Raw genomic sequence first — 144,179 nt, 5'->3', positions numbered from 1 at the left:
CCCATCTTGGATTCCCCTAGGTCTCTAGTTTTCAGAAATGCACAGGTTTGGTAGGTTTCCCTAGGTGGCGGCTGAGCTACAGGCCAAAATCTACAGGTAGGCACTTTGCAAAAAACACCTCTGTTTTCTTTCAAAAATTTGGATGTGTCCACGTTGCGCTTTGGGGCGTTTCCTGTCGCGGGTGCTAGGCCTACCCACACAAGTGAGGTATCATTTTTATCGGGAGACGTGGGGGAACGCTGGGTGGAAGGAAATTCGTGGCTCCTCTCAGATTCCAGAACTTTCTGCCACAGAAATGTGAGGAACATATGTTTTTTTAGCCACATTTTGAGCTTTGCAAAGGATTCTGGGTAACAGAATCTGGTCCGAGCCACACAAGTCACCCCATCTTGGATTCCCCTAGGTCTCTAGTTTTCAGAAATGCACAGGTTTGGTAGGTTTCCCTAGGTGGCGGCTGAGCTACAGGCCAAAATCTACAGGTAGGCACTTTGCAAAAAACACCTCTGTTTTCCTTCAAAAAATTGGATGTGTCCACGTTGCGCTTTGGGTAGTTTACTGTCGCGGGCGCTAGGCCTACCCACACAAGTGAGGTATCATTTTTATCGGGAGACGTGGGGGAACGCTGGGTGGAAGGAAATTTGTGGCTCCTCTCAGATTCCAGAACTTTCTGCCACAGAAATGTGAGGAACATGTGTTTTTTTAGCCAAATTTTGAGGTTTGCAAAGGATTCTGGGTAACAGAAACTGGTCCAAGACACACAGGTCACCCCATCTTGGATTCCCCTAGCTCTCTAGTTTTCAGAAATGCACAGGTTTGGTAGGTTTCCCTAGGTGGCGGCTGAGCTACAGGCCAAAATCTACAGGTAGGCACTTTGCAAAAAACACCTCTGTTTTCTTTCAAAAATTTGGATGTGTCCATGTTGCGCTTTGGGGCGTTTCCTGTCGCGGGCGCTAGGCCTACCCACACAAGTGAGGTATCATTTTTATCGGGAGACGTGGGGGAACGCTGGGTGGAAGGAAATTTGTGGCTCCTCTCAGATTCCAGAACTTTCTGCCACAGAAATGTGAGGAACATGTGTTTTTTTAGCCAAATTTGAGGTTTGCAAAGGATTCTGGGTAACAGAACCTGGTCCGAGCCACACAAGTCACCCCATCCTGGATTCCCCTAGGTCTCTAGTTTTCAGAAATGCACAGGTTTGGTAGGTTTCCCTAGATGGCGGCTGAGCTACAGGCCAAAATCTACAGGTAGGCACTTTGCAAAAAACACCTCTGTTTTCCTTCACAAATTTGGATGTGTGCACGTTGCGCTTTGGGGTGTCTCCTGTCGCGGGCGTTAGGCCTACCCGCACAAGTGAGGTATCATTTTTATCGGGAGACGTGGGGGAACGCTGGGTGGAAGGAAATTTGTGGCTCCTCTCAGATTCCAGAACTTTCTGCCACAGAAATGTGAGGAACATGTGTTTTTTTTGCCAAATTTGAGGTTTGCAAAGGATTCTGGGTAACAGAATCTGGTCCGAGCCACACAAGTCACCCCATCCTGGATTCCCCTAGGTCTCTAGTTTTCAGAAATGCACAGGTTTGGTAGGTTTCCCTAGATGGCGGCTGAGCTACAGGCCAAAATCTACAGGTAGGCACTTTGCAAAAAACACCTCTGTTTTCCTTCACAAATTTGGATGTGTGCATGTTGCGCTTTGGGGTGTTTCCTGTCGCGGGCGCTAGGCCTACCCACACAAGTGAGGTATCATTTTTATCGGGAGACGTGGGGGAACGCTGGGTGGAAGGAAATTCGTGGCTCCTCTCAGATTCCAGAACTTTCTGCCACAGAAATGTGAGGAACATGTGTTTTTTTAGCCAAATTTTGAGGTTTGCAAAGGATTCTGGGTAACAGAACCTGGTCCGAGCCACACAAGTCACCCCATCTTGGATTCCCCTAGGTCTCTAGTTTTCAGAAATGCACAGGTTTGGTAGGTTTCCCTAGGTGGCGGCTGAGCTACAGGCCAAAATCTACAGGTAGGCACTTTGCAAAAAACACCTCTGTTTTCTTTCAAAAATTTGGATGTGTCCACGTTGCGCTTTGGGGCGTTTCCTGTCGCGGGCGCTAGGCCTACCCACACAAGTGAGGTATCATTTTTATCGGGAGACGTGGGGGAACGCTGGGTGGAAGGAAATTCGTGGCTCCTCTCAGATTCCAGAACTTTCTGCCACAGAAATGTGAGGAACATGTGTTTTTTTAGCCACATTTTGAGCTTTGCAAAGGATTCTGGGTAACAGAATCTGGTCCGAGCCACACAAGTCACCCCATCTTGGATTCCCCTAGGTCTCTAGTTTTCAGAAATGCACAGGTTTGGTAGGTTTCCCTAGGTGGCGGCTGAGCTACAGGCCAAAATCTACAGGTAGGCACTTTGCAAAAAACACCTCTATTTTCCTTCAAAAAATTGGATGTGTCCACGTTGCGCTTTGGGTAGTTTACTGTCGCGGGCGCTAGGCCTACCCACACAAGTGAGGTATCATTTTTATCGGGAGACGTGGGGGAACGCTGGGTGGAAGGAAATTTGTGGCTCCTCTCAGATTCCAGAACTTTCTGCCACAGAAATGTGAGGAACATGTGTTTTTTTAGCCAAATTTTGAGGTTTGCAAAGGATTCTGGGTAACAGAAACTGGTCCAAGACACACAGGTCACCCCATCTTGGATTCCCCTAGGTCTCTAGTTTTCAGAAATGCACAGGTTTGGTAGGTTTCCCTAGGTGGCGGCTGAGCTACAGGCCAAAATCTACAGGTAGGCACTTTGCAAAAAACACCTCTGTTTTCTTTCAAAAATTTGGATGTGTCCATGTTGCGCTTTGGGGCGTTTCCTGTCGCGGGCGCTAGGCCTACCCACACAAGTGAGGTATCATTTTTATCGGGAGACGTGGGGGAACGCTGGGTGGAAGGAAATTTGTGGCTCCTCTCAGATTCCAGAACTTTCTGCCACAGAAATGTGAGGAACTTGTGTTTATTTAGCCTAATTTGAGGTTTGCAAAGGATTCTGGGTAACAGAACCTGGTCCGAGCCACACAGGTCACCCCATCTTGGATTCCCCTAGGTCTCTAGTTTTCAGAAATGCACAGGTTTGGTAGGTTTCCCTAGGTGGCGGCTGAGCTACAGGCCAAAATCTACAGGTAGGCACTTTGCAAAAAACACCTCTGTTTTCTTTCAAAAATTTGGATGTGTCCACGTTGCACTTTGGGGCGTTTCCTGTCGCGGGCGCTAGACCTACCCACACAAGTGAGGTATCATTTTTATCGGGAGACGTGGGGGAACGCTGGGTGGAAGGAAATTTGTGGCTCCTCTCAGATTCCAGAACTTTCTGCCACAGAAATGTGAGGAACATGTGTTTTTTTAGCCAAATTTTGAGGTTTGCAAAGGATTCTGGGTAACAGAACCTGGTCCGAGCCACACAAGTCACCCCATCCTGGATTCCCCTAGGTCTCTAGTTTTCAGAAATGCACAAGTTTGGTAGGTTTCCCTAGATGGCGGCTGAGCTACAGGCCAAAATCTACAGGTAGGCACTTTGCAAAAAACACCTCTGTTTTCCTTCACAAATTTGGATGTGTGCATGTTGCGCTTTGGGGTGTCTCCTGTCGCGGGCGCTAGGCCTACCCACACAAGTGAGGTATCATTTTTATCGGGAGACGTGGGGGAACGCTGAGTGGAAGGAAATTCGTGGCTCCTCTCAGATTCCAGAACTTTGTGCCACAGAAATGTAAGGAACATGTGTTTTTTTAGCCAAATTTTGAGGTTTGCAAAGGATTCTGGGTAACAGAAGCTGGTACGAGCCACACAAGTCACCCCATCTTGGATTCCCCTAGGTCTCTAGTTTTCAGAAATGCACAGGTTTGGTAGGTTTCCCTAGGTGGCGGCAGAGCTACAGGCCAAAATCTACAGGTAGGCACTTTGCAAAAAACACCTCTGTTTTCCTTCACAAATTTGGATGTGTCCACGTTGCGCTTTGGGGCGTTTCCTGTCGCGGGCGCTAGACCTACCCACACAAGTGAGGTATCATTTTTATCGGGAGACGTGGGGGAACGCTGGGTGGAAGGAAATTTGTGGCTCCTCTCAGATTCCAGAACTTTCTGCCACAGAAATGTGAGGAACATGTGTTTTTTTAAGCCAATTTTTTAGGTTTGCAAAGGATTCTGGGTAACAGAACCTGGTCCGAGCCACACAAGTCACCCCATCTTGGATTCCCCTAGGTCTCTAGTTTTCAGAAATGCACAGGTTTGGTAGGTTTCCCTAGGTGGCGGCTGATCTACAGGCCAAAATCTACAGGTAGGCACTTTGCAAAAAACACCTCTGTTTTCCTTCAAAAAAATTGGATGTGTCCACGTTGCGCTTTGGGTAGTTCACTGTCGCGGGCGCTAGGCCTACCCACACAAGTGAGGTATCATTTGTATCGGGAGACGTGGGGGAACGCTGGGTGGAAGGAAATGTGTGGCTCCTCTCAGATTCCAGAACTTTCTGCCACAGAAATGTGAGGAACATGTGTTTTTTTAGCCAAATTTTGAGGTTTGCAAAGGATTCTGGGTAACAGAACCTGGTCCGAGCCACACAAGTCACCCCATCCTGGATTCCCCTAGGTCTCTAGTTTTCAGAAATGCACAGGTTTGGTAGGTTTCCCTAGATGGCGGCTGAGCTACAGGCCAAAATCTACAGGTAGGCACTTTGCAAAAAACACCTCTGTTTTCCTTCACAAATTTGGATGTGTGCACGTTGCGCTTTGGGGTGTTTCCTGTCGCGGGCGCTAGGCCTACCCACACAAGTGAGGTATCATTTTTATCGGGAGACGTGGGGGAACGCTGGGTGGAAGGAAATTCGTGGCTCCTCTCAGATTCCAGAACTTTCTGCCACAGAAATGTGAGGAACATGTGTTTTTTTAGCCAAATTTTGAGGTTTGCAAAGGATTCTGGGTAACAGAACCTGGTCCGAGCCACACAGGTCACCCCATCTTGGATTCCCCTAGGTCTCTAGTTTTCAGAAATGCACAGGTTTGGTAGGTTTCCCTAGGTGGCGGCTGAGCTAGAGGCCAAAATCTACAGGTAGGCACTTTGCAAAAAACACCTCTTTTTTCCTTCAAAAATTTGGATGTGTCCACGTTGCGCTTTGGGGCGTTTCCTGTTGCGGTCGCTAGACCTACCCACACAAGTGAGGTATCATTTTTATCGGGAGAAGTGGGGGAACGCTGGGTGGAAGGAAATTTGTGGCTCCTCTCAGATTCCAGAACTTTCTGCCACAGAAATGTGAGGAACATGTGTTTTTTTAGCCAAATTTTGAGGTTTGCAAAGGATTCTGGGTAACAGAACCTGGTCCGAGCCACACAAGTCACCCCATCCTGGATTCCCCTAGGTCTCTAGTTTTCAGAAATGTACAGGTTTGGTAGGTTTCCCTAGATGGCGGCTGAGCTACAGGCCAAAATCTACAGGTAGGCACTTTGCAAAAAACACCTCTGTTTTCCTTCACAAATTTGGATGTGTGCACGTTGCGCTTTGGGGTGTTTCCTGTCGCGGGCACTATGCCTACCCACACAAGTGAGGTATCATTTTTATCGGGAGACGTGGGGGAACGCTGGGTGGAAGGAAATTCGTGGCTCCTCTCAGATTCCAGAACTTTCTGCCACAGAAATGTGAGGAACATGTGTTTTTTTAGCCAAATTTTGAGGTTTGCAAAGGATTCTGGGTAACAGAACCTGGTCCGAGCCACACAGGTCACCCCATCTTGGATTCCCCTAGGTCTCTAGTTTTCAGAAATGCACAGGTTTGGTAGGTTTCCCTAGGTGGCGGCTGAGCTAGAGGCCAAAATCTACAGGTAGGCACTTTGCAAAAAACACCTCTGTTTTCTTTCAAAAATTTGGATGTGTCCACGTTGCGCTTTGGGGCGTTTCCTGTCGTGGGCGCTAGGCCTATCCACACAAGTGAGGTATCATTTTTATCGGGAGACGTGGGGGAACGCTGGGTGGAAGGAAATTTGTGGCTCCTCTCAGATTCCAGAACTTTCTGCCACAGAAATGTGAGGAACATGTGTTTTTTCAGCCAAATTTGAGGTTTGCAAAGGATTCTGGGTAACAGAACCTGGTCCGAGCCACACAAGTCACCCCATCCTGGATTCCCCTTGGTCTCTAGTTTTCAGAAATGCACAGGTTTGGTAGGTTTCCCTAGATGGCGGCTGAGCTACAGGCCAAAATCTACAGGTAGGCACTTTGCAAAAAACACCTCTGTTTTCCTTCAAAAATTTGGATGTGTCCACGTTGCGCTTTGGGGCATTTCCTGTCGCGGGCGCTAGACCTACCCACACAAGTGAGGTATCATTTTTATCGGGAGACGTGGGGGAACGCTGGGTGGAAGGAAATTTGTGGCTCCTCTCAGATTCCAGAACTTTCTGCCACAGAAATGTGAGGAACATGTGTTTTTTTAGCCAAATTTTGAGGTTTGCAAAGGATTCTGGGTAACAGAACCTGGTCCGAGCCACACAGGTCACCCCCATCTTGGATTCCCCTAGGTCTCTAGTTTTCAGAAATGCACAGGTTTGGTAGGTTTCCCTAGGTGGCGGCTGAGCTACAGGCCAAAATCTACAGGTAGGCACTTTGCAAAAAACACCTCTGTTTTCTTTCAAAAATTTGGATGTGTCCACGTTGCACTTTGGGGCGTTTCCTGTCGCGGGCGCTAGACCTACCCACACAAGTGAGGTATCATTTTTATCGGGAGACGTGGGGGAACGCTGGGTGGAAGGAAATTTGTGGCTCCTCTCAGATTCCAGAACTTTCTGCCACAGAAATGTGAGGAACATGTGTTTTTTTAGCCAAATTTTGAGGTTTGCAAAGGATTCTGGGTAACAGAACCTGGTCCGAGCCACACAAGTCACCCCATCCTGGATTCCCCTAGGTCTCTAGTTTTCAGAAATGTACAGGTTTGGTAGGTTTCCCTAGATGGCGGCTGAGCTACAGGCCAAAATCTACAGGTAGGCACTTTGCAAAAAACACCTCTGTTTTCCTTCACAAATTTGGATGTGTGCACGTTGCGCTTTGGGGTGTTTCCTGTCGCGGGCACTAGGCCTACCCACACAAGTGAGGTATCATTTTTATCGGGAGACGTGGGGGAACGCTGGGTGGAAGGAAATTCGTGGCTCCTCTCAGATTCCAGAACTTTCTGCCACAGAAATGTGAGGAACATGTGTTTTTTTAGCCAAATTTTGAGGTTTGCAAAGGATTCTGGGTAGCAGAACCTGGTCCGAGCCACACAAGTCACCCCATCTTGGATTCCCCTAGGTCTCTAGTTTTCTGAAATGCACAGGTTTGGTAGGTTTCCCTAGGTGGCGGCTGAGCTACAGGCCAAAATCTACAGGTAGGCACTTTGCAAAAAACACCTCTGTTTTCCTTCAAAAATTTGGATGTGTCCACGTTGCGCTTTGGGGCGTTTCCTGTCGCGGGCGCTAGACCTACCCACACAAGTGAGGTATCATTTTTATCGGGAGACGTGGGGGAACGCTGGGTAGAAGGAAATTTGTGGCTCCTCTCAGATTCCAGAACTTTCTGCCACAGAAATGTGAGGTTTTAGCCAAATTTTTAGGTTTGCAAAGGATTCTGGGTAACAGAACCTGGTCCGAGCCACACAAGCCACCCCATCTTGGATTCCCCTAGGTCTCTAGTTTTCAGAAATGCACAGGTTTGGTAGCTTTCCCTAGGTGGCGGCTGAGCTACAGGCCAAAATCTACAGGTAGGCACTTTGCTAAAAACACCTCTGTTTTCCTTCAAAACTTTAGATGTGTCCACGTTGCGCTTTGGGGCGTTTCCTGTCGCGGGCGCTAGGCCTACCCACACAAGTGAGGTATCATTTTTATCGGGAGACGTGTGGAAACGCTGGGTGGAAGGACATTTTTGGCTCCTCTCAGATTCCAGAACTTTCTGCCACAGAAATGTTAGGAACATGTGTTTCTTTAGCCAAATTTTGAGGTTTTCAAAGGATTCTGGGTAACAGAACCTGGTCCAAGCCACACAAGTCACCCCATATAGGATTCCCCTAGGTCTCTAGTTTTCAGAAATGCACTGGTTTGGTAGGTTTCCCTAGGTGGCAGCTGAGCTACAGGCCAAAATCTACAGGTAGGCACTTTGCAAAAAACACCTCTGTTTTCCTTCAAAAATTTGGATGTGTTCACGTTGCGCTTTGGGGCGTTTCCTGCCGCGGGCGCTAGGCCTACCCACACAAGTGAGGTATCATTTTTATCGGGAGACGTGGGGGAACGCTGGGTGGAAGGACATTTGTGGCTCCTCTCAGATTCCAGAACTTTCTGCCACAGAAATGTTAGGAACATGTGTTTCTTTAGCCAAATTTTGAGGTTTGCAAAGGATTCTGGGTAACAGAACCTGGTCCGAGCCACACAAGTCACCCCATATAGGATTCCCCTAGGTCTCTAGTTTTCAGAAATGCACTGGTTTGGTAGGTTTCCCTAGGTGGCGGCAGAGCTACAGGCCAAAATCTACAGGTAGGCACTTTGCAAAAAACACCTCTGTTTTCCTTCAAAAAATTGGATGTGTCCACGTTGTGCTTTGTGGCGTTTCCTGTCGCGGGCGCTAGACCTACCCACACAAGTGAGGTATAATTTTTATCGGGAGACGTGGGGGAACGCTGGGTGGAAGGAAATTTGTGGCTCCTCTCAGATTCCAGAACTTTCTGCCACAGAAATGTGAGGAACATGTGTTTTTTTAGCCAAATTATGAGGTTTGCAAAGGATTCTGGGTAACAGAACCTGGTCCGAGCCACACAGGTCACCCCATCTTGGATTCCCCTAGGTCTCTAGTTTTCAGAAATGCACAGGTTTGGTAGGTTTCCCTAGGTGGCGTCTGAGCTACAGGCCAAAATCTACAGGTAGGCACTTTGCAAAAAACACCTCTGTTTTCTTTCAAAAATTTGGATGTGTCCACGTTGCACTTTGGGGCGTTTCCTGTCGCGGGCGCTAGACCTACCCACACAAGTGAGGTATCATTTTTATCGGGAGACGTGGGGGAACGCTGGGTGGAAGGAAATTTGTGGCTCCTCTCAGATTCCAGAACTTTCTGCCACAGAAATGTGAGGAACATGTGTTTTTTTAGCCAAATTTTGAGGTTTGCAAAGGATTCTGGGTAACAGAACCTGGTCCGAGCCACACAAGTCACCCCATCCTGGATTCCCCTAGGTCTCTAGTTTTCAGAAATGTACAGGTTTGTTAGGTTTCCCTAGATGGCGGCTGAGCTACAGGCCAAAATCTACAGGTAGGCACTTTGCAAAAAACACCTCTGTTTTCCTTCACAAATTTGGAAGTGTGCACGTTGCGCTTTGGGGTGTTTCCTGTCGCGGGCACTAGGCCTACCCACACAAGTGAGGTATCATTTTTATAAGGAGACGTGGGGGAACGCTGGGTGGAAGGAAATTCGTGGCTCCTCTCAGATTCCAGAACTTTCTGCCACAGAAATGTGAGGAACATGTGTTTTTTTAGCCAAATTTTGAGGTTTGCAAAGGATTCTGGGTAACAGAACCTGGTCCGAGCCACACAAGTCACCCCATCTTGGATTCCCCTAGGTCTCTAGTTTTCTGAAATGCACAGGTTTGGTAGGTTTCCCTAGGTGGCGGCTGAGCTACAGGCCAAAATCTACAGGTAGGCACTTTGCAAAAAACACCTCTGTTTTCCTTCAAAAATTTGGATGTGTCCACGTTGCGCTTTGGGGCGTTTCCTGTTGCGGGCGCTAGACCTACCCACACAAGTGAGGTATCATTTTTATCGGGAGACGTGGGGGAACGCTGGGTGGAAGGAAATTTGTGGCTCCTCTCAGATTCCAGAACTTTCTGCCACAGAAATGTGAGGAACATGTGTTTTTTTAGCCAAATTTTGAGGTTTGCAAAGGATTCTGGGTAACAGAACCTGGTCCGAGCCACACAGGTCACCCCATCTTGGATTCCCCTAGGTCTCTAGTTTTCAGAAATGCACAGGTTTGGTAGGTTTCCCTAGGTGGCGGCTGAGCTACAGGCCAAAATCTACAGGTAGGCACTTTGCAAAAAAGACCTCTGTTTTCCTTCAAAAAATTGGATGTGTCCACGTTGCGCTTTGGGGCGTTTCCTGTCGCGGGCGCTAGGCCTACCCACACAAGTGAGGTATCATTTTTATCGGGAGACGTGGGGGAACGCTGGGTGGAAGGACATTTGTGGCTCCTCTCACATTCCAGAACTTTCTGCCACAGAAATGTGAGGTTTTAGCCAAATTTTTAGGTTTGCAAAGGATTCTGGGTAACAGAACCTGGTCCGAGCCACACAAGCCACCCCATCTTGGATTCCCCTAGGTCTCTAGTTTTCAGAAATGCACAGGTTTGGTAGCTTTCCCTAGGTGGCGGCTGAGCTACAGGCCAAAATCTACAGGTAGGCACTTTGCAAAAAACACCTCTGTTTTCCTTAAAAAATTTGGATGTGTCCACGTTGCGCTTTGGGGCGTTTCCTGTCGCGGGCGCTAGGCCTACCCACACAAGTGAGGTATCATTTTTATCGGGAGACGTGGGGAAACGCTGGGTGGAAGGAAATTTGTGGCTCCTCTCAGATTCCAGAACTTTCTGCCACAGAAATGTTAGAAACATGTGTTTCTTTAGCCAAATTTTGAGGTTTGCAAAGGATTCTGGGTAACAGAACCTGGTCCGAGCCACACAAGTCACCCATATTGGATTCCCCTAGGTCTCTAGTTTTCAGAAATGCACAGGTTTGGTAGGTTTCCCTAGGTAGCAGCTGAGCTACAGGCCAAAATCTACAGGTAGGCACTTTGCAAAAAACACCTCTGTTTCCTTCAAAAATTTGGATGTGTCCACGTTGCGCTTTGGGGCGTTTCCTGTCGCGGGCGCTAGGCCTACCCACACAAGTGAGGTATCATTTTTATCGGGAGACGTGGGGGAACACTGGGTGGAAGGATATTCGTGGCTCCTCTCAGATTCCAGAACTTTCTGCCACAGAAATGTGAGGAACATGTGTTTTTTTAGCCAAATTTTGAGCTTTGCAAAGGATTCTGGGTAACAGAACCTGGTCCGAGCCACACAAGTCACCCCATCTTGGATTCCCCTAGGTCTCTAGTTTTCAGAAATGCACAGGTTTGGTAGGTTTCCCTAGTTGGCGGCTGAGCTACAGGTCAAAATCTACAGGTAGGCACTTTGCAAAAAACACCTCTGTTTTCCTTCAAAAAATTGGATGTGTCCACGTTGCGCTTTGGGTAGTTTACTGTCGCGGGCGCTAGGCCTACCCACACAAGTGAGGTATCATTTTTATCGGGAGACGTGGGGGAACGCTGGGTGGAAGGAAATTTGTGGCTCCTCTCAGATTCCAGAACTTTCTGCCACAGAAATGTGAGGAACATGTGTTTTTTTAGCCAAATTTTGAGGTTTGCAAAGGATTCTGGGTAACAGAACCTGGTCCGAGCCACACAAGTCACCCCATCCTGGATTCCCCTAGGTCTCCAGTTTTCAGAAATGTACAGGTTTGGTAGGTTTCCCTAGATGGCGGCTGAGCTACAGGCCAAAATCTACAGGTAGGCACTTTGCAAAAAACACCTCTGTTTTCCTTCACAAATTTGGATGTGTGCACGTTGCGCTTTGGGGTGTTTCCTGTCGCGGGCACTAGGCCTACCCACACAAGTGAGGTATCATTTTTATCGGGAGACGTGGGGGAACGCTGGGTGGAAGGAAATTCGTGGCTCCTCTCAGATTCCAGAACTTTCTGCCACAGAAATGTGAGGAACATGTGTTTTTTTAGCCAAATTTTGAGGTTTGCAAAGGATTCTGGGTAACAGAACCTGGTCCGAGCCACACAAGTCACCCCATCTTGGATTCCCCTAGGTCTCTAGTTTTCAGAAATGCACAGGTTTGGTAGGTTTCCCTAGGTGGCGGCTGAGCTACAGGCCAAAATCTACAGGTAGGCACTTTGCAAAAAACACCTCTGTTTTCCTTCACAAATTTGGAAGTGTCCACTTTGCGCTTTGGGGCGTTTTCTGTCGCAGGCGCTAGGCCTACCCACAAAAGTGAGGTATCATTTTTATCGGGAGACGTGGGGGAATGCTGGGTGGAAGGACATTTGTGGCTCCTCTCACATTCCAGAACTTTCTGCCACAGAAATGTGAGGTTTTAGCCAAATTTTTAGGTTTGCAAAGGATTCTGGGTAACAGAACCTGGTCCGAGCCACACAAGCCACCCGATCTTAGATTCCCCTAGGTCTCTAGTTTTCAGAAATGCACAGGTTTGGTAGCTTTCCCTAGGTGGCGGCTGAGCTACAGGCCAAAATCTACAGGTAGGCACTTTGCTAAAAACACCTCTGTTTTCCTTCAAAAATTTAGATGTGTCCACGTTGCGCTTTGGGGCGTTTCCTGTCGCGGGCGCTAGTCCTACCCACACAAGTGAGGTATCATTTTTATCGGGAGACGTGTGGAAACGCTGGGTGGAAGGACATTTTTGGCTCCTCTCAGATTCCAGAACTTTCTGCCACAGAAATGTTAGGAACATGTGTTTCTTTAGCCAAATTTTGAGGTTTTCAAAGGATTCTGGGTAACAGAACCTGGTCCAAGCCACACAAGTCACCCCATATAGGATTCCCCTAGGTCTCTAGTTTTCAGAAATGCACTGGTTTGGTAGGTTTCCCTAGGTGGCAGCTGAGCTACAGGCCAAAATCTACAGGTAGGCACTTTGCAAAAAACACCTCTGTTTTCCTTCAAAAATTTGGATGTGTCCACGTTGCGCTTTGGGGCGTTTCCTGTCGCGGGCGCTAGGCCTACCCACACAAGTGAGGTATCATTTTTATCGGGAGACGTGGGGGAACGCTGGGTGGAAGGACATTTGTGGCTCCTCTCAGATTCCAGAACTTTCTGCCACAGAAATGTTAGGAACATGTGTTTCTTTAGCCAAATTTTGAGGTTTGCAAAGGATTCTGGGTAACAGAACCTGGTCCAAGCCACACAAGTCACCCCATCTTGGATTCCCCTAGGTCTCTAGTTTTCAGAAATGCACAGGTTTGGTAGGTTTCCCTAGGTGGCGGCAGAGCTACAGGCCAAAATCTACAGGTAGGCACTTTGCAAAAAACACCTCTGTTTTCCTTCAAAAATTTGGATGTGTCCATGTTGCGCTTTGGGGCGTTTCCTGTCGCGGGCGCTAGGCCTACCCACACAAGTGAGGTATCATTTTTATCGGGAGACGTGGGGAAACGCTGGGTGGAAGGAAATTTGTGGCTCCTCTCAGATTCCAGAACTTTCTGCCACAGAAATGTTAGAAACATGTGTTTCTTTAGGCAAATTTTGAGGTTTGCAAAGGATTCTGGGTAACAGAACCTGGTCCGAGCCACACAAGTCACCCATATTGGATTCCCCTAGGTCTCTAGTTTTCAGAAATGCACAGGTTTGGTAGGTTTCCCTAGGTAGCAGCTGAGCTACAGGCCAAAATCTACAGGTAGGCACTTTGCAAAAAACACCTCTGTTTCCTTCAAAAATTTGGATGTGTCCACGTTGCGCTGTGGGGCGTTTCCTGTCGCGGGCGCTAGGCCTACCCACACAAGTGAGGTATAATTTTTATCGGGAGACGTGGGGAAACGCTGGGTGGAAGGAAATTTGTGGCTCCTCTCAGATTCCAGAACTTTCTGCCACAGAAATGTTAGAAACATGTGTTTTTTTAGCCAAATTTTGAGGTTTGCAAAGGATTCTGGGTAACAGAACCTGGTCCGAGCCACACAGGTCACCCCATCTTGGATTCCCCTAGGTCTCTAGTTTTCAGAAATGCACAGGTTTGGTAGGTTTCCCTAGGTGGCGGCTGAGCTACAGGCCAAAATCTACAGGTAGGCACTTTGCAAAAAACACCTCTGTTTTCTTTCAAAAATTTGGATGTGTCCACGTTGCGCTTTGGGGCGTTTCCTGTCGCGGGCGTAAGGCCTACCCACACAAGTGAGGTATCATTTTTATCGGGGGACGTGGGGGAACGCTGCGTGGAAGGAAATTTGTGGCTCCTCTCAGATTCCAGAACTTTCTGCCACAGAAATGTGAGAAACATGTGTTTTTTTAGCCAAATTTGAGGTTTGCAAAGGATTCTGGGTAACAGAACCTGGTCCGAGCCACACAAGTCACACCATCCTGGATTCCCCTAGGTCTCTAGTTTTCAGAAATGCACAGGTTTGGTAGGTTTCCCTAGATGGCGGCTGAGCTACAGGCCAAAATCTACAGGTAGGCACTTTGCAAAAAACACCTCTGTTTTCCTTCACAAATTTGGATGTGTGCACGTTGCGCTTTGGGGTGTTTCCTGTCGCGGGCGCTAGGCCTACCCACACAAGTGAGGTATCATTTTTATCGGGAGACGTGGGGGAACGCTGGGTGGAAGGAAATTCGTGGCTCCTCTCAGATTCCAGAACTTTCTGTCACAGAAATGTGAGGAACATGTGTTTTTTTAGCCAAATTTTGAGGTTTGCAAAGGATTCTGGGTAACAGAACCTGGTCCGAGCCACACAAGTCACCCCATCTTGGATTCCCCTAGGTCTCTAGTTTTCAGAAATGCACAGGTTTGGTAGGTTTCCCTAGGTGGCGGCAGAGCTACAGGCCAAAATCTACAGGTAGGCCCTTTGCAAAAAACACCTCTGTTTTCCTTCAAAAATTTGGATGTGTCCACGTTGCGCTTTGGGGCGTTTCCTGTCGCGGGCGCTAGACCTACCCACACAAGTAAGGTATAATTTTTATCGGGAGACGTGGGGGAACGCTGGGTGAAAGGAAATTTGTGGCTCCTCTCAGATTCCAGAACTTTCTGCCACAGAAATGTGAGGAACATGTGTTTTCTTAGCCAAATTTTGAGGTTTGCAAAGGATTCTGGGTAACAGAACCTGGTCCGAGCCACACAAGTCACCCCATCCTGGATTCCCCTAGGTCTCTAGTTTTCAGAAATGCACAGGTTTGGTAGTTTTCCCTAGATAGCGGCTGAGCTACAGGCCAAAATCTACAGGTAGGCACTTTGCAAAAAACACCTCTGTTTTCTTTCAAAAATTTGGATGTGTCCACGTTGCACTTTGGGGCGTTTCCTGTCGCGGGCGCTAGACCTACCCACACAAGTGAGGTATCATTTTTATCGGGAGACGTGGGGGAACGCTGGGTGGAAGGAAATTCGTGGCTCCTCTCAGATTCCAGAACTTTCTGCCACAGAAATGTGAGGAACATGTTTTTTTTTAGCCAAATTTTGAGGTTTGCAAAGGATTCTGGGTAACAGAACCTGGTCCGAGCCACACAAGTCACCCCATCTTGGATTCCCCTAGGTCTCTAGTTTTCAGAAATGCACAGGTTTGGTAGGTTTCCCTAGGTGGCGGCTGAGCTACAGGCCAAAATCTACAGGTAGGCACTTTGCAAAAAACACCTCTGTTTTCCTTCAAAAATTTGGATGTGTCCACGTTGCGCTTTGGGGCGTTTCCTGTCGCGGGCGCTAGACCTACCCACACAAGTGAGGTATCATTTTTATCGGGAGACGTGGGGGAACGCTGGGTGGAAGGAAATTTGTGGCTCCTCTCAGATTCCAGAACTTTCTGCCACAGAAATGTGAGGAACATGTGTTTTTTTAGCCAAATTTTGAGGTTTGCAAAGGATTCTGGGTAACAGAACCTGGTCCGAGCCACACAGGTCACCCCATCTTGGATTCCCCTAGGTCTCTAGTTTTCAGAAATGCACAGGTTTGGTAGGTTTACCTAGGTGGCGGCTGAGATACAGGCCAAAATCTACAGGTAGGCACTTTGCAAAAAACACCTCTGTTTTCTTTTAAAAATTTGGATGTGTCCACGTTGCGCTTTGGGGCGTTTCCTGTCGCGGGCGCTAGGCCTACCCACACAAGTGAGGTATCATTTTTATCGGGAGACGTGGGGGAACGCTGGGTGGAAGGAAATTTGTGGCTCCTCTCAGATTCCAGAACTTTCTGCCACAGAAATGTTAGAAACATGTGTTTTTTTAGCCAAATTTTGAGGTTTGCAAAGGATTCTGGGTAACAGAACCTGGTCCGAGCCACACAGGTCACCCCATCTTGGATTCCCCTAGGTCTCTAGTTTTCAGAAATGCACAGGTTTGGTAGGTTTCCCTAGGTGGCGGCTGAGCTACAGGCCAAAATCTACAGGTAGGCACTTTGCAAAAAACACCTCTGTTTTCTTTAAAAAATTTGGATGTGTGCACGTTGCGCTTTGGGGCGTTTCCTGTCGCGGGCGCTAGGCCTACCCACACAAGTGAGGTATCATTTTTATCGGGAGACGTGGGGGAACGCTGCGTGGAAGGAAATTTGTGGCTCCTCTCAGATTCCAGAACTTTCTGCCACAGAAATGTGAGAAACATGTGTTTTTTTTGCCAAATTTGAGGTTTGCAAAGGATTCTGGGTAACAGAACCTGGTCTGAGCCACACAAGTCACACTATCCTGGATCCCCCTAGGTCTCTAGTTTTCAGAAATGCACAGGTTTGGTAGGTTTCCCTAGATGGCGGCTGAGCTACAGGCCAAAATCTACAGGTAGGCACTTTGCAAAAAACACCTCTGTTTTCCTTCACAAATTTGGAAGTGTGCACGTTGCGCTTTGGGGTGTTTCCTGTCGCGGGCGCTAGGCCTACCCACACAAGTGAGGTATCATATCTATCGGGAGACGTGGGGGAACGCTGGGTGGAAGGAAATTCGTGGCTCCTCTCAGATTCCAGAACTTTCTGTCACAGAAATGTGAGGAACATCTGTTTTTTTAGCCAAATTTTGAGGTTTGCAAAGGATTCTGGGTAACAGAACCTAGTCCAAGCCACACAGGTCACCCCATCTTGGATTCCCCTAGGTCTCTAGTTTTCAGAAATGCACAGGTTTGGTAGGTTTCCCTAGGTGGCGGCTGAGCTACAGGCCAAAATCTACAGGTAGGCACTTTGCAAAAAACACCTGTTTTCTTTCAAAAATTTGGATGTGTCCACGTTGCGCTTTGGGGCGTTTCCTTTCACGGGCGCTAGGCCTACCCACACAAGTGAGGTATCATTTTTATCGGGAGACGTGGGGGAACGCTGGGTGGAAGGATATTCGTGGCTCCTCTCAGATTCCAGAACTTTCTGCCACAGAAATGTGAGGAACATGTGTTTTTTTAGCCAAATTTTGAGCTTTGCAAAGGATTCTGGGTAACAGAACCTGGTCCGAGCCACACAAGTCACCCCATCTTGGATTCCCCTAGGTCTCTAGTTTTCAGAAATGCACAGGTTTGGTAGGTTTCCCTAGTTGGCGGCTGAGCTACAGGCCAAAATCTACAGGTAGGCACTTTGCAAAAAAGACCTCTGTTTTCCTTCAAAAAATTGGATGTGTCCACGTTGCGCTTTGGGTAGTTTACTGTCGCGGGCGCTAGGCCTACCCACACAAGTGAGGTATCATTTTTATCGGGAGACGTGGGGGAACGCTGGGTGGAAGGAAATTTGTAGCTCCTCTCAGATTCCAGAACTTTCTGCCACAGAAATGTGAGGAACATGTGTTTTTTTAGCCAAATTTTGAGGTTTGCAAAGGATTCTGGGTAACAGAACCTGGTCCGAGCCACACAAGTCACCCCATCCTGGATTCCCCTAGGTCTCTAGTTTTCAGAAATGCACAGGTTTGGTAGGTTTCCCTAGATGGCGGCTGAGCTACAGGCCAAAATCTACAGGTAGGCACTTTGCAAAAAACACCTCTGTTTTCCTTCACAAATTTGGATGTGTGCACGTTTCGCTTTGGAGTGTTTCCTGTCGCGGGCGCTAGGCCTACCCACACAAGTGAGGTATCATTTTTATTGGGAGACGTGGGGGAACGCTGGGTGGAAGGAAATTCGTGGCTCCTCTCAGATTCCAGAACTTTCTGCCACAGAAATGTGAGGAACATGTGTTTTTTTAGCCAAATTTTGAGCTTTGCAAAGGATTCTGGGTAACAGAACCTGGTCCGAGCCACACAAGTCACCCCATCTTGGATTCCCCTAGATCTCTAGTTTTCAGAAATGCACAGGTTTGGTAGGTTTCCCTAGGTGGCGGCTGAGCTACAGGCCAAAATCTACAGGTAGGCACTTTGCAAAAAACACCTCTGTTTTCCTTCAAAAATTTGGATGTGTCCACGTTGCGCTTTGGGGCGTTTCCTGTCGCGGGCGCTAGACCTACCCACACAAGTGAGGTATCATTTTTATCGGGAGACGTGGGGGAACGCTGGGTGGAAGGAAATTTGTGGCTCCTCTCAGATTCCAGAACTTTCTGCCACAGAAATGTGAGGAACATGGGTTTTTTTAGCCAAATTTTGAGGTTTGCAAAGGATTCTGAGTAACAGAACCTGGTCCGAGCCACACAGGTCACCCCATCTTGGATTCCCCTAGGTCTCTAGTTTTCAGAAATGCACAGGTTTGGTAGGTTTCCCTAGGTGGCGGCTGAGCTACAGGCCAAAATCTACAGGTAGGCACTTTGCAAAAAACACCTCTGTTTTCTTTCAAAAATTTGGAATTGTCCACGTTGCGCTTTGGGGCGTTTCCTGTCGCGGGCGCTAGGCCTACCCACACAAGTGAGGTATCATTTTTATCGGGAGACGTGGGGGAACGCTGGGTGGAAGGAAATTTGTGGCTCCTCTCAGATTCCATAACTTTCTGCCACAGAAATGTGAGAAACATGTGTTTTTTTAGCCAAATTTGAGGTTTGCAAAGGATTCTGGGTAACAGAACCTGGTCCGAGCCACACAAGTCACACCATCCTGGATTCCCCTAGGTCTCTAGTATTCAGAAATGCACAGGTTTGGTATATTTCCCTAGATGGCGGCTGAGCTACAGGCCAAAATCTACAGGCAGGCACTTTGCAAAAAACACCTCTGTTTTCCTTCACAAATTTGGATGTGTGCACGTTGCGCTTTGGGGTGTTTCCTGTCGCGGGCGCTAGGCCTACCCCCACAAGTGAGGTATCATTTTTATCGGGAGACGTGGGGGAATGCTGGGTGGAAGGAAATTCGTGGCTCCTCTCAGATTCCAGAACTTTCTGCCACAGAAATGTGAGGAACATGTGTTTTATTAGCCAAATTTTGAGGTTTGCAAAGGATTCTGGGTAACAGAACCTGGTCCGAGCCACACAAGCCACCCCATCTTGGATTCCCCTAGGTCTCTAGTTTTCAGAAATGCACAGGTTTGGTAGGTTTCCCTAGGTGGCGGCAGAGCTACAGGCCAAAATCTACAGGTAGGCACTTTGCAAAAAACACCTCTGTTTTCCTTCAAAAATTTGGATGTGTCCACGTTGCGCTTTGGGGCGTTTCCTGTCGCGGGCGCTACACCTACCCACACAAGTGAGGTATCATTTTTATCGGGAGACGTGGGGGAACGCTGCGTGGAAGGAAATTTGTGGCTCCTCTCAGATTCCAGAACTTTGTGCCACAGAAATGTGAGGAACATGTGTTTTTTTAGCCAAATTTTGAGGTTTGCAAAGGATTCTGGGTAACAGAACCTGGTCCGAGCCACACAGGTCACCCCATCTTGGATTCCCCTAGGTCTCTAGTTTTCAGAAATGCACAGGTTTGGTAGGTTTCCCTAGGTGGCGGCTGAGCTACAGGCCAAAATCTACAGGTAGGCACTTTGCAAAAAACACCTCTGTTTTCTTTCAAAAATTTGGATGTGTCCACGTTGCGCTTTGGGGCACTTCGTGTCGCGGGCGCTAGGCCTACCCACACAAGTGAGGTATCATTTTTATCGGGAGACGTGGGGGAACGCTGGGTGGAAGGAAATTCGTGGCTCCTCTCACATTCCAGAACTTTCTGCCACAGAAATGTGAGGAACATGTGTTTTTTTAGCCAAATTTTGAGCTTTGCAAAGGATTCTGGGTAACAGAACCTGGTCCGAGCCACACAAGTCACCCCATCTTCGATTCCCCTAGGTCTCTAGTTTTCAGAAATGCACAGGTTTGGTAGGTTTCCCTAGGTGGCGGCTGAGCTACAGGCCAAAATCTACAGGTAGGCACTTTGCAAAAAACACCTCTGTTTTCCTTCACAAATTTGGATGTGTCCACTTTGCGCTTTGGGGCGTTTTCTGTCGCAGGCGCTAGGCCTACCCAAACAAGTGAGGTATCATTTTTATCGGGAGACGTGGGGGAATGCTGGGTGGAAGGAAATTTGTGGCTCCTCTCACATTCCAGAACTTTCTGCCACAGAAATGTGAGGTTTTAGCCAAATTTTTAGGTTTGCAAAGGATTCTGGGTAACAGAACCTGGTCCGAGCCACACAAGCCACCCCATCTTGGATTCCCCTAGGTCTCTAGTTTTCAGAAATGCACAGGTTTGGTAGCTTTCCCTAGGTGGCGGCTGAGCTACAGGCCAAAATCTACAGGTAGGCACTTTGCTAAAAACACCTCTGTTTTCCTTCAAAAATTTGGATGTGTCCACGTTGCGCTTTGGGGCGTTTCCTGTCGCGGGCGCTAGGCCTACCCACACAAGTGAGGTATCATTTTTATCGGGAGACGTGGGGAAACGCTGAGTGGAAGGAAATTTTTGGCTCCTCTCAGATTCCAGAACTTTCTGCCACAGAAATGTTAGGAACATGTGTTTCTTTAGCCAAATTTTGAGGTTTTCAAAGGATTCTGGGTAACAGAACCTGGTCCAAGCCACACAAGTCACCCCATATAGGATTCCCCTAGGTCTCTAGTTTTCAGAAATGCACTGGTTTGGTAGGTTTCCCTAGGTGGCAGCTGAGCTACAGGCCAAAATTTACAGGTAGGCACTTTGCAAAAAACACCTCTGTTTTCCTTCAAAAATGTGGATGTGTCCACGTTGCGCTTTGGGGCGTTTCCTGTCGCGGGCGCTAGGCCTACCCACACAAGTGAGGTATCATTTTTATCGGGAGACGTGGGGAAACGCTGGGTGGAAGGAAATTTGTGGCTCCTCTCAGATTCCAGAACTTTCTGCCACAGAAATGTTAGAAACATGTGTTTCTTTAGCCAAATTTTGAGGTTTGCAAAGGATTCTGGGTAACAGAACCTGGTCCGAGCCACACAAGTCACCCATATTGGATTCCCCTAGGTCTCTAGTTTTCAGAAATGCACAGGTTTGGTAGGTTTCCCTAGGTGGCAGTTGAGCTACAGGCCAAAATCTACAGGTAGGGACTTTGCAAAAAACACCTCTGTTTTCCTTCACAAATTTGGATGTGTCCACGTTGCGCTTTGGGGCGTTTTCTGTCGCGGGCGCTAGGCCTACCCACACAAGTGAGGTATCATTTTTATCGGGAGACGTGGGGGAACGCTGGGTGGAAGGAAATTTGTGGCTCCTCTCAGATTCCAGAACTTTTTGCCACAGAAATGTGAGGAACATGTGTTTTTTTAGCCAACTTTTTTGGTTTGCAAAGGATTCTGGGTAACAGAACCTGGTCCGAGCCACACAAGTCACCCCATCTTGGATTCCCCTAGGTCTCTAGTTTTCAGAAATGCACAGGTTTGTTAGGTTTCCCTAGGTGGCGGCTGAGCTACAGGCCAAAATCTACAGGTAGGCACTTTGCAAAAAACACCTCTGTTTTCCTTAAAAAATGTGGATGTGTCCACCTTGCGCTTTGGGGCGTTTCCTGTCGCGGGCGCTAGGCCTACCCACACAAGTGAGGTATCATTTTTATCGGGAGACGTGGGGGAACGCTGGGTGGAAGGAAATTTGTGGCTCCTCTCAGATTCCAGAACTTTCTGCCACAGAAATGTTAGGAACATGTGTTTCTTTAGCCAAATTTTGAGGTTTGCAAAGGATTCTGGGTAACAGAACCTGGTCCGAGCCACAGAAGTCACCCCATCTTGGATTCCCCTAGGTCTCTAGTTTTCAGAAATGCACAGGTTTGGTAGGTTTCCCTAGGTGGCGGCAGAGCTACAGGCCAAAATCTACAGGTAGGCACTTTGCAAAAAACACCTCTGTTTTCCTTTAAAAATTTGGATGTGCCCACGTTGCGCTTTGGGGCGTTTCCTGTCGCGGGCGCTAGGTCTACCCACACAAGTGAGGTATCGTTTTTATCGGGAGACGTGGGGGAACGCTGGGTGGAAGGAAATTTGTGGCTCCTCTCAGATTCCAGAACTTTCTGCCACAGAAATGTGAGGAACATGTGTTTTTTTAGCCACATTTTGAGGTTTGCAAAGGATTCTGGGTAAGAGAACCTGGTCCGAGCCACACAAGTCACCCCATCTTGGATTCCCCTAGGTCTCTAGTGTTCAGAAATGCACAGGTTTGGTAGTTTTCCCTAGGTGGCGGCTGAGCTAGAGGCCAAAATCTACAGGTAGGCACTTTGCAAAAAACACCTCTATTTTCCTTCAAAAATTTGGATGTGTCCACGTTGCGCTTTGGGGCGTTTCCTGTCGCGGGCGCTAGGCCTACCCACACAAGTGAGGTATCATTTTTATCGGGAGACGTGGGGGAACGCTGGGTGGGAGGAAATTTGTGGCTCCTCTCAGATTCCAGAACTTTCTGCCACAGAAATGTGAGGAACATGTGTTTTTTTAGCCAAATTTTGAGGTTTGCAAAGGATTCTGGGTAACAGAACCTGGTCCGAGCCACACAAGTCACCCCATCTTGGATTCCCCTAGGTCTCTAGTTTTCATAAATGCACAGGTTTGGTAGGTTTCCCTAGGTGGCGGCTGAGCTACAGGCCAAAATCTACAGGTAGGCACTTTGCAAAAAACACCTCTGTTTTCTTTCAAAAATTTGGATGTGTCCACGTTGCGCTTTGGGGCACTTCGTGTCGCGGGCGCTAGGCCTACCCACACAAGTGAGGTATCATTTTTATCGGGAGACGTGGGGGAACGCTGGGTGGAAGGAAATTCGTGGCTCCTCTCACATTCCAGAACTTTCTGCCACAGAAATGTGAGGAACATGTGTTTTTTTAGCCAAATTTTGAGCTTTGCAAAGGATTCTGGGTAACAGAACCTGGTCCGAGCCACACAAGTCACCCCATCTTCGATTCCCCTAGGTCTCTAGTTTTCAGAAATGCACAGGTTTGGTAGGTTTCCCTAGGTGGCGGCTGAGCTACAGGCCAAAATCTACAGGTAGGCACTTTGCAAAAAACACCTCTGTTTTCCTTCACAAATTTGGATGTGTCCACTTTGCGCTTTGGGGCGTTTTCTGTCGCAGGCGCTAGGCCTACCCAAACAAGTGAGGTATCATTTTTATCGGGAGACGTGGGGGAATGCTGGGTGGAAGGAAATTTGTGGCTCCTCTCACATTCCAGAACTTTCTGCCACAGAAATGTGAGGTTTTAGCCAAATTTTTAGGTTTGCAAAGGATTCTGGGTAACAGAACCTGGTCCGAGCCACACAAGCCACCCCATCTTGGATTCCCCTAGGTCTCTAGTTTTCAGAAATGCACAGGTTTGGTAGCTTTCCCTAGGTGGCGGCTGAGCTACAGGCCAAAATCTACAGGTAGGCACTTTGCTAAAAACACCTCTGTTTTCCTTCAAAAATTTGGATGTGTCCACGTTGCGCTTTGGGGCGTTTCCTGTCGCGGGCGCTAGGCCTACCCACACAAGTGAGGTATCATTTTTATCGGGAGACGTGGGGAAACGCTGAGTGGAAGGAAATTTTTGGCTCCTCTCAGATTCCAGAACTTTCTGCCACAGAAATGTTAGGAACATGTGTTTCTTTAGCCAAATTTTGAGGTTTTCAAAGGATTCTGGGTAACAGAACCTGGTCCAAGCCACACAAGTCACCCCATATAGGATTCCCCTAGGTCTCTAGTTTTCAGAAATGCACTGGTTTGGTAGGTTTCCCTAGGTGGCAGCTGAGCTACAGGCCAAAATTTACAGGTAGGCACTTTGCAAAAAACACCTCTGTTTTCCTTCAAAAATTTGGATGTGTCCACGTTGCGCTTTGGGGCGTTTCCTGTCGCGGGCGCTAGGCCTACCCACACAAGTGAGGTATCATTTTTATCGGGAGACGTGGGGGAACGCTGGGTGGAAGGACATTTGTGGCTCCTCTCAGATTCCAGAACTTTCTGCCACAGAAATGTTAGGAACATGTGTTTCTTTAGCCAAATTTTGAGGTTTGCAAAGGATTCTGGGTAACAGAACCTGGTCCAAGCCACACAAGTCACCCCATCTTGGATTCCCCTAGGTCTCTAGTTTCAGAAATGCACAGGTTTGGTAGGTTTCCCTAGGTGGCGGCAGAGCTACAGGCCAAAATCTACAGGTAGGCACTTTGCAAAAAACACCTCTGTTTTCCTTCAAAAATTTGGATGTGTCCACGTTGCGCTTTGGGGCGTTTCCTGTCGCGGGTGCTAGGCCTACCCACACAAGTGAGGTATCATTTTTATCGGGAGACGTGGGGAAACGCTGGGTGGAAGGAAATTTGTGGCTCCTCTCAGATTCCAGAACTTTCTGCCACAGAAATGTTAGAAACATGTGTTTCTTTAGCCAAATTTTGAGGTTTGCAAAGGATTCTGGGTAACAGAACCTGGTCCGAGCCACACAAGTCACCCATATTGGATTCCCCTAGGTCTCTAGTTTTCAGAAATGCACAGGTTTGGTAGGTTTCCCTAGGTGGCAGTTGAGCTACAGGCCAAAATCTACAGGTAGGGACTTTGCAAAAAACACCTCTGTTTTCCTTCACAAATTTGGATGTGTCCACGTTGCGCTTTGGGGCGTTTTCTGTCGCGGGCGCTAGGCCTACCCACACAAGTGAGGTATCATTTTTATCGGGAGACGTGGGGGAACGCTGGGTGGAAGGAAATTTGTGGCTCCTCTCAGATTCCAGAACTTTTTGCCACAGAAATGTGAGGAACATGTGTTTTTTTAGCCAACTTTTTTGGTTTGCAAAGGATTCTGGGTAACAGAACCTGGTCCGAGCCACACAAGTCACCCCATCTTGGATTCCCCTAGGTCTCTAGTTTTCAGAAATGCACAGGTTTGTTAGGTTTCCCTAGGTGGCGGCTGAGCTACAGGCCAAAATCTACAGGTAGGCACTTTGCAAAAAACACCTCTGTTTTCCTTCAAAAATTTGGATGTGTCCACCTTGCGCTTTGGGGCGTTTCCTGTCGCGGGCGCTAGGCCTACCCACACAAGTGAGGTATCATTTTTATCGGGAGACGTGGGGGAACGCTGGGTGGAAGGAAATTTGTGGCTCCTCTCAGATTCCAGAACTTTCTGCCACAGAAATGTTAGGAACATGTGTTTCTTTAGCCAAATTTTGAGGTTTGCAAAGGATTCTGGGTAACAGAACCTGGTCCGAGCCACAGAAGTCACCCCATCTTGGATTCCCCTAGGTCTCTAGTTTTCAGAAATGCACAGGTTTGGTAGGTTTCCCTAGGTGGCGGCAGAGCTACAGGCCAAAATCTACAGGTAGGCACTTTGCAAAAAACACCTCTGTTTTCCTTTAAAAATTTGGATGTGCCCACGTTGCGCTTTGGGGCGTTTCCTGTCGCGGGCGCTAGGTCTACCCACACAAGTGAGGTATCGTTTTTATCGGGAGACGTGGGGGAACGCTGGGTGGAAGGAAATTTGTGGCTCCTCTCAGATTCCAGAACTTTCTGCCACAGAAATGTGAGGAACATGTGTTTTTTTAGCCACATTTTGAGGTTTGCAAAGGATTCTGGGTAAGAGAACCTGGTCCGAGCCACACAAGTCACCCCATCTTGGATTCCCCTAGGTCTCTAGTGTTCAGAAATGCACAGGTTTGGTAGTTTTCCCTAGGTGGCGGCTGAGCTAGAGGCCAAAATCTACAGGTAGGCACTTTGCAAAAAACACCTCTATTTTCCTTCAAAAATTTGGATGTGTCCACGTTGCGCTTTGGGGCGTTTCCTGTCGCGGGCGCTAGGCCTACCCACACAAGTGAGGTATCATTTTTATCGGGAGACGTGGGGGAACGCTGGGTGGGAGGAAATTTGTGGCTCCTCTCAGATTCCAGAACTTTCTGCCACAGAAATGTGAGGAACATGTGTTTTTTTAGCCAAATTTTGAGGTTTGCAAAGGATTCTGGGTAACAGAACCTGGTCCGAGCCACACAAGTCACCCCATCTTGGATTCCCCTAGGTCTCTAGTTTTCATAAATGCACAGGTTTGGTAGGTTTCCCTAGGTGGCGGCTGAGCTACAGGCCAAAATCTACAGGTAGGCACTTTGCAAAAAACACCTCTGTTTTCCTTCAAAAATTTGGATGTGTCCACGTTGCGCTTTGGGGCATATCCTGTCGCGGGCGCTAGGCCTACCCACACAAGTTAGGTATCATTTTTATCGGGAGGCATGGGGGAATGCTGGGTGGAAGGAAATTTGTGGCTCCTCTCAGATTCCAGAACTTTCTGCCACAGAAATGTGAGGAACATGTGTTTTTTTAGCCAAATTTTGAGGTTTGCAAAGGATTCTGGGTAACAGAACCTGGTCCGAGCCACACAAGTCACCCCATCTTGGATTCCCCTAGGTCTCTAGTTTTCAGAAATGCACAGGTTTGGTAGGTTTCCGTAGGTGCCGGCTGAGCTAGAGGCCAAAATCTACAGGTAGGCACTTTGCGAAAAACAGCTTTGTTTTCTGTGATGTGTCCACGTTGTGTTTTGGGGCATACCCTGTCGCGGGCGCTAGGCCTACCCACACAAGTGAGGTATCATTTTTATCGGGAGACCTGGGGGAATATAGAATAGCAAAACAAGTGTTATTGCCCCTTGTCTTTCTCTACATTTTTCCCTTCCAAATGTAAGACAGTGTGTAAAAAAGACGTCTATTTGAGAAATGCCCTGTAATTCACATGCTAGTATGGGCACCCCAGAATTCAGAGATGTGCAAATACCCACTGCTTCTCAACACCTTATCTTGTGCCCATTTTGGAAATACAAAGGTTTTCTTGATAGCTATTTTTTACTCCATATATTTCAGCAAATTAATTGCTGTATACCCGGCATAGAATGAAATCCCACTGAAGGGTGCAGGTCCTTTATTGGCTCTGGGTACCTAGAGTTCTTGATGAACCTACAAGCCCTATATATCCCCGCAACCAGAAGAGTCCAGCAGACGTAACGGTATATTGCTTTCGAAAATCTGACATTGCAGGAAAAAGTTACAAAGTAAAACGTAGAGAAAAATTGATGTTTTTTTCACCTCAATTTCAATATTTTTCTTTTTCAGTTGTTATTTTCTGTAGGTAACCCTTGTAGGATCTACACAAATTACCCCTAGCTGAATTCAGAAATTTGTCTACTTTTCAGAAATGTTGCGGTTTCTGGGATCCAGCATTGGTTTCATGCCCATTTCTGTCACTGACTGGAAGGAGGCTGAAAGCACAAAAAATCGTAAAAATGGGGTATGTCCCAGTAAAATGCCAAAATTGTGTTGAAAAATTGGGTTTTCTGATTCAAGTCTGCCTGTTCCTGAAAGCTGGGAAGCTGGTGATTTTAGCACCGCAAACCCTTTGTTGATGCCCTTTTCAGGGAAAAAACCACAAGCCTTCTTCTGCAGCCCCTTTTTCCCATTTTTTAAAAAAAAACGAAATTTTCAGTGTATTTTGGCTAATTTCTTGGCCTCCTTCTGGAGAACCCACAAAGTCTGGGTACGTCTAGAATCCCTAGGATGTTGGAAAAAAAGGACGCAAATTTGGCGTGGGTAGCTTATGTGAACAAAAAGTTATTAGGGCCTAAGCGCGAACTGCTCCAAATAGCCAAAAAAAGGCTCGGCACAGGAGGGGGAAAAGGCCTGGCAGCGAAGGGGTTAATGTATGTAAGGGGGTGTTACCATGCAGGGCTGTGCCATTCTAGCATAACTTTTTAACGCCTGCCCAGGGCAGGCATTAAAGTGATGCTAGTGCATTAGCCTACAGGCCTCCCTATTTTTTGCTGGACTAGTGCCAACATTTTTGGTGCCAGTCCAGCAAAGAGCCATAATGGCGATAAAAATGTTGAATCTATTGTTCTAACGTGCACCATGGTGCTCTGTATTGTAAATACAGCTCTACCATGGTGACGTTATGGGTCGCAGGGTGACGCAAGGAAACTGGCGCATCCGAGGTGATGCGCCAGTTCCTTGTGAATATGTCCTTTAATTTTTTTGTTTTTTATGCAGTTTTATATACTGCAGAATTGACCCGAGGTTATTGGAGTGCTTTACATGAGCATCAGTTACATGACACAAGGACACATTCATTTTAGTTTTAGACATGAGGAAATTAAGGGGCAGATTTGTGGAAAATGGCGCTGCACTGAGTGCGGTGCCACTTTCCCTGTGCCCCGTAGAACTCCCCTACTACCACCAAGTGTGTTGTATTTAAAATAGAGCACACCATGGCGCAGGGTAGGGGGCAATAGCATAATTTCTCATTATGCTATTGATGTACTCTGCAGGAGTAGCACTAAAATATTGGCGCTAATCCTGCAGAGTACATAGGGCCCCAGTCTAAAGAATGGAACCCCTCTTTAAACACCTGCTCTTCAGCAGGCATTCAAAGTGCCATAAAAAAAGGCGCAAGGAAATCTCAGAGATTTCCTTACGCCATTTTCCCGGCTCCCCTAATGGGGGAACGCGCCCTTTGCATACATTATGCCTGGTGCCGGCATAATGTAGTGCAAAGGGTTACAGAGTAAATACGGTACGGGGATTCCAGCCTTGTTGGGCCACATTAACGTAACAAATAATGACGTTATTGTGGTGCAAGGTGTTGCTAGCAAATTATAAATGTGCCCCTATGTGATTTTCCCAGAATTTCGAGCTGACGCCAAAACTCAAACCTGGTTCCCCAGTTGCAAAGTCTGGAGCTCTGGCCATAATGCCACATCCTCTCCCCTAAGTGTAACAAATAAGTAAGTGATCAACTGGATAAAAAATATAAAGATAGTGATAGAGATCACATTTTCTTAAGATATTAGTGGCACAGAAGTTAGTATATGCAACTAATTTACCTACAATTAAAAACCTAACAGAGAAAACAACACAAGCAGTAAAATATGCATGTTTGCACTATGTGGCCATCATTTGTATTAAACAATAAGATATAACATAAAAGATTGTTGCATTCATATTCAATGAAGTGTTAAAATGAGTTAACATAAAGAGTGTTCTTATTAACATGAATATTAGAATTGAAGTATTAATGAATATGAATTAATCGTACTTATATTGAATTAAATGAATTTTCCTTGTTTCCCTGTGACCTGCATTCTTTTCCCCAGGCTATTGATGTGATGTTGAATGTCCTGTTGTATTGTAGGAGCACAGCATGTTTGTCAATAACAATGTTGCATTATATGTTCTAGCTGTCTAACAAAACAGGAAACTTATGATTCCCATGAAAATATTTTAGTTCCTTTAGGGTATCGTGAGAGAAGATCCCGATGTTACAAATAGTTAGATAACGTAATATTTTGTTGGAACTCTGTAAAATTATTGAATAGACAATGCACTTTTGCTGAGAGAATCCGGAATAGTTGCAAATTTGATGGTGCCATCAACAGCCTTTGGACACTGAATTTGATGCCCAAAGCGAGCCCACCTGAAGATCTAATGAATGGATCATGCATATTTGTAATTATTGAGAAACTTTGAAAATCTGAAGTTAGTCCAGGCTAGTACCTCGTGGTGTTAGTTCGAATCAGTCCTGAGGTGATGAAGATGCTCTGCTACTCTCTGTCTCTTCTGAATCCTTTTAACCCTTAGTTGTCTTCTGATGAATAAAGCCTTAGTATTAACTGTCCTATTCTGTTGTGTGGCGCAGTACTAAAAAGCCCACACTAATTCTGAACTGCTGGTCTGTCCTATGCGCATCCTGTGTTCTGCACTGTCCTGATGCTGCTGTCAACTGATGCCGGAAGAAAGTGACCGTTCTGCCTGACGAAGCATAGCTGTTTGCTGTCCCATGAGGAAAGGTATTATTAAATATGCTTTCTTGTTTCCTTTTCAGTTTACATAATTACACCAGTGCATTTTGTAGTGAGTTGCCCTAGTTAAATGTTTTTCTAAATTATTTTTGTCTTTCTTTTCCTTTTGCCCACATGTTAGCCCGTTCCCACACATGCAAGTCTAAATTTGTGTTAGTGACAAGGATGGCCCAGTCCTGAAATCTGAATGTAAAACTGTATATGATGATTTACTGATGTCACCATCACCTGCTTTGAAATCTGATAATAATGTGCATATTGTGTTGTAGCTAATCTATATTATTCTTTTGGCGTTTTAACAGTGTTGATGTTTAGTAGGTTAAATCATTTCAGAAATTTCAGTCAGCCTGTGGTTTTCATTTATGCCTATAATTTAGGTTTGCGCATCATATGTGTGACATTGATTTTGGAATTGTAATAACGTTTGAAACTTTATTTAGTTTGGAGTTTGATTTGGTGTTAAATTGTTCATGCTGTTTAGAATAGTTTATGGTATGATGTCATTGATTTGTCATTGGATGATTCTGACTACCACACTCTTCGCCACATCCAAAGATCTAGTCGAACTCCATTAATGAGAATAGTGATGGTATCTCACCTGTGTGTTTGTGGTTTCTGAACACAAGACGGGGAGAAAATCTTCTGGGCACAATGCGCCAGCAATAGCAAATAATTTTAAAGTGCTTTGTCGCTATTTGAGAACTCAGAAAATATGCACTCATTTTAGTTTTTTAGAGCACTAACCATAATTTCTATGGGAATAAGATCCTCTGATTTTTATAATTTGTAAAGGAACTGATTTAGTTATTACAGTTTTTATTACATCAAGAGTACGTCAGGCTTGCCACACGTCTGTAATAAATATAGAATGTTAGCAATCTAGATGTTCATTAGAGTGCTGTGGGGAGGCAGGCAAAGGTCAGGGGCACAGACTCAGATACTTTAAAACAGGGAGGGGAGTGCAGAGGCAACCAGTTGGCCACGCTGGGTGGGCAGGAGGGGCAGTGGCTGTGCAACAGACCATGGAAGGCAGGGGAAAGGAGGGCAGGGGCAACAAACCAACCATACAGGAAAGGCAAGAGAGGCAGTGGCAATATAACATACCACTGAGGGGAGAAGGAAGAGGCAGTGGCAGTACAACCATACATGCTAACGGGCCCAAATCAGGCAGGAGACTCCCAATATTTTGAAGCCCAAAATAATTTTGTTTTTGTCTTCCTCCTGCCTAAAGTATCCTCTTTTTTAATATAAGTCAATGGGGAAATCAATTACCCAGGTTTTTTCTTCAAAATCTCCCTCTTAGCAGGTTCAAAATGTTGGCAAGTGTAATACCATGGGTAGATCACGAAGGGCAGGAGGAATGGGGTGCGGACATGGACTAGGAAAACAGAGGGCAGGAGGGAGATAGACAGGGGCACCAAACTCACCTTCCAGGACAAGCGTCAGGGGTTGCAGCTGCACAATACACCACACAAGGCAAGCAGGACAGCAGTGAAGCACAACAGATCATGGAAAGCAATAGAGAGGGGACAGGGCCATGTGCATGGGCATCAGAGATCAGAAGGGAAAGAGACAAGGGCAGCAAGCTGACCATACTAGACAGACAGGAGGGACAGTTCAGCATAACAGACCATGAAGGGCAGGAATGAGGGTGCGGTGGCAGAAAAGTGGACCATGCAGGTCAGGAGGGAGGGGGCTATGGCATGGACTCAGACAACAGAGGGTAGGGAGGAGGTGGATGGGACAGCAAGATAACTGTTCAGGGCAGGCAGGAAGGGAAGTGGCAGAACAAATGCCACATTGGGCTGTAGTGAGGGAGTGGAGGCATGGACTTGGACAATGGATGGCAAGGAGGAGGGATGCAGGAGCAGCAAGCTTGGGTGTGGGTAGCAGAGTGCAAGGCCAGGGCCTGCGTTTAACCCCTCCCCCTGCTGTGCATTGCGATGGGCATCTTACTTAATGTTAAAAAAAGATTGGAAATTCAATGAATAAAACACAGGTTACAGTGACATTATAGTTAGAAAATAGAACAAAACCCTTAGAAATTACCTAAAAACTAGTTACAGTTCTTTCCAATAACTATAAATCATGCCCTAAGTTAACTATAACTCACGCCCTGGCCTTGCACTGCTAATTACCCGAGTTACTACAGTTATCACTCATGACATGTTCTTTGACATCAGGATGTGAGTTATAGGTACCTTAGGCCACGGGTTACAGTTACTTGAAATAACTGTAACTATAACAGTTGAATTTGTATGGGTTTGTGAGTGTAAAATCTGAACCTAACTATAACGCTCCTGTAACCTTTGGTTATTTAGCGAGATTATACATATATATAATCTCGCTAAATAACCAAAGGTTATATATATATATATATATATATATATATATATATATATATATATATATATATATATATATAATCTCGCTAAATAACCAAAGGTTACAGGGACGTTATAGTTAGGTTCAGATTTTACACGCACAAACCCATACAAATTCAACTGTTATAGTTACAGTTATTTCAAGTAACTGTAACCCGTGGCCTAAGGTAACTATAACTCACATCCTGACATAATCCATCTTTCTATATGCTTGAAATATGTACAGCATATCAAATATGAATGTAACATTACGTTATATATGTGTATGACTGATAAAATAAATGTTTAGCCATGTGCCTTTGACTGTATTTAATCACAAATGATGATAATGGAATAGGTCCTTACAAGGATGGTAGCAAATGTTCAAGCCCCCACAAGGATAGTTCTGTGTGCATGATCAAATAACAAAATATTTGCAAATTTGAAGCAGGATCCTGAATCACAATTGCTTTTCTTAAAATTTTTCTGTTATTAGTAGATTGTAAAAACATTTGAGAAGGTTAGTCCCCACATGGCAGGTATCCACACATAGTCCCCACAAGGATGTATGTGTGTGTGTTTGTGTTTTGTGTGTGTGTGATAGATCGATAGAAACATAAATAAGGAGATAGGTAAAATGAGAAGAAGAGGGTCAGAGCCTATCGAAGCAGCAGGGAGAAAGAGAGAGGGCAGAGATAAAGCCTTCCTTCAAGTTCCTGAGGTAACTAAACTAGAGTTGTTTAATTTATTTTTGGTAAAGAAACTTTAGGAGGAACATACATTAAGGGCCTGATTACAACTTTGGAGGAGGTGTTAATCCGTCCCAAATGTGACGGATATACCACCAGCCGTATTACGAGTTCCATAGGATATAATGGACTCGTAATACGGCTGGTGGTATATCCGTCACTTTACCGTCACTTTTGGGACGGATTAACACATCCTCCAAAGTTGTAATCAGGCCCTAAGTGTTGCTCATATATCACCAAATGGACATGTGAAGCTCGGATAGATATTTTAGGTGAGAACGTCATTCAAAATACTTGAAGCCAATTCTGGCTTCAAATGTATCTTGCCTCTGAACTCAGAACTGCTGACTATTGCTGACCCCCTTGGGTGATGTGCTCCAAATATACTGATTCTACTGTAGCAGACTTAAAAGAAGGAGCTGTGCTGAAGCTCTAAGAAAATATTACCTCATACATGAAAGGAAAGCTCTGTTCAGCTGAGGAAATACTCTAAATATTGCACCATATTATTATAAGTTCCACGTACTGAACTGCCATCCTTTGGCCAGGTTCTCTCACCCTGAGATAACCCTGTAGCTTGTTCTATTCTCTAAGCTTGGACAGTTCAACCCAAAATCTGGGTGTGGGATGTTGGCCCTTGCATCCAGTGCTAGCTAGTTCTCCTTTATCCATGTTTTGTGCCCTAGGATCAAAGACCTATAAATTTGTTAACTCATTATGAGGCACACCGGATCTTTAGGAACTGCCAATGCAGGGGTATCTGTAATATCTCATTACAGTATTACTATATGATTTCAAATGATCAAATGAGGACCTGATTTTCAAATATAAACCCATTTTTCTGGAACATTTTTTCTCTGGCAAATCCCCCTAGGTTTGACCTGAAGGATTTGTCCAAGGGAATAATGTGGTATTGCTGCATGCATTATGAACAGGGCCCGATATTATTCCTAGGATGGTAACTCGTATTTTCTGACCAAAACAGTAGAATAAAGGCCTCGCAGAATGAGGGCCTAAGTCTTGGCAGGGTTGAAGTTCTAGTGCATGGTTCTCCACCCTGAGCAAGTATTCATTCCATTCCCGTAGATCAGGAATTTTGGGTTGAACGTTTCCCATTTTCCTTAGCTTTGTTTGGCAAAACCAGAAACTGCACAGGGGTATACAGGTGTCAGTGTTTATTATACCCAAATCTGATGTACGAGAACACACGCACAAGTGGAGTCATTTCACACCCATGTGGTGCAGCAGCTTTTAATGCTACTCACCCTGAAAACTGAAATACATGTGTAATTAAGCTGTATAAAGTAACAGTGGTTTCTGGATTCAGTGGTTAAAATGTACTCATCAGTGCCAATTTACTAAGGTAGTGGTTCTTCAACTGTGGTCCGAAAGCCTACTTAGGGGGTCTGCAATGACTTAGAAGATTAAATAATATTAACAGGTTAATAAAATGGCACCATAGTGTGTGTGTGTGTGTGTGTGCTAGTGTGTGTGCTTGCATGCATGCATGAGTTTGTGTGTGGTGTGGGTGTGAGTGTTGGTTGTGTGTGTATGGCAAGAAGTAAATCACATGTGTAGTAAAAAGCAGGGGAACTGTGTGTGTGTGCCTATACACACATCAATTGTGTAGCAAAAATAATTATGTAATAATTTCTCTTGCCATCTGCTAAAGAATTGTGAATACATTTGGTGGCAGAGTGCTCATATATTGGTACCTCTATTAATATTGTAAAAAAGCAACAACATGAACCCCATAGCTGGATTAATGTTTTTCGTTTACTTATGTAGTAAATAACAATTGGAAATTGCCTAATACTGTACATTTGAAGTATTGTCTACATTTTAACTTTGTTGTTTATTGTTTGAAATGTGGCATGTGCATTGAATTGCCTTGCTAGTTCTCTATTCTTCAGAGCTGCAAGGCAGAGCTGGTTTCCTTTATCTGAAAATCCTCACCCTCCTGTTAAGAAGTGCTCAAATTGGTCTTTTACAAAAAAAACACTGGTATTATTAAGTGCAAGCCCAGAGCAGAGCCACTTAAAGCTCTCTTTCCTGGCTGTTGTTATGTCTAACCACTTGGAAGGTTAATATGCTGCAGCAAGAGAAAGGGGGTGTCTCAGCAATACTCTCCCAGACTTGAGGCCAGACATAAACAATGATTATTTCTTTTCTCTGTTGCTTCTGCAGCTTTCAAGAAGTCGCCTCTTCCACCATCATCTGGTTGTACACACAATTTAAAATCCATGATTTACATTTAAAGGACCTTTTTCTCTTCTTCAACCTGTTTTACCTTTACCTTTATAACATACATATTTGTATGCAGCTAAGTTCAACTAAGAAACACCTATGATAATTTCATCAGGCAATAAATCAGTCTTTCTATCAGGAGTACTTCTCATGCTCATCAAAATAAGAGAAAGAACATCCATCCACTTTAACCCAGATGAAGCACAGAACGTTGCCAGTTTATTTTTATGAGTTCCATTTCCTCATTCCCCTACTCCTGAACCTCATTTTTAAAAAATGAGTTCCATGATCTGCCTCAATAGAAGTTGGCAGTGCAAAACATGGAATCAACTGACTCAACAACAATTTGGCAATAGTAAGGCTATCTGATCTCTGAGTGGGATAGGCCTCAGCCCATTTAGAGAGCAAGCAGACCACAGCTAAGATTTACTTCGGTCTGTTGCAATATGGCATCTCAATAGAGTCTGCTCTGAGCCTCGTAAATAGGCTTTCTGATTTGCCAACCTGAATCCTCCTTTCATTACTATACAACTGACAAATTAAGCATAGTGACCACATATCTTCAGCAACATTAACCCCTTCACTGCCAGGCCTTTTCCCCCCTGAGGTGTCAAGCTTTTTTTGGGCTATTTGAGCCAGTTCGCACTTAGGCCCTCATCACTTTTTCTCCACATAAGCTACCCAAGCCAAATTTGCATCCTTTTTTTCCAACATCCTAGGGTTTCTAGAGGTACCCAGACTTTGTGGGTTCCCCTGAAGGAGACCAAGAAATTAGCCAAAGTACAGCAAATATTTTGATTTTTTTTTTTAAATGGGAAAAAAGGGCTGAAGAAGAAGGCTTGTGTTTTTTTCCCTGAAAATGTCATCAACAAAGGTGCTAAAATCTGTGCAGTGCGGTGCTAAAATCACCACCATCCCAACTTTCAGGAACAGGCAGACTTGATTCATAAAACCACATTTTTCAACACAATGTTGGCATTTTACTGGGACATACCCCATTTTTACCATCTTTTGCGCTTTCAGCCTCCTTCCAGTTAGTGACAGAAATGGTTATAAAACCAATGGTGGATCTCAGACAGCTAAGCATTTCTGAAAAGTAGACATAATTCTGAATTCAGCAAGGGGTAATTTGTGTAGATCTTACAAGGGTTTCCTACAGAAAATAACAGCTGAAATATAAAACAATATTGAAATTGAGGTGAAAAAAACCAGCCATTTTTCTCCGCGTTTTACTCTGTAACTTTTTCCTGCTATGTCAGATTTTTGAAAGCAATATACCGTTACGTCTGCTGGACTCCTCTGGTTGCGGGGATATATAGGGCTTGTAGGCACATCAAGCTCCCTAGGTACCCAGAGCCAATAAATGAGCTGCACCTTGTAATGGGCTTTCATTCTATACCTGGTATACAGCAATTCATTTGCTGAATATAAAGAGTGAAAAATAGGTATCAAGAAAACCTTTGTCTTTTCAAAATGAGCACAAGATAAGGTGTTAAGAAGCAGCGGTTATTTTCACATCTCTGAATTATGGGGTGCCCATACTAGCATGTAAATTACAGGGCATTTCTCAAATAGATGTCTTTTTTACACAATGTCTTACATTTGGAAGGAAAAAATGTAGAGAAAGACAAGGGGCACTAACACTTGTTTTGCTATTTTGCGTTCCCCCAAGTTTCCCAATAAAAATGGTACCTCAATTGCGTGGGTAGGCCTAATGCTTGCAACAGGAAACGCAACATGGACACATCACATTTTTACAATGAAACCTGACGTGTTGTTTGCACAGTGCCTAGCTGTGGATTTTGGCCTCTAGCTCAGCTGGCACCTAGGGAAACTTACCAAACCTGCACATTTTAGATAACTAGACAACTAGGGGATTCCAAGATGGGTTTACTTGTGGGGCTCACACCAGGTTCTATTACACAGAATCCTTTGCAAACCTCAAAATGTGGCCAAAAAAACACTTTTTCCTCACATTTCGGTGACAGAAAGTTCTGGAATCTGAGAGGGGCCACAAATTTCCTTCCACCCAGTGTTTCCCCAAGTCTCCCAATATAAATGGTACCTCGTGGGTAGGCCTAGCGTCCGCGACAGGAAATGCCCCAAAACACAATGTGAACACATCACATTTTCCGAAAGAAAACAGACCCGTTTTTTGCAAAGTTCCTAGCTGTGGATTTTTGGCCTCTAGCTCAGCTGGCACCTAGGAAAACCTACCAAACCTGTGCATTTTTGAAAACTAGACACCATGGGGAATCTAAGATGGGGTGACTTGTGGGGCTCGCACCCGGTTATGTTACCCAGAATCCTTTGCAAATCTCAAAGTTTGGCCAAAAAAAGGAGCCACAAATTTCCTTCCACCGCATTCCCTCAAGTCTCCCGATAAAAATGGTATCTCCCTTGTGTAGGTAGGCCTAGTGCCCGCGAAAGGAAATGCCCCAAAACACTATCTGGACACATCAAAATGATCAATTACAAAACTACCTGTTTTTGCATGGGGGGTCACCTGCGTTTGTGGTCATGGGCTCAGCAGCCAGCTAGGGAAACCTACCAAACCCAGATATTTCTGAAAACTAGACAACCGAGGAAGTCCAGGGAGGTGTGACTTGCGTGGATCCCCCAATGTTTTCTTACCCAGAATCCTAAGCAAACCTCAAATTTAGCTAAAATAAATCCAAATTTTCCCACATTTCTGTGCAGGATGACTGCACTGGGACAAATTTCCTACCACCCAACACTCCCCTCAGTCTCCTGGTAAAAATGATACCTCATCTGTGTAGGTAGGCCAAGTGCCTTTGACAGGGAAGAGCCAAAAACATGTCAAAATTGAGGGGGAACCAAAGTGGGTCCAAAAGGGCAGTTTGAAAAAAAAAACATTTTTAGGTTGACAAGTGCAGCAGAATGTTTATCGGTATAGATGAGACAATGATGGGTGGTAGGATTTTTGTGGATTCCTGCAGATGCCGGAAGGCTCCATCACAAAAATGTGGGAAAATGTGTGATTTCCAGCAAAGTCGGAGGTTTGCAGGGCATTGTGGGCAAGAAAATGGTCTGGGGTGCATGTGAAGCACACCACCCTGGACTCACCCAGATGTTTAGTTTTCAGATGTATCTAGGTCTTGTGGATTTTTCTACATGGCAGCGTGCAAAGTCCAAAAAGTGCTTCCCGATTTTGAGAGTTAGCCAAGCTCTCGTGGCCCAAATGTAAAACCAAAACCCCAAATAATCAACTGTCCTCTTGCTCGCCATGGGATAAGATGTTTTGGTGTGCGGGGAGAGAGCTGAAAGGCTGTTACCCCTTTCAGTTGGGGTGGGGGCATAACCAGGCCCATACTGGTTGGTAGCCACCACCCCTCTATTTTATTTTATTTTTTAAATTCCCCTGCAACTAATAGACTTTCTGCCCCCAGGGATGTGGATCGGGGGTAATTGCCCCATCTGCCCACTGGTGTGCCCATTTAGTTGGAGTGGGGGTATGGCCCCACCCTCTTATTTTGAAAAAAAACAATATTCCCTGGTCTCTGGTGGGGTTTCTGCCCCCAGATGGGTATTCCAAAAATAGGCCGATATGCCCCCAAGCAGGGCAGATATGGCCAACAGTTATGTGCCCCCATGGGGAGCAACCCTTGTCCAAGGGCCTGCCTCCCCTCAAACAAAACACACACATTCACACACACCAATCCCCGGTGCCTAAGAGGTTTGTGCCCCCCGTGGGCAGATAGGCCTAATAGAAATAGGGCGCTCTGCCCCCAAGGGGAGAAGAAATGGCCTAAAATAAATTTGCCCCCCCCACCCAGGGGAGCCACCCTTGCCTAAGGGGTCGCTCCACTTGCGTGAAATTGGCGCGAACAAAATGAATCCCTGGTGCCTAATTGTTTCTGCCCCACTTGGGGACAGATCGGCCTAATACAAATAGGCTGATCTGTCCCCACGGGGGGGCAGAAATGGCCTCAAATAATTTTGCTCCCCAGGGGAATGACCCTTGCCTAAGGGTGAAATTGATGCAAAAAAAAAAAATACCTGGTGTTTAGTGGTTTCTGCCCCCCTTGGGGGCAGATTGGCCTAACAAAAATAGGCCAATCAGCCCCCAAAGGGGTCAGAAATGGGCTAAATACAATTTGACCCCCAGGGGAGCGACCCTTGCCTAAGTGGCTACTACCCATATATAAAAAACAAAAGTAAATATAAAAAAATATATTCCTTCTGTCTAGGGGTTTCAGTTCCCCTGGGAGCAGATCGGCCTAATAATAATAGGCTGATATCCACCCCCCGCCGAGCGGCCCTTGCCTAAGGGGCCACTCCCCTCATGTCAAGAACAACAACAAAAAATCCCTGGTGTCTAGTGGTTTCTGCCCCCAAGGGGGCAGATCGGCCTAATTATATTAGGCTGAAATGGCCTAAAAATTATTTGGGCCCCTCATGTAAAACTGAAAATTAAATACAAATTTGCTGGTGTTTAGTGGGCATTTCTGCTGTGGGCAGCAGTAATGCTGAGAAAAACATCAAAGGAAAGGAAAGGCCTTTCCTTTGATGCCTTTCTCGGCCCCTCCATGTGATCGGATGAGAAATGCAAAAGCATTTCTCCTCAGATCCACGCTGGAATCTGAGCGCGATCGTGCGCTGACATCATCAGATGCCACGGGGGCTAGGGGGAGGTGGACGGGGAAGCAATTTCCCTTCCATCCCTGCAGTGGGGACACTGAGGCGAGGCTCATGAGGGGAGCACTAGCGCTCCCCCCATGAGCAGGTACCAGGACGTAACGGATACGTCCTTGGCACCTCAGCGCCAAAGCCAAGGACGTAACCGTTACATCCTTGGCTGCCAAGGGTTTAATGAAGTTTATATTTTTCTTGTACTTGTTATGTATTCTCACTAGGTTATCTCTCCCTGCATGAGCTCTATTGTGGAGATACACCTGGGATACAACATAGAATCTTGCAATGCCTGTTTGTGTTCAAAATTTACATACAAATCCGGATAATGCTTCTTGCAGGCTAGTCTCTCTCATTTCTATTTCTCATCATGTGAGGAATTATCGTGCAAATCCGTTAGTTCATTTTATGAAGTTTAAATAGAACTGATAAAGAAACAATTTATATTCTCAGCATTTTAGACTGTATGTACTCTAGAAATTTAATCAGTGTCATTTTCTTGACCAGCTGTCTTGTCTCATTTTCTAATGCACAATATTTTGCCATCTGATTAGAGTACATATTGCTAGTGTGACTCAGGGCCTCATTATGACATTGCTGGGTGGTGGATGCCACTCACCAATACCATACTGCCATACTGCCATCAGGCCACACGGGTGGCCTGAACCCCGCCGGCCCTATTATCGGTTCCCCGCTGGACCGGCAGGCCTGAACATTGCAGCTGGCTCCTAATGGAGCCAGCTGCAATGTGTCAGTGCAGCGGGTGCAGCAGCACGTGTTGCGCATTCCACTACCCGTAATTTGGGTAGCGGAATGTGTGATGCGTGATGGGGCATGCCAAGTGCATGGGCAGTGCACGGGCTCCCAGGGGCCCCTGAGTCCCCCATTCCGCCAACCTTTCGCCATGGACAGGCTGGAGGATGGGGACTCGTAATCCCCAGAGCAGCGCTGCTTGCTGCCCTGGCGGATTACAACCAGTGGGACAGCCAGACTGCAGGCTGGCGACAGCCTAGCAGTGTCAGCAGTCGGACTGCCACGACTCTGGCAGTCTGACCGCCACTGTGACCCTGGCGGTTTAGTGACCTCCAGTGTCATAATGACCCCCTAAATCCTTTCCAGCTTTATGAACAACTCACTTGCCCACAGCAATGGGCTTCAGTATGGGTTTCAGCTAATCCAGAATGTCAGCACAATTTTTAATTGGGGCTCCATAAGAAGTCATAAAATCCCTTTGGGACCACAGTGGAGCGAAGTCATGAACAACTTTAGATCCATACTGGCCGTGTAAATCATCACGCCCAAATTTTCTGACAAGAAACAGGTTCTCGTCAATGCAACCTGCTCTGCCACTTGGGTTGAAGTTACATTCGGCAGAGACCATGCTTCGAAGGTCTCAGAAACACTACATGCCTGATAGGAAGCTCTCAATTCACCATACTGGTTTCTCAAAGAAGAACCATCAACAAATATTAACAGATCAGCCTCTTCAACCAGAGTTTCTTCGATATCAGCTCTTGGTTTTGTGTATATCTAAGTCACCTTTATGCAATCATGCTCAGTTTCTTGGTCAAATTAATCATTTTCCCTGTCTTTACAATCTCTGTCTGAAACAGGAAGCAGTGTTGATGGATTTAGTGAATTGCACCTCTTAATAAAGATGTTCTTGTTCATAACAAGTCAGTCTGGTGTTGGTAATATGCTGTGATCTCATACTTGTCAAAAGAATTTCACCTGAGTGTGGAACATATACAATTAAACTATGTCCCATCATGACTCCCTCACCTTGTTCAATGGCAATACAAACAAGTGCAACCGATGTCCAAAACCTGGAAAACGTAAAGCTAATGTATCCAATACAGCAGACAAGTATACCACTAGGAGCATGAGATTTCCATGTTTCTCTGTAAGAACTAAGGCCCTCATTATGACATTGGCGGTAAGTACTGCTTACCGCCATGCTAACTGCTGCCAACATACCATTGCTGCGGATCACCACTACCCATATTATGACACACACATAGCAATCAGTCACTATACAGCCACACACAAGTCCGCCAGCCCAAAGGTCGATGATAAACTGGCGGTAGCAAAACCCACACCGTTACGCCAACAGAACTATGCCCACAACATTATGACCCACGAATCACAATGGCGGACATTCAATGGCGGTAAACCATTGGCGCTACATACCACTGCGCTCAAAGTACATGCACACATATAAAACAACACCACATTGGACAATTCAAACTACACACACCTGACACCCATTCACACACCACACCCACACCACTATAAAACACACAGACACATTACCCAGAACCCTTTATGAATACAAATAAACGCCACAAGAGAGATAGCAAGACCACAGACAAGACCACAGACACACTCCACCATCACCTATACAACATCCACGCACCTTAAATCACACACCCCAACACATCACCCTATACACTCTCACCAACACCACTCATACTACACCCATGGCACCACAATGACACCCCAGGTTTTCAGAGGAAGAGCTAAGGGTCATGGTGGGAGAAATAATCCGGGTAGAGCCACAGCTATTCGGATTACAGGTGCAGCAGACATCCAAGAAAGATGGAGCTATGGCGGAGAATCGTGGACAGGGTCAATGCCATGGGACAGCACCCCAGAACAAGGGATGACATCAGGAAGTGGAGGAACAACCTACGGGGGAAGTTGTGTTCCATGGCAGCAAGACACCAACTAGCTGTACAGAGGACTGGTGATGGAACCCCACCTCCTCCTCCACAACTAACAACATGGGAGGAGCAAGTCTTGGCAATCATGCATCCTGAGGGCCTGGTAGGAGTAGGAGGAGGACTGGACTCTGGTAATTCAAATCTCTATTACTATCACCCCCCTACCTGCATGCCATCACATACCCCTACCCTTGCCCTCACTCCCATCACTCCACCACCTCCCACACACCCCACCATCACAACCTACACATCCCAATACCAAGCCCTGCATGCAACATCAATGCATGGACACCCATCACAGACCTGCATGGACACCTATCACCACTGTATGCACACTAGAGGGAAACAGATAGCCCACCAAATAACATCTCATAAAAGGCAAAGCTGCCAGGGCAAAAACAACATTAAAGGGCAACACACCCATGCACAAGATGTCACACGCAGAAACAATAACACTGCATTTACATCCCCACAGGTCCCCCTCCCAACGTCAGCGGAGAGGAGGTGCCAGCAACATCCAGTCCTCCCCCCCAGAAGAGACCCACAGTGATGACAGCAGGTCTGGACGCCTGGATCTGGATGACCGACCTGGCCCATCAGGGATCTCCGGACAGTCGGTTACCCAGGCACAGTCCCATACCACCACAGAGCCTCCCCCTCAGGAAACACCAGCACAGTACCCACCCAGCGGGCCCATACCTCTGTCCCCAGGACACGTCAATCAGCAGTGTGTCCACCACTACAGGGACCCCAGGCCACCCCACAAACACAGGACGATCAGGGACCTGGGGTCAATGGCGGTGGGCACATGGTTCAGGGGACAGAGGCACAGGACAACATGGAAGCTGGGAGGACTGCTGTGCGACAGGGGGAGGACAGACCCAGGGAACCGACTCTCCAGGAGGCACTCACCGAGATCCTGGGAGCATACCACCATTCCCAGGAGACGATGGGCGAGATACTGGACAAAATGCAGGAGAACCAGTGGCTGCAGGAGGGACAGTACCTAGGGATCAGGGCGGACTTGAAGGACAGAAACACCACCCTGGTCATCATTGCAGGGGTGCTGGCAGACATGGCCAACACTATGAGGGAGGCAGCGGCACACCACCGGGCCCCTAGCCAAACCGATGAACAGCCCTCCACCTCCGCTGCCGCTAGTGGACAGGAGGCCCCACCACAGGACCAACAGGCCACCAGCACCTCTCCCCCTGCAGAAGGAGAACCACCCCATAAACAGTCCATGTGATCCAGGCAGAAGCCAGAGACTATTGCCAGGACCCCCGCCAGGGAATAAGACTCTCCTGAATGTCACCCTTGTGTCCCACCCTGTCACCCAGTCCACATTGAACTGCCATTGCTCCCCTTCCTATGCCCCCTTGGACAATGCACCTGAGATCCACATAGACTGGACTCTATTCTGGACTTTCCTCCACCATCAACCAAGCCCATTACACATCCCCTTCTATTTATTAGCACTTAAATAAACACCCTTTGAAAAAAAATACAAGTATGGAGTATGTCAAATGATTTAACTATGTATTTGTTTAACAAGGTATAAACACTGCAATACAACTGTACAGTAATGTATACATAGGAATGACCTGTAGTTGGCTGCAGTCAACACACCAGGAGCGATAGTGGGGCACAAATATCTTCAAATAGAGATGGTACAGTGACTGGCCATAGAAGTAGGAATAACAGCCTGCCAGTGACAATGTCAAACACAAAACTGTCAATTAAAAGTGAAGTAACACTGTCTTACCTGTGTGTCATTGGAAGTATTGATGAATTATTGCACTTCTGTTGTCCTCATCCTCATCCTCTGCCTCCTCATCTTCACTGTCCACAGGGTCCACTGCTGCCACACAGCAATCTCCAGCCTCATCCTCCTGCAGAAAAGGCACCTGGCAACGTAAGGCAAGGTTGTGCAACATAAAGCATGCAACGATGATCTGGCAGACCTTCTTGGGTGACTAGCACAGGGAACCACCTGTGAGATGGAGGCAAGGAAACCTAGCCTTCAGGAGGCCGAATGTCCGCTCTATAATTCTTCTTGTTTGCCCATATGCCTCATGGTAACGTTGCTCTGCCCTTGTTCTGGGATTCCTCACAGGGGTCAGTAGCCATGAGAGGTTGGGGTAACCAGAGTCACCTGCAAATATCGAGGGACAACTGTTGGCCACACTCTAACCCTTAGGGCCCACACCATACCCATACCCCAACATCCACTGGCTGGGAACCAGGGCTCACCTATTGGCCACACCCGCTGCCTCTGGAGTTGAGCCATCACATTTGGGATGCTGCTATTCCTCAGGATAAAGCCATCATGCACAGCCCCAGGATACTTTGCATTGACATGGGAGATGTACTGATCCGCCAGGCACACTATCTGCACATTCATTGAGTGAAAGCTCTTTTGATTTCGGAACACCTGTTTATTTCTCCAGGGGGGACAAATGCAATATGTGTACCATCAATTGCACCAATAATGTTGGGGATATGTCCCATTGCATAGAAATCAGCCTTCACTGTGGCCACTTCCTCCACCTGTGGGAAAACGAGATAGCTGCGTATGTGTTTAATCAGGGCAGAGAACACTCTGGTCAGCACTATTGAGAACATTGGCTGAGACATTCCTGCTGTCAAGCCCACTGTTACTCGGAAGGAGCCAGTTGCCAGGAAATGGAGTACTGATAGCACTTGCACAAGAGTGAGGATCCCGGTCGGGTGACTGATAGCAGATATCAGGTCAGGCTCCAAATGGGCACACAGCTCTGTGATTCTGGCCCTGTCCAGTCTATAGGTGAGGATAATGTGCCTGTCCTCCATTGTTGCCAAGTCCACCAGGGGTCTGTAGTCGGGGGGATGTCTCCATCTCCTATTTATCCACAGCAGTTGCAATCTACGGGGCAAAACGGTGAGCAGCTGGTCAGTACCTCATATTTCCAAACACTACACTTCATTGCATGTTGTGATTGTAAAAGTATATTGTTGGATAGGTCCAAATGGTGCTTATGTTTACTGTGATGGAGTTAGGTGCCATGGCCTGCCCCCCCTGAAATGGCATCCCGCCTGTCCTGTATGGAGGGACATGTGGAGATGAGGTAATTCCGCTGACGTTGTCCGCCGTTGCGGGAGGCAGTCGAGAACCGCTGTGCAACTCCTCATTGGTTATCATTGGGCCCTATGGGTTACAGTAGCCAACGGTGATGTACGGCAGCGGTGACAGTATGCACTGCCGTGGACGTGACCGCCATTTTCTATCTGTTCACTCACTTGCTACCTGACCTTCAACAGGAGAGGACCTACACTGCATGTGCTGCTGTGACCTATGTCTGGAATTGACCATGGCTCGTGTCACTGGGGAAAGGGCCCCTGCCTTCACCACAGCGGAGTTGGAGAGACTGGTGGATGGCGTTCTACCCCAGTACCGAATGCTGTATGGGCCTCCAGACGAGCAGGTGAGTACACTGTGAGCACAATGCATGGGGCATGAATGCATGGAGTGCTGTATGTGAAGGCCTTGTGTAGTGGGGGGGTTGGTGGAAGGGCCCTTGCAGCGTGCTGCATGTATGTGTGGCCATGTCTGTGCATAAGGGGATGTGAAGGGCTATGGTGGGCCATGAGTGTAACAGGCAGGACTGTAGGACTAATATCTTTCCCTGTGTCCATTTCCCTGTAGGTCAGTGCCCATCAGAAAAAGGGTATATGGCGTGCCATCGCCAAGGACGTGTGGACCCTGGGGGTTTACGGAAGGCGGAGCACCCACTGTCGGAAACGGTGGGAGGACCTGAGATGCTGGGCAGGGAAGATGGTGGAGGCCCAGCTGGGGATGGCCTTCCAACGAGGAAGGGGTGCCCGTCGAACCCTGACCCCCTGATGGCGTGCATACTGGCGGTGGCCTATCCAGAGCTGGATGGGCGCTTGGGGGCACCACGGCAGCCACAAGTGGGTGAGTACAGTGCCCCAATATACAACTTGCGCCTGGTGGGGTGGTATGTGGGTGCGGGATGTGGGCCTGTGGGTGCCCCTAGGCCAGGCCGGACATTGCAGGGCAGGTCCCATGTTGGCCAGGGTCTGATGTAAACTTCCTCCAACCAAGCTAGTAGTCATCCACTACTGGGCAGGGGTCTGTAGGTCTCAGGTATGCTGCAATAGGCGTTAGGTGTCCATGTCCATGGGCTGGTGACTAGCATTGTGACTGGTAGTGCATTGCCTAGTACGTAGGACTGTTCCCTGTGTGTGTGTTGTGTACACCAACGGTGGTGCTGTTGGCGCCGTTGACCAAGTGTACCCTTTGGCTCTTCCCCCCATTTTTGTTTTGTCACCCTGTCCTTATGTGCATTAGCATCATCTGGCGGAGGAGCAGAGGCACTGGCGATGGAGGGAGCTGCATCCCACAGGGTCCATGAGGACGAATCCACCTACGGTGAGGGCACTAGTGGGACGGAGGGCGAGCGGAGCACCACAGCGGGGACTGGACTGGATAGTTCGGACAGTGATACCTCCTCCGATGGAAGCTCCCTGGTGGTGGCGGACACCTCTTTGCCCACCCCAACTACAGGTACAGCCGCCACCCCCGTACCAGCACTGCCCTCTCAGCAGCCCCTAAGCGAGTTGCCCATGCCCGTTTACCCAGGAGGGTGGGCATCTCCTTCGAACCAGGCACCTCAGGCCCTGCCCCAGTTAGCCCTGTTGCCCTGAGTGAGGAGGCTATTGACCTCCTGCGATCCATCTTTGTTGGGCAGTCAACCATTGTGAATGCCATCCAGGGGCTGGCAGCGCAAATGCAACAGACAAATGCATTCCTGGAGGGCATTCACACCGGCATGGCGACCCAACAGATATCAATCCAGGCTCTGTCCTCCTCTCTGATGGCAGCCATAGTCCCTGTTTCTATCCTCCCCCTTCCAACTTCCTATACCCAATCCCATTCCCCTCAACCCCAACCTATCCCAAGCACACAGGCAGACCAGCATGCAAACAAGACAACACACAGGAGTGGTTCAAGCAAACACAAGCACCACACATCATCCCACAGGCACCCACACAAACACCCTCCAGAATCAGACATACCAACATCCACTGCCTCCACTGTGTCCCCTGCCTCCTCGCCGTCCCCCTCCCTCCCAGTTGCGTCTCCACTCACACCTGCATGCACTACATTCTCCTCCACTCCCACCATCAGCATCACGCCTATCACTACACGCCCCTCACTGGAAGTCACCACCCCCACCTCCATGCACACGTCCCCTGTGTCCTCTCCCACTGTGTCTGTGCCCCCTCCTCCCAAAGTACACAAACGCAAGCACTCAGACACCCAACAGCCATCCGCCTCAAAACAGCATCCAGCCCATGCTCCTGCACTCAAACACAGCAGACTGACACCTCCTATAACCACTTCCTCCACTCCCAAACCTTCACCCTCTTCCTGCCCAAATGTCCTTAAGAAGCTTTTCCTCTCCACCGTTGACCTCTTCCCTACCACTCCACGCCCTTCCTTCATGTTGGGCCAGGGTGGTCAGAACCCAGACGAGCACCTCAGCCACCCAGTCCACAGCCACAGTAGTGTGGACAGCTACTCCAGGTGGGTGAGGATACCGGGCACCAGGCAGCCACACTGAAAGGGTGCCTGCACCAGGTGGTGCAAGGAATGCTAAGGTGGGACCACCAGCTGTGTCAAGGAAGGGCAAGGAGGCACCACCATCTGCTACAGGGAAGGGCAAGGAACAATCCCCGGCTGCTGACAGGAAGGGCAAGGGACCTGCACCAGCAGGCAGGAAGGACAGGAGGCCTGGTGCTGGGACTCATTCGGAGCCTCCACCACCAACCATGGTAGTTCAGCCATCCGAGGCTGCGGGGGAAGGGCTGGAGCCTCCCCCCACCACTTCTAGCACCACCACCAGCACCGCTGCCAGCAGCAGCAGCCCCAGTGGGCAGCCGTCGAGGTTGCAGGGGAAAGGCTGAAGCCTCCCTCCACCACTTCCAGCACCGTCACCAGCACTATTGCCAGCAGCAGCAGCTACAGTAGGCAGCTGTCCAAGGCTGCAGGGGAGGGATGGAGCCTCCCCACACCATTGCCAGCACCACCACCAGCACCACTGCCAGCAGCAGCAGGCCCAGTGGGCAGCCATCCGAGGCTGCAGGGGAAGGGCTGGAGCCTCCACCCTCCACTGCCAGCACTGCCACCAGCACCACTGCCGCCACTGAGCAGCCGTCACCACCGGCGGACAGTGTATAGTCCTGCATCCATGGGCTGTTGTGCAGCCTGGCCCCTGCAAATCTCTTCAGTCTTATGAATTAATCTTGAACATAGAATTCTTATTTTGTGTTTCAATGGCAAAACGATCTAGTGTGCAATATTTCACACAGTTAATTTTGCCGAGCGAGTCCCTTCTAAACACATTTACAGAAATTGTCACACTAAATAAACCAGTGTATGTTTATGTTCTTCATCTGACCAATTTTAACTGGTATTAACAGTTTGATTATTGCTAATCCCTACAACTTGGACTTCTCTTCCCAAGCGATGTAGGTTTACACTTCACAGAATGAACTGTAGATATTGTAGTCACTATATAGATCAAAAATGAAACAGGATGGCAAGTGAAACAAATTGACTACTTTGTTCTAAATCTAGGACCGCTCCAAGTATGCAATCCCTCTCCCTTCTAAGGCACTGTCACTGTGCACTGCTCCCTGTTAACTCATTACTCAGGATCAGTGAATTATTTTGATACCCTACACTGTAAGGCATTTTGTTTCTCATGGTTTGCTGTGTCACTGGAGATGATTTCTGACTGCACACTCTCCTCAGTGCAGTGCATACTTGACACATTTTTCTGCATCTGTTTAATAACTTCCCCTTAAATCCTGTTATGATTCTGTCAATATTCCCTCTTCCAATACTCGCTCTTCCCACGCAAGTGACAACCTGTATTATTTTTCATCATTTCAGTACTCTTGTTCATGCCATCATTATCCATCATTCCTCTTCCATCACCTTGCTGCATCAGTCTGTTTCCCACCATGCATTTGATTCATCCCATTCATACCTGGCTGTACAAAATCCATATTTGAGTTAATTTGATTTCTGGACCTTTCTCCTGCTTGCTCTGTCTGAGCACTCATCAGCTTCTCACTTATTATTTTCTGTTTTGCATCCAAATATTCACTAATATATTTTGCCATCCTCAAGATCTCATATATACTCCATAACTGCCACACTTCACTCAGTTGAATGTGATTGCTAATAGCTGGTTTCAACCCTGTCACTAAAGCAGGTACAAATCAGCTCAAACCTGTCTCAGGTTTATTAATACCGCTGTGTTTCCCTCTAACAAAAGGCATTCACTGAGACTTTCAGCTCTTCAGACGTTCTTATAATCTTTATCCAATGTATATATTTTTAGGAACTCATTTTTTGAAATACTGAAACACAGCTGTTTATTTGTCAGGTACCTCCCTAGATGGAGCATTATTTGGAATAACTCTAGCTGGTTCACGCTTCAGCCACTCAACTACATTCTTACACTCTGCACAATCTCAAATAATGAACTTAAATCATTCAACAATACTTTAGAGACATGGATCAATTTATGTATTTCCTCATTCAATTTCCCTGGCTTGCCTCACAATTTCCTCTTTGCCCTTCACAACATTCCTCGTCCCACCTTCAGTTCCTTTGATTTTTTTTTACTTGCCATCCCTTTTTTCCACCTTTCTCGATATTTATTTAAATCACTCAACTCTCTGGTTTTCTCAATCAGATTTTTAGTGTGAGCGCTCAAATTAATTAAGCCCATTTCTTTAATTTCATCATGAGTGAAATTTATTTGTAAGTTTGCTTCATATTTTTCATTCTACTGATGTCAACTTCTAGTTTATCAGCTAACTCTTCTAATGTATTTTTTTGTCTTATTTGCACATCTGGCCACTTCCATGATCAAATATCTCATTTAATCAACATTGTAAGTCGAGACTCTATTCAAATCAATGTTGTTCTGTAACATTTCAGCAAATGTATTTTTTAAAATACCAGTACTAATTTCTTTAGTATCCTACTCAACTACCACAGTCCTTACAGGAGCTGCAGCTTGAACCCGTGTTTCGAGTTGGATATATCTGCGCATACTTGGAATTGCTATAATTTCAGTCTCACTCAGTATAACCCATTAGGAGCTTTTACCATAGCACCATCCCCCCACTCATGTATCTGTTCCTGTACCAGTAATAGCAGCTGGAGTAGTTGAGGAATTATCACTAATTTCTCTAGCTCTAGCCATGTACAGAGGAGGCCTAAAATTCCAAATTAAATTTATAAAATTATCCTCCTCCCTGATTCATTTATCTGTTTCTCTCCTTTTTTGTCAGATCTTTCCCATTCATTTCTTTAACTATGGCAGGGTCAGCCTTTACATCTTCTATGACATTCTCCCGCCAACATTTCTCCTGCTGATGCGGTTTCTTTTCAAGCCAAATCCTAAAGGAACGCTTTACTTTTTTTGTCATTTTCATTCTCTCTTTTTATGCTGACCTCTGATCCCATTTATTTAGTGCTTCAAACTGTGTTGGTCTGGACATAGGTTTCATAACACTCATGGTCACTCTAAGGAAATCTAGCCTTTTAGTATCAAAGGTACCTTCTAAACGAAACTGTAGATCTTCATTAGAAACAGTATTATCATGTCTTCCAGGTACATGTATAGATCTAGCATCATTTCAAATGCAGACATCCCTTATGCAGGTAAATTCTGACCGTCTAAAGGCATTTCAGTAACATTGGGCTTTTTCACTGTGTTTCCCTTTTTGAGCTTCAAAACTTAATAAAAATCACAATAAACGAATTAGCAAACAACAACCAATCCCAGCTCAGTTCTGTCAAAAGTCAGCCTATCACAGCGCAGCTTTGTCAGCAAACAACTAGTCAGAGCACAGGTTTGTAGTGAGGTTTAAACATTCCCTGTGTAGATCACTGCCTAGCTAACCAACCATAGCACAACTTCTCTGTGAACAGGAAAACAATTGCAAAACATTTTTTAACCAAATAAGCCTTTGTCTATTTAGTTAAATAATACAATCGCAAACCATAAAAGGTCAAGAAACAAGTAAACAAGAATTCAAATCATAGACAGAAACTGAAAGCCCCATGACCACAATTCACACTAGGCAGACTCCTGTGAGAGAGGCAATCAACCCCCAGCCAGTGCACTTACTCCTGTACACTCAAGAGCAAAATACACTAATCCAAATTCAAAACACAACCACAAAGAAAGATTAATTAGTTCAGAACCCCTATCCCTGTGCATGTGGCGCCTCACATTACACACCACTGTATAGACAAGTAAAACCAATATATCTCAAGATCTTAGATTTTGACGAATCCAATAATCAAACCAAACCTAACCAAATCAAAGAGATAGAGGGGCTCATTCCAACTCTGCCGCCCGCCAGGCGGGAACCGGCATTTGGCCGCCATGCGGCCAAAATACCGCTGCCCACATTCCAACATTCCCGCTGGGCCGGCGGGCGCTAACCATGTTAGCGCCCGCCGGCCCAGCGGGAATGGGGGCCGCAACACAGGAGCCGGCTCCGAATGGAGCCGGCGGTGTTGCGGCGGTGCGACGGGTGCAGTTGCACCCGTCGCGCTTTTCACTGTCTGCTAGGCAGACAGTGAAAAGCTTCACGGGCCCCTGTTAGGGGGCCACTGCACTGCCCATGCCAGTGGCATGGGCAGTGCAGGGGGCACCAGGACACCCCTTACCGCCAGCCTCTTCCTGGCGGTGAAAACCGCCAGAAACAGGCTGGCGGTAAGGGGGTCAGAATCCCCAGGGCAGCGCTGCTTGCAGCGCTGCCCTGACGGATTCGCCCAGCCGGGGCAAAAACTGTGGGAAACCGCTGGCCCCGGTTTTCCGACCGCAGCTTTACCGTCGCGGTCGGAATGGGCTTGGAAGCACCGCCAGCCTGTTGGCGGTGCTTCCGTCATTCGTGGCCCTGGCGGTCTTGAACCGCCAGGGTCAGAATGACCCCCAGAATTTGTAGGAAGTTTTCTCTGTGTATACTATTTCAAGGTAAGAAATAGTGTGCACAGAGTCCAAGGGTTCCCCTTAGAGGTAAGATAGTGGCAAAAGTAAATAATTCTAATGCTCTATTTTGTGGTAGTGTGGTCGAGCAGTACGCTTATCCGAGGGTAGTGTTAAGCATTTGTTGTACACACACAGGCAATAAATGAGGAACACACACTCAAAGACTTCCTCCAGGCCAATAGGTTTTTATATAGAAAAATATATTTTCTTAGTTTATTTTAGAAACCACGGGTTCAAGATTTATAGTAAACACTTTAAATGTAAGGTACTTCACTTAGGAACGTTGAATAAAAGCAATATCATATACAGTCTTTGTAAAAATGGCAATAAACTATTTTCAAAGTGGACACACTGCAAAAATCAACAGTTCCTGGGGGAGGTAAGTAAAGGTTAGATTAGGAGGTAAGTAAAACACTTACGAGTCTCAGTCCTGGGGCATAGGCAGCCAACCAATGGGGGTTCAAGGCAACCCCAAAGTTACCACACCAGCAGCTCAGGGCCAGTCAGGTCAAAGCAGGTGTCGGGTTTCAGGTAGAAAACAATGGAGGGATCCGGAGGTCACTCTAGCGATACAGACAGGCACGGGGGGCTTCTCGGACAGTCACCACCTGGGCTAGGCAGAGGGTCACCTGGGGGTCACTCCTGCGCTGAGGTTTGGTTCCTTCAGGTCCTGGGGGCTGAGGGTGCAGTGCTGGTTCCAGACGTCGGGTCCCTTGTCACAGGCAGTCGCGGTCGGGGGGGCCTCTGGATTCTCTCTGCAGGCGTCGCTGTGGGTGCTCAGGGGGGTCATCTCTGGTTACTCACAGGCTTGCAGTCGCCGGGGAGTCCTCCCTGAGGTGTTTGTTCTCTGGATCTCGAGCCGGGGGCATCGGGTGCAGAGTGTGAAGTCTCACGCTTCCGGCGGGAAACGTGCAGTCTTTGAAAGTTGCTTCCTCGTTGCTAAGAAGTAGCTGGTTTTGAACAGGGCCGCTGTTCACAGGAGTTTCTTGGTCCTTTAGTCCAGGGCAGTCCTCTGAGGCTTCAGAGGTCGCTGGTCCCTGTTGGATGCGTCGCTGGTGCAGGTTTTCGAAGTTGGAGCAGGCTGGCTGGGCTGGGGCCAAAGCAGTTGTCGTCTTCCTCCTTCTCTGCAGGCTTGTAGGTCAGCAGTCCTTCTTGTCTCTTCAGGTTGCAGGAATCTGAGTTTCTGGGATCTGGGGAGACCCTAAATACTGAATTTAGGGATGTGTTTAGGTCTGGGAGGGCGGTAGCCAATGGCTACTGTCCTTGAGGGTGGCTACACCCTCTTTCTGCCTCCTCCCTGTGGGGAGGCGTACACATCCCCAATCCTATTGGGGGAATCCTCCAAACTCAAGATGGAGGATTTCTAAAGGCAGGGGTCACCTCAGATCAGGACACCTTAGGGGCTGTCCTGACTGGTGGGTGACTACTCCTTGTTTTTCTCACTATCTCCTCCAGCCTTGCCACCAAAAGTGGGGGGAGTGGCCGGAGGGGCGGGAATCTCCACTAGCTGGGATGCCCTGGGGCGCTGTAACAAATGGGGTGAGCCTTTGGGGCTCACCGCCAGGTGTTACAGTTGCTGCAGGGGGAGGTGTGAAGCACCTCCACCCAGTACAGGCTTTGTTCCTGGCCACAGAGTGACAAAGGCACTCTCCCCATGTGGCCAGCAACATGTCTGGTGTGTGGCAGGCTGTTAGAAACTGGTCAGCCTACACTAGCAGTTGGATTGGTATTCAGGGGGCATTTCTAAGATGCCCTCTGGGTGTATGTCACAATAAATTGCACACTGGCATCAGTGTGCATTTATTGTGCTGAGAAGTTTGATACCAAACTTCCCAGTTTTCAGTGTAGCCATTATGGAACTGTGGAGTTCGTGTTTGACAACCTCCCAGACCATATACTCTTACGGCTACCCTGCACTTACAATGCCTAAGGTTTTGCTTGGACACTGTAGGGGCATAGTGCTCATGCACATATGCCCTCACCTGTGGTATAGTGCACCCTGTCTAAGGGCTGTAAGGCCTGCTAGAGGGGTGACTTGCCTATGCCACAGGCAGTGTGAGGTTGGCATTGCACTCTGAGGGGAGTGCCATGTCGACTTAGTCATTTTCTTCCCACCATCACACACAAGCTGTGAGGCAGTGTGCATGTGCTGAGTGAGGGGTCCCCAGGGTGGCATAAGACACGCTGCAGCCCTTAGAGACCTTCCCTGGCATCAGGGCCCTTGGTACCAGGGGTACCAATTACAAGGGACTTATCTGTGTGCCAGGGTTGTGCCAATTGTGGAGTCAAAGGTACAGTTTAGGGAAAGAACACTGGTGCTGGGGACTGGTTAGCAGGGTCCCAGCACACTTTCAAATCATAACTTAGCATCAGCAAAGGCACAAAGTTAGGGGGTAACTATGCCAAAGAGGCATTTCCTTACAGAATTCAAATGTGCTTACAAATATGAACAGTACATGAGCAAAACAGCATTCAGTCAACCAGTTGAACCCACAATAATCTTTACATAACTAAATAACTCACACAAACAACAGAAATCCATCTCACAAACACATACTTCATGTGCAATCCAAATCGTTCAGGAACGCTCAGTCAGTCACTTCTTGGGAGTCTTCAGCATTAAAACTCTGGACAAAGTTCCAAAAACTCATTTTTCTGTCCCACTGGGCATTAGAGACCTGGAACTGTTTGGGAACAACTCTAGGAGTCCCCCATAAAAGAGGAGGTGCTCTTACGCAACCTTCCTTTGCTCTCAATGTGCGGGAGTAGAGCCCCAGATCCCAAATTTCAATGCACTCCAAAATTTAGATCACACCAAACTTTACTTCTGGCATTTCTGCTCCATTGCCCTTAATCTTCGGATAAAGAAGATCACCGTCCTCAACAACAGACTCAACATAAATGTATCTATTTATTAATAAGTAACTGTGAACGCTCAATAACTGAGGTCTATACTAAGAAAAGTTTGGGGTTTTGTTACAATGTCTCAAATATCAGGCGATAGAGAATAAAATGAATTGCACTGAAGACATAAAATCAGAAATTAGAATAATTCTAACATCAGTGTTTAGCAAGTCTGTTGGATTTTGAGAACAAAATAGTCAAAGGGCAAAAGAGACTTTGTATAGAATGGCAATATACCGTCATTAATTTCTAGTGCATTAGCTTATGTGTTTAGCAAAATGCCAATGACATGTGTTCATTTACTAATGGACAAAAGGGTCTACATGCCCCAAATATTTAACAATAATACTCTTTGAAGTGCAAGGGTTTTGAGAATTCAACAAACTGCAAAATTCGAGACTGATCGCATAATGCAAATACTGAACTACAAGCAGTCTCCCCCTTTCTGTATTGAGGGGCGCTCATATCCCTCGCATGAGATAACCTATTTTTACGAAAAGTCACAATCATTCATATAGGGGCCCTGACACTGCAAAAAAGAAAGGAGCGTCGATGAGAAAATGGAAGGCACAAACAGGATGCAGAAAGGAGAAAGATGTTGCAAAAAAGCAAAAGAAAAAAGTAAATGATATATTTGTTTTCAACTGGGAATAGATAAAAGTGTATAGAGCAGCTTAGATCTCAAGCTAGTTCCCTATATCAATATTTAGTGGGGTGTCATCAATTAAATGATCAATTACCAAACACATTCATTAGAACGAGAAGTGGTACTGCAGTAGTACTCTTTTACATACTTTTACGTGGCTTAGTGAATTGGCCCTGAAAGGTTCACTTCCTTATTAGTAAAAAGTGCGAAGTTGACACAGACCTTTCTATTTGTAATGAGTGTATTATAGTTTGGTCCCATTTTGGTTGTTTTGAAGTCAATTTACAAAGGTGTGCAGGAGTATGTAAAGGAGTTCTATAGAATTAATCCCTTATATACTCCAAGATTCCTTTGTGAATATGCCCCAAAATATCTATCGGTTTCATCAAGAGGAAATGTTTTTCTATTTCCACTTCCAGGCCTAAAGATAGCAAATCATACAGGAGAGCTGATATACTTCACTATAAAATCATGTCAGTAGCTTATTGAATTATACACTGATAAGTAACTCAGTTAAAGTTTTGATCAAAACATTTTAGCAGAATAAAATCAGACAGAAAAAATCAATTTCACAGAAATGTAAAAAAATAACATTGTAAATCCTGCGTATCTTTGCAAAAAAATAAAATAATTTAAACGTCTTCTTACGAAAACATTCTTCATTTCTTTTTTAATGTCAACATAGCCAAATAAATATTCTCTTGTTTACAACCTAATTCTTTTGTCAGCACGCAATATGCATTGCACTTTAAAAGTAACACGTACGTGAAGACAGTGTATCTTCCTAAAAGTTCTTGAGCTATAATGCAGAGCTTTCTGATAATCTTTATCACATTCCGAAACTACAACACAGCATGTAGTTTTAAACAATTTACAGAAGACTTCGGGCTTTCAGGTTTTGCGACCGTGAATGCAGTTGCGAAACATTCTCAGTTACCACCAATTTCAAGTTGGTGGTAACCCATTTGCTAATGGGAAGTGGTCCCAGGTGGACCATTTCCCTTTGAGAATGATAGCGAAACCAATTTTTAAGAGCACGCAGTGGTCCGACGGCTCGCTGCCTATTCTTAAAAAATGAAAAAAACCTTTTTATTTTTTCCTTTTTAAACACATCCCTTGTTCTTTAAAGGATAAAGGGATACATTTCAAACAAAAAATGAAAAGTTTTTTTTCCATTTTATTTAAAGTTTGCAATGCCCTATGGGGACCACTTCCTGTTTGCGAATGGGTTACCACCAACTCAAAGTTGGTGGTAACTGCCATTGTTTTGTGACCACAATCACAGTTGCAAAACAATCTTACATCACCCTGCAACTCACGATGAGAAAGGTTACTGACTCGCATAGTAGTATTTGTTACATGGGGAAAAGCATTTTCCTGGTTACAAATGGCCCAATAGGCCGTTTGCGATCAGGAAAGAGCTTTCATGCATCTGGCCCTCAGGGCCACATTTACGAATGTTTAGAATAGCAATTTCCTAATTGTGATGCCATCCAGGAAGTTGCAATTTCAAATGTATGAAACTCCAAGGAGTTTCTTTTGTGATTCCCAGTGGGTCACAAATAGACCCACCTCATGAATATTAATGAGGTAAAAATCACAGGGATGGTGGTCTGCTGGTGTCAGCAGACCGACCATATGTGGGATTGCTTTTACATTTTAAATAAAGCAATCTCTTTTTTTAAATGCAGCCCGTTATCCCTAAAGGACAACAGGATACGTTTAAAAAGCAAAAATTGAAAAGTTTTATCTTTTGCGTGCATTCACAAGGGAGAAGGGGACCCTTAGGGACCCTTTCCCATTTGCAAAGGGGTTACCACCAATGTGAAATTGGTGGTAACTGGGATTGTTTTGCGATGGTCACAAAACAATCATACATAGCTCTTTGAGTAGCTATTAGGAGGGGACTACCTTGGCACGCCCCTTCCTAATAACAAGTCCCAAACCCATTTTGCGATTCAGTTATTAGATTACTGAGTCGCAAGTTTGGGCTTGTACATAGAATTGCCTCTTTTTAGTGTACAAAAACCCAAATTCTGCTAATCGGGTCGTTTGCGACCAACAAAAAGCTACGTACATCTAGCCCTTAGTCTCTAACTAAACCCAATGCTAAAAAAAACTTGAACTCATATAGCATGGCAAATAACTAAATTTTTAAATCAAAGAACTACTATGGTAAGTGAACTTCATTTTATTCAAAACCACATTTTGCATTAAACCATTCACTGACATCATAGAGCATTTTAAGTACTTGCATTAACTCTCTGTGCATGTGTATTGTAATTAGAGTGATGTAGAACTCACAATATGCTTGGAGGAGATTAAACTAACGATCGAATTGTTTTATAAAATATGTTTTGAGGTAGCACAGGTCATTGTGCTGTACAGCAGAATTCCAAGGCCACCCAGATCTGACATAGAAGAAAATGAGCAGCACCATCTTTCATATAAAGACCCTACAGTAAATGCCAAATTAATTTTACTCAAATTAGAGCATTCCAATTTGAACATGTCATGAGTCATCGGTACAATTCTGCATTTATTGTAAGGTCGATTAAGTTAATCCTACTCATGCAAAATGAGCCCTCTAATCCTTCTCGTGCTTTTGTCTTTAAGGTAAACCCCTTACTTTAGATTTTTAAGGTTAACATAAAGGGGCATATTTATGCGCCCCTAGCACCACCTTGCGCCACATTTGCGGCATTCATTTAAACATAAATGTGGCCTTAAGGTGGCATTTACCACGCACCATACTTACAAAGTGGGGGCGTTCCGGCACTCGGGGTCCGTAAAAATGGCGCAAAGGAATCCATGAGATTTATTTCCACCATTTTGATTGGCATTTTTTAATGCCTGCTAATTGCAGACAACAAAAAGAGGCTCCCATTGATTACAATGGCCTTCTGGTTGCTTTGCAGGATTAACATCATAATTTGTGACGGTAGTTCTGCAAAGTGCCGGACTAGCGTCAGAAATTATGACGCTGGTCACCCTAACTAAAGCCATGGTGTGCAGTATTAAAAATACGGTGCTAGCGTGGTGACCTTAGAGGGGGACTAAGGGGCACAAGAAAATAAATATGCCCCAAAATATTGATGAATTCTTCGTGCATTTGTATGGAGGTTTAGGAATCGTATTTAACTCTCTGTTAAAGCAACTATTTAAGTCAAGTGTAGTCATTTGGGGGAATGGATCCTCTAATGCAAAGCTCAAGCAGCCAGGGCCAGCCCAGTAGGAGGGCATCAATTTCGAAGTCACTTTTCCTTCTTGACTCTCAGAGATGAAAGGGCATAGTCCTTATCTCTCCGCCATTGGAACAGCCAATCTTTAAAACCGAGAAAGCCCAGGAGAGCCCTAAACCTTTGAGAAGGTTTCAGTTTTTTTTTAGGTTGGCAAAATCTGAGACAGAATGTTCCTGTGGTTAGGTCCGGACTGCAAAAGCTTTTTTATGTAAAAATAACCCTTCTTTGGTCAAGTCCAGAAGAAAACGGCTCAAAATCTTCAATCCTGCTACTGATACAGAGTAATATTTTTCATCTATATGTTAAACCTCTAAATGCTGGGCTTATAGGGCTCTTTCCAAGTCCTGTACAAAAGCAGGTGCATGAATCGCAATGCTTGAATTAATTCCTCTATCAGGCAAAAAAGATACTTTTTATTAGGAGTTACCAACATCAAACAAAACTTATTTTATGCCTATCATCATATTGCACAAGTTTGTTAAAAAACTTAATTTGTCAAGGACATTATAGAGGCTAATGGGGAAATTATACACTTGAATGTGTATAAAGAGTGCCTAACATGATATATGATTGGTCCCTTCCAATTGTTTTTCCAGATCAGATATCTAATTTAGATTAAGCAGATGCCAACGGGTTATTAATATGGAAAAGGTAATGATGAATATAGCCACGCATGCAGGTGATAAAAATACACTCTGACATTGGTGAGAGGTCGCTCTATAATATCACTTTATCTTACGTGCTAAAGACTAGCAGTCTGTGCTTGTGTATTAGGTGTTTTTTTTCAGATGCATAGCTGTTGTATTTTTTCATTGGAGGTGGCTGTACATGCATTTTAGTTTAATGTGCGGTTTCGGAATTTGAGATTAAAGCAATTGCATGTGATATATGTATTGTAATGTTTTATACCCCTGACGAGTCCACATAAAAAATAGCGTTTTAAATTAAAATTGGCTGCAGTTTGGTACATGGAGTGTAAGTTAGCCATGAGTATATACTATTTGGCATCAAAAAGAGCAAACCTAAAGCTAAAATGTAGGGTGTTTATTCCCATTGGTTTTGCTAACAAAAGCAAGTCCAGGAACTGAAGTCCTGGTGAAAAATTATCCTTATCGTTCCTGTGCGAAACGAACGGGCTTCCCAGATGTGAGTAGTTTGTAGTGGCAAGTACAAATCCAAGTAAAACACAGACTAATGTTAGCCCAAAGAAGATCTCATTCCATCTAACTGGAATGCTATCTTATAAGGATCAATTCTGGTGTTGCTTGAGACTGAGAACGATTTGGTTACTGTTATATTTTGTGTGATACAGGAAGTTTCGAGAGAGTAGTTTTTAGCAGTGGGCGCGGATGTGGATGGCAGCTCCAACGCGCATGTTCATGGCCATAAACAAACCCACAAGATTCAAGCTGAACTCAATCACCTTAGTTTGGTGAGAGATTTGTTTCAGCTGATCTCGGCGGTGCCTCCAAACATCGATGGAGTAGAAGCGTGATATAATTTCTATAGGTGAACGTCTGGCATTTTGCATTTTGACAGAATCGGTGTAAAATCATTGGAAATCTAGCAAGTAACAGAAAGGCAAATTATAGAAACTCATTTGATATTTAATGATACTGCCCTGCGCCCTAAAAGACCGAACAAGTTATGGGTAAAGTTTAGGATGGTTAAACGTGAACTGAAATAGTGCAATTCTCATCACATGGAAAAGACTATTGAATAGCATCAGATACGAAAGATTCAACCCCCTCAGAGGTAAATTGTTGATGCTAGCCCATTTCTGTGGATCCAGGTACATACTGTGGTAAACGGTGGTTCAGCAGGATCACTCCCCCTTGCCTCTGTATAAAATCCTGAAATTGACCATCATCCATTACCTTCATTGATTGGGACTACCTCTGCGAATGCTAGTAAGCTTTATATTCATCAGAGTTCTGTATTCAATTAACACTTTTTCAAGGAATGGGCAATGGAGATTTGGAATGTGACTTTACTGATCTAGGTGCTTGGTACCATATAAGAACCTGACATAAAAATGAAGTGAAAAAATGAACCCCAAAGTGAGCCCCACTAAAATCCCTCTACATGGGCAGAACTTATAGGGAACCGGAACCTTTAGGTATTTTTGAATTAGGAAATAGAAATGATCAGTAGTAATAGTCAAGATATGATCAATGGAACTTTTCATATTTTGTAAATACTGTGATTTTTTTCTTCCTCGGTTTAAGCTTAAGAACATTTTAGCACACCGAAATATGCAATGTGATCATGCTACCTGCGAAACTGACCTACTCTTGTGTGATCTCTGTGGTTTTACTTCCAAATTGATTTGACTATGGTGGCCATGATTCATCAATTCAGATCCGATCAACCAAATCAATGTGGCCAGAGGATGAGTACAAACCGAGCTTTATAATGCTATTAATTAATTGTATTTTTTATGCACTACTTATTGACACACTTCTCACTTTTAATGGCATACATTTTAGACAACTATACAATTGTGAAAATTTCTGATACTAAAACACTGAAAGAGATAGGGGAGGCTCACCTTTCTAATGATGCTAGGGGAGGGGTGACACAGTTATGGTTGGATAGACCAAACCTACCTACATTTTTTCAGGACATACTACTACCATTTGTTATTCCAGTTCTCTCTCTAGAGGCTGCAAGGTGGCATGTTGGTGCTCATGGACATCAATTCATCAAAATCACAGGGGTAGTGGAAGTGACATCACATGAGCTTTGACTCCTTAATGACATCACACAAAGTGCTATCACAAGGATATAGATCATGATAGCTTCACAGAAACCGTGGACGCTAAAGGTTTGAAAAAAACTGCAGTAAGTGGACGATTAAAAAGATTTTAACAATTTACTGAAGCAGAGAAAATTGAAGTTTAGTTAAACCCATGCATTAACTAGGGAGCTGCTGTGATATGCCAGGGCACAACTACCACCCAATGGCAACTCTGTGTACGTTTTATCAAGTGGGACATAAATACCAGAGGAGGTATATTCACAAGAAAAGAGAATGTAAAGAAGCAAAACACAATATCTTAAGACCTTCCTTGTTGGACTTTTTTCTTTTTGCAGGGTCATCTCCAGTCTCTTTGCCTCCTTCCTCCTAATTGTTCTGACCTGTTTTTGTTGGCTTTAGCACTAACCAGTGCTAAAGTGCATATGCTATTTGTGTAAGTTGTATTGTTGATTGGCTTTCTATGATTGGCATATTTGATTTACTGGTAAGTCCCTAGTACAGTGCACTAGAGGTGCCCAAGGCCTGTAAATCAAATGCTACTATTGGGCCTGGGGTCATAGTGTAGCTGCCAAGAAATCACAGCAATGTGCTACACCACTCATCTAGTCCTCATTGTTTTTGCTAACATTTCTTTGGATTCTGGGGTACCGTGCTTTGCTTTTCCATATTAAAGCATCATTTCCGGTCTTAGCACACATGTGGTGTGGCTTAAAATACAGATATGCCTCTAGGAGTGATGCCAGCCTCTGGCAGCATGCAAATGTTCTTATGGTTTCATGGCATGAACATATTATTATGCCTTTAACATACACTGCTGTACGTACAAGCTACTTTCTGAAAAACATGGAGTTTTCCACGTAAGGTGGTGGAAACTGGAAGATTCAGCTGAGTACTGAAATATACTGCAGGAATCGTATATTATGTGTGAGATGGAAATATAAACAAATAATATATTTTGCATGCAATATAGGAATTCATGTAGGGAACACATTCAGCTAAATCAAATTTTCCATTGTGCACTAGTGTAAACTTTCCAAAACTGAACAATTATGAGTATAACTTTACCATTTAATTACAACCATGATTAAAATATCCAAATGTGCTTGAATGCCATTTACAAGCCCTGCACACTGGTTTCAAAACCTCTAACCTCTATATAATAGACGACACAATAAGAATTTTTATGCACCGAAATGAGCAGAAAATGTGTATTCTACTCTCTTATGTGTCATTTGCTGTCGAGCTGCTCCGCATTGAAAAAAGAAGTGCATTCACACAGGTGTTTTTTTTATTTTTTTTATTTACAGCTCCAAGAAAACAAACAGGAAACTTGGATTATATCCCACAGATAGACACAGCAACACCACAAAGGTCCAGGGAGTTTGTCCCTAATAAAAAGCAGAGGGTTGCATGCATTCCCCAAAACACCATAATGTTTGATGCCATATGTTGATAGGAACACACAGACAATGAGAACACAGCACACACAGCAACCACGCGCCCCTCAGGGAGGACATCTGGACACATTACCGGCTGGACTACATTGTGTGCACACAAGGTCGTAGCCCACCTGCATTTGTTATCAGGACCTCATTTTACAACTCAATGACAACTGTTCGCATTCTTTACCAAGAAAGGAATGTTATGTATTACTTTATGGGACCCCAAGAAATATATAAAAATCATTCGAAACTGATGTACATTGAGAGACTGTCCTCAGACCCCAGTCCTGTAACTGCTCTCCCACCCATAATGTTTAATTAAACAAACTGTTCCTGCTTTGCCAAGATACCTCTTGTCTTTTGTTCTTTAAAGTCAAATTCCCATTCAAGCAACATTGGATTGGTGAAAAATATCTAAAAAATGTTTTCTATTTTCCCTGTGCAAATTTGTCTATGGTGGGCATGTTTACAAAGTTGTCTGTAGTGGGCCTGTTTACGCATTGAGAATGGAGCCTTCATGCCAATCCACACATTTTTTTTCTTCAAAGCTATACTTTTTTCCCATGGAGAAAGCCCTTCCTGCACACCCCCATCTAAATCTAGGAGAGATTGGGTGACCTTCCCACCCTCAAATGGGCATTCCCAATCTTCAAAGGCAAACAAAGCCTGGCAATGCCCTCTTCACTCTCCCTCCCCCATATTTGTCTGTTTATGTTTCTGATTCAGGCTGACTGACTGCTTTGAAACCCCGCCACTGTATGTAAGGTCCATAGGTATTTGTCAAACGTTTCCGTGCAGGGTCATGTCCATTGACTGTAGTAGACTTGTACACAATGGCCCAACTCAGGAAGAAAGCCAAAAGTACCATAGTGTGGTGACTTAAAGCTGATTAACTGATTAACTGATTCACAAAACTTTGAGCTGTACTTGAACAGAACTTACAACTTGCCCAAGTTACAAGCATTAGTGAATGTGTTTGTGTCTTCACTTTCTTCTAATTCCTATATGTAGGAGGCTGGCCTGGTTTGTAGTGGGTACCTTGGGTACTTACACCTTACACCAGGTCTAGTTATCCCTTGTTAGTGAATGTAGTAGTGTTCTAGCAGCCTAGGCTGATAGAGGTAGCCATAGCAGAGCAGCTTAGGCTGAACTAGGAGACATGCAAAGCTAATGCAATACCACTTATAGTTACACAGTATTCATGCACAAGTAAAGACGATAATCAGTGTTACCAAAAATAAAGGTAATTATTTGGGTGATACAGTACCAAAAATATCTTAGAGACAATACTCCTTCTGGAGGTAAGTATTATACACAATATATACACTAGACACCAAAATTAGACAAGTAAATAGTCCTAGAACAATGCAAACAGTAGGAAATGGGAGAAAATAGGTCTAGGGGCAACAAAAAACATATACTAAAAAAATGGAATGTGAATCACAAATTCTCCCCTAAACAAGTGTAGTGTGTGCAAAATCCCTGGGAGAGTAAGAATACAGGAAAGGTAAGTAAATTACCCCACCCCAGAGCACAGAAAAGCAGGAGTAAAGTACTGCAAGTTTCCTTGGAACACACTACACCTCGTTTTGGGGATTTTGCAGCAGCCAACCAAGTATGCAAAGAACAACTGCTGGATTATTGGATCTGAAGACCTGCAAAGGAAGGGGACCAAGCCAATAAGTCAAAAAAAGTTCCAGGAAGGACAGGTGCCCCTGCCAACCCAGAAGAGGGTGCAAAAGAAGAGCCCCTGGTTAGTAGAAGACTGCAGAAATTCACCCTAGGAAGATGCCAGCAGGTTTCTGCATGATGCAAAAGATGTCCCACGGCGTGAAGATTGTTCCAGATGAGATTTCGTGTTGGAAGGTGCCAACAAGCCTTGCCTACAACAAAAGTGCATTTTTCATCAAAATGGCACTTGATGGACCCAGGGGCTTGCAGCACTTTAGAGAGCCCTCAGGATGCTAGCCACCACCCCCAGAAACCGCAGGATCCAGGTGCAAAGGAGGTGCAAAATGCAGTAGATGCAGCACAACAAAAGAAGGTCCCGCATCACCGGAGAACACCTCCGTGAGTTGAGCGTCACAGGGTGGAGTGCTGGGGACCTGGGCCAGGCTGTGCAAAAAGAAATTTTGCGAAGAGTGCACAGAGGCATCAGGAGGCAAAGAAAACGTAATACTCAGGGGTACTGTCGTTCTCGGGGAAGGCAAGGTCCTACCTCCTCCAAATTGCATCAGCAGGACCTCAGGACAGTCTATGTTGATGATGTCTACCCTCTTTGTCCTTAGGAGCATGCTCCTTGCCAAGAGAGGAGTCCCAGGTTACCGGTCGTTGCCTTGGAAGGTGCATGATTGGAGCAGGGGAGTGACTCCGTCACTCCACAGGAGATTTCTGCGGTCCTTCTGGTGCAGGATGAAGACAGGGAGTCCCCAGAACATGCACACCGTGGAAACTGTTGTAGTTGCTGAATTGGAGCTGAGGTTGCTGAAGAAAAGTGTCTCTTGTAGACACTTTGTTGAAGTTACAGTGTTTCTTGGAGCAGGCTGCGGTTTATCCGAGGTCAGAAGAGTCTAAAGTTGTTGCAGAGGATTCCTGAAGGAAACTTGCAACCAGAATCTGAAGAGAACCCACAGGAGAGACCCTTAAGAGCCCTGAGAGGGGGATTGGCTACCTTATCAGGTACGGACATATCAGGAGGGGTCTCTGATGTCACCTGCTGGCACTGGCCACTCAGAGCCCTCCAGAGTACCCCAACACCTTGGAAAGCAAGATGGCTGAAGTCTGGGACACACTGGAGGAGCACTGGGCACCACCCCTGGGGTGGTGATGGACAGGGGAGTGGTCACTCCCCTTTCCTCTGTCCAGTTTCCTGCCAGAGCAAGGGAGAAGGGGTCCTTGAACCGGTGTAGACTGGTTTATGCAAGGAGGGCATCATCCGTGCCCTTCAAAGCATTTCCACAGGCTGGTGGAGGCTGCCCCTCCCCAGCCTGTAACACCTATTTCCAAAGGGAGAGGGTGTAACACCCTGCTCTCAGAGGAAATGCTTTGTTCTGCCTTCCTGGGACCGAGCTGCCCAGATCCCAAGAGGGCAGAACCCTGTCTGTGAGGGGGTAGCAGCTGAAACTGCAGTGCAAGCCTCAGAGAGCTGGTTTGGCAGTACTGTGGGTCCACGGTGGAGCCCCCAGGATGCATGGAATTGGCTCCCCAATATCAGATTTGGAATGGGGGGACAATTCCATGATCTTAGACATGTTACATGGCCATATTCAAAGTTACCATTGTGAAGCTACATATAGGTATTGATCTACATGTAGTGCACCCGTGTAATGGTGTCCCCGCACTCACAAAGTCCGTGGAAATGGACCTGAGCGATGTGGGGGCACCTTTGCTAGTGCAAGGGTGCCTTCACACTTAGTAACTTTGCACCTAACCTTAAGCAAGTGAAGGTTAGACATAAAGGCGACTTATAAGTTATTTAAGTGCAGTGAAAATGGCTGTGAAATAACGTGTGTGTTATTTCACGCAGGCTGCAATGGCAGTCCTGTGTAAGGGTTTGTCTGAGCTCCCTATGGGTGGCAAAAGAAATGCTGCAGCCCATATAGATCTCCTGAAACCCCAATGTCCTGGGTACTTAGGTACCATATACTAGGCACTTAAAAGGGGGGTCCAGTATGCAAAAAGAAATTGGTAAAAGAAGTCATTGGCCTACAGTTACAAATTTAAAAGCAGAGAGAGCATAAGCACTGAGGTTCTGATTAGCAGAGTCTCAGTGACACAGTTAGGCACTACACAGGCCTGCATATTAGGCCACAAACTATGAGCACTGGGGTCCTGGCTAGCAGGATCCCAGTGAGACAGGCAAAACATACTGACATATAGGTTTTTATCTATGAGCACTGGGGTCCTGGATAGCAGGATCCCAGTGTCACAGTAAAAACACACTGACACACACTCACAAACAGGCCAAAAGTGGGGGTAACCATGCTAGAAAGAGGCTACTTTCTCACACTGTATCATCTACCAAAGATTCATGCAGAGTACATTACAAATTATTGTTAGTGACTCTGTGGGTTCTCATTTAAGTTGCTTGGTATTTGCCGGATTACGGTTTGACTCTAATACTACTTTCTTTTGTAAATGGAACTTCGGAAAGATGGACCTATATATTTCTGACTTGGTAGCCATGCATAGATACGATTGGCATGCAGTATATTCTGGTTTGATGAAAGATGCCACTGAGGCTGACCAGCATACAACGAGGAAAAAATTGCTCTCAGGGTCTCAATGACTGTGTGCCATGAAAATACTGCAGTTGTGTACATCACAGACAAGTCGACAGGCACCTGAAGCTAGATAAATAGCATGGAGCAGAACCTGCTGGTCTTGTAGGGGCAGGGACAAGCGTACATGGGTAATATGAGTGGTAAAGGTTTCACATGTAGGAATAAGGTGTCCATGCAGGAATATGTCATCCTTGAGCTTCTCCCATTTGAAAGTAATCTGAATCATGGGTTCATCCCACAGCCATTAAGAAAACATATTAAAATCTTTCTTGTGCTGGAGCAGGAACTGAATAATAGTGCTGTCTTAGTAGATTGATCACTTGTTTTGGACAATGGTAGTGGGCACTGTACAGCTGCCCTATTCAAGCCCACCACAACCCCATTCCTGCTACAGCCACAGGATAAACTAACCAACTCACCAAGGAAGCTTGTCTGAAAGAAAGTTGGCCAGACCCACCGATGGAACGGGTAGCTGGAAGCTTACCATTATAGGTTTTTGCAGGTCACAGATAATGGGCAGTAGGAGGGGCTGCATCTTGCTGATGTCTCTGTGCTGCACCTGCTCAATTAGCAGGTCAGGCCTCTCTCAGCTTTGATCTCCACCTGTAGTGAAATGCATGGGCCCAGGAGGACATTCAGCCTTTGACAGCAGTTTTGTTGATGATCAAGGATTGTCATAGGTCTCACCACCTTGCCTAGAGCACTGACTTTAATGTGGATCAGTCATCAGAACATGCACACCGTGGAAACTGTTGTAGTTGCTGAATTGGAGCTGAGGTTGCTGAAGAAAAGTGTCTCTTGTAGACACTTTGTTGAAGTTACAGTGTTTCTTGGAGCAGGCTGCGGTTTATCCGAGGTCAGAAGAGTCTAAAGTTGTTGCAGAGGATTCCTGAAGGAAACTTGCAACCAGAATCTGAAGAGAACCCACAGGAGAGACCCTTAAGAGCCCTGAGAGGGGGATTGGCTACCTTATCAGGTACGGACATATCAGGAGGGGTCTCTGATGTCACCTGCTGGCACTGGCCACTCAGAGCCCTCCAGAGTACCCCAACACCTTGGAAAGCAAGATGGCTGAAGTCTGGGACACACTGGAGGAGCACTGGGCACCACCCCTGGGGTGGTGATGGACAGGGGAGTGGTCACTCCCCTTTCCTCTGTCCAGTTTCCTCCCAGAGCAAGGGAGAAGGGGTCCTTGAACCGGTGTAGACTGGTTTATGCAAGGAGGGCATCATCCGTGCCCTTCAAAGCATTTCCACAGGCTGGTGGAGGCTGCCCCTCCCCAGCCTGTAACACCTATTTCCAAAGGGAGAGGGTGTAACACCCTGCTCTCAGAGGAAATGCTTTGTTCTGCCTTCCTGGGACCGAGCTGCCCAGATCCCAAGAGGGCAGAACCCTGTCTGTGAGGGGGTAGCAGCTGAAACTGCAGTGCAAGCCTCAGAGAGCTGGTTTGGCAGTACTGTGGGTCCACGGTGGAGCCCCCAGGATGCATGGAATTGGCTCCCCAATATCAGATTTGGAATGGGGGGACAATTCCATGATCTTAGACATGTTACATGGCCATATTCAAAGTTACCATTGTGAAGCTACATATAGGTATTGATCTACATGTAGTGCACCCGTGTAATGGTGTCCCCGCACTCACAAAGTCCGTGGAAATGGACCTGAGCGATGTGGGGGCACCTTTGCTAGTGCAAGGGTGCCTTCACACTTAGTAACTTTGCACCTAACCTTAAGCAAGTGAAGGTTAGACATAAAGGCGACTTATAAGTTATTTAAGTGCAGTGAAAATGGCTGTGAAATAACGTGTGTGTTATTTCACGCAGGCTGCAATGGCAGTCCTGTGTAAGGGTTTGTCTGAGCTCCCTATGGGTGGCAAAAGAAATGCTGCAGCCCATATAGATCTCCTGAAACCCCAATGTCCTGGGTACTTAGGTACCATATACTAGGCACTTAAAAGGGGGGTCCAGTATGCAAAAAGAAATTGGTAAAAGAAGTCATTGGCCTACAGTTACAAATTTAAAAGCAGAGAGAGCATAAGCACTGAGGTTCTGATTAGCAGAGTCTCAGTGACACAGTTAGGCACTACACAGGCCTGCATATTAGGCCACAAACTATGAGCACTGGGGTCCTGGCTAGCAGGATCCCAGTGAGACAGGCAAAACATACTGACATATAGGTTTTTATCTATGAGCACTGGGGTCCTGGATAGCAGGATCCCAGTGTCACAGTAAAAACACACTGACACACACTCACAAACAGGCCAAAAGTGGGGGTAACCATGCTAGAAAGAGGCTACTTTCTCACACTGTATCATCTACCAAAGATTCATGCAGAGTACATTACAAATTATTGTTAGTGACTCTGTGGGTTCTCATTTAAGTTGCTTGGTATTTGCCGGATTACGGTTTGACTCTAATACTACTTTCTTTTGTAAATGGAACTTCGGAAAGATGGACCTATATATTTCTGACTTGGTAGCCATGCATAGATACGATTGGCATGCAGTATATTCTGGTTTGATGAAAGATGCCACTGAGGCTGACCAGCATACAACGAGGAAAAAATTGCTCTCAGGGTCTCAATGACTGTGTGCCATGAAAATACTGCAGTTGTGTACATCACAGACAAGTCGACAGGCACCTGAAGCTAGATAAATAGCATGGAGCAGAACCTGCTGGTCTTGTAGGGGCAGGGACAAGCGTACATGGGTAATATGAGTGGTAAAGGTTTCACATGTAGGAATAAGGTGTCCATGCAGGAATATGTCATCCTTGAGCTTCTCCCATTTGAAAGTAATCTGAATCATGGGTTCATCCCACAGCCATTAAGAAAACATATTAAAATCTTTCTTGTGCTGGAGCAGGAACTGAATAATAGTGCTGTCTTAGTAGATTGATCACTTGTTTTGGACAATGGTAGTGGGCACTGTACAGCTGCCCTATTCAAGCCCACCACAACCCCATTCCTGCTACAGCCACAGGATAAACTAACCAACTCACCAAGGAAGCTTGTCTGAAAGAAAGTTGGCCAGACCCACCGATGGAACGGGTAGCTGGAAGCTTACCATTATAGGTTTTTGCAGGTCACAGATAATGGGCAGTAGGAGGGGCTGCATCTTGCTGATGTCTCTGTGCTGCACCTGCTCAATTAGCAGGTCAGGCCTCTCTCAGCTTTGATCTCCACCTGTAGTGAAATGCATGGGCCCAGGAGGACATTCAGCCTTTGACAGCAGTTTTGTTGATGATCAAGGATTGTCATAGGTCTCACCACCTTGCCTAGAGCACTGACTTTAATGTGGATCAGTCATCAGGCTGTAGATCATGACAGGCTGTGGTCAGGTTGGTGGACAGTGCAACTTGGGCCTGAGAGTAGAAGCTGTTCAGACCATGAATCCATTGTTTGGAATATTCAAGAGTTAAATCATCAGACAAATGCAAATCTAGAACGTCTGGAAATACTGGAGGAACAGATGGAAAATGAATAGGTCTATACGAAATAATCTCATATTGATTCAGCTCAGTCTTTCAGTTAGGAAGGGCTTGGTAGATATTAGGACCGTGAGGTGTGTAGCAATTTGTCTCCTGTCTCCTCACATAACTTAGACATCTATTTTTCCATCTCCAAACAAATCTCCCTCTCTTTCCTGATGGCTCCACATGATATGAACAATGAAAGTGCTGTCAGATCCATGAGGCTCTGCACAGTTACTAAACTACTAAGTACACAGAATGAATTTCTTTATCACTTCCCATCTTGAGAATGATTTTAAACCTGGGACAAACTCTCAAAACAGTCTTTGGCTACTATAATAGAGTTAGCTCAGATACAGTGAGGGATAGGCATATGTTCATCCAGAAAACATGCAAACCTTTTCTGGGACAGAAGCATGAAAACCAACTGGGCATATGGATAAAATCAGGTTGGATGTGGATGGGGAGACTGAGTGAACAACTGGGCTGGCCTTGATGCTATTCCCAAACTTGAAGCCTTCATAAATCATACATGTGTAACAATACTGCTAAAAGACAGAAGGGAAATAGATTAAACCAATGAATGCCAGTGGCATGGATCATAGCATCACAATTTACATGTAAGATAACTCTGTAGGCTCAATCCAACCTGTGACACTAAAGGTTCAAGACCTTACCTCTTAATTATAGCTCTTGGCTGTGGCACAATTCCTCTTGATGTCTGTAAACACCTATGTGTGGTCAAGAGCGTCTTTTTGTAGGTTGCAAGATCTTGTAAAGTGAGCATGAGGGGCTCAGCAACTTAGGACACATCAAACATTACCTCAGAATTGGAGAGTGAAATGGCATTTCTAGCAGCATTGCTGACAAACCCATCCCACCGACACTTCATCTTGGGATGACTGTTGAGTGGTACACTTATCAACCATCACTTTATTTGGAAGCTGAAGAGCATCTGGTAAACCCTTCACGTAGTCTCCATTTTTAAAAGTAGTATAAGCAGCTGCAAGAAACTGGGTGGGTGAAAGATAAAGGAGAAGTAAGAGCAATCAGTTTAGCTTCTTGCACAGAACGTACTTTTAGTACACTCAATCTCAACATTCTCAAGTATAGCCGTACAACTAACCTTCCTTCATTATTCATGGGAAATTAACCATCCACTTAATATATGAGTTCACGTTTAGATAAAATAGTGACCATGAGATAGATTTAAGTTTATGTGAGATGAGCAGTTCTGAGAAAACAATCATGTGGCTCCCCTCAAGAGCAGGTGGTGAACAAGGAGGCAGGGTTCAACACAAGGCACCAAAGAAGAGTGCAATAGGCAAAGTGCAACAATATTTCGTACTTAAACAATCAAGGCCGTTATAGTTGCTGGGTTTTAGCATTCAATAATAATGACGCTGCAGCATGGGAAATTAGCAACAGTTATGGATGACTCAAGGACACTATTTGTAGAGATTTCCACAAGGTGGGATGCCACAGTAAGCAAACACGGGGGGCCAGAGCAGCAGCCAAAACATCAAGAGCAGAGAAAGCATGAGTAGTGGGTTGCTTTCTATTACCATTGTCTTGTGTCTGTACCTCGAGAGCAAAACCCTCTCTCTCAAGATAATACAGAGTGAACAGTTTGGTGTAATCATTGCAAACACTTCTAGTGTAGCAGACTGTACATTTGACAAAGCACAGAACAAAGGAGTGGGTACTTCAAAGCAGTTTATACCCACAAAACAAAATTCAAAGGAACAGACACTAAGGGGCATATTCACAATGCCCTTGTGCCATCTTGCGCTACATTAACGTTCTTATTTTTTATGTTAATGTGGCCCAACGATGCTAAAATCCCTGCGCCGTATTTACTCTGTAACCCTTTGCCCTACATTATGCCTGCCCATTAGGGGAGCCGCAAAAATGGCGTAAGTAAATCTATGAGATTTTCTTGTGCCTTTTTTTTACAGCACTTTTAATGCCTGATTAAGAGCAGGCGTTAGAAGGGGGCTTCCATTCTTTAGAATGGGGCCCTCTGTACCATGCAAGACTAGTGGCAATATTTCAGCACTACTCCTGAAGAGTACATCAATATTGTCATGAGAAATGACGCTAATGCCCACTACACTGTGCCATAGTGCGCTGTATTTAAATACAGCGTGCCCATGGTGGCGGTAGGGGGGTGCCAAGGGGCGCAGGGGAAGTGGCGCTGCATTCTTTACTGCGCCACTTTCCATAAATCTGTCCCTAAATCATATCTATGGCTGGCAGGAGCATAACTCCCACAAAGTGTTCATCTGTGTGGAAAAAGGATCACCAAAAGATTGAGGTGCTGCAACCAGGACTGAGGACCAAGATCTGCAAGTCTCTGTCCCTGCAGCCTAGCAGCCTAGCCTTGTATAACTGGGAAGCCTACTGAGCCATGACATGGGCGGTTCGCCCGGGTACACGTTGGTCTAGTCCTTTTTTGGTGACATCCTGTGTGTTGGAACACTGCACCCAGAAGTCCATGCTTGTATGCTGCCATTTTCTCAGATGCAGCAGATTACAAAAGCCGCGTCCAGGGGGTAAATGGTACCTGCTATTTTTAAAACTTCTGACTTACCGGTTGCCTGCTTTTTTGCCCGTTTTCGGGATTCTTCATGGAAGAGTTGCCCATGCCCTGGGGGCACTTGGCTGTGTTTTGTATCTACTCCATTCAGGGAAAATGCTAAGAAGATTCTTACCAAAAGTTGATTGCATAGGTGGTAAGATGTATAATGCACGTGTGATTTGGAATTGAACTTACTGTTTGAATGTTTTTTGCATGTTCCTTCCCTTCTGGATTTTGAAGTTCCTTAAGTAAAAGGACTGCATTAAGTTGACTTGGGAATTGGTCATTACTTACACAGTCATGGATTTTCTTCACTTCTTGGATACTAAGACTTTCATGTTTATTTTCCTCAAACCTGGTCTATAGCTATTACCTGATAAAGGATATGATTAGGAGGCTACCTAGAAATTATTAAATAATTACCAGAACTGGTTATTGAGTACAAAGGCTCCTGAGTAGTATACCAGCTAATCAAAATGATCCTTTATAGAGTGTTCTAAAAACAAATATTGTTCTGGGAATAGACTTGTTTAACCTTGCTGACTTACTTCCTTTCATAGGAATGCTCTCTCTTTCTATTTCACCCCCCAAAAATGGGAAAGAGTGACGTTTTAGGTAAGCAAGTGTGGCACAGAAAAAGGTGAGTATTGTTAGTAACATGTTAGAATTCTCTGAAATGTATACAATTTCTTGTTTTCTAGGTAGATTCTCATTCTAGCTCCTCCGAGGCAATCCATGAGAAGATCTTTTAAAATTACTCACACTGAGAGAGACCAGGGTGAACGGAGGATATTCTTTCTTTCTTTTTCTTCAATCCACTTTCTTTCCCCTTTCTGGACTTGCCTGGTCTGGATTATTAGATAGTATCGGCTGTGACAGTGTTTGGGTGACATTGGGGATTTCGCTTCTCAGACTACGTCTCGCTCCTACATTATTGCCGGACCCAATAAACAGGTTAGAGCAAAGCTTTTACCGTCTTTCTGCTAGGTGATGGGCACTCATGCAAGAAATCAAGACAGCTTTCCCTCAGCCATGAGCACCAACCTTCAGCCTGCCTGGCAAGACCAGCAGGACCCTGCTAGGTGTAGGGGAGCACCTGGAGGAAGTGAGACTCAGTTGAGTGTGAGAGATCTGGTCTGGTCTACACAGTCACAAGAGTGTGGGCCACCTTTCCCTCTCATGGAAAGTTGGTGACCCCTGTGTTCTAAGTGGGGCTCTGGTTGATGTAAGTGTTTGACTTCTGTGTGCCAAGTGGGGGCCACTGCAAAGTTGATGGCAATCACTCCAGCTGTGGAAATCAGTGACCAACGTATGCCAGGTGGGGACCACCATGAAGTTTAGATCCATCTCCCTGGAACATCGTGCCAAGAGGATCTCTGCCAAAGGATCAACAAAGAGAGACCCAAGATAGGGATAAATGCTCATGGTAACACTTACCTAAAGCTTAAAAAACAGCAGAGGAGATGGCGGAAACTGTTGCTGGCTGTTCGAAGACTATGGCAACCTGATGTGTCATCCAGAGGCGTCAGAGGCCCTCCTACATCAGGTGAACAGAGAATGATAAATTGTGTTTAGTTCTCCCCCAAAACTGTTCTATGACATCAGGACTTCCTGGGACTTGCTTGAATGTAGCCATTAGAGCTTTTCAGATTTGATTCTTACAGTCAGAACAAGATTTTGTAGCATGGTGACTCGTGTGGGCCACATCTCAAAGTTGCCTCCGATAATGAATAGAGAATATTCAGCACCTTAGAAGGGAAGTGGGTATTTGTGAATACTGCGCAGGATGAAACTAGTGTGCCAATCTTAAGAGACTGTGGATGTTATTTAGTGTGTTATTGATATACTTTATTTGATGCCATTAAATACTACAGTTATCACAAAAGTGAATATTTGACTAGACAATAAGAATATTGGGGTTACTGTGTTTACTTTGTATCGTGGGTCTGTCCTTTGCACCTAACTCCCCCTCAAGTGAAGCCTTGGACTCCTCGACCTGCACTATCACTGGGAGCCAAGAGCTGAAGGGGTGGTACTTGGCCCACCTATTCAGAGCCCACAGTAGATCAGGCTATAGGACACCAGGAGTAAAAGCCCGCTACCCCCAGGGTTTGGCACAGTACCCCCTGCCTGCCCTGTGGCTTTCTGCAAGAGTTTCATACACAGGCAAAATATCAACAACAAACATTCATACACAAAAATACCAGAGTGGGGATGGGTGGTGTAAGGTGGGAGTAGGGGAAGTGAAGCATGTTCATGGTGTGGAAAATGAGTTGTGGAGGTATTTTGAGGGTGTCATTCCCTACTGCCCACTCAATTAAGTACCTAGGGGCATATTTACAAGCCCCATGGTGCAGGGCAGCACGTCACCTTTCTGTGCTGCCCTGCCCACAGGGAAAAAACAGAAATGCACTAATTTTACAAGATACGTGCATTTCTGTCCTTTCCCCCTGTGCTTGTGCACAAATTGCTGCCTTGCCCCAATGCAGGCATCCTTGCACCATGGTGCAAGGTTGTCTGTGTTGTAGGCAGGTTTGTTTTTGTGCAGGAAGGTGCACCTTCCTTCAAAAAAACAATCAAGAGAGTCATTTTCCTATTTCTACGTGTGCTGCAGAATGGTGCGCGCATGGAAAGAGGAAACAACAAGGAGAAATAAAGATATTTCTCCGTGTTGCACATGCCCGGGGAAGGCAAGCAATTTTGGCGCATTCCCAGGTTTACAGATTCTTATAAATCTGGGAATGTGTCAAAACCCATGGGTGTTGCATGGGAACAGCCACTGCAACGCCCATTGTACGCCTCCTTGATGCAGTGTAAGGCAACATAGCGACTTGCGATTTGTTGCCTCACACCATATCTACAAGGCCACGAAAAGCCATGCAAAGTGAATTTGCATGGCCTTTTAGATATAGGTCAGCACTATGTACCATCTGTGCATCACCAAAAGTGATGCACAGGTGGTACACTGGGCTTGTAAATAAGCCCCTTAATCTCTAGAAAATTCATAGATTTGACAATCCTGTGTTATGCTGCATCTGAGTTGCGATCCCTTTACCAGACCCTGGAGTAAGCCTTATTTGCTTGCTATCATTAACTTTGGTGAGTAAAGTGTACAAAAGACAGTATTTGGGTTTTTGAATTTGAATGAAATAGAATCTTAGGCCTCACAATCTCCTTATGCCTTATGCCTTAGCCTCTTATCTGTAAACATTGAGTGCTTAGAAAGAGGATGAGTTAAGCTTGCGAGTGCTATAAACAATCCCCCAAAGCATAGTGCACAATTCATTTAGGTGGGCTAACACAATCCCAACCTCCACCACTAGATCTGCGACGGTGGGAAATGTGTCACCATGTCTGAGCAGATTCCTTACCACAGTGACATTCTTTTGGTGAGAGTAGTGCCTGAGTCTCACAATCACAACCACTCACACCCAGTTATTATTTAATTAGCAAGATGAACTCCAATTGTGACAAATTGTACATGGGGAATCACTTTCTGAACATATTTCTCTGCTCCTATGTTTTAACAGAAATAGGAAAATATTAAACCAAGCTAAATACTTGGCCCAATCCCATTTATGGTCTGAGCCAATGCCAGAAATGGAGTATTGCCAATAGTGTTATTATGTATAGATGGCAGACTACTGGTGAGGGGTGTATCAATGTGAAAATCTAAATAAAGAACAAAAGGGAAAAAAGGAAACAGGACTGTAATCTAACAACCATTTGATTGTACCCATGGTAGAGACAACACCAATTTTCATAGTTCACTCACTAAAATATGGTGTAGCGAGAAAGGTATGAAAGTTGAAACAATGAGTCCAGCTCTATGGTAGGTGAGAATCTAAGGGCTCAAGCCAAGCTCAAACCAGATGCCTTGCTCTGATTCAATTTAAGCGTTTTTTAGATCCCCCATCCCAAAATTAATCGAGATTTCATATGGCTTCTGTCTACAACAACGCTCTAACTTCATGCAACAAGAACGAAATACAGCACATTAACCTTTTATGTAAAATGAGAGAGAAATAGACAAATAGCAGTTGAATTACCGAATGTGAAACCAGAAAACCTGGAATCAATCCCTGCTTCCCCAATTGACCAAACTGTGTGATCCTCAGCAACTGTCTAATTTCACTTTGCATCCAAGTTTTCATTACCATATATGAGAGCACCTTTAAATACATAGGTTAAGTATATGCACTGTACTAAAACTTCTCTTCTGTTTAATTTATAATGTTATGCCAAGTATAACAACAAAATAGGGTGCACATGACAATTGACTTGCTTTTTGGGTCATTAATGCCATTGTCGTCAGAGATGGGAACATAAGTGTTTCTGCGTTCATGTTTGCAATGCATTTTTTTAAATTATTTTTTTAAGAGATTTTATCATATTTTTGCGTTTGGTGCAGGATGTCTTTTGTAATGATGGTGTTCTCAAGGACACCTTCTTTGCTTGTTTACTTTTATTTCACTTAACATGTAAATAAGTATTGCTCATATTTCTGAATGTTCATAAGTACATAAGCAACATCCTAATGCTGCTGTTTATTAGGGGGCTGTTTATCAGGGAGTTTGTTTACTTTTACTTCACTTAACATGTTAAGTAACTGATTGCCCATCTTTCTGAATGTTAATGGAGAGTCAAGTAAGCAACATCCTAATGCTGCTGTTAATTAGGGGGTCACATGTAAAGGTGAAGAGGGCTGCAAGCGGACTCCAGGGCGTACTTTGAGAACTCTTGCCCTAAGCAGTTCTTGGTGTAAACCGTAGCATGTATTATACAAAAAGTAAACATCAAGCAAGATCAGCAGCATACCACAACTGGATGGCTGGTACAGTCACTGATGACGTCAGGGCCTGTATGTTCTATTTGTTATGCAAAATTCCTGAAATTACACCATTATGCCACTTTGCATAAATATGCACCATTCACTGTATACATCTACTGCAAACAGCACGGTTTGTGAATGCATAGGAACAACAGAACATGAGCGGCTATTATTCATGGTGCTGTTGTTTAAATGTATCCGTGCATAAGTGCAAGGATGCATTTTGTGCTAAAATATAGAGAAAAATGTCAGATAGTATGTGTCTGCTTGCTGTCCCTACCCAGACAGTCAAGAGTGAAAGGGGTTGTACTTGGTCCAGTTCTACAGTGCTGTGGTAGGACAGACAGCAGAACACCAGTAAAAAAGTAATTTGACCAGCACCATTAGACACCAGTAGACCTGTCTTCCCTGTTTTCTCCCAAACTGGGTCTAACAAACAGGTACAGAGATGCATTACCAGCTGGATGTACCAGCCATTGATAGACAGGCAATAGAAGGCAAGGGAATTATATGACTTTACCCACTTCCTTAGTGTATTAGGTGCTACTGATTGCACCCATGTGGTTCCTCCTCCACTCTGCACAGGGAACGCAGGGAACACCATTTCCACATCAAACAAATTTGGCATTCCATCAACATGTAAGCTGTCAGCTATGCCAAGAGCTGCTTTACTGATGATTACACTGTCGATCCTGGATGCACACACAACAGTTATACATTTTGAGTGAGAACCCTTGCACAATGGTTGCTGGAGCGTTTGGTGGCATGTGGCTTTTAGGTAAGTGAAACTACCTTACACTGATCCTTCATGTGCATATGTATGATGGCATCTCAAACACAATCACTCATTAGTTTAACACCTCACAATAAGCACACAAAGAGGAGTGCTTGACAATGTAATTAAGTATCACATTCATTCCTTTTCAGCAGATAAAGCTGGGGAAGCAAGAGCAGAGTAGGGGCCCCACATGAAAATCATTTCAGTACTTGGCTGCTAAGCATGCAGAAGAACTTAGTACCACCAGGGAAGAAGAAGAGCCAAGCACTAGCATGAAGAGCACATCCACCTGGAGACTCAATCACTGCAAACAGCCTCTGTTGAAGGACGAGGAAGAAATCAACACCAGATGCCAGTGGAAGGCAGATAATGGGGGTCCACTGGCCAGCAGATCTAACAGTGATGTCTCAGGAACAGGTCCTACCATCATCCCAGCCTACAACCACACCCTCTTTCTCTCCAGAGGCCCCATACTACCAGGGCCTCCAGATGTACCCACAGCTATATACGCTTCTCTACCAAGTGCCCACCAGACAAAAAACAGTGACTGAGGGAAGCTTTTGCTCTAACTTTACACCCTTACATGATGACCCACATCCTGCCCTGAAGGTCTTAATAGCTTCTTTCAAGGAGGCCCTGAGAAAATTGGTTGCTGGCCAGTTAGTGAACTCTCAGGATATGAAGTAGATGAGAGAACAGATAAGTGCCCATCAATAGATGCTACTTGACCAGCACCAGGAACTACATACCTCCCTGCCCACCTTAATACCAGACACCATGTCTCATCTTCATTCCTATCCCGTCCCCCATCCCATCCCACCTTCTATTGTCCCATCTTCCCACTTCTCTGTACCAAGTGTATCCCAGATCTTCTAATTAGAGTGTCCATTTCCTCAGGTAGTGTCTGGTAGATGCCCATACAAGCCACTTGCCTGTGCCTGAGGAGGACTTTCATGCTGTGGTGAAATCAGATGCTGAATATGGCCAAGAACATTTGCTCCAATGCAGGACACCAGCTGAGACACTGCATCTGCATTGAGGGACTGTTTTTATTTTAAATTTTCACAATTGACTTTCAATTCATATTATCCCTTTCATCTAGGACTCTTCTACTCTGATGTAGCAATTTTTAGAAGTCGACTAATGTTATTTCATATTCCACTATTACATACTTGGATAGACTCTGACCTTGACCCCCTCTATTTTTTTTAATTATTTTATCAACCTCCACCAAGTTCATATTTTAGACTTCAACTCGACTCTTTTTTTCTGGATTGTCCCCACAACCTAATTTTACAAAATATTTTTAAAGCAAATATATTAATGTCACCATTGGAAAGTCATATCAATAACGTGTTAAATATCTTTCTGGAGTAAGTAGCTATGCACATTGTATCCAAATGCATAACATTGGAGAGAAATGCCAATTGATATATAGGGGGTCATTTTGACCTCGGCGGTCTTTTTGAAAGACCGCCGAGGGACCGACGTGCGGGAGACCGTGAGTGGTGGCGGTTTTCCGCTCGGCCTATTATGACCGTTGGCAGCTCTCTGTCCTTTTTTGGATGGAGAGCCGCCAACAGCCATACTGGCGGGAAGCGGGGAAGTGGAGGTTGCTCCACCTCCACCGCCACGCCAACAGAACACCGCCCAGCGAATCACATCCTGTGATTCGCCGTGGCGGTGTTCTGTTGACGGTGTGGTGTCGGCAGAGCTGCCCCCATGGCTCCCGTCCCCTCCCGGAGGATCGTCAGACCAGGTAAGTCGATCGTCCGTGAGGGGAGGGGGTTGGGGGTGTTGGGTGTTGTGTGCGTGCATGGGGGTGTGCGTGTGTGTATGTGAAGTGGGGTGTGGGTGCGTGTATGCTTGTGGGGGTGTTGTGTGTATGGGAATGAGTGCGTGTATGTCTGTGGGTATGTCAGTATGGATGTGTGCATGAATGTTTGATTGTGGGTGTGCGTGTCTGCCTGTGTGTGTGTATGTAGGCATGTATGTTTGCATGTGTGCGTGTGAGTGTGTAGGTGGTGCCTGCGTGCGTGTCGTGTGGGAATGGGTGATGTGATGTTGGGGGTCGGGGTGGGGAGGGGGACCCTGCCACCTTTGGGGGGTGGCAGGGGTTTTGGAGGGGTAGGGGAGGGAATCGGGTTGGGGGTGGGGGGTGGGGGAGACCCCTATCAGTGCCAGGGAAGGAATTCCCTGGCACTGATAGTGCTTACCGCCATGGATTTCATGGCGGTTCAAACCACAGGAAATCCACGGCAGTAAGCCGGGTCAAAATACCGCCAGTGGTATAGTGACGGCCACCGGGCTGGAGACCCAGTTCTCCAGCCCAGCGGTCGTCTCCGTCCTGGCGGGCGGAACGGAGAACCGGCGGATGACCATGGCGGTAACCGCCATGGTCATAATTCCATGAAGGGAGACCGCCAGCCTGTTGGCGTTCTTACCGCCGGTTCTCCGCCTTCCGCCAGGGTCGTAATGACCCCCATAATCTTTAGCATAATACAGTTATACATAAAGTAAAACATTTTGTTGATATAGCAACACACACATGAAAACATACACAAGTGAATGTTTGGTGTAAATGTGATTTATTTACAAGGGCACTCATAGGTAAAATATTAATCTTAAGAGCATGGAAGTGCATGGAAGTTATAAAAAGGTTAAGTGCGAAAGGAGTGGATGAGTCAGTGTGATGTTGTCAGTTAAGAAAAGTGGTTATATGGATGGTGTCCATGTTCTTTGTGGGTAGGCCATCCTCATTTATGTGTACACAGTCAGGTGTCATTTGAGGTTAAGATTGTGTTGCAAAGGCATAAGTTGTGGGTTCTGGATGGTGCAGGTAGATTGTTGTCAGAATGTTTGGGTGGTGTCGGCCTGACAAGTTGTTGTTGTGCCTCAGTCGAGTACTGAACACGTCTTGGCCCCACAGATTGACACTGGCACTTGTTTATAATGGGCATTGTCATCTGCATGGATAAGACATTTTGCCTTCTATTCTCCTCCCTTCATAAATGAAGATGTCCCTGGTAAAAATGTTGAATATCTTGGAAACATTTTCCAATGTTCTCCAGGAAATGGGTCAGCCTCATAATCAACAGAGGGAGGACTTGCTGGAGGGCTGCAATGTCATCCAACTTCACCCCAAGTCATAAATATACCCCTTAACAAATGACTGCTGTTAGTAAGAAATGTCCTTCTAGAGGACATACTTTGGCAATGCCAACCCTATCCCAACATGAGTGGCAATCTGGCATGGCCATCAGGTCATCCATCACAGAGAGTGTTAACATTAGGCCAGGGCACGCTGGCGGGCATTTCCCAGATTCTGCAATTTGGTGCATATGGGAGTTCATTTGCATGTGCTAGACTTGGTTTTGGTGCTCTCTCGCGAGTTCTACAATACTCTTGGGCAGCTAACGAGCATGCACAAGACTTTGCAGTCCTTGGTGCTGTTTCTGAATACATTTACCAGCGATGCTTCCGACCTTGATGGCAGTCAAAACAGTCCCACTCACGAGACCAAATGCACCTGGAGTAGATTTTATACTCGATATACATCTAAATCTAGTCCAAAAGTATATTTTATTCTCCAATGGACCCTTCAAGTTGTTTTTTAGTGTGAGAAGCCTTTTATCTTTTTTTACAAACAGGAAGGATGTGCCCCAAAGACTCCAACTTCCTGTCCAGTCCAGCAGGCTTCTCCCAGTGCTTTGTCCATCTGCTAGTCAATTTTCACTAGGATTTTGAGATGGAAAGATCACTCCCTTTGACATCTCAAGATAATTTTAATTTAAGTACTTTGTGAAATCACATCAGTAAGTTAAAAAAACTATTGAATTGTTGTTTGCTTGGGCACGCACCAGTATTTCTTTGTACTTTTATTTTAAAAATGTATAGTGGTGGGTGGCCTGGAGTTTAAGTATGGGCCTAGTTATATATTTTGCAATTCATTGATTTTTCATCTTTTGTAAAGGAAAATTGTTGCACAGCACAGTACCTTTTCTCCATGTTTGTAACATTTGCAATATTAGTTAACTATGTGGCCTAGATTCCAAAGGGCCTTCTAGCCAGTAGGCCCAATACTATTAGTCATCAGTGCGTGAAGTAAATATGTCAGTGGTATATGTTTTTAAAACTCCATTTAGGGTAAGGACGGCATTGGATTAAATTAAAAATGTTGCCTATTGTTTGCATTTCAGATTTGTTGGCAAAAAGTTTATATGTTGCAAGTAATATTTGTTGGCATGGGAGGATGTGTGTGGTTGTTGTAAAATGTTTATATCTCAGTTACTTTTCATGTTTTGCATTGCTGAATTATTGTTAGTGTTTTCTTCAGTGTTTTTCAGTGTATCGCCATGCCTCCTTACGGCCAGTGTGTGTGTGTGTGTGTGTGTGTTTGTGTGTGTGTGTGTGTGTTTGTCATCCCCCACCATTTGTCTTTGTTCTCCATGCAATGTGACCAGGGGCCATTTTGTGTAGTCTATGTCCATAGGCTTGCGTGTGTTCTTTGTTCTCCATGGCTCCTTGTTCGCAGTTGTTGTTTGACAATGTGGCTGGCTGCAATTTTGTGCATCCAGCCAGTGTGTCTTTGCCATAGGCATGCATGTGTTTTTTGTTCTCCTTTCTCTTTGCTGTTGTTGTTTGACCATACGGCTGATGGCCATTTTGTGCATCTAGCCAGTGTGTCTTTGCCATAGGCTTGCATGTGTTCTTTGTTCTCGTTTCTCCTTGTTGTTTAACCATATGACTGGTGGCCATTTTGTGTATTCAGCCAGTGTGTCTTTCCCATAGGCTTGCATTTGTTCTTTGTTCCTCATGCCTCCCTGCTCCTTGTTGTTGTTTGACCATGTGACTAGAAGACATTTTGTGCATCCAGCCAGCATCCCTTTGCCAGAGGCTTGCATGTGATCTTTATTTGTCATGCCTCCTTGTTGTTGTGTGACCATGTGGCTGGCAGCCATTTTGTGCATCCGGCCAGTGTGTCTTTGCCATAGGCTTGCATGTGTTCTTTGTTCCTCATGCCTCCTTGCTCCTTGTTGTTTGGCCATGTGGCTGACAACCATTTTGTGCATCCAGCCAATGCCCCTTTGCCATAACATTGCAAGTGTTCTTTCTTCGCTATGCCTCTTTGCTCCTAGTTGCTTTTTGACCATGTGGCTGGCAGCCATTTTGCGAATGCAACCAGTGTGCCTTTGCCTTAAACTTACATACAAACATCTGCAATTATTGATCTTTTTTTAAGCTTATATTTTATTTATTTTTATTTTTATTTTCTATTTACATTTTTTCTTCAAAATTTTTAATTGCATTTTAATTTTATTTTGATATTTTGTTTTTTATTTAAATTTTAATTCTGTTTTCATTTTATTTGTTAACATTTCTTGTTTTTCTATTTGAATTTGTATGTAGTTTTTCTTTTTTTTTTAAATGTTGTAACTTTTTAAAATTTATTTCATTTTCTTTAATTCTACATTTTGTCTTGATCGACCCATCCATCCATTGACCCATCCATTTATCCATTCATCCATCCACATCCATTTCTCCATCCATCCATCCATTCGCCAACGGTGCACAGCAATGCTACAGCATTCAGTTTTCTTAGGTGTATAATAATTCCATTTCCTCCTGGACACCCTGGATGCAGTGCACTGCAGGCAAATCAGCAGCATAATTCATTTTTTAAATGATTATTCCATTTCCCCTGGACCACTGTGCCACCATAGGTTTTTTAAAGATTATTTCATTTACCCATGCACCACAGGTCTCTCCTTTAAAAAAAGATGTGATAAAGCAAACAGCTGTATCTGCAATTTGTGCTGTCTGATTTGAAATGAAATTTTATGATGTGGTGGTGTGGTTTGACTTTACCATGTTTGATTATATTGGTATTTATTCAATAAGTAACCAACCACACTAATATCACATTTGGCAGTACTATTTCAACCTGCAACAATGCCACATTTCACTAACTACATGTTTTTCTTGCTTGCTTGGTTGCTTTTAGGTGCACAAGAGAAGAGACATCACATCACCTGCAGTACTGCAAAAGAAAAGACCTGTACAGTTAGTACTCCAATCTCTTCTTCTTTTGCAGCTTGGTGCCACTGACAACTGGGAGCTTTAAGATGACCCCAAAGAAAGTTGCTTCCAAGAATGTGGTCAGTAAGAAAAAGCAGCTTTCCACCAGTGGAGTGCCAACCCCAACCTTTTTTGGGAGACGTGCGCCTGCCACACCGACCTCTGGGGAGGAGCCTAAGAGCAACACTGCCACTTCTATAGCACCACCCCAACCTGAGCTCAAGACTATGTCTGTCAGTGAGGCAGGTACTGCAATCATGAAGATGCCGATGAGCAGTAACATAGAATTGGATTTGTCCCTTTCGTAAAGTAGTACCCAATTATTTCAGAAAACAGGGCAAAGTGCACAGCACCCACAGCCAGCAATAGCAGAGCTTCCTGAAGTTGGAGCAGAACAGGAGATCAAGCTTCCTGTCGAAGAAGAACCTCCTCTTTTAGAATCAAGGGCTTCCAGATCTCCAGCAAGGAAAATGAAGGGTATTACTCCACCATGTTCTCCTAGTACCACTTCTAGTGACGATGATAGGGACGTTGGGTGGACCCCGGCAGAGTTCGGGAGACACCAGGAGAGGCAAGGGAAAAGACAAGTTACAGAAACCCTTAGAATCATGGAAGGGTATGATGGTGAGAAGAATGATGACAACAATCCAGTCATTGTGGAAGCAGGCACAGAGGAGTCCAACATTTCTATCCAGCCTGGAATGTGGCACAGGCAGTACCACCAGCTCCCACATTTGTAAGGTCCCAGCAGAGACCTTCACCAACCCGTAGCTCAGTAGAAGTATGCACTGCAGAGAGGCAATAGACACACCCATCTACTCCCAGTTCTTCTTTAGGCATTGGCAGTGACCCAGTAAGAAAGTATGTTTTTACGATTAACAAATAGATATGCTCTATTTGCCACACAAGTGTTCATTCAGGTAAACTTAGTTCACATTATGGAGGCCAGACGACCCATGTGGAAAAACATCATGCAATCCAGTGGGAAGAGCACCTTAAACAAACTGTTGAATGTGTTCACGGTGGTGAAGGTGAGGAGACCTGAAAAACATCAGCTACAACTAGTCAAATCAAAGTGGAAGGTCAGGAAGAAGATGGTGACATCCTCATGCAAAGCAGCCCTGTCCCCAGCAGTGCACCAGAATCACCCACCTCAGTGACCTCAACGTGTCACAGGAAGAGTCAGATGGAGACACCATGGCATACAGTGACTACACTACTATGTACATTATGTTTATCACAACCTACGACTCAAAAGTCACCTGCATCAGTAGCCCCACAAAAGAAGAAAATCAACAGGCATGTTTAGCCAGGAGGATCCTTATGACTGCAACCACCCAATGGCACATTTGTACAATGGGAAGCTGGCTAAAATGTTAGTGCTGAACCTCCTCCCTTTTTATTTTGTGAAAGGAGTGGGATTCTTAGAGTTTGTGGCAGCCATCTGCCCGAAATGGAAGGTTCAAAGTCAGACCTATTTTGCCTGCTTTCCTGTTCCAGCACTGCATCACAGTCTACTGCAATTGGTTCGGCAAGCCTTGCAGCAAAGTGTTGTCCACACTATCCACCAGACAACAGACATGTGGACCAGTTGTGAGGCTACTGATTACATGTGCATCACTGCACACTGGCTCTCTTTTGGGGTAAAGCAAAAGTTATTGACAGGTCATGGCCATGAAGAGCATTAGGCGGCATGCAATAGTAGCCATGTTCACGATGAAGGAATCACATACAGCTGCAACATCTTGGACAAATTTAATAGCAAGGTGTCTGAATGGCTGTGACCCAGAGGTCTCCGAATTAAATTTGTTGCCACGCACAATGGCAGTCACATAGTCAAGGCCATGGCAGATGGTGACTATTTCAGTGACCTGTGTTCCGTGCACTTTTTCTACCTGGTTGTGCAAGAGCTGGTGTCTTGATGCTATGTAACGTACCTTCCCCCGTAGGTCGTTCCACCTCTTCCTGATGTCGTCCCTTGTTCTTGGGTGCTGTCCCACAGCGTTGAACCTGTCCACCATTCTCCCCTATAGGTTCATCTTTCTTGCAATTAATATCTGCTGCACCTGTGCTCCAAATAGCTGTGGCTCTACCCTGACAATTTCCTCCACCAAGACTCTTAACTCCTCGTCTGCGAAACGGGGGTGTCTTTGTGGTGCCCTGGGTGTTATGTGAGGTGTGTTGGTGAGGGTGTGTTGGGTAATGTTTTGGGTTGTGTGATGTGTAGTGCGTGAGTGGCTGTATGGATGTGAGTGGTGTGTGGCTCTAGTTGGCCAGGTGGTCTTGGTGTCTTGTGCCAATGAACTGTAATCGTAAAGGGTTGTGGGTAATGTGAATGAGTGTTTTATAGTGGTGGCTCAGCCGCCTAAAGCTGAACTCTGAAAAAACGGAAGTCCTCATCCTCAGCAACACCCCGTCCGCCTGGGACGACTCCTGGTGGCCCATGGCCCTCGGCACCGCACCACCCCCACAGACCACGCCCGCAACCTCGGCTTCATCTTGGACCCTCTTCTCACCATGACCAAGCAAGTCAACGCCGTGTCCTCCGCCTGCTTCCTCACCCTCCGCATGCTCCGCAAGATCTTCCGCTGGATCCCCGCCGACACTAGAAAAACCGTGACCCACGCCCTCGTCACGAGCCGCCTGGACTACGGCAACACCCTCTACGCCGGGACCACAGCCAAACTCCAAAATCGCCTGCAACGCATTCAAAACGCATCGGCACGCCTCATCCTCGACGTACCCCGCAACAGCCACATCTCCGCACACCTGAGACACCTGCATTGGCTCCCAGTCAGCAAAAGGATCACCTTTCGACTTCTCACCCACGCACACAAAGCCCTCCACAACAAGGGACCGGAATACCTCAACCGACGCCTCAGCTTCTACGTCCCCACCCGCCTCCTCCGTTCCTCTGGTCTCACAATCGCTGCCGTCCCTCGCATCCGCCGCTCCACGGTGGGTGGGAGATCTTTCTCCTTCCTGGCGGCCAAGACCAGTAACTCCCTCCCCACCAGCCTCAGGACCACCCAGGACCACTCCGCTTTCCGGAGACTACTAAAAACCTGACTATTTGAGCAGCAGTAACCCCCCCTTTCCCCTAGCGCCTTGAGACCCGCACGGGTGAGTAGCGCGCTTTATAAATGTTAATGATTTGATTTGATTTGATTTGATTTGGGTGTGCGGGTGTGGTTTGTGTATGGGTGTCAGGTGTGTGTTGTTTGAATTGTCCAATGTGGTGCTGTTTTGTCAGTGGGAGTCCATTGTGAGCGCAGTGGTATGTACCGCCAATGGTTTACTGCCGTTGAATGTCCGCCGTGGTGATTCGTGGGCGTAACGGTGTGGGTTTTGATACTGCCAATTTATCACTTACCTTTGGGCTGGCGGATTTGTGTATGTGGCTGGATTCTGTCGGATTGGTGTGTGTGTCATAATATGGTGAACTGATATCCGCCGCAGTAAGTTGGTGGCCGTCAGCGTGGCGGTAAGTGGAAAGCGTCTGCTCCCTGCAGCATTTCTCACAACAAGAAGCCGGCATGTTCATCAAGAACTGGCAGAGAAAATGGACTGGTATCAGAACATCAGGATTAAACAAAGTGAAGTGCCTCCCTGATTACGCTGTCTTCACCGTGCAAGAGCCAGCAAAATGTCAAACAGGTTCCTTCTACAGAGAAATCGTTACACGTTGAGCTCTGCTGTTACTGAGATCCAGAGTAAAAGCAACTGAGTGATTGCAGAAGATTCAATGAATAGGAAAATGTTGTCCTGCATCACCAACTATCTCTTGGTACCAACTTTGGCATGAAATGATTCAAAACACGCATGCAAACTCCAGGACAGCAGCAAAAACAAGTCTTGGCAAACAAAGGCAGCAAACTGAGTTCAATGTTCCGTCATCCACTGCAGAAGAACGTGTGGTTCAAGAGATGGAGAAATGGATCCCCGTTGTCTCAGATTTTCCCAACAGAGACAACAAATATGTTACCTTTGGCTGTCCAATATTTTAATCGAAAAAATTTCTTTGGAAGGCACTGTTGCACCTTTATGAAGATCCTAATAAGACATCAGATACCATCTCTGGGGGAGTTACAACATGCTTTGAAATCGAGGTAGTAGGTGTTGAAATCTATCTAGTTTTTCAGCATGTAATTATAGCAAGAGTGTTTTTGTATTTCACAAAATAAAGTCAAGTTTCAATCTGATGATTTCTAAGCGGTCTGTGGTAAAAATGCATGCAAGTAATTATAATTATATTTTAGTAATTATATTTTATTATTATATGTATATATATATATATATTACATTTAGTCATTATATTTTAGTAATTATATTTTGCAATTAATTCAGAATTTCTGCCAACAAAGTATGTGAACTGGAAGAAATTTCAGATTTCTCGCGTCGATTGTCAAGGCTCCTATTTTCCTACCAGCTGTGAGTAGACTTCGTAATGCTGGCAAGCAATCACATCACCCTTCAATAGCCAGAAACAAGAACAGGTCCCCAAAACCATCAGGAAATTTGATGTAGAAATGAAGGTGGATTTAGCAATAGTGCTGTGCTTACAGAGCCTCACTGTAACATGTATTCTATGCAATACACCACTGACCTTTTACACACATATCCAGCAACCACACAGAGTGATAACCTGTAGGCTGATAAAATTGTCTTACAACTAGATTTATTAACGAAGTCTATGCGATCATTTTTTATTGCCGTGTGAAATGATATTTGAGATTGCTATGAAAAAAAAATGCCTAACTCTTTGCGCCTTTCAAGCTTTTGTAAAAGTAGAAATACACGTGGTCCATAATGTGAGATTTCATTAATTTATTAAAGTATGGAAGCAGTGGCGTCATGAACACCTCTCTTTCGCAGTTTAAGGGGGGCGGGGTAGCCACTGCACCCCATGGCCTTGTTTGTAATCTGGGACCCGCTAAAGGGCTTCTCTGCGTGTCTTTCCACTCTTCTATCTGCAGTCTGCAGAGAACAACTGCTAAGTGAGCCAAGTTCAATGAAGGAGACTGAAATGAGGAAAACATCCAACAAGCATTTGCAATGCAACTGGTCTCGCATTTACTACAATTAGAGCTATTAGTGTTGTAAATTCCTAACTGGGCTTTTCTTGCCACATAAATTGAAAATAAAAAGTAAAACAGTTGAAAAAAGTGAGCAGATTCAAAGAGCCTTGGCTGCCATGAGCATGAGCGCGAAGGAGAGACACAGAAGGAAAAAGAAGTTCGCTCACAGTCAAACGTATCGGCAATTATCCATGTAATAGGCTCAGTCTGCAAGAGGGTAAGAAAGCCTCCCTATGGAGGGCCAAACATAAAGCATTTACCAATGATGACAAAGGATTTTTGAAAGGCAAGTCCACGAATGAGTGAAAATGATGGGCGTGAGGTGGGCGTGGTTAAAAGCCCACAATTCTAACAACAGGTGAAAGCGATTGCGCGCTCAACCTGAAAAAGGTAGACAGCAGCAAACAGAGCTCTGGGAAAGAGAAAGGCAAGAAAGAAAACAATGTGAGGAAAGTAAATGGAAAAGAAGGGCAAAGAAAGAAAGGGTCAAAGGTGAAAAGTAGAAATTATGGAATAAAGGAAAGGTTAAAGGAATTGGAAGGAGATAGCGTGAAAAGAAGAAAGGAAGGGTGCAAGGCTGGATGGTAGGAAGGATGAAAGAATGGATGGACTGAAGGGTGAAAGGATCAGTGGAAAGAGTGGGAGGGTGTATTGCTAGGGGGATTTAAGGATTAACATAAAGGTGAGAGAATTACTACATCAAACAGTGAAAGGACTGGTTATTGGCTTGTAAACAAAATGACAAAATATTCAATGGATGTAGGATTGGATGAATGCATGGATAGAACATTAAAAGGATGGATGGGTGAACGGATGGAAGGGTGAAAGAACGGAAGGAAAAGAAGATGAAAGGGTGAAGGAGACCAGTCTCGGAATGGTGGGCTTAATTACTTTGCTCATTCCTTGTCATTAGAAGTTTTGTTCAAAGTGAGGGGCCTTTCAATTTTCTGGCTACTCTCTTGCATTGCAGAATAAAAGATCAACCCAGTCCTAGTTCCATCCTTCTGCTCGTACTGCCTCGTGACTACTATTTACATGTCAACTTACTCTATTGAAAAGGGGAAGCAACAAGCATTTTTAAAAGTGATCTGTAGAACACTTTTGGTATGGGAATGTCAGTAGCATTAGAGTCAATAAGGGATAAAAGTACTAATCTCAAATTAATCCAAGAATACATTTTTACAGATTCACACAAGACCATTACTAGTTCTGGGCAAAATATTTCACAGAAATGCAAAAAGAAGAAATTTGCTTTTCGATGTTTCCCAAGAAGAGTGAAGTGGTGGTAAAATGTTAGCCTGAATCTGCTTTGCAGCAAGAATAGAAGGAAGGGTGGATTCTTAACAGGAATCATGAGAAACACTGTGTTTGAGTGTCCCACGCTTCCCTGACGTAAGTAGGAAGGAGAAGTGCAAGCTACCCATTTTGTTTTGTAAACTACCAACAGACAACCAGACAGTGGAGGCTGCTAAGATTTGAAAATGGTGGGGCGTAAGATGAAGCCATACATTTTCCATTAGTTATCAAGCATGAGTAAGCATAGGCTAAAGATGTATGCAGGATGTAAAGTTTGCGCAAATCATAAAAGTACCCAGCACCAAGCATCTTTGACCTCTTCTATTTTTTTTTGTTATTTAAATTGTTGATTTTAGTCAGCACCAGTGGTACCAGAATAGTCCTGTACAGGCCTCCCTGCACGTGCTTGGTGCTGGGTACTTTTATGACATCTTCCATGGGTCAGACAGATCAACAGGACAAAAAAAGTGTAATATAGCTAGCCCTTTTAAAATTATTCCCAAAGGAAACAACATTTTGCAGGCATATGTGACTTGTTTAGCCCAGTTCATCTAATTGGCTCTTTAAAGCAATGTGGTGAAAGAATTACAAATCATGTAATTCGAAAACACACACACAGCCATTGAACATTTCATCAGGGCAGTGCCATTAATCTTTTAAAATGCAATAGAAAAGCTTGATGGGCCCACATATATTGACTTTGAGACAAGCATAAAGATACAGCAGTCAAAAGGTTTCAGGTCATTCTGGAGGCACTCAGACAATTTACAACCCTTCTCTTCTGGGATGGTGTTTTTTTCTAATTATTGAAATCTATTTCAATGGTGGAATGGTGGAAACAGGAAATAAATGCCAGCATACACGACCATGGGGGAGGAGAAAATACTCAGCACATAATGGAATGTGCATATATGGGCGCTCCAAACTGAAAGTACATGCCAGACGCTGCTGATATAATTGTGCCAGAGTATCCTGTCTACTGACACAGCAAGATAATACATTGTATTTGTATAGCGCTTACTACCCCTGACAAGGCGTCGCATGAGCCTGTCTGGAAATTCTGAGTCGTGCTGGACTAGCTGCTTTGTATTCAGAGAGATCGTGGGGATAACTAGCCACATATTCACACTTTTCTGGTGAAAATAACCAGTGCCAGGGAATAAATAAAAAGATGAAGTCCTCCTGCTTTGGGGCTCGCTTGATGTGCAAAATAAATCTGTATTGCCCTTTTATCTTCCCATCTCTGGGCTCGCTCGGCTATGAAAAGGATCATTAGACAAACATCTCTGACCTTTTTCAGTGCACCTCCTCTCAGCGACGAGCAGTGACACAGGAACCTCAACAGTTTGTCTTCAAAACTCACAAACTGCGCAGATTCCAGGGCTCGGCTTGCCGCCTTCGGCCTCTAACCCCACCCCCTCACAACTGGTCACAGGGTGGGGAGGGGTTAGTAAGGCTTGATGATCCAGGCACCCTGTGACAAACAGGAAAAGGGCAGGGTGGCTTTGCTTCAGTGCCTGATGGACACGATGCCCCTAGAGCTGCAGGGCTTCAGTCAAAAACACCCAGGGACAAACTTTCCACTCATGTCATCAGGGGGTGGAGCTTAGCGCAGGAGGCAATGATTTTGCCGAGCTGATGACCTCACAGCCTACAGGGCTGTGAACTTATCAGCCGGCAAATAGTATTCGATGCAAGCCTCACTGAGACATCTGCGAAGGTGCAGGAGAGGCCTGCTAGATCAGTGTTCGACTGACAGTGAGTTATTTCAAGCACTGCCCTAAAGCACACCTTTTGTTTCAGAACCGATAAAGTAGATTTAAACATTTTTTCTTCAGTAAAGAAAAATCTGTTTTGCAGAACAGAATAAAGGGGGCAGAGCCCCAGCGCCCATGTGGGGAAACCGCCACTGGTCCAGTGGTCCACAGACAATGATTGGTGCACTATCCGGACTTGTGAAGTTGATGTACATAATTGTATATACTGGATTTTGACTTTTGACTAATGGATTTTTATTGATTACAATCGTTACAAACATTTCCTTTTGTCCTTGCGTTCTTCCAGGAGGGTGGGGGGTGATTATGTATTGTTGCAGCATGCATTTGTGTGTATGGTGTTGTGGGTGAGGGTGGGGGTGTTGCGTGTGTGTGTCAGTCTCTTTTCCCTCCCCCCTCCCCTGTGTTGTAGGTGCAGTACTCACCTTGGTCATTTCCGCTGTCGTTGGAGCTCCTGATGAAGGAGCAGGAAGACCATCGCAGGCGGTATCTGCAATTCGGGCTCCATGGCGTCCTGGTTCCTCATGGGGTGTGGAGAGGTGCGTGTTTTCCCTTCTGTGTACTGTTTCTGCCGTGTTTTTATTCACGTTGGTTCCGTCCCAGAAAAGGTGGCGGATAGGCGTGTTGTGATAGGGTGGGCGGTACATTGTCTCCCGTCTGTCTGTTGGAGGTGTCCATCGCGCTTGTTTGTTTGTACCGCTGTGGCGGTCGGAGTGTTAAAGTGGCTGTCTATGTTGGCGGTTTCCGCCACGGTCGTGATTCAATTTTTTTTTCCACTGGCCTGTTGGCGGTATTACCGCCACTTTAACACTGACTGCCAGGGTTGTAATGAGGGCCTATGTCTTGTTTCAGAATCACAAAATCATCCCAGTGATAATTGTTCCAGTAAAGCCCTTGTGACAGGGGCCTCATCTGTGTACGTTCCTTCCTCTATGGGTCTGTCAGGAAGCTGCGGAGTTGGGGACTCCTCATACGCCTTCCAGATTTTTTCATCTGTGTCTTGTGGAACAAGTCCTTTACCATGGCATCTTTATTGAGAATGTGTTGGGAAGACATTGCGAAGGGAGTGTAGACTTAGCAGCAGGCAAGACAAGAGCTCCAAATCCCATCACACAGCCCACTTGTCCGATGTAGTACAGTGACCGTCAACGATGCACAGGTGCTTGGGGGACACCAATGTGCCCTTTGAAGAGTCCAGTTCACAGCTGCGGGAGTAGTTCAGAGGCCCACCTCACTCAGGCTGGAGGGTTCTTAGGGAGGAATTAAAGGCAGAGGTGAGAGTCTGTTAAATCATTTAGGCAGAAATTTAGATATATGGTCCTGGACCAGCTTCTTCTTTGTGGCCTTTGCGGCACAGGGCCCTTTCAGTCTGGGTCACCCATTAGGCTGGGAGGTCCATGGATACAAAAAGGTGCAGCCCGTCTTCAGGATGACATGTCAAAGAGGTAAGCTCAGGGGCCTCTCGGGCTCATTATGCTTAGGTAATACAGGTAGGTAATGGCCAGTCAATCAGGGCCAGGTCTGCTCGTGCAGAGACGATCGTTATGAGGGCTGCGCTAGAGGGAGGAAGATCAGCTGGTCAGGCAGCAGTACGCGCCGGTCCAACCACACGAAGGGCAGCAGAAGGTCCTTTGCAGGAGGTTCCTTATTCTACGCCACTCCTTCGATACTGTAGCTACTCAATGGGCACCAGGGCTGGGGCAGAGTGGTGAGAAGGGGGCCCCTGCCTCAATAGTATTTTTAGCCAGCTGGTTGCAGGTCTCAGTGTCCACAAGTCATTTAGAAACCCACAGGGAGGTCTCAATTAGAAAAAGGAGCACAAAATTAGAAAAGAGGAGGCCTAAATGCAGGAGGGGCTGGCTCCATAGCGTACAGAAGCCACAGAAGTACTGCAGCTGCTAGACCCTCCTCCCGCCACTGCCCCCACCCTATTCCATGGTCTCAGCCACAGGTGGAGGTCAAACCCCGCCTGCCGCTGTCCTTCTGTCTGAAAAGGGGAACACCTAGGACCGCAAATTAATATCACCAGCAATTACAACCTACCAGGCGCCCCTCCAAGTGCCCAAAAATGAGTGTGGGTTTAGTTGCGGCTGAGTCGAGGACCATGGCCCGCGGCACCCACCATTTTGTCTCGGCCGGCATGGCTTCCTGAGAATCTGCTGCTGTTACAAGCTGCATCCCAGCATTGAGCGGTCCCCAGACTCTGTCCAAGCCCTGGGGACCATCCCCATACAGAGGATGGCTGAGATAGGACAAAAGAAGGTTGACGTCCACCCCAGAGTGGAAAGCACACGGCAGAGCTCTGGACCAATGAGGCTACGCCTGCGCCAACTTGAAAATGCCCCCAAAAATGATAGATTTAAAATTTGAACTCATTTGAATTATAGTGAACCCAATGAACCCAGAACCTGGGGCAATAACTTCTCTACAAGTAACAGTGGTTCCAGGTAGGGAATACAATTGCAAGAACAAATAAATGAGGATTACATAAAGATCAAAAAGATGTAAATAAAGTAATAAAGTTCCCACACAATAATTCAAGAAACCAAAGTAAATTATTAATGCAAACAACAAAAATAAAAACAAACATTAGGGAACAAATGCATTCATTCTTAATGCTCAACTCATTACACAACTGAGACAAATTAGATAAAACATAGGCCTTCATTATGAACACAGCGGTCCGTACCGCTCCGCCGGCAGTGCCAACAGAGGAGCTGTCCGGACCGCCACATAATGAACCAAACGAAACACAGGAATCCAGAAACTACCCACCGCCAGTAGAGGAGTGCCGACGACGACGGCAGAGTCAACCCACAGGCCGACGGAAAGGCCCAACCCGCCCATCAAATAATGAACCACCAGTCCGCCACCAGTACCGGGGCAGGAACCACCGCCACGCAAAGCCAGGCAGAAATGAACCGAATCCAATGAAACACTCACCGGAGGCCCATCACAACGCGCTGAAGCAGACATGGATCGCGAGCTGCAGATCATGCCAGCCCTGCTCCTTTCCATATACCTCCACGACCAAGACCGCCGATGAAGACGACGGTAAGTACTGCAACCTACGAAACAAGGAAGGAAAGGGCACAGTTACATACCCACCCACTCCACCCACCCAGCAACGCCCCCAACCCTTCACAGCAGCACAAGTCATACATCCCACAGCAAGAGGTACTTACCCGACACAAGGCAAATCCAACTTGTCCATAGTACATACAAATGCCCCACACCCATAAACAATGAAACGAAAGACCAGGGTTCAACAGTGTGCCGGCAAAACACAGGCCACACAGAAATATTTTATTAAGCTCACAAAGCTAAATACTTCAACAGGGCCAATGGCCAGTCCGTATGGCTACAAGTGCCATGGGCCACAAAGGACCCAACCTGACTCCCAAAAGTGCACAGTACTCTACCTAATGGGGCAAAAAAGGGGCCTCCAGGCACCTCACGGAACGGGGGCCTGGGGGTGTTGGGGGTAGGGATTTGCGACAGGGGTGGGCCTTGGACTTTCGTTTGGAAGTTGGAGGGAGTGTGGGCTTGTCCTTTGAAGATGGGGGGGGTTTGAGCGGGTGGAGCCAGATGGACTTGGCTATGCCCTGGCCTTTTTTTTCTCTGGGGAAGGGGCAGGGGAATGTGAAGGGCGGACAGGGGTGGGCTGTGAAATGGAAGGAGTGGAAAGGGCAAGAAGGTGAGCATGCTTAAGGACAAGACGGGGTGGGCCAGTGGGTTGGAAGAGGTCAGCACGGGAGAGGAAAAGTTCTTTCAGAGCAACTAGGGTGGTCCTGGATGAGGGTGTGCGAGTGGAGGCAGAGGCAGTGGATGCATGTGGTGTAGGGGTGCGTGTAGTGGGTGCAGGTGACTGGACAGTATGCTGTGGTGTGGTGGACATGTGATGGGTGGGTGTCTTGATGCGTTTGTGTGTTTTTGGAGGGGGTGGACACAGTGGGAGAATCCAGGCAGCTAGTGTGGATGTATGTTGTGTGGGTGTCTGCAAGTCTGGTGAGTGTGCTGCATGTGTCAACTACGGTAGTTGTGGTGAGTGCAGGTGTGGTGTATGGGGTGCATGTATGGATGTCTGCTATTGTGGTGAGTGCAGTAAGAGGAGCAGCAACAGAGACTGAAGGTGCAGTGCATAAGGACGTGGATGTAGAGGGGACAGACAGGGAGGTGGAAGAGATGGGCACACTGGGGGAAGTGGATGTTGTTGTGTGCACATGTGTCTGTTGGCTGTGTGAATGCTTGTGGTGGGAGGTATGGTGCTTGTGTTTAGAAGTGTGCTTCTTGTGTGTTGATGTTCTTGACTGCATGTCTAAATGTGTGCTTTGAACAGGTGAAGGGAGTGGGGTGCTGGAAGGGGTAGAGGAGGTTGGAGGGGGGACGGAATGGCCAGGGAACCTGGCTGCCGTCCAAGGAGGCCAGAGCCTGAATAGATCTCCGTAGGGCAGACAGAGCACTGTGAATGCCATCCAGATAGGCATTTGTCTGCTGCACCTCTGATGCTAGCCCCTGGATGGCATTGGCAATGGTTGTCTGCCCTACAGAGATGGTTCTCAGGAGGTCAATAGCCTCCTCTGTGAGGGCAGCAGGGTTGACTGGGTCAGGGGAGGAGTTGCCTAGGGTGAAGGAGACGCCCACCTTTCTGGGTGAGCGGGCACAGGTAACTCAGTGGGGAGCAGAAGGGAGGACGGTGATGGAATGGGGGTGGCGGAAGATGTCACTGTAGTGGTGTGGCCACTAGGATATGCCACCGCCGGAGGGGGTCTCTGAGTCACTACCTCCAGTGGTAGTTGCCTCCCCCATGGAACTCCCCTCACCCTTCCACCCATTGGTCCCCTTGGCGTCGGAGGTCTCTGTCTCCGAGGATCCGTGGGCCGCTGCTTCCCTACTTGCCAGTGCCTCAGCTCCCTCGCCAGATGTTGCTGCTGTACCAAACCAACACAAGAGAACAGGGATGGGGAGACAAAACAGGAGAGACACTTGTAAATAGCTGAATGGAGGTACATAATGGCCAGACACACCCACCCAGAAGACACACCCAACAGGCAGCACCGTTCACTATGCCCATGGCCATGCCCCTGACTACTGACCAGAATACTGCTCTACACCCATCCCCTGGACTACCTAAGGAGGCGATGTGTGGGAGACCTGACAAAGACACCTCTACACCCTTTGGGGACCATAATGTACATGGACACCAGTCAGAGTCCCTGCCTCTAAGCAGCATGAACCCTAATGCACACACAGACATCCAGACTGAAGTTTGTGACATGAGTACTCACCCCCTTGTGACTGCTGTGCAGCCTTCAAGCGCCATCCAGGCCTGGGTATTCCACCACCAGGATACGTCACATGAGGGGGGTCAGTGCCCAACGGGCACCCCTTCCACGTTGGGAGGACTTCCCCAGCTGGGCTTCACAGATCTTACGTACCCACTTCTTTCTGCAGTGGGTGCTCCGCTGGTTGTAGACCCCCTGGGTCCGCACCTTCTTGGTGATGACATGCCAAAGTGCCCTCTTCTGGTGGGTGCTGACCTAAAAGGGTGACACAGATATGGAACACAGAGGTCAGGCACTTGCATGATAGGTACAGCTGGCTAATTGTCCACTATGGGACAGACAGTACTCTCAGGCTTACAGGCCATACGCATGCAGCATGCCATGCACCACAGACCATGCAGGCTCAGAGGTGCACACATATGTCCATTCAACACCATCCATTACACCCAAACAATGCCCCCAAACCGAGACTCACTTGTACCTCTGGCCATCCATACAGTTTTGCGTACAGGGGCAGGATCCTGTCCACTAGCCTCTCCAGTTCCTCCTGGGTGAAGGCCGGGCCCTTTCTCCTGCATTACGAGCCACATCCATTTCCAGAGGCAGGCCACAGCAGTACACACAGTGGAGTACCTGTCCGCACGAGATCAGGGAGTCAAGTGAATAATAGATGACAAAATCGTGTAGTACCACGGCGGTGTGCACCGTCACCGCCGGAGGCGATCATGATACGCCAGGATTCCCCATTGGCATCAATGTTAACCAATGACAGTGCGAACAGTGGTAAACACCGCCTTACGCTGTGACATCAACCGCTATCGGTATGAGGTCACTTCCACAAAGAAAGGCCTGGATTACAGTGGGCAGACATTTTGGCAGTAACTACGCATCTGTACATAAAAATGTGCACAATGCAGGCTCTACTAGCCACATGAAGCACCTATGCATGTGACCATTCCGTAATATACCACACATGAAAAACACTGTTCCCTCATTGAGGTGTAGATGTAGATCTGCCAAGAAGCAGTTAATGTTGAGTCACTACAATGAAATATTCAGTGCACAATTGATGACAATGTGTGCCTATGTATGTGTGTTCATCACACCTTTTTGATACCCTTCATAGGTACCAACCCTTGTGGCGAGGAAGGGCACCATCAGTGTACAGACCACTTGTGGATATGAGGACCATGGTGGAGCGTCAGATCATAATCAATTACAGACTCACAAGTGCAACAATTCAGGAACTTTGTACTTTACTGGATCCTGCGCTAACTCCGGGCAATCGGAATCAGCATGCCATCCCTACTGAAGTGCAGGTGCTCTCTGCACTCCATTGCCTGGCCACGGGCTCATTTCAAGTGACAGTGGGCATGGGTGCTGTATTTTCACAGCCAATGTTTAGCATGCTACTGACAAGCTTTCAAAATGCATTTGTACAACACCTGCAGTCCTATATGAGGTTTCCCCAAAGTACTGACCTCCCTGCCATCAAGTCTGAATTCAATGCCTTTGCCAACACACCCCATGTGATAGGTGCCATCAATGGCACCCACATACTGATCATCCCCCCAAGAGTCAGTGAACAGGTGCACAGAAACAGAAAGAACTTTCACTCCATGAACATCCAATTGGTATGTAGTGCAGACCCGTACATCTCACATGTGAATGCCATGTTCCCAGGTTCAGTCCATGACTCCTTTCTGTTGAGGAACAGTAGTGTGCCACAGAGGATGGAACAACTCCAAGAGGACAGAGGGTAGATCATAGGTAAGTGTGTCTGTCACTAACTGACACATAGCAGACAGCCAGGCTGTCTGACTAAAGGGCTTAACAATGACTACTCTGTATTGCACCTTTTTCTAGGTGATGCTGGCTATCCAAATTGCGTTGGCTCCTCACACCAGTGAGGAATCCTAGGACAGATGCAGAGAGGAATTACAATGAGGCCCACGGACGTACTAGGAGGGTGATAGAGCGCACAATAGGTCTCCTGAAGGCTAGATGTTGTTGTCTACATATCTTTGGGGGTTCCCTGGACTGTGGGCCTGAAAAGGTATGTAGAATAGTGGTGGCCTGCTGCATGCTGCACAATGTGGCAGTGAGACATTCTATCCCGCTCTAGGAGGTGGAGGGTGCTGTATGTCCTGGCCAGCTACCTCAGAGAGGGGAGGAGAGTGATGGTGATGATGAAGAAGGGGACGATGTAAATTCCAGGACCCAAATGATACAACTCTACTTCCAGTAACTGTGTGTGACGTAGGGCTGTCATTGGGGGTTGTGACACATACTCTCAGTTTGCTCAGTCATATGGGGGTTGATAATGATAGGTGAAACGTGGTCCAGTTCTGCATGGTACAGATTGATCTTTTCTGCATTTACTGAGGGCCCATATGTAGGCACACAGGACTCCCTTCATGCAAAGATTTGTCAATAAAGTAGTTTTCAGCCAGTTGCATCCATACTTCTCTTTGTTCACATTTTAACACAGGGGACAGTTTTACAGCTGTGATATGTGTTTTATTGGTTGCAGGGAGTGAATAGTGCTATTTACAGTGATGGCAAGTCGTAAGGGCTGGGTGTCCTCAAAGCCAACATGGTGGCAGCCCTGTTGGTAGTATTGATGGGTCCATCTTTTTTTACATTAGTTCATATTGCCTCTTAGCAATGTGTGGTGGCTAATTGAGTGGGATGGTTGCTGTGCAGATTGTTGCTGAATTACTTCTTGAAGGGGGCCTTGTTCTTTGCTGGGGTTCCAGTGCCATATCTTGGCCTGAGGGTCCGTTTGGGCGCCTGCTGTTGATCTTCAGGGGATGACATGGTAGGTCCTTGGGTTTCCTGTGAGGGAAGTTCCTGAGATGTTTCTGCTGATGGTGTAATCTCATGGTGGGTGTCTGGTGCTGTAGTGGGGGCCTCCTGTCCTTTGTGGGTCTCAGACTGGGTTTGTACCAGCTGCAGCAGTGCTCCTGCTATGGTGGCCATTGTGACGTTGTGCTGTTTCCACTGCTCCATGGCCTGTTGGTGGTGTTCCTGCTGCATCCTCTGACTGTGCTCCAGGGTGGACACTATCTGTGCCAACCTGTCTTGGGTATGCTGGTAGGCCCGAATACCTCTGATATCACGTCCTGGGCTGCTGCATCCATCCTGTGGCCTCCTCCCGGCCCACTGACACCCTTGCACTTGCCCTAGCCCCCTGTGCCTGTGTTCCCTGCACAGGTCTGGCAGTACCACTTGTACTGGGGCCCTCGCCTTCTTGCATGTTGGGAGTGGGAGACTGTGGCCTCTGTACCTGTGTTCCACCAGTCTGTGACCTGGATACACTGGTGTGAGGAAGCTTGCCCTGGGCTGCTGGTCTTGACTGGGTGTTAGGGGTGACAGTGGTTTCCTGGGTGGGGCTGCTGCATACTGACAGTCCAGGACTGCGTGAGGGGCCTAGCTGCTCATCAGTGTCCAGGGATCCTTCACCAGTGTCCTGTGCCTCTGTCTCCCTGGGGGGCACTGCCACTCCTTGTCCTGTCCGCTAGGGTGGCATGGGTGGTGGTGCCTGTTGGGGGAAATAGACATGTCTGTTACAGCTGCATGAACGTTTGGGGTGAACAGGACTAGGCTATTTTGTGCTGGGATTACTTTCAGTGGCCTTACAGGGTGCCTTTGTGAGGTTGACACTGCATTTAGGGGGGTGGGGGGTGTTGTTCCATTGTGGGTACTTGCAGGGGTAGGTGGCTGTGCACAGGGGGAGGGATGTGGGCCTGTTAGTGGGTTTGTGGTCATGCAGGGGGGGGTGGATTTAGTGGCTGTTGCCTGGTTGGGGTGTTGGTCCTGGTGGGTGTGGGTGGGGTGGGGTGGGGTGGTGCATGCATTACAGGTATGGTGTATATCGGGTAGATGTTGATGACTTACCTGAGTCCATTCCTCCAGTGAGTCCAGTGAGTCCCTCAGGGTGCAGGATGGCCAGTACCTTTTCCTCCCAGTCTGTGTTTTTGGGTGGTGTTGGTTGCGGTCCTCCCCCAGTCTTCTGGACTGCAATGTGGTGCCTTGATGCTATGCCCCTGACCTTCCCTCGCAGGTCGTTCCATCTCTTCGGATGTTTTCCCTGGTGCGTGGATGGTGTCCCACTGCATTGACCCTGTTCACAATGGTCTGCCATAGCCCCATCTTCCTTGCGATGGGTGTGTGCTGCACTCGGCCCCTAATATTTTTGGCTCCACCTTCAGGATCAAGTCCACTATGGTCCTAAACTCCTTTTCTGTGAAGCATGATTGTTTTGGGGGTGACATGGTGTGTGTGTGTGTGGTGAATGGTGTTGGGGCTGGGGACGCGGTGGGGTGCTCTTCTGTAGGTCGGTGTGCGACTCATGTATGGTGGCGTTCTGTGTCTGCCTTTGATGCTCTCCATCTTCTTGGCCTGGTTTCATTGCAAAGGATTGTGGGGTATGTCTTGGGGTGTTTTATGGGGTTATGGATGTGTGTCAGGTGTGTGGGTTGCACTCTTATCCAATGTTTGCACTTCTTGCTGTTAAGTCCACTTGCCGCCCATGGCGGTCGGAACCACCAATGGTCGTCCGGCCTCCACTGTCCACCAAGGTGATTTGTGCATTGTTATTTGGAAGGTGGGATGTGGGTGTGCTCGGCGGTGGCGGGGTGGGGAGGTCTGGGATTCCCGCCGACAGGGTCATGGCAGGGAGTTGTGGTCTGGTGATTTGTGGCGGGGTTGGGATTTTCGTTCATTATATGGCAGGTTTCCAATAACCAGAACCATACAACACAGTAGGATTGAAATAGTAACGAGGGGAGTGAAACATAAGAATAATGCTATCATAGTGCAACTAGGCTACGTTCTCTCTCTAAGTTATATTTTGAGCACAGCATGTTAAGCTCTAAACCTGCCTTTCAGGTTCCCCCAGGAGGACATCAACCCTCATACCTGAGCAAAAGCCTGTGATCTGGATCAGCATCTGCAGCAGGGCAGTCAGCATCTAGTTGTGGGTTCCTGGTCGGAATCACCCTCTTACGTGTACCAGGACTAGAAAGTGTTTTTATAACTAACACACCGATGTTCTAAGAAGCGTCCCTACGTAAGAATGTGTACTGTCTACGAACCCTAAAGACTAAACTTCTACCACGTCTATCGGCAATGTACGAGACTGTATCCTTGACTGAAGCACAGAGCGAGCAAGAATGTATTGTTTGAGAACTTCAGTGCTGAAGTAAGCTAAACAGTGTGATAGAAGAAAATAAAACAAGACCGTGAAACTGGTTATTGTAAAATAACAGTGCGAGGCTAAATAAAATGCATCTAGGGCAAAGTGCACAGAGGCCTAATACTTTAAGCAAACGCGAATAAAGCTACATTAAAAATGGCTACACTACATCACCATTGAATACTAAAGACATGCCGACCACAACTACTATACAATGCAAAAAATGCTTCAAACTGATGTGCATGTCACCGTTGAAGCTAGAAGACACGCAGACAACAGCCAAATGCCCGTGTGGGTTGCTGAATAGACCGCTGACATAAACAAAGCAGGAACAGCGGGTCTTGGCACGGTGCATAGTGGCGTGGCCACACACAAGAATGGGCCCTGAGAAGCTGAGCAACAGAAGTGCAAACCTCGGCTCTTCTTTGCCTAAGAAGGGAAGAGGTTTAAAATGGTGGTAAAACGTAGCACATACACTTGCAAGATAGAGACTAGTACGTCCCATAGTGCGTGCGCCCTGGAGCCTGTCTGGCCTCCTAAAAGGCCAGTGGACAGTCTAGGGTTCCATTTCACAGTGTAGAAGACTCCCCTGTGACTAAAATCCTGCACCGAATTTAGGGCCACATGTACGAAATATAGGATTTGCGACTCGCAAATTGCATTCAACAGTGTCACTGTTTGCGATTCGCAAGGGGGGTGCAAATGAAATACCTCATGAATATTCATGAGGTAGGTCGCAATTTGCGACCCCCTTGGGAATGGCCGCCCTCACAGGGATGGTGGCCTGCTGGAGACAGCAGACCACCATGTCTGTGACTGGTTTTAAATAAAGCAGCTTTTTGTTTTTTAAATGCAGCCCGTTTTCCTTAAAGGAATACGAGATGCATTTAAAAAACAGAAAATTAAACGTTCTTGTTTAATTTTTTCAGTGCCATTCACAAAGGGGAAGGAGTCCCATGGGGACCCCTTCCAGTTTGGGAAAGGGTTAGCACCAGTTTGGAACTGGTCACAAAACAATCATACATGGGACTGCGACTCGCAATTAGGAAGGGAACACCCCTTTCTTACTGAGACCCACAAACCCTTTTTGCGATTCAGTAAATAGTTTACTGACTCGCAAAAATGGGTCTGTACATCCCAAAGTGCATTTTGCGTGTCGCAAACGGCCCGATTCACCGTTTGCGACGTGCAAAATGCTAGGTACATGTGGCCCTTAGAGACAACAGTGCGCTGAGGACCCACCAGGTAACTGCAGCCACGCTCACCTTGAACGGCACAGCACTACTGAAAACTTTGCCAGGCTTCATGAGCTCTTTCCGGTGGGCCCTGCTCATCGCGAAATGATGTTGTAACAAAGGGAACACCAAGCAGGTACATTTTAAACTTACATTGAGATTATTTAAGATGAGTATTGAGACCGTAATTAAGCCACCTCTGTTGTCTCAGCAGTGGAACCATGCAAGCAACATTCTGCATGTTGGAACGTTCTTCATGCAACAATCATGTATATAAACATATACAGTCAGAATTGATTTTTCACCAAATTCTTTATCACAATTAGTATTTAAAAGGACCATCACTCGCTTTGCTCACTCACTAATGTAAATTTGCCCCAACTTTTACACCTCACCACTTCCAAAAGTCACCAGCCGCCACTACACTGGACCCAAAATGCAAGGGCGAGGCCCACACATGATACCTGACTCCAAACGGAGAGAACACTGGAGGGGCATCACATAGAAAATATTCAGGCACCTCAGGGGGAGGGGGAAGCAGGATACCTCAACCTGATGAACGCAAAATGCCATTGCTCCACGAGGGAGCTCCATGCCCATTGATGTATCCTGGGGAGTGCAAAGCCACAGTCTCTCAAGTGGATAACAGTTTCCACTGGTTCTGGAGGGGGCTTGGTGCCCAGAGTGCTTCATCCTTCGAAGGGCTGAGGTGGTGGATGAGATACTCCACTGGTTCCGGAGGGGGCTTGGTGCCCAGAGTGCTTCATCCTACCAAGGACTGAGGTAGTGGATGCCTTTCTCCACTGGTTCTCGAGGGGGCTTTGTGCCCAGAGTGCTTCATCCTGCCAAGGACTGAGGTAGTGGATGAGATACTCCACTGGTTCTGGAGGGGGCTTGGTGCCCAGAGTGCTTCATCCTGCCAAGGACTGAGGTAGTGGATGAGATACTCCACTGGTTCTGGAGTGGGCTTGGTGCCCAGAGTGCTTCATCCTGCTAAGGACTGAGGTAGTGGATGTCTTTGTCCACTGGTTCTGGAGGGGGCTTTGTGCCCAGAGTGCTTCATCCTGCCAAGGACTGAGGTAGTGGATGCCTTCCTCCACTGGTTCTGGAGGGGGCTTTGTGCCCAGTGTTTCATCCTGCCAAGGACTGAGGTAGTGGATGAGATACTCCACTGGTTCTGGAGGGGGCCTGGTGCCCAGAGTGCTTCATCCTGCCAAGGACTGAGGTAATGGATGCCTTTCTCCACTGGTTCGGGAGGGGGCTTTGTGCCTAGAGTGCTCCACTTGCGTTGTGGCGGGAACAATACAGTTGCCTGGGTGTGTGTGCCACGAGATTGCTGAGGTACAGGTAAGATGATACGCCATGGAGGCAGAGACATACCCCACACTGGTGCAGCTTCGCATTCCATATGCAGGAGACAACTGTGATGACAGTGATGCTTCATGGAAGCTGCCCAGGGTCCTGGAACTCACCCCCAGCCTCGGACGACTGACCACTGGGGATGGTAGCCATGTCTGTGGTGGTGCCACTGTCTGAGGATGTCGCGGGCCGCTGGTGGTGCTTGCGGCGGTGTCAGTCGTGGCAGTGATGGCTGCGGGGTCTGTGGCCGCGGTGCTGGCTGTGGGGTCTGTGGCGGCGGTGCTCGCAGCAGTGTCAGTCGCGGCAGTGCTGGCTGCGGGGTCTGTGGCGGCTGTGCTGGCGGCGGGGTCTGTGGTGGCGGTGCTGGCTGCGGGGTCTGTGGCGGCGGTGCTGGCTGCAGGGTCTGTGGCGGCGGTGCTGCCGGCGGGGTCTGTGGTGGTGCAGGTGGCGGTGCAGGTGGCAGTGCAGGTGGCGGTGTTCTCCGCCGTACAGGTTGGCGTCGAAGTGGACAGAAGGTGTGACACTGGTCCCTCAGTCAGTACCACCATGCCCTCTCCTGACCTGCCCTTCAGTTTTTGGCCCTTCCCCACTTTTGATGGTGGCGCAGCTGTCCTGCCACTATCCCCTTTCGTTTTCCCTGACCCCTTGGTGGCAGGTGTTTTTGGCTTACGTGTACCAGGACTAGAAAGTGTTTTTATAACTAACACGCCGATGTTCTAAGAAGCGTCCCTACGTAAGAATGTGTACTGTCTATGAACCCTAAAGACTAAACTTCTACCACGTCTATCGGCAATGTACCAGACTGTATCCTTGACTGAAGCACAGAGCGAGCAAGAATGTATTGTTTGAGAACTTCAGTGCTGAAGTAAGCTAAACAGTGTGATAGAAGAAAATAAAACAAGACCGTGAAACTGGTTATTGTAAAATAACAGTGCAAGGCTAAATAAAATGCATCTAGGGCAAAGTGCACAGAGGCCTAATACTTTAAGCAAACGCGAATAAAGCTACATTAAAAATGGCTACACTACATCACCATTGAATACTAAAGACATGCCGACCACAACTACTATACAATGCTAAAAATGCTTCAAACTGATGTGCATGTCACCGTTGAAGCTAGAAGACATGCAGACAACAGCCAAATGCCCGTGTGGGTTGCTGAATAGTTGCTGGCTGCAGGGTCTGTGGCGGCGGTGCTGCCGGCAGGGTCTGTGGTGGTGCAGGTGGCGGTGCAGGTGGCAGTGCAGGTGGCGGTGTTCTCCGCCGTACAGGTTGGCGTGGACGTGGACAGAAGGTGTGACACTGGTCCCTCAGTCAGTGCCACCATGCCCTCTCCTGACCTGCCCTTCAGTTTTTGGCCCTTCCCCACTTTTGATGGTGGCGCAGCTGTCCTGCCACTATCCCCTTTTGTTTTCCCTGACCCCTTGGTGGCAGGTGTTTTTGGCTTCTCCCTCTGGGATCTGGGCACCTTTTTCACCTTGGCAGGTGGGGGGAATGTCCTTGCCCTCGCTACGTGGCACACTGGCAGCCCTGATGGTTGGCGCACTCCATGACCCCGCAGTTGCTGGCACCACTGTGCCTGGGGATGTGGTGGCTGAGGTGCTGGGCTGGAACCTGGAAAGCCTGGCCCTAGGGGAAGGACAGGGGGGAGGTGTACGGAAGAGGTCAATATTAGCCAGGAAAAGTTTTTTAGACACACTGGGACGGGTAGATGGAGGGGGTTTGGGAGTGGAGGTAGAGGTAGTGGTTGTAGGAGGTGTACGTCTGCTGAATTTGGGTGAAGGTGCATGGCCTGGAGGCTGTTGTGAGGTGGATGGCTGTTGGGTGGGTGTGTGCCTGCGTTTGTGTAGTTTGGGAGGAGGGCTCAGAGACACACTGGGAGAGGACACTAGGGATGTGTGAATGGTAGTGGGGGTGGTGAGTGCACGTGAGTGGTGTGTGGTGATGGGCGTGCTGGTGATGGAGGTAGTGGCTGAGGATGTAGTGCATGCAGGTGTGAGTAGAGACGAGACTGGGAGGGAGGAGGGAGACGTGGAGGAGGGGGACACAGTGGAGGCAGTGGATGTTGGTATGTGTGCATGGGTATGATGCTTGTGTGAGTGCCTGTGGGATGTGTGGTGCTTATGTTTGCCTGAGCCACCATTGTGTGTTGATGTGTGTGCATGCTGGTCTGATGGTGTGCTTGGGATAGGCTGAGATACAGGGGATTGGGTCTGGGTGGAGGAAGTTGGAGGGGGGAGGCTGGACCAAGGGACAATGGCTGCCATCAGTGGTAAGGCCAGAGCATGAAATGCTCTCTGTTGGGCTGCCTGGCCAGAATGAATGCCCTCCAGGTATGCATTTGTTTGTTGCAAATGCCTCTCAACACCCTGGATGGCATTCAGAATGGCAGACTGCCCAACAGTGAGGGATCTCAGGAGGTCAATAGCCTCCTCACTGAGGGCAGCAGGGCCTACTGGGGCAGGGCCTGAAGTGCCTGGGGCGAAGGAGATGCCCACCCTCCTGGGTGAGCGGGCACGGGACACACGCTGAGGGGCTGCTGGGAGGGCGGTGCTGGTAGGGGGGTGGCAGCTGTACCTGTTGATGCGGGGGCACAGAGGGGCCCACCACCGCAAGGGAGCTCCCATCAGAGGAGGAGTCGCTGTCACTGCTGTCTGCTCCTGTTCCCGCCGTGGAGCTCCCCTCGCCCTCCGTCCTACTGGTGGCTTCTGACTCCATTGTTTCGCCCTCCAGGGTCAAGTGGGATGCAGCTCCCTCCTGCTCCGGTGCCAATGCTCTTCTGCCTGATGATGCTATTGCACATAAGAACAGGGAGACCACAAAAAGGGGGTGGGGGGGAGACAGAAGAAAGACATGTTCAGTGCATGTAACACCACTACCGTTGGCAGGCACTATAGACACAACAGCCATCTGCACTACGCCATGCGCTTATAGTTCCTAGATTAATCACATGCCCATGGGGTACAAGGCCTAAGCCCGATTGCTGCACACATGGAAGTCACAGAAGCCTGACTGGGTGTAGATGGCAGTAACCACTAGTGGGGTTGGGGTGCCACTGAGCCTGCCTCACAAGGGACCTTGCCTACCAAGATTCCCCTGGCCTTGGGGAACCCACTGCCCACCTCCCCCACCCACACCTTCTAATGCGCGCAGAGTCAGCTGAATGAGAATGTACTGACGCCCTTGTGGCTGCTATGATGCACTCAAGCGCCCATCCAACTCCGGATACGCCACCGCCAGGATCCGGAACATCAGGGGTGTCAAGGTGCGACGGGCACCCCTCCCACGTTGGGAGGCCATCCCCAGCTGTGTCTCCGCCATCTTTTTGCTCCAGCGGCAAAGGTCCTCCCATCTTTTACGGCAGTGGGTGCTCCGTCTGTGGTGGACCCCCAGGGTCCGGATGTCCTTGGCGATGGCACGCTAAATAGACTTCTTCTGGTGGGCGCTGACCTAGAGGAATAGTACAGGGGAAAAGGAAAATCTTTACCCATCCGGACCATCATACTCATTGGCCCACGTTCCCACCCTTGCCCTGATGCACATACACTCACCGTCCGCACATGCAGGCCTCAGTCACCCCCCCCATTTATCTTCCATCCACACCACTCCAAACAGGCACTGCCCATGCAGCATGCTCACAGTTTAATCACCTGTTTGTCTGGAGGACCGTACAGTTGTGTGTACTGGGGGAGGACCCCATCCACTAGTTTAACCAACTCCTCCGAAGTGAAGGCAGGGGCCCTTTCCCCAGACACATGAGCCATTGTCGCTTTCAGACTGAGGTAACAGCATCACTTGCAGTGTAGCTCCTCTCCTGTCGAAGGTCAGGTATCAAGTGAGTGAACAGACAGAAAATGGTGGTCACGTCCACCGCCGGCGTACATCGTCATTGGCTCCTCTGACCCATAGGGTTCAATGTTAACCAATGCAGGATTGCGCCGCAGTCTTCGACCGCCTACTGTGACGGTGTACAATGCCAGCGCAGTTACCTCATATCCCCTTGTCCCACCTTACAGTTCAGGCAGCCGCCATTTCAGGGGGCCACATGGCATTAATTTTAACTGTGTCACACCAATGTACGCCTTGAATACACACAGTAACAGGCACAGTTTGGATTAATAAATGAGTGCAAATGACATTTTGTGATACCTCAGTGATGGCTGACTCTCTGCTCGCTGTTCTCGTCCATAGGGCACATCTGCAGGGGCTGGGGCTGGGGCAGGTGTACAGACCGCTGGTGGACCTGTCGACAATGGAAGAGAGACACTTAATAGTCACCTACAGACTTGATCATGCAACAATCCATGAACTGTGTGCCCAGTTGGAGCCAGACCTGATGTCAGCTATCCGCCAACCCACAGGAATCCCCCCTCTAGTGCAGGTCCTGTCAATACTCCATTTCCTGGCAAGTGGTTCCTTTCAAACAACAGTGGCCATTGCATCAGGGATGTCCCAGTCAATGCTCTCTAACGTGTTGTCCAGAGTGTTGTCTGCCCTGCTGAAACACATGCGCAACTACATCGTGTTCACTCAGGTGGAGGATTTGCCCACAGTGAAAGGTGACTTCTATGCCCTGAGACATATCCCAACATCATAGGTGCCATTGATGGGACACATGTGGCCTTGGCACCTCCCGCAGTAGTGAACAGGTGTACAGAAATCAGAAGAGCTACCATTCTATGAATGTGCAGATGGTGTGTTTGGCCGACCAGTACATCTCCCATGTGAATGTCTAATTTCCTGACTCACTGCATGACGCTTGCATTCTGAGGAATAGCAGCATCCCTTATGTGATGGGGCAACTCCAGAGGCACCGTGTGTGGCTAATAGGTGAGGACAAGGACCCTATACAGTGTGAATAGTTGTCTGGGTATGAGGTTGTCCCTACGGGTTAGTGTGCGTCTAACAGTTGTCCCTAGACATTTGCAGGTGACTCAGGTTACACCAATCTGTCATGGCTACTGGCCCCAGTGAAAAATCCAAGGACAAGGGCAAACGAACGCTACAATGAGGCACATGGGCGAAGGGCAGGTTCCGGTGCCTCCATATGGCAGGTGGTTCTCTCTACTATTCACCAAAGAAGGTGTGCCAGATCATCGTGGCCTGCTGTATGCTGCACAACCTGGCTTTGCAACGGCAGGTGCCTTTTCTGCAGGAGGATGGTCCATCTGGTGGTGTTGTGGCAGCTATGGAGCCTGTGGACAGTGGACAGTGAAGAAGAGGAGGCAGAAGAAGAGGATATCGACAACAGAAACAACATAATCATGCAATACTTCCAGTGAGACACAGGTAAGAAGATGTCACTGCCTCCCACATCTCATACTATTGTTGGAGCTAGCATAAGTCTGTCATTTGCACTCAGTGTATGGACCCTGGCTTGTCACTTTGCCTTTCCATTTCACAGATGTGGGTCCCACTTTGTGTCCTCTGCTATATTTCCTCCAGCCCTACAACTGTGTTACATCGGTATGTGAACAATTAAATTGACATTGCTATATTCCATCGTTATTGCAGTTACACGTTTGTGAAAGCACAAACTGACTCCAGATTGTTTTGTGATTGAAGTGTGTTTATTTCTGTTCAAATAAGTGGAGGGGGTTGTAAAATGGGCAGGGGTGATGGTGGAGGAATGTCCATGGCAGAGTCAAGTCCATTTGTTTCACAGGTGCATTGTCCAAGGGGGCATATGGAGTGGAGCAATGGCAGTTGAAGGATGGACAGGGTGACAAAGTGGGACAGAAGGGTGACTTTCAGGGGGGGTTTCATTTCCTGGTGGGGGTCTTGGCAATGTTCTCTGTCTTGTTCCTGGATCTCAGGGACCGTTTGCGGGGTGGTTCTCCATCTGCAGGGGGTGGGGTGCTGGTGTTGTGTTCCTGTGGCGGCGCCTCCTGTCCACTAGTGCCGGCGGAGGTGGAGGGCTGTTCATCGTCCAGGCTAGTGTCAGGGGCCCCTTGTTGTGCCACAGTGTCCCTCCTGGTGTTGACAAGGCCTTGCAGCACCCCTGCAATGGTGACCAGGGTGTTGTTAATGGACTTCAGGTCCTCCCTGATCCCCAGATAGTGTTCCCCCTGCAGCCGCTGGGTCTCCTGAAAATTGGCCAGTACTGTTGCCATAGTCTCCTGGGAATGATGGTAAGCTCCCATGATGTTGGAGAGGGCCTCGTGGAGAGTGGGTACCCTGGGCCTTTCCTCCCCCTGCCGCACAGCAGTCCTCCCAGTTTTCCTGTTTTCCTGAGCTTCTGCCCCCAGGTCCCTGATTTTCTTGGGTTGGTGGGTTTGCCTGGGTTCCCTGTAGTGGTGGACACACTGCTGATTGACGTGTCCTGGGAACAGAGGGATGGGCCCGCTGGGTGGGTGCTGTGCTGGTGTTTCCTGAGGGGGGAGGGTCTGTGGTGGCTTGTGCCAGTGTCAGGGGAACCGACTGTCCCAAGGTCCCTGATGGGCCGGGCTGGTCATCTTGATCCAGTTGTGCAGAGCTGCTGTCATCATTTTGGGTCTCTTCTGTGGGGGGACTGGATATGTCTGGTACCTCCTGTCCGGTGATGTTGTGCAGGGGTCCTGCAGGGGTGTAAAGGCATGATTATTGCATTTGTGTGTGCCATCATGTGCAATGGGTGGGTGACCCTGTACTCCAGTGCTTGCATTCTTGTGTAGGACTTTTTGTGATAATTGTTTTGGGGTCTGTGTGGGTATCTGTAGTAGACATGCGTTGGTGATGGGTGTCAATGCTTTGGTGTTGCATGCAGGACTTGGTGTTGGGATGGGTGGGTTGTGATAGTGGGGCATATGTGAGGTGTTGGAGTGATGGGGGTGATGGTGAGGGTGGGAGTATGTGATGGCATGCAGGTAGGGTGGGGGATATAATAGTAAAGCTTTGACTTACCAGAGTCCAGTTCTCCTGCTGCTCCTGCGAGGCCCTCAGGATGCAGTATTGCCAAGACCTGCTCCTCCCATGTTGTTAGTTGTGGGGGAGGAGGTGGGGGTCCACCGCCAGTCCTGTGTACAGCAATCTGGTGTCTGGAGACCACAGAACGCACCTTCCCCCGTAGGTCGTTCCACCTCTTCCTGATGTAATCCCGTGTTCTGGGGTGCTGTCCCACTGCGTTGACCCTGTCGATGATTCTGCACCATAGCTCCATCTTCCTTGCAATGAAGGTGTGCTGCAGCTGTGATCCGAATAGCTGTGGCTCTACCCGGATGATTTCCTCCATGACCCTCAGCTCCTCCTCAGAGAACCTGGGGTGTTGTTGAGGTGCCATGTTTTGGTATGGGTGATGTGTGAGGTGATGTGTGTTGTGATATTTGAGGGGATGTGTTGTTGTTTGTTGTTTGAGGTGCGTGGATGTTGTGTAAGTGATGGTGTTGTGTGTCTGTGGATGCTGGTGTTGTTTATGGTGGTGTCTCTCTCTGGCGTGGTATCCGAATTCTGGTAGGAAGGGTTTGTGGGTGAAGTGGGTGGGTGTTTTATATTGGATTGGGTGTGTGGGTGTGGTGTGTCTGTCAGGTGTGTGTATTTCGAATTGTCCAATGTGGTTGTGTTTTGTAAATGTGTGTGTATTTTGAGCGCGGCGGTGTGTACTGCCAATGGAATACCGCGGTTGAAAGACCCTGTACTGCATGGATTCGTGGGTCGTGATAGTGTGGGCGTATTCCTGTTGGCGTGACGGTGGAGGTTTTGTTATCGCCAGTTTATCACTGACCTTTGGTGTGGCGGACTTGTGTGGGTGTCTGTATTATGGCGGATTCCGAGCTGTGGGTCGTAATAGCTGTAGTGGAATCCCGCGGCCGCAGCGGTATGTTGGCGGTCTTCTGCACGGCTGTAAGCGCCATTTACCACCAGGGTTGTAATGAGGGCCACAGTCACAAAGGTGAAAGACCTCCGCTGTGAGACTGGAGACCTGGGCCACCATGCAAACTCCTTTGAGCAGACCCTTTACTCAAAAGAAGTGGAGCTGGATGGCCACCATTGAGAGCTTTTGGAGTTGCAAGACCACAATCAGGAGCTTTGCTACCAATTGGAAGATCTGAAAAACAGAACTCATCAATTGAATATACACATCAAAGGGGCTCCATCACAGGCATTATCTGTCAATCTTGAGGAATTTGTTCTACGCCAATTCCACTATGTAGTACCAGCGCTAGCAGACCCATAGGGCAGGCTGCCCAGCCAGTACTCCTGGGCAAGCCCAAGACATTCTCACATGCCTCCATTGCTACAGACAGAAAGAAGCCATCATCGCCGCGATGTGAAATAAATCCATTATAAACTTTGAGGGACTAAAACTTGGACTATACCAAGACCTCTCCCCAAACACTTTACAACAGCATAGGGCCCTTTGGCCCATGACCGAGGCCCTATAGGAGAAAGCCATCAGATATAAGTGGGGACACTTCACACACATTTAATTTGTTTGTCAAAATTAATTGCAGAGTATTTGTACTCCTGAGGAAGCCCGTTCACTGCTGGTAATGTCTGCATTGATAGGAGACACTGTGCCCTCCCCTCCCGTAAGAGATTCAACCACTGCCCCTGTGGACCCACGCCGCTCCGCCCAACAAAGGAAGAAGAAAATGCGTAAACCCTCAGAAAACTGAAAGTCGTGAAGAAGGGAGACACTGCTCTGACAGTTGTATCACCACGTAAGTGCCACAGAAGCTGACAGTGACCATTAGCTTCTGTGCTGTTGGTCTGGACCCCTGTCAAGATGGCGGAGTGCCCACCGAGCTTACCTCATGGGTAACTCTCCAGTATGTATAATGGCTCCTTCCCCACTGGCTAAGATATTTCTTACAGTGGTGGAGCTCCGAGGCACTACCCTCGAACTGAGGATTGACGAGATTACTGCTAACGACATGGACCCTCACCGAGCAGTTTTAGTTGTTCTCAGATGGGGAACCTACTTGTTGAAATGTTTTTTGTTTTACTCCTCTTCTTTCCTTCTGGATTCCTCTGATTACCGGTACTGTAGTTATAGGCTGAGGGCCAGTCTACCCTCCCACCGTTCGATCATGGCTCACATTGGCTCCACCCGCTCTAACATATAGATGATTACTATTCTCAGCCTTAATGTTTGGGGATGTAATGCTTTAGTGAAGTGCCTGGCACTCTGGTCCTTTATCAGGGACGCAAAATGTGACATCTGTCTCCAGGGACGGCTCCTCCATAGGGGTGGAGGAGCGTCGCCCCCTCGCCAGCAGCGGCAGTTACAAAACCTTTCAAAGAAAAGGATAACAAACTATGTTTGCATAGTTTATTATCCTTTTCTTTGAAAGGGGCTGGGCCACGGGGTGACGTGCACTGAGGGGGAGTGCAGAGCACTCCCCCTCACTGTGCATGTATGTTTACCCGGCCCTCTCGGGCCGGCCAAACAAACATGCGCAGTGGGCTCTCTCTAGCCGAGAGAGTCTGCACAGGCATCCAGTCTGCCTGGGAGCGCCCTTGCTTGGCACTTCCAGCCTATCCTGATGCTGCTTTGAGCAGCGTCAGGATTGGCTGCAGGGCAGGCTGGGAGCCTGAGTCCGCAGCATCTGGATGAAGGTGAGAAGATGAGCGGCTTGGCGCGGGGGCAGAGGTAAGTTTTTTTTTTTACATTTTAATTTATTATAAATTCCTCCTGTGACCCTCCCCCCTACGTGCGCTGTCTCACTCCCAGGAATAGCCGCGAGCCGCAACTGTCTGTTTCTTACAAGAGACACACTTGCTCAAGTCTGACCAGAAGCATTTATGCTCCCGGTGGTTTGACCACCAACATTTCTTGCAAAAACGGGATGCAGCAGGCTCGTAGGAAACACACTAATCCCTATAAGTTCCCAACCATCCAAGAAAAAATACATATATTCAGGTATCTATAGTGTGCAACTCCACCAAAGTTCCTGCTGCAAAGGAGCTCAATAGGTTGGAAAAACCTAATAATGAAAACTATATTGGCGGTGCACCACTTTGTTAGCAATTATTGAATAGAATATAGAGAAAGTCCAAGCAAATCTTCTTTTTACTTTCTTCCAATTCCATGAAATTCTTCCACAATTATCTTGTTACAGCATGATATACATGATGATAACAGCCAACGCGTTTCGCCCTTCAACATTGGGCTTCTTCAGGGGTGTAACGTAACATAAAATGATGATAAAAAACAATAATACAAAACACACAGACACCACTTGAATACATAATAAAAACGGAACAAAATCATAGGACAAGACATGAAAGTGTATAATCATATATATGTGTGAATGGGTACACAGCAGTAGGTCCAATAGGTATACTGAGATTATCTGGTATGGAACAGACAGCATAGTGTGGTTCAGGAAACTGGCAAAGAGATAGGTTCAAAGCCAAGGAGTGAAAAATAAGTTAAAAAGTAAGTGAGATGAAAGAGATGTTTGATATACTGGTGAAAGTAAAGTGTTATCCAGTGTAAAAATCTAATTGGTGCTCAAATAATCATGCAATAACCAATTTAGAAAAACATGAGCATACCTATATGTTATCCGCTAGGTCATGAATGAGGTATTCTTGAAGAAAATATTCTTAATGAGTCTAATGAAAAAAGAAAGAAAAAAGAGGAAATAGAAAAAAGGGGGAATAAACCAAACCCTATGTGATCGATATAATGGAGGCCATAGGCAATGAGTACTAACGGAAATAACCCCAAAAAGTATATCCAGCCGAAACCCGCCATTGTTACTCATATTATTGTCAAATTGAGCGAAGAAATATGCTTGTAAAGTGACGGTAAACAAAGGCATTTTATGAGGCCATCACAGGGTGGTCGTTGTCAGACAGTCAGTTATTCAAAACATTCAAATAGAAAATACACGCATGGGGGAAACATGCCTCCCCATGGATGGAATTTATTGTTTTTTGGGGGAGATACATAGATGAAATCATCCTATTATGGAATGGGACGATCGAACAGTTAAATATGTATCATGCCTTTCTCAATGACAACCCATACAATGTTAAACTTAGCCTACATTACAGTAAAGATACAATTGACTTCCTGGACATCAGATTTGTTATATAACATGACTGCATACAGAGTGTCTTATATAGAAAATCCACAGTTTGCGATAGCATTCTTCATGCGACGAGTGCCCACCCCCAATCAGTGATTCACAATATTCCATTCAGTGAGATGGTGCGCGTGAGACGCACTGTAGTACCAATGACACATTTCTTACACAAATTCAACATGTCAAACAGAGATTCACCAAGAGAGGACATAATAACAAGATCCTCTCCAAAGCGGAAAAATGGATCATGGGAATCTCTAGGAAAGAAACTTTGATTGTAAAATCTCGTAGAGATACAAGAAATGCTCAGAGCAGTTGTCATTTGTGACCCGATACTCAGTTCATAGCCAGGATATTTTTAAGATTTTAAAACGCCACTGGCACTTGCTGATTGATATTCCGGGACTTAAAGGGCACTTATCCAAAACACCTACGATCACCTATTGCAGGGGCATGAAACTTAGGGACCAACTATGCCCTAGCTATGTTGCTGCCCTGAACAAAACTACTTGGCTCTCCACGAAACCAAAAGGTTTTTTACATGTCATGAATGCAATATTCGTGCTCTGGGTTTGGATAAATCTAAAGAATGTTGTTACAATACCACTAGGACATATACCATTAAGCACTTTATTAACCGTAACACAAAATTCATGATTTACGTCTTAGGATGTATATGTAACAAGATTTATGTGGGGAGCACCGTGCGTTCTTTAAAACTAAGAATACAAGAACATGTACGAGCTATTAAAAACAATGACAGTAGATATCCATTAACATCCCACATAACACTGGCTCATCCAGATGATGCACATATCTGGTTCCAAGGGTTAGACCATATTCCCCTTCACCCAAGAGGAGGTAACAGAGAACTAATATTGCGCCAAAAAGAGGCAGCCTGGATCTGCCACCTACAAGCAGTTGAGCTGGGCCATAACACAGACCACAAATTCCACCATATTTTTCTTAAAATAAGGTGTTATTTTCCTATATCTTAAGATGTTGAATTTTTGCCTTTAGGTACGGTTTTGAAGTGACTATGTGGATATAGCACAAGACTTGATATTTCACCTCATTATGATAGGAATACTCAGCTCATCTACTTTTTGTAACTATGTTTGGCAATTGAACTAACAACAACATTTATGAGTGGGAATATATTGAGACTATAGTGATCACCAATTTTTTTATACGTATCTGTCTCTCTGATCATTATGTTAAAATTGCCACTAACGGTTCTTACTACTATTCACAACATTTTGGTATATCAAATAACTAACAAGATTTATGATGTGGGATTTATCGAGGCTATAGTGAATTACCAATGTCTTGGTATTTATGTACCTCTTTGATCATGATGTCAAAATTGCCACTAATAGCTCTCAACATTATTCACAACATCTTTGTACATAATTTAACATTTGCACGTATCTCAGTATTCTTGTGTGATCAGCATGCTTAACTTATCTATTGATGATATGTACAAACAGGTCCTAGATTTATTTGGTCCAAAAGTACATTGAGTATCTTTGTATCGTAGTATGTAAATAAATGGCTTCTCCCTCCTCCCCTTTCTGTCCTCTTCACACTGATTCCGTGACAATTTCCTTTTTTTCGATATAACAAGAACGCTCGCTCAAATACTTTCAAGATGGCCGCCATGCTCTGAATGTTTGGTCCATCCTCTACCTCTATTTCTTACTCGTAGATCACGGATTTCCGGTTTCCGAGGACTGATAACAAGACGCCTACTGACACGGGGATGACGGCGGCATTTTCAACCTGGGGCCATCAAAGTGCTGCCAGACCTCCTTCATTATGAACGGCTTGTGACCGTAATAATGGCCACGGATAGTATCACTGTGATACTTTGTACTCCTTCTGGGTAAGACAATTCACTTTTCACTTTACTGCCGATATAGGCGGGGGACGTACTTTCAAAAACACTTATGTTTTGAATAAGCGACTGTCTGACAACGACCACCCTGTGATGGCCTCATCAAATTTCTTTGTTTACCATCATTTTATGAGCAATATTTTTTCACTCAATTTGACAATAATATGATTAACAATGGGGGTTTTTGGCTGGATATACTTTTTGGGGTTATTTCCGTTAGTACTCATTGCCTATGGTCTCCATTATATAGATCACATAGGGTTTGGTTTATTCCCCCCTTTTTTCTTTTTCCTCTTTTTTCTTTCTTTTTTCAGTAGACTCATTAAGAATATTTTCTTCAAGAATACCTCAACCATGACCTAGCGGATAACATATAGGTATGCTCATGTTTTACTAAATTGGTTATTGCATGATTATTTGAGCACCAATTAGATTTTTACACTGGGTAACACTTTACTTTCCCCAGTATATCAAACATCTCTTTCATCTCACTTACGTTTTAACTTATTTTTCACTCCTTGGCTTTGAACCTATCTCTTTGCCAGTTTCCTGAACCACACAATGCTGTCTGTTACATACCAGATAATCTCAGTATACTTTTTGGACCTACTGATGTGTACCCATTCACACATATACATGTTTAAACACTTTCATGTCTTGTCCTATTATTTTGTTCCGTTTTTATTATGTATTCAAGTGGTGTTGGTGTGTTTTGTATTATTGTTTTTTATTATTGTTTTTTATCATTGCTTTATGTTACGTTACAGCCCTGAAGAAGCCCAATGTTGAAGGGCGAAACGCTTTGGCTGTTATCATCATGTATATCATGCTGTAACAAGATGACTGTGGAAGAAATTCATGGAATTGGAAGAAAATAAAAAGAAGATTTGCTTTACTTATACCATAAAAGAATTGGACTTTCTCTATATTCTATTCAATAATTGCTAACAAAGTGGTGTACCGCCAATATAGTTTTCATTATTAGGTTTTTCCAACCTATTGAGCTCCTTTGCAGCAGGAACTTTGGTGGAGTTGCACACTATAGATACCTGAATAATTTTTTTTTTCTAGGATGTCTAGGAACTTATAGGGATTTGTGCGTTTCCCACAAGCCTGCTGCATCCCGTTTTTGCATACTGTCATTTTGAAGGCTCCTACGCACTCCCTATCGTTTACAATATGTCACGTTTTAAAGATAATCGCGAGGAACTGGCAAGGGACTTATTTGCACATCAGCTTAGTCAAAATCCAACCAATGCACAAACACAAAGGATTGATTGTTTAAAAGGTAAATTTCAGAAACTGGAAAAACTAAAAAAACATGAAATAGCAAGATGGTGGGATGGGATTACTTTACAAAACTATCTTGATAACAAAAAGATCCATAGAGGTCTTAGCATTTTAATCTTTCCAAGTTATGAGGATTTAGATGATGAATCACTTAAGGATTGGGAGGATAACTTACAGAATGCATCGTTTACCATGATGCGTATATTGATCAAACACACTGATAAAAAGGTTACCAAACTCCAGGGTGACATAGATATAATGGAAAAAGAGATTGACAGTGTTCCCCAGAAAGACCTGGTAAAAAAGAACTATGAAATTCTGGACAGAGTAGTGGAGCATCATCAAATTTACTTATGAGATAAAAAACTGCGCAAACTCAAACGGGATGACTTGGATTACAAACTGGGTAGAGTTTATACTTTTTCCAGTAAATATGACAATGTGAAAGTACATGAACCAGTGAAAAGAGGGGGTGGGGATTTAAGTGACATGGATCTGTCCAATGGAAGTTCTGTGTCCTCGTTGGACTGTACTACATCAAGAGAGAGTGGTCCATCCAAACTAACTCCACATAGCGCTTCCAATTTTTTAGTCAAAATGGAGAGACTACGCTTGGGTACAAAAATAAACCGAAGAGAACAAAGACTAGAAGGGGAGGGAAGCAATGGAGACAGAGGACCCAAAAAACCGGGAGTTCGAACTCGGTCCAAGAAGGACTAGGATCAACTCTACTAACAGGGACTGAAGAAGAGGGTGATTTGGTAATAGTCAATCTATCTGACCGTCCTCTTGTTAAGGCAGAATCTAATGTACTGAGTAGGGGTTTGGGATTCTGTCCCACTCAGACTAATGATCCAGTTGACATCTTTGTGGATCTATTTAAATTCACTTGTCATTTAAAACTCAAGGATTATTTTTTCTCCTCACATGGGGGGTTCCCATTTAGGGAACTTCCTTCACAACATTCAGAACACATGTCCATTGAGGATACTCATACACCAACACAATTAGTATCTGATCTCCATGACCTACAACTTATGATGTCCCTACAAGACGATAGGGAATTGGACATTGAGGACATCAGGACTCATTTAGGGATTAGGGAAGATTTGGAGTTGAATAGTGGTTTAAGACTATGTTCCAAATTTATACCAGCTAACACTCATAATAATATTTATCTGTTTGCTTGTAAGGTTACACATGATTTATACAGATGTTTGGATGCACGAACTGTCAAATGGCACAAAATTGATAACTTATCTAAATTAGAGAGAAAGGCCCTTGCCTGCCTCAGAGCCGACCAATCAATAGTGATCCGTGAGGCGAACAAAGGTGGCAATGTGGTTATAATGAACAAGTGTGACTACATGGAAGAAATAAACAGACAATTGTCTGACTCCACGTGCTATAAGAACCTCAAAAATAATCTGATTGGCAAACTAACAGAACATATTAATAACAAACTCTGGGGGTGGCATGAATCTGGTTTACTCACTGATGATGAATACAAATATCTTGCTGTAAAAAAACCAGGTATCCATGCATATACATTCTTCAAAAAATACATAAAGGGGGAACTTCCCCACAGGGAGACCTATCATATCTGGCATTGATTCCCCCACTGAGAAACTATCAGAATATGTTGATTCTTTCTTACAAAGGTTTGTATGTAACTTGCCCTCTTTTATTCAGGACAGCAAGGTTATTTTGAAAAAATTTGAGGATTTTCCCTGGTCAGATGACCTTCTATTTGTTACCATGGACGTGAACAGTCTATATACGTGCATTCAAAAACCCTTTGGCATTCAAGCAATTACCTCTTATTTGAATACAAGAAGAGCTGACCACTATGCACATAACCTGATGCTCTTGGAAATGATTGACATCATTTTGTCCAAAAACTATTTTTTGCACAATACTGAGTGGTTTCAACAAATACAAGGGACCGCGATGGGTTCAAAATTTGCCCCATCGTACGCATGTCTGTTTATGGGCTGGTACGAGAAAAAACACACATGGGGGAAACATGTTTCCCCGTGGACGGAATTTATTGTTTTCTGGGGTAGATACATAGATGATATCATCCTACTATGGAATGGGACGATCGAACAGTTAAATATGTATCATGCCTTTCTCAATGAGAACCCATACAATGTTAATCTTAGCCTACATTACAGTAAAGATACAATTGACTTCCTGGACATCAGATTTGTTATATAACATGATTGCATACAGAGGGGGTCATTCTAACCCTCGCGGTCCAAGACCGCCAGGGCTAAAATGACGGGGGCACCGCCAACAGGCTGGCGGTGCCCCGCTGGGCATTCTGACCGCGGCGGTTTGACCGCGGTCAGAAGTGGAAAACCGGCGGTCTCCCGCCGGTTTTCCGCTGCCCATTTGAATCCCCCATGGCGGCGCAGCTCGCTGCGCCGCCATGGGGGATTCTGACAGCCCATACCGCCATCCTGTTCCTGGCGGTTCGCCCGCCAGGAACAGGATGGCGGTATGGGTTGTCGTGGGGCCCCTGGGGGCCCCTGCAGTGCCCATGCCAATGGCATGGGCACTGCAGGGGCCCCCGTAAGAGGGCCCCACAAAGAATTTCACTGTCTGCATTGCAGACAGTGAAATTCGCACCTTCCCACTCCGCCGGCTCCATTCGGAGCAGGCGTCCTCGTGGGAAGGTTGTTTTACACTGGGCTGGCGGGCGGCCTTTTGCCCGTCGCCCGCCAGCCCAGTGTAAAACCCAGAATACCCGCAGTGGTCTAATGACCGCGGTGCGGTATTCTGGAGGGGGGAACTCTGGCGGGTGGCCTCCGCCGCCCGCCAGGGTGAGAATCACCCCCAGAGTGTCTTATATAGAAAATCCACAGTTTGCGATAGCATTCTTCATGCGACGAGTGCCCACCCCCAATCAGTGATTCACAATATTCCATTCAGTGAGATGGTGCGCGTGAGACGCACTGTAGTACCAATGACACATTTCTTACACAAATTCAACATGTCAAACAGAGATTCACCAAGAGAGGACATAATAACAAGATCCTCTCCAAAGCGGAAAAATGGATCATGGGAATCTCTAGGAAAGAAACTTTGATTGTAAAATCTCGTAGAGATACAAGAAATGCTCAGAGCAGTTGTCATTTGTGACCCGATACTCAGTTCATAGCCAGGATATTTTTAAGATTTTAAAACGCCACTGGCACTTGCTGATTGATATTCCGGGACTTAAAGGGCACTTATCCAAAACACCTAAGATCACCTATTGCAGGGGCATGAAACTTAGGGACCAACTATGCCCTAGCTATGTTGCTGCCCTGAACAAAACTACTTGGCTCTCCACGAAACCAAAAGTTTTTTTTACATGTCATGAATGCAATATTTGTGCTCTGGGTTTGGATAAATCTAAAGAATTTTGTTACAATACCACTAGGACATATACCATTAAGCACCTTATTAACTGTAACACAAAATTCATGATTTACGTCTTAGGATGTATATGTAACAAGATTTATGTGGGGAGCACCGTGCGTTCTTTAAAACCAAGAATAGAAGAACATATACAAGCTATTAAGAACAATGACAGTCGATATCCACTAACATCCCACAGAACACTGGCTCATCCAGATGATGCACATATCTGGTTCCAAGGGATAGACCATATTCCCCCTCATCCAAGAGGAGGTAACAGAGAACTAATATTGCGCCAAAAGGAGGCAGCCTGGATCCTGCCGCCTACGAGCAGTTGAGCTGGGCCATAACACAGACCACAAATTCCACCATTTTTTATAATAAGGTGTTATTTTCCTATATCTTAAGATGTTGAATTTTTGCCCTTAGGTACGGTTTTGAAGTGACTATGTGGATATAGCACAAGACTTGATATTTAACCTCATTATGATAGGAATACTCAGCTCATCTACTTTTTGTAACTATTGTCGTAGTTTGGACTCTTGCTCTGAGCAAGACTGCTGGTCTCAGGATGACAGTACTTTCGTTTGTAGGTGACTAAGTTCCTTCCTACAAGTAGTTGTAACTGTTGTCCAAACCTTACCGGCTTACTAGCAGTACCTCACCCGAAACATAATAGTAAAAGGTGATTTGTAGCAGTCGCTTACGCATGGACTCAAAATACAATATCTCAGGGTTGTCGTGGTTAAACGGAAATTACCCTTTTCTCACAGATTTATTATGTCTTATACAAACAAAGGCAATAACACAGATGCAGTAAAGTTATAATAGTTTTTATTCAACATAACTGCAATTTGTGATAAGTTGCATGAACTGCAATGATTAGGATAATGAATATACCAAGCAACAGTATTGTAAAGAGGAGAGTCATTGTTATAAAGACCCCCACCATTATGCAATATAAGATAAAAATATATGTGTATGTAAAAGATGGAATAAGCCCTAATACCCTAAGGAGAGTAGGTCTAACCTTCTACCTAAAAAGGAAGAGCTGGGTTTGTTAAACCTAATCTGCCAAAACCGTGTCCATGAGAGGAGTCCCCAACCCTCGTTACCTTGGAATGAGGTCTCTATCTCAGACTCCGCAGGGACACGAAGACTGAATCAGTGTCAAGATGACTGCAGCATCGGTATCAGCGATGGTGGCGATGCCCTCTGGTCGGAATCCCTCTGATTATCTGTCTAAAAGTGTGTTGTATTTATACAGATCTACAAGGTCCCCTGTCATAAGTGTTATTCATAACAATAGATAACAGGCATGCTTGGGACGGCAATTAATATCAACAATCCCTCGAAAGTATAGAGAGGGAAAATCCCTAAGTGTGAATGCCTACTGTATGTTTGTCTTTCGTGCTTGATCTTGACGCCTTGGCGCAGTGACACTGATAATAGAACCCATAACAAGTGGCCTAATAATAAACAAGGCCGCCATTTTAAAGGAAATAAATAATTAAATGGACTAAGCCAGAGCAAGCTAAGTAGGTTAAAAGTCACTGGGTGATGGGGACACGAGTTTACAAGCCTATGTCTAAGCTAACTCCTATTAACCCGTTAAAACAAACTAGGATTCACTACACCCTCCCCATTGCCGTAACAGGTATGATGAAGGTAAAGAAAACCCAATCGCTAAAAAGCTGCTACTGAACTAAAAAGGCCAAAAAACTCAACGAGAGAAAAAATATTAAATGCCGTGTTATAAAATTTGTTTCTTAAAAAACATTTCAGAGACTTTAATATCAACCATGACAAGTATAGCAAACATTTAAGTATAATTGCTTCTTTTATTAGAATCGGGAACTGGCAAGCTAATTCACCAAATTATGTGCTATATGCAGGATCTTGAAGAATGTCATCGAAGTCACCATTCAAGGATCTCAAAAATTAGTCAACATCGTCTGAAGTGAAATTGAAAGCTGGGCGGACAAACGGATCCACAGAACAGAAGTGAGCCATATTCATCGGTGCATCGACACTCGCTGCAGCGTCCTCATCCATGTTAGTTTGTATAACAGAAGGCTCATAGGTGGCCTCGCGGAGCAACCTCAGTCTCAAGGGGCATGACCGTGTATGAACCCTCATCGGGGACATCAGCAGTTCGTGGTCCACAGGAGATGTTGGTGCAACAGCAAGACAGACCATAGGCAGATGTTCAAAGAGACACCATATGCAGCAGAACACTGGTTGTACACACCATAGTAGAGGCCGGAATGACAATGACCAGTCAAACTCTAGTTCCACCAGCAAAGGTGTACCGAAGGTCCGAACCATGCGTTCACGGCACAGCGGGGTTGACGGGAGCGGCTCCATTGCTCTGTGTCGCTGGAAAGAAACAACCACCGCGAATCAGAAAATATAGCAGTAGTAGTCCGCCAATGAAAGCCAAAATAATTGGAAAGCCACCAAACACACTGGAAAAGAGTGAATGGATGGCTGATGGGATGACTCCGAAGACAGTCTGGAAGATGGACACGAAACCAGACCCGACAGCCTTAAAGAAATGAACAATCCCAGTGGTGCTTGAAGCATTGAATATTCTCGATACCAACTCTCCAAAGTGTAAGGGGAAATCGGTATTTAAAAGGGATTGTATCTCGGCTGATGATCTCGCAACCTGGAGAGCATACGTCTCTTTTGCGGATGTCAAGGCGAACTGTTTTTGAAACAATAGCGCCTTCAGTCTACTCAACTTGTCATAGTTCACATTAATAGTATCAATGTGGGGCCACATTTCAGATACTTGTATCTCTCGTGTGGGGGGAAACAAAACATGGCCACAACACGTAACGACCTTCGTGACTGATATTGCGTAGGCAATTCCAGGTCGCAAGCCGCAACAGCTGTCATCGCTCAGAAGAACATAACTCCCATTAGAAAGAACATGAAACACTGAACGAATCAAGGGGACGGGAGTACCCTTCAGAAAACAGGCCAAATTTGCGACCCCCGCATTGCAAAGACCGTGAAGAGACACCTGTTTGCATATCATGGAATGACGAACATTAGTCTCACATTCACTTCCGCTAAGAAAGACCTCTTGTTCGCCGTTCAGACATCGATACTCAAAGGGCAACTCCCTCTCTTCCTTAATAAAGCTATCTCCTAGCAGTTCATATCGTCCCACTGCAAGATGTTTCAGGCAGTTCGAGAAACGAAACGTTGAAAACGGTAAATTAATAATGCTGTGTAAGAGCCAGATAGTTGAAGGACTCTCTGCTACCGTGAAGGGCAACTTATCTAATTTTTCTACTTGAAGCAAGGTGAAACGAGCCTCTCTTTTAGCCATTGTCACTTGTTCCCCGGAAAAATTCAAAGCAGCGAATAGTTCACTCCCATTAAGGTATTTCCATGGAATGTGGCCACTTTTCAGTGTCTGTAATGCCCAACTCAGCTGCATGATGGAACGCAGCTGTGTTTGCCCATGATATAACCGAGACAAATCAGTCTGAGTGATATCAATAGCAGATGACACTATATTCGACAGGGAATAAATCCTGTTGGAAAGTGTGTTCATGCCATTGTCGACAACAGCTAATGTATTTTCCAAATTCTCTTTATCAAGTTGCCGTAAACGTGCAGCAGCCTCAATTTGAGAAAGTTTCCAAATTTCATTATACATGGCATATAAAAACCGTTTCGAGCGTTGCTTTCTAGGACCTAATAGGATATCTTGTAGGTCTATACTGTCAGAAAGAGTATTCAGGTGTTGTTTCACCGCTGTTAAGGTGTTCGTTTGTACCCATTGTTGGCACAGCTTGCCCACACTGTAAGTTGTAATTATACCAGCATGCTGACCTGACAAAAAGCGAGGGTCTGGTCTATGAATGGAAAAATCCCCTGAAGAGTTCAAAAAACGCCTTTGACACTCATCAGTATCAGTGGGCCATTCCAACCATCCCCGGGACTGGAAAGTGAAGAATTATAGTCACCACCCTTAACCAATGCATCTAGCCTATCCTCAGAAACATTTAGAAAGTGTTGCCAATCTTTAAATTTTGTCGGTGTAGGGATACTGTTTAGATCCTTTATTTTAGCTAATCCTAGACATGATGTCTGCTCAACAGTGTCATTTAAAAAAATCATTTGCACAGGGATTAAGCAAGCTCGAAACAAAGCCTCCCTACCCTGTATCTGCCAATCTTGCGTCCCCCATACACTCTTCAAATCGATAGTGTTCTTCCAATATTCATAACCCTCAATTGAAAGTCAGGAAACAAAGGGATCTGAATAAATCAGTTTGGTATCTGTTAGCAACAGTTTTCTAATGTGTGTCTCAGGTAATTTAAAATAATATGATTCCGCTTTCGTTGTATCATGCCCAGAAAAGTATGTGAATTTGTCACTGTAATACTGTGGACTCCCCACCCGTGGTGTCGAACAATGTTCCCATTGTGTGTAGTTAAAAAGAGGCCTATATCTTGTTGCACGGTGCAGGTAGTGATGTCCCCAATTATTATAGCAGAACATTTCACCATAATTCATTGTAAAATCATATACATCATCACTTCCAAAAGCGGAGTAGTCCTTCATTTCATTTAGCATGGAATCCACTGTTTGGACATCCCAATCATCAGAGACAACATTAGGTGTAATAACATCAGACATAGAAATTTTGAACACGTATGGTATTTGAATTATCTCTGTAGGCCCGTATATATCGAACAGAACTTTGTCCCAAACAATCCCATCAGAAATTGGAATAGCTGTAATATTGACAGGGGACAAATCACGTCGGACCTTATGTGATGAATGATGCGGTGTTAAAATTACATCAACAGGCTCCACTGAGGAGCGATCAGCAATATAGTGACCATTAATTAGTAAAAAGAAAACAGTCACAAAACCAATCCATAAAAACAATGCAATAAATGTCAAACAGAACCAGAGATAGTTCCATGGATATATCAAATAGTTCTTTTTAAGCCATTGATAGAACTGGCTACCTCTGGAAAGTTTGTCAGTCTCAGTTGAGGATGAATCTGAAGAAAAATCATCAATGTCCACAAAATAGCCAGATGAAGTCTCCGCAAACATAGGACTCATCGCATTCCCATCCACTGGTCTTGGATGTTCATGATAGATGACGTTACCAGTCATGGAAGTGTTCGTGTAAAATACAGCTAAGTCCTGTAGCGGTGTGTTCTCCGAAGTTGGTACAGGAACCAACAAAAGTTCATTTTCTGCCCTCCCCACGGTCGAGGAAGTGTCAGGAACAGCAGCTGACATAGTTGTATAGTCAGTAGTAGCGATGGTCATCCTACTATGTAGAGGGATGTCCTGTTGGGTAGTGAGAGGGGATCGGGAACTACCCAAGGGACCTCCTGGTCTACTGTGAAGAATCGGCCACATGGTGAAATTTGACGTCATCAATGGAGATGAATCTGTTTGATTTGGAACCAGACAATGGCAGAAGGATGACAGTCCTGGTGCCTTTTATTCCCAAGACCGGTACAGGTGCTCTGTATGCGGGACCAAACTCTTTTCTCACAGCGATCTTCTCACGAACCAGATCCCCTACGTTAGGAATCCAGCCAGTCGAAGTTTTCGCCAAATCCCTTATTCCCAAGGTGGCAGCGCTTGCAGATGATTTATCATCACGGAATTGTTGAAGCTCCTGTAAAACAGCGAGACGTTCTTTTATGTCAAATGGTGTTTCTGCTGCCACCATACCAGGGGCATCAAGATCGGGAACATACATAGTTGTCCCAAAGAGAACCTCATATGGAGACTTGCCCCTCAAGGACCGTCTTGGCAGATTATTCAGTGCTCTCTGGACCCCATATAGGTGATGTAACCAACTACGGCCTGAACCTAATACTCGAGCTGTTAAGGACTGCTTTAGATCACGATTCCACCTCTCCACGACTGAATTTCCCTCGGGAGGGTATGGTGAGGAGTAATGGAGTTCAACATCCATCGTCCTCATGGTGTCCCTGAAAGCCTTAGAGGCAAATGCAGGGCCCTGGTCCGAATGGAATGCTGCAACCGCATATGTACCGATAAAGATCAGCAAATCTTTTATAACAGTCCGGGCGTCAGCCGACCGCTGTGGCCATACCCACAGGAATCTAGAACAGAAATCTACAGCCACTAAAATGTATTTGTATGCACCATCAGGTTGCAAAGGACCACAATGGTCCAGGTACACACAATGGAGTGGTTTGTCTGACACTAAGAGAGATGTCTGCGGAGGGCGTCTGATAGTCGAGCCCTTAATCTGCTGACAAATGTCACAGCAAAGGACATACTGTTTAGTCCGTCTGCATAGACCAGGCCACCAGTACCGTTGTTGTAGAATGGTGATAGTGGCCTGTATACCAGCATGTGCAGAAGCGACACCCTCATGTGCAGCTGTAATTAATTCCAATCTCTGATCTTCATTTGGGATCACTCGATCACCAACATCTGGAATTGTTGCAAAAGCAACATTCTGTGCACTGATATGATATGTATAGTTCGTAGGGTATCCTTTCGGAAGGGGCTTGTCTGCAGCCGAGGCTTTAATGGCAAGCAGTATTTCATTATCCAACCTTGTCCGAGAACGAGTCACTGCAGCCACAGAAGCCGTAGCTACTGAAGCTTTGGCTGCTTCGTCAGCCAATGTATTACCGGCAACATGTATTTCTACACGTTGGTGCCCCAATGTATGAACTACATGGACACATGGCAGCTTATCCTTAAGATCAGCCACCCTTCCCCACAATATTTTGTGTTTAATGGTGTTCCCTTTAGAATCTCTAAACCCGTTCAGTATCCAATGATTGAGGTATTCATTGTATGACTGGACGCAGTAATACGAATCACAGACGATCAAAGTCTGCTTTCCTGGCTCTGAATGTTCGAGCGCTAGAAGAAAAGCCTTAAGCTCGGCCAACTGGGCTGTGCAGTCCCCTAAGGTCTGAGTGTACGTGTTATGAGGACGAAAAACTCCGTCTTCCATTACCCCGCACATGGCTGCGCAAGCTGCCGAGTATTGATGTTTAGTACCCACAGCCGGTTGTGCCGATCCGTCAGTGTAAATGATGGTATCATAACTGTCTATTGGCAATATGTGTAAGGGAGCGGGGTACTCCTGTTCATACTGGAGAAATTCTTGTGTCTGAAGTCTGGGGTCAAACACATAATCAACATCAGTGGCGGTCAGAGATGTTGCCCATTGAATCCAGCGTGGATGCAATGCCTTAGCGTTAGGAACGCTCGCTTTAGTGACAGCCTCTAAGGCCGGAACCGGGGAGACAACAACAATGCGTTTCCCCTGGGCAAGCGGTCTCTCCTTTATGACGGCAATCTGAACTGCCGTCAGAATTTTTTCAGTAGGAGCAAAACGTTTTTCTGCATTGGAGTAAAAATGTGATTTGTATGCTATTGGCACTGTGTCACCCTCATTAAAGGTGACATAGGTAAATCCGAGGGCACCAGCTATTATTCTGATGACCAAATTTGTTTTATTGTCCTGTGTGTACAAGTGTCTAGCTTCTAGCATGTCTCGTTGTATATCCCTTAGGATGTGTGTGTGTTCAATTGTCCATTGCCTGCCAGAATAATTGGGCTTAATTAAGTTATATAGTGGTTTTATGCGTTCAGCATAATCTGGAATATATGTTCTGCCAAAATTAAAGAAACCCAGTAATGACTGCAATTTCTTAAGCGTGTTCGGAGGCTGTAGCTGAGCACACTTCTCTAGGAAGTGCGGGCCAGGCTCTTCCCCTCGTTTGATAGTTCATATCCTAGGAACAATAAACTAAGAAATGCTATCTTGCTTTTCTTAAAATTAAATTTATATCCGAAGGTGGCAAATCCCAAAATTATCCGATCGACCCTGGCAAGATGAATGTCAAGGGTGTCATCAGTGAGATAGATATCATCCACATATGATAATGCCTCGGAATCAAGCTCCTGTAAGATTGATGTGACACGGGCCGAAAACAGTCCTGGGCTGTTTTTATAGCCTTGTGGTAAACGACAAAAGCGTTTCTGAGAACCATAGGAAAATGCACTTAGATCTCTACTTTCATGTGCTAAATTCTGGCAGAAAAAACCATTAGATATATCCAATGTAGTTTTGTATTTTTTACGCACTATGGCCCATATTTATACTTTTTGACGCTAAACTGCGCTAACGCAGTTTAGCGTCAAAAAGTTTTGCGCCGTCTAACGCCATTCTGAAGCGCCATGCGGGCGCCGTATTTATGGAATGGCGTTAGACGGCGCAATCAGACCGGCGCTGCCTGGTTTGCGTGGGAAAAAACCACGTAGACCAGACAGCGCCGGCGTAGGGGGAAAATGGCGCATGGGCGTCTTAAAATGGGGCAAGTCAGGTTACGTCGAAAAAATCGTCTTAACCCGACTTGCGCCATTTTTTAACGACGCCCATCCCCCATCAACATGACTCCTATCATTGTAAAGATAGGAGTCATGCCCCCTTGCCCAATGGCCATGCCCAGGGGACTTCTGTCCCCTGGGCATGGTCATTGGGCATAGTGGCATGTAGGGGGGCACAAATCAGGCCCCCCTATGCCACAAAATATTATAAAAAAAAAAAAAAAAAAAACTTACCTGAACTTACCTGAATGTCCCTGGGGTGGGTCCCTCCAGCCTTGGGTGTCCTCCTGGGGTGGGCAAGGGTGGCAGGGGGGGTCCCTGGGGGCAGGGGAGGGCACTCTGGGCTCATTTTGAGCCCACTTGTCCCTTAACGCCATGCCTGACCCAGGCGTTAAAAAGCGGCGCAAATGCGCCGTTTTTAGCCACGCCCACTCCCGGGCGTCACTTTTGCCCGGGAGTATAAATACCACGTAAAGGCCTGGGAGTCATTTTTTAGACGGGAACGCCTCCCTTGCATATCATTAACGCAAGGAAGGGGTTCACGCTAAAAAATGACGCACATTCCGGGAACTTTGGCGCTATTCGCCTCTAACGCCATAGTATAAATATGGCGTTAGTTGGCGTTAGTTTTGCGTCGAAATTGCGTCAAAAAAAACGACGCAATTTCGGCGCAAACGGAGTATAAATATGCCCCTATATTATTTATTAGCGCTGTGCTGTGTGAATTTTGTATAGCATAAGTGCGTGCATGACTATTCAAGTGCCTATAATCAACCACTATTCTATATGAATGATCAGGTTTCGCAACGGGAAATAGCGGATTATTCATTGCCGATGTACAGGGCTCAATTACTCCCTGGTATTCAAGTTGTGACAGTATTTCCGTCACTGGAGCTTTTGCTTCATGTTTAACAGGGTATTGTGGCTGCGGGTGTGGTGTAGACCGAACGGGAATAACATGGCAAGGAGAGTCCTTGTCCCATCCTACATGATTACGGTATAATGCAGGTGCCTGCGCTAAAGCCCATTCAGCAGCTAATGCTCGTTTGTCTGTCTCCGGAACAAGATCGGAGAAAGAAGGCAAAATTACATCTTCCCCATGTGGGAGCATGCGGACATGTTCAGGTGGCCAGTCTCTCTCGGCCAACAGGATATCACTAGTAAGATCATCCCAGAATATTACACTAATAATGCGTTCCACATCTCCCTCTATCTGAATTGTTAAATCAAAAACCCGATCGGGTGGAAGTACGCGGCCATCCGCCGTTTCAACTGCGATGTAATCGCTAGTTGCTGTCGCATCCAGATGATCTTTCAGATTCTGGCGACATATCGTGACCTCTGCCGCGCTGTCCAACAGAGTCACTGCCCACTTCTTGATCCTCAACAGTGTTCTCAATACTACTGGCATTTTTAATGGTCAGTGCAGCCACTTTTTTCTTTTTAAATTGTGGCTTTTGTTGAGGAGTCTTTTGTTCTCTTTTAACAGTAGACTGTGGCGAGTCTTTCTTTTCTTTCACGTATTCCGGACGTCGATCTTGACGGCCCCCTCTCTCGCTACGTCTATCCGGTGCGTCCTGAAAGGAACGAGAAGGACGTGAATCAGTATATCTGTCTGGAGTTCTAATGTTATCCCTATTTCTGAGATTATATCTCCTTTCGGAGTACTCCGGATGAGGAGAATCAGCTCTTTTAGTTCTCCTATCCTTGAAATCTTTTTGTTTTTCCCAGCGCTTCTTAGAGCCCTCTTGTGCTTGCTTCGTACCTTCCTTATGGGTGGTACTTGGTATGTCCAATTTTTTGGGTTTGGCTCCCAGCCCATCCCGTCCTATACTAGTATAGGTATCAGAGATTATTTTGGGTAGCTGTCTCTCTTGTTCCTGGTGTGGAGTTTCCCGGAGACGCTGACGTATCGCCAGTGCTACTGCTTCCCCTTTAATATTACTCAATATTATCGAGGAGACGGCGTCAAAATTACGCATCAATTTCATCCCCAGATCGAGGGCCGGTGCAGCCCCATGCTCATTTTGTATTTGTTTTAACACTTCCGGTAAATTGGCAAGTGTAGGGGTACCATGTGTGGTAGTATAAACGGCAGCGAAGACTGTACCCCAAGTGGCACATTCATCAACCGAGGGAACCATCCCGAATGGCAAGCACATAGTGAGCAATCTATGTTTCTCCTGTGGCCCCGTATGGGGGAACACAGCTTCCAGCTGATTTGTTTTCTGAGCAATCCAAAACGGTATTCTTTCTCGATCCGAGGGCACTTTACCCATAATGGTATGCACCGTTTGTGGATTAATCCCAGTAGCCAATTGATAACCACCAGCTACTGGCGGTGCTGGATGCGCTGGTGCAGTGTTCAATGTTCGCATTACGAACTGGACTAATCGTCTATATATTGCCACTAATTCATTATATAATATCCTTAAATCTACAAGCGGCATAGTCTGAATGCCTGGATGAGGTGTATATGTGGCAAACATGGGCCACGTCGGCCCTTCATTACTTAAAGGACCTAGCCTCACCCGCCGCAGTATATGTGGTAGGGCGCCTTCAAACCAGTTTTGATGCTCCTGATATGTGAGCGATATTTTATGATACTGGTATGCTTCGTACCTTACGGGTACGTCCGCAATGTCATAAGTGTGAAATGTGTGCGTTCGTTGGTCAGCCTCAGGAAAGGCAACCCAACAATAAAATGTTTCCGTTTGGTAAGCTTCAGTTGCTTCCATAATCAAAGTAACTTCCCCGCCCTCTTCTGTAAGGCCATGCGCTAATAAATGTTGTGTAAGTGCATGTCTAGCATTTGCAGGAATGTCTATTGTATTAGCCATAGTTGTTTTTAGAGAAACGGAACACCAAAATAGGGGAAGTTTTTCCCTTTGTGAGTTCGAGCTCGAACAACCTACAGCCTAAGCAGGTGTTACCTGTTTGGCTGAGGAGGATTCTCCCAAAGACCACGGACGTCTCCGTATAATGGTACTGAGGGTACCTGTTGTCTGTGAGACAGTGATAGTCAGTGTATCCGTAAATTAGTGCCTAAACACCATCGTTGGTGGCGCCATGTCGTAGTTTGGACTCTTGCTCTGAGCAAGACTGCTGGTCTCAGGATGACAGTACTTTCGTTTGTAGGTGACTAAGTTCCTTCCTACAACTAGTTGTAACTGTTGTCCAAACCTTACTGGCTTACTAGCAGTACCTTACCCGAAACATAATAGTAAAAGGTGATTTGTAGCAGTCGCTTACGCATGGACTCAAAATACAATATCTCAGGGTTGTCGTGGTTAAACGGAAATTACCCTTTTCTCACAGATTTATTATGTCTCATACAAACAAAGGCAATAACACAGATGCAGTAAAGTTATAATAGTTTTTATTCAACATAACTGCAATTTGTGATAAGTTGCATGAACTGCAATGATTAGGATAATGAATATACCAAGCAACAGTATTGTAAAGAGGAGAGTCATTGTTATAAAGACCCCCACCATTATGCAATATAAGATAAAAATATATGTATATGTAAAAGATGGAATAAGCCCTAATACCCTAAGGAGAGTAGGTCTAACCTTCTACCTAAAAAGGAAGAGCTGGGTTCGTTAAACCTAATCTGCCAAAACCGTGTCCATGAGAGGAGCCCCCAACCCTCGTTACCTTGGAATGAGGTCTCTATCTCAGACTCCGCAGGGACAGGAAGACTGGATCAGTGTCAAGATGACTGCAGCATCGGTATCAGCGATGGTGGCGATGCCCTCTGGTCGGAATCCCTCTGATTATCTGTCTAAAAGTGTGTTGTATTTATACAGATCTACAAGGTCCCCTGTCATAAGTGTTATTCATAACAATAGATAACAGGCATGCTTGGGACGGCAATTAATATCAACAATCCCTCGAAAGTATAGAGAGGGAAAATCCCTAAGTGTGAATGCCTACTGTATGTTTGTCTTTCGTGCTTGATCTTGACGCCTTGGCGCAGTGACACTGATAATAGAACCCATAACAAGTGGCCTAACTATAAACAAGGCAGCCATTTTAAAGGAAATAAATAATTAAATGGACTAAGCCAGAGCAAGCTAAGTAGGTTAAAAGTCACTGGGTGACGGGGGCACGAGTTTACAAGCCTATGGCTAAGCTAACTCCTGTTAACCCGTTAAAACAAACTAGGATTCACTACACTATGTTTGGCAATTGAACTAACAACAATATTTATGAGTGGGAATATATTGAGACTATAGTGATCACCATTTTTATTTATATTTATCTGGCTCTCTGATCATTATGTTAAAATTGCCACTAATGGTTCTTACTACTATTCACAACATTTTGGTATATCAAATTACTAAGAAGATTTATTATGTGGGATTTATCGAGGCTATAGTGAATTACCAATGTTTTGGTATTTATTTACCTCTTTGATCATGATGTCAAAATTGCCACTAATAGCTCTCAACATTATTCACAACATCTTTGTACATAATTTAACATTTGCACATATCTCAGTATTCTTTTGTGATCAGCATGCTTAACTTATCTATTGATGATATGTACAAACAGGTCCTAGGTTTATTTGGTCCAAAAGTACATTGAGTATCTTTGTATCGTAGTATGTAAATAAATGGCTGCTCCCTCCTCCCCTTTCTGTCCTCTTAACACTGATTCCGTGACAATTTCCTTTTTTCGATATAACAAGGATGCTCGCTCAAATACTTTCAAGATGGCCGCCATTCTCTGAATGTTTGGTCCATCCTCTACCTCTATTTCTTACTCGTAGATCCCGGATTTCCAGTTTCCGAGGATTGATAAGAAGACGCGTACTGACACGGGGATGACAGTGGCATTTTCAACCGGGGGCCGGCAAAGTGCTGCCGGACCTCCTTCATTATAAACGGCTTGTGACCGTAATAACGGCCACGGATAGTATCACTGCGATACTTTGAACTCCTTCTGGGTAAGACAATTCCCTTTTCACTTTACTGCCGATATAGGCGGGGAACGTACTTTCAAAAACATTTATGTTTTGAATAGCAGACTGTTTGGCAACGACCACCCTGTGATGGCCTCATACATTTTTTTTGTTTACCGTCACTTTACGAGCAATATTTTTTTGCTCAATTTGACAAGAATATGAGGAACAATGTTTTTTTTGGGCTGGATATACTTTTTGGGGTTATTTCCGTTAGTACTCATTGCCTATGGCCTCCATTATATCGATCACATAGGGTTTGGTTTATTACTCCCTTTTTTCTTTTTCATCTTTTTTCTTTCTTTTTTCAATAGACTCATTAAGAATATTTTCTTCAAGAATACCTCAACCATGACCTAGCAGATAACATATAGGTATGCTCATGTTTTTCTAAATTGGTTATTGGATGATTATTTGAGCACCAATTAGATTTTTTACACTGCATAACACTTTACTTTCCCCAGTATATCAAACATCTCTTTCATCTCACTTACCTTTTAACTTATTTTTCACTCCTTGGCTTTGAACCTATCTCTTTGCCAGTTTCCTGAACCACACTATGCTGTCTGTTACATACCAGATAATCTCAGTAAACTTTTTGGACCTACTGCTGTGTACCCATTCACACATATATATGTTTAAACACTTTCATGTCTTGTCCTATGATTTTGTTCCATTTTTAATATGTATTCAAGTGGTGTCGGTGTGTTTTGTATTATTGTTTTTATTATTGTTTTTTATCATCGCTTTATGTTACGTTACAGCCCTGAAGAAGCCCAATGTTGAAGGGAGAAACGCTATGGCTGTAATCATCATGTATGTCATGCTGTAACAAGATCATTGTGGAAGAATTTCATGGAATTGGAAGAAAATAAAAAGAAGATTTGCTTTACTTATACCATAAAATAATTGGACTCTCTCTATATTCTATTCAATAATTGCTAACAAAGTGGTGCACCGCCAATTTAGTTTTCACCAACATTTCTTCTCTGGGACCGCAAAAAGGGCCAGGGTTGCAATCTTGTTGGTGACCCATTTTCTGGGGTGAGTGATTCAGGCCCATACTGCACTACCAGGCAGGCTTTTAGCCCTACAAATCGATATGAAAGGACATGGGTTTACATGGGCTAATATCTATTCCCCCAATGACCACCAGGACACCTTCCAATGGGACACCATGGGGCCAATGTTATCCACACCACATATAGACATCATTGTAGGTGGAAACTTTAACATTGTAATGGAGACGCAGAAGGATAGATCACTCTACAGACTGCAGCAAACCAACTCTCTTACGCTGGCTTTTTGACAATGGTTGACAGATGCAGGCATGAAGGACATATGGCGACAGACCTGAGTTACACATTCTTCTCAGGGGCACATCAAACATATGCCTGCATCAGCCTTTTCTTACCTCCCCCACATCACAGGGGAAACAACGGGGGTGGAGATTTGTGCAGCATCCCTGTCCGATCACTCCCCTGTTATTCTTCCTTCCTACTGTGCCCTCATCTGCTTGGACTTGGCACCTCAACACAAGACTTCTCACGCAAGATTTCAACATTACTGAAATTATGACAAAAATTGCCGCCTTTTTAGAGATTAGCGACACACCAACCACACACATCTCACTTTTATGGGAGACCCTGAAGGCAGTCCTGAGGGGCCAGTTCACTGTCATTGCTTCTTGCTTTAACACTGATCGACGCACCTTGCGCAACCAACTAGAAACTAAAGTACATGAGCTGGCAGATTCTAACAAGAATTCTGGCTCATTTGCAATCCGTCATCAGTTGACTACTGCTAGGAACCAAGTGAATTCACTGGTCAGGAATTGAGCGCATTATGCACTCCGTCAGACGAAACAGAAATATTATATGGGGAGAACAAGGGAGGACATTTGCTGGCCCATTGCCTACATGTTCAGATGATGGACCACAGGGTGAATGAATTAACTGGCTCAGATGGTGCCCCATTGTGCAACAATCACTGTATTGCACAGGCGTTTGAGCAGTTTTATACAGCTCTTCAATGGTCCGAGGCCCTTCATAACAATGATATTACTACCTACCTGTCCGCAGTTACATTCACATGCATTCCCCAGGGCGCTGTTACTGCCTTGGACAAAGTCATCACTGCAAATGAGGTTCTTATGGCCACACTGTATCTACAACTAGGTAACTCCCCTGGGCAAGACAAATACTTTGTAGAATTCTCTAAAACATATAGGGCCATATGTATGAACACAGTTTCCCATAGACACAGAATGGGTAAAATCTTTTCGTACATCTGGCCCATAATTCACTACTCGCCCATGTGTTAGCTCATCTGTACGATGTGTTTAGTACTAGTGGTGTGCTGACGGACTGAATGCAACTTGCCAACATTACGATGATCCACAAAACAGGCAAAGATCCCAAGCACTGCTCCTCCTATCACCTGATTTCTCTATTGAATGTTGGTGCTGAAATGTTAGCAAGTATCCTGACACATAGACTAACTCCTTATATGCAAGGCATGGTGGACCCTGATCAAACTGGATTTATTCCAGAGAGGGGGTGCAGTGATAAAACAAAACAAGTTTGTCACCTTCTGGACAAAACACAACTCTTCCCGCATCTCTGCTATCCTTGTGTCTATTGATGCAAAGAAGGCCTTTTGATTGGTTCCAGTGGACATATCTCTATGCTGTCCTGACACGCTTAGGTCTGGGCTGCAGTTTTGTCATTGGGTCCAGTGCTACTATACTTTGCCGAAAGCCGGAGTACGGGTTAATGGGATCATGTCTAGGCACTTTTCTATAGCTTGAGGAACCAGGCAGGTTTGCCCTCAGTCACCTTTATTATTCGCCATTTAGATGGAGCCGTTTGCGGAATTAATTCGCAATCATCCACAAATTGCAGGCATCTGCATGGGGGCGGGGAAAATAAAATCATGCTATTCACTGGTGATGTCCTCTTGACACTATCTGATCCCCATACATCTTCATGGGTGTTGACGGAGGAACTGGAGGCCTTTGGGGGAGCATCTGTTTTTAAGCCTAATCTTCAGAAGTTCTCCATACTCAACCTGACCATACCTGAGGATACTCAAAGGCATCTTATGTAGGACTTCCCTATACTTGGGTCACTCAAGGGATAGCCTATTTAGGCCTTCGCATCTATCCCACACCTTACCATACAGTGGCCTGTAATTACGACAGCCTCTTGATGGCTGCAAGGTCCGATCTCTCCAGATGGAAAACTCATGACCTCTCTTGGCTGGGCTGCTTTACAGCAGTCAAGATGACACTCCTACCAAAAATCTTGTATGTAGACCAAACGGTACCTTGTCAACCTCCTCTGTGGGCGCTTGACGGGTTGCAAGTCCTTATCTGGGACTTTATTTAGGGTGACAAGAAAGCATGGAAGCCTAAATCACAAGCATACCTTTCATAGACTGAGGAAGGACTACGTATCCCTAATTTACAGTGTTACTACCAGGCAGCGCAGTTATGCAATATAGTAGAGTGGTCTTGGCTCAACCATGAAAAATACTTGTGCTTCATTGATCAAGCGGTGGTCAACATTCCGATCTGGAAGGTGCCATGGCTGCTGAAATGACATAGATCAGTGGGAGTGTAATTTCCACAGTGGTGCGGGCCATGGTGGGAGTATGGGACAAGGTGCAACTTCAACATGGGCTCTCCACACCTCTGTCTCCTCAGACACCAATAAAAGTAAATCCGGACCTTCCCCCGGCACTACATGGTTGACATTCGTCGCCTGACAGGAGGCTAATTGCAAATGGATAGGTGACCTCTTTGATGAGAATGGCTTCATGGACTTCCCACAGATTGAGTCGGCATTTGAGGTACGATCTACAGCCCCCTGGCAATACATGGCTATCTCCCACTGGCTGCCACAGAATTGGCTTTATCCACAGGCAAGCCAACCCTTCATGTCCTTTGAGAAGTGCCTCCTTACATGCTTTTCTGACAAGCGTATCCTTTCTAATATATACATCTTCCTCACCACTCCTCAGAAGTCACTGAAGTCCACTGTGAGGCGCAGGTGGGAAAGAGAATATGAACAAACCTTTACTGACAGAGAATGAAGCAATATCCTTCACCGCGCCCATGTCTCAGCCCATAGCACTGCAAGCAAGGAGATGTTTTTAAAAATGATCTATTACTGGTACTCCACACCAGCTAGAGTTGCTCGGTGGAACACGAATAAAGACAGCACATGTTGGAGCAACTGTGGATAGACGGGCATTCTCAACCGCATCCTATGGCAATGCACTAAACTTGAATCCTTCTGGGATTCAGTGCTGGCTACGGTGAACAATATGTCTGAGACAGACATTCCCAGATTCCCCAACTATGTCCTGCTAGGCCTCTCTAATTCTCTGACATATCCTCTGAAATCTTCTTAAAGGTGGGCAATCACCTTGACACTGGGAGCTGCCAAACAGGTTCTCCTTTCTAAACGAGGCACGGATGAAACCACCACATAACTGGACTTGCTGCACAGGTTGTGTGAGCTACTAGGAATGGAATGTGGGTGTTAGCGACCCATTCTTTCCTGATGTTTGATCAATTCTGGGGACCTTATATTCGTTACCTCTCGGTCGAGTTCCCAGAATTATCCTGCACTCTATACCTGCAGATCCTCTGACTGACTCATACAGCCCAAGACCCCTCAACATCTACTGCCTGCTAAGTTTCATAGCCAAATACGTTCCAGAGTCAACACAGCTTGCAAATTGTGTCAATCCTTTCCCTCCTTACACACCCTACTGTGCTATTATCAACACTTCTCTCCCTGTTGTGTAGTTACTCTGGGGGTTATTCTAACTTTGGAGGAGTGTTAATCCGTCCCAAAAGTGACGGTAAAGTGACGGATATACCACCAGCCGTATTACGAGTTCCATAGGATATAATGGACTCGTAATACGGCTGGTGGTAAATCCGTCACTTTTCCGTCACTTTTGGGACGGATTAACACCTCCTCCAAAGTTAGAATAACCCCCACAGTGTCTTACTAGCCCATGATCATTAAATTAGTAACATCCGACAACTAGTGGATGTAGGTGGGCTATTGTTGTATTTTTGTTGCTTTATTGATACCTATAAAACAGATCTTAAGCCTAAAATCAAATACTTTTAATGAATTCTATCAATGCAGTGATGTAATCTGATCTAATAAGGTGAAAACCCTTTGGTATGTTAAACAAATACACTTATTTGTGCAGGGTGAGTTATCCAGCTGTACTGCTCTCCCAAGCATGGCGCCCCATAGATTTAATTCCTATCGCTCGGGTGTTGACTCTTCATAGAGCCGCTGGGATCACTGCCTGTCGCTAGTAACACATGCAAGTATGTAGGCCTCATCCTTGACAAACAGCCAATCCTTCAAACTCATAATATCACAAGGTCTGACACCTTGTGCTCAGTGAAGAAGAGCACAAGCTGTCAAAGATTGATATATGTTGTGAATGGTCAGAAGATAGTGCCAGACACTGAAACAGTTCAAGAGAGGTGAGCAGTGCAAGCTTTAGGGTGGCACGGCCGGTGCCGTCCCACGAGAAGCCAAACTCAGGGGCGCTGCATTTATTATGTCCTACAGAGACCAAAGGCACCTGCCTCAAAGATCTCTGTGTGCCCAGCAAGCTTGAAGGGATAACAACCATAACAAGACAACTCTGTTGACTATTGCACATGCTGGATAGGTTAATTAATATTCCATCCAAACACAGTTCCAACCCATCACAAAGTAGCACAGAGGATCAATGTGCCTGCTGCTAACCACAACATGTAACGTGCAGATGACAGACCTGTATTCTGAGTTAACAGCTCAGTGGGCCACCATCCTTGCCACAGACAGAAATTATTGTGTTATACTTGTATTTCCTTGTCACAGTGCTTCAAATATAGTACAGTGAGTCATGAACTCATTCAGTGCTGCATGCAAACTACAAAGCACTGGCTCAAAAACATATTTTTTTCTTTCTTTCTAAATCCTTTCCTATTTCAAGGCTGCCAGAAGGGTTTTCCACGTGTACTAATAAATGCCCTCAAATACAGACAACCTCAGTCACGATGTCCTATCCCAAATTCAGGTTCTCTCTGCATACACTGACTGCTAGGATGGACATTCTCATTCCCTGTAGCCTCCATTGTCTGCTACAATGTTTCTCATGCACAGAAAAACACTTTTGAGTGGTTCACAGGCTCTGCACAACCTGTCTGTGTGCACTGTAAAGCGCTCCAACAACCTACTTTGGGATAAGTAGCTGCTACCGAAGAAATCAAATGTGAGCGAGGATAGAGCAGCAGTGAGGGAACCCGCACATAAG

The 144,179-nt window shown here is 45.9% G+C and overlaps 1 long non-coding RNA gene across 1 annotated transcript; it reads left to right on the top strand.

The window, feature by feature from the left end:
* The first annotated feature begins 29,558 nt into the window (after positions 1-29,558).
* Positions 29,559-120,646, top strand: LOC138249238 (uncharacterized). The gene is made up of 4 exons (XR_011194801.1): positions 29,559-29,803; positions 119,606-119,782; positions 120,112-120,171; positions 120,562-120,646. It is a non-coding gene; the product is annotated as an uncharacterized lncRNA (long non-coding RNA).
* Positions 120,647-144,179: the final 23,533 nt, after the last annotated feature.

The sequence above is a fragment of the Pleurodeles waltl genome, chromosome 8 (assembly GCF_031143425.1).
Source record: "Pleurodeles waltl isolate 20211129_DDA chromosome 8, aPleWal1.hap1.20221129, whole genome shotgun sequence".
In the NCBI taxonomy this organism is placed as follows: domain Eukaryota; kingdom Metazoa; phylum Chordata; class Amphibia; order Caudata; family Salamandridae; genus Pleurodeles; species Pleurodeles waltl.
Note: the sequence above shows the minus strand (reverse complement) of the source record. Positions and strands in the feature narration are given on the sequence as shown.